The following is a 127,667-nucleotide window of genomic DNA, read 5'->3' on the forward strand; positions in this document are numbered from 1 at the left end:
GTTGACGCTTGCTTATAATTGGGGGAAGAACGGATTTTTTCAAAATTATTGAGTACATATGTGGGAAACAATTCTTGGGGCCTACATGTACTATTCACACGTACGCACGCACACACCCAGGCACGCACAAATACGGGCGCACACCTCATTTGTAACGGTCATAAAAGTCAATAGGCACGCACAATAAAACTGTAGGGAAAACACATAAGGGAGTGTCTTTACGACCAAGAGTCACATAGTAGGTCTGGAGATAGAATATACGAGTGTGGTGCCAGTGAGCAAAACATTGGTGAAGATGTTCACGTTGAAATTAAGAATTTACATATGTCAAAGGACAGCTAATCAGGCAGGTGAAAAGGCAAACCACAGAGCTGGGAGAAACATCTGCAGTACACGCATCTGACAACAGTCTCTGATCCACAATATATAAAGAGCTCATACCAGTCAATAAGAAAAAGAGAAACAGGGGTGCCTGGATGGCTCAGTCAGTAGAGTGTTCGACTCTTGATCTCAGCTCAGGTCTTGATCTCAGGGTCATGAATTCAAGCCCTGTGCTGGGCATGGAGCCCACTTAAAAACAAAAATTGAAACAACCACTAGAGAAATGGGGGAAGACGTGAGCTTCACTTCACAAAAAGGCCCGAATGGTCCAAAACCCTGAGAAGGTGCTCATCCTCAAGTTATCGGGGAAATGGAAGCTAAGACCGCCATGTGATGTACACCTGGCTGAACGGCCCAACCTCAGCAGCGCCAGGGCTCATGGGCTGAACGGTGGGGCAGCTGGGACACCCATGCTGTGTTGTGGGAACGTAACCCCGTGCAGCCGCTTCGGGAAGTTTCTGCAGGGTTCATGAAAGGTGAGCAAACTCGTGCCCAGCGACCCTGAAATCCCACTCCTAGGTGTTTGCACATGTGTGCTCACCGAGACGTGAGCAATGCTGTTTCCAGCAGCACGACAGATGCAGGAATATAATCGCACGATCGGACGCTTTACACCAACAAAAATGTTGCTGCTCCTAGACACAGAAACACGTCTGCGTATCACAGACGTACCTTTAAGGAGGAAAAGCCAGACACAAGAGAAAACGCAGTTCTCATTGTTCAGCTCTCCCAGACCACCTGCGCTGGTCTGCGTGGGCAGAGGCCACTCCAGCAGCCACCACGGTGGGAGGAGGGGCAGTGACTTGTTCACTCATCTCTGCAGACATTAGACCTCAGCAAAAATATTTACCCTTCTGTAGCCCCTGATCCATTCTGTTGCTTTCCCTTCTTCCTTCTTGCCCCAAGGAAGCTGCTGCTTTGTAACATGTCTTCTTTTGAAATAGTCTCAAATGTAGAGAAAAGTTGCAAATGCAGACGAGCTCTTCCCCCAAATCCCCCAGTTGTTAACATCTCCCCACATTTGCCTGCAAGTCCTTCTCCCCGTAGGTGAACATTTCTCTGACTCATCTGATGATGAGCTGTGGGCACGATGCCCCATTATTCCCTCATGCCCTCGAGCGGGACAAGGGTCCTCTCCCTTATAAACACAGTTCAAGTGCAGACCCCACGCCAGGACCGCTGTTGCCTTCACTGTGACCTTAACCAGCTCCGTGTTCAGCTCAGGACCCCGAGCTGCATGCGGCCGTCCTGTGAGTCAGCAGCCGTCCCGGCCTCGCAGGCCTCGCAGGCTTTGAAGGGTGGAGGTCAGCTGCCTAGTGGATGAATCCTGTTTAACGTCCCCCGTGTTTCCTCATCAGTGGAGGTGACATCTGTCTGTCCTGCTCCCAGTGAAGTTCCTTCCTGCAGGTGCACCTTGAGCCAGGGCCATCCGCGGCCTGGACCGCCCCGCCCGGTCAGTGCCTTCTCGTTGCTTCCTGTATGTCAACCTTGCTTTTTAGGGACATTTTTACTGGATGAGAACTTGGGGGGCCCTGGAAGGATACCCTGTCATCGCCATCTTGCTCTGGCAGCTCCTGGTGAGAAGTCAGCTCTGATTGCTACAGGTCCCCTGGGAGTGATGCGTCTGTTCTCTCTGGTGGCCTCCAGGATCTTCTCTGGTTTTCGGAACTTTGTGTGACTGTTGTTCTTTTTATATTTTTCCTCACTGGGGCTTGTGGAGGTTATTGGATGGTGTAAATCCACGTTTTCCGTTAAATTTGGGACGTTTTCTGGACATCGTGTCTTCAAATATTTATTCTGCCTCAATTTTACACTTTGTCTGGAGACTCCAAGGACCCACGCACGGGACCGGGTGAGCTTGTCCTCCAAGGTCAGCCCGTGTGCTTGTTCGTCTGCAGGTTACATCGTTCCCACGGATCTGTGTGAGGGCTGAGATTTCCCATCTGTTCACTAAGACTGCAGCTTCCCCAATTTTTCGAATATGTTTGTAACAATGGCCTTCAGTGAAGTCAGCGAAGTCCAACATCGGGGTCATCTTGGGTTAGTGTCTCTGTTTCTGTAGACGACTTCTTTCTTGCCTGGGGCTCTCATCTTCCCATTGCGTTGGGAACCTCACGATTGTGTTAACTTCCTCTGAAGAATGTTGACTCTTGCTTTTGTAGGTAGTTCAGTCCTGGCTGATGACCTTGAACTTGGCTTTGTGCTTTGTTATCGCAGATCCTGGAAAATCTGAGGTGTTTCCCAGGCCCTGTAATTTGGCACAACCCAGATCTGCCCCGTGTATGGGCAGCAGAGGACTCGCGGGTCCCCATGTGGAGTCTGGGGACCCCGCCCACAGCTACCCCTTCCCAGGCGTCCTGCCCCTCACATCCCCACGGCTGCCACGGCCCCTCGTCCAGTCCACATGACCTCTGCCCTCTGGTGCTCCGAGCCCCCACCAGGGATTGGCCCTAGGCGACAGCCGAGCATTTGTAAATTGTCCCCCTCTTGAAGCCCCCAGTCTGGCACTGTCTGGCATTCACGCCTGAAAGCAGGTGTCTCCTGTGTTCTGCCCGGGTGACAGTTGCCTCCCGCGGGAGGGCCAGTCTGGTACCAGTGAATCGTAATGTCTGTAAGTGAAAGTCACGCGTCCACTTCCGGCCGGAGAGGAAAGTGCTCCATGTCCACCCCCTGCCCCTATGCACTCCTCGACTCAGCGCAGCCCGTGAGCACTGGCCCCACCTTCCAGAGACGCCTCCGCCCAGGCTCCCGAGGTGCGTGTCCGTCCTGGTTCCCTCGTCCTCTGTCTGCCCCTACCTGCAGCTCCCATCAGCCCTCCTGCGGTCTCCCCTCCATGCCAGCTTCCCTGAGAGCCCCCTCTTTTCTCTCCTCCTGGTGGCACTCACCACTGCGGCCCCTGCCCCCAGCCGATGGTCCTGTCTGTCCCTCCAGTTCCCATCCTCATTGCTCTCTCACCACCCCACTGCCCAAACCAGGACCCTCTACTCACTGCTCCCCCGCATGGCCCCCAAGCCCTGATTCCAAGGTGCCCTTCCAGACCGATCCTTCTAGCCCCGCCCCCCTGTTATTAGTCTTAATATCAACACCATGAAGGAGGTGAGATGTGCCATTTCCAGGCTGCGGTCAGGGCAGGGGAGGGTTAGGGAAGGCAGGGAGTTTTCAGGAGACCCTGGGTCCCGCAGAGGTCAAGGGCCTGGCACAGGGCCCTGGCTACTGCCACTCTGATCGAGGCCTGATCCGAGGGGGTTCAGGGCTGCCCCTGCCCACCAGGCCCAGGAGCTGTGGTGCTGTGACGGCAGCTGGCCTGCGGGTGACGGCAGCCAGGGTGGCCCACAGGCGCGTCCTTAGAGCCCCCAGCTGAGGGCTTGCCCTCCAGCCGTGTGGGGAACGGCTTTGTAGTCACCTCCCCCAGGGAGGCTCTCCTCTTGCAGCTGTGCTGTGTGGGGCCTGCCAGGTGTGTGTGGGGGTGCAGCTGGGGCAGGAACTGGGGACTGGGACAAGATGACTGCGTCCATGTAGGAAGCTTCTGCTGAGCCCATGGGGAGGCCACCTGCAGGCAGCAGCTAGCAGAGGCCGAGACACATTGGCTGGGACCAGTGCAGGAGCGGGGCCCAGCGTCCACCTGCCAGCCCCTCCACCACTGCCCTCAGGACCCCTGGATGGACGAGCGTCCAGAAGCCTGGAGTCCCCTAGTGAAGACCGTCAGAGCTGGAAGTCTGAGCATGGGGAGCACCTCAGAGGAGCGGGAATTCCAGCAGGGTTGGGGGGGAGACTCTCCAGGGGAGCTTGAAGTCTTACCTCCCCTCCTGCTCCTGGAGACCCACCACCCCTATTGCCAGTGCAGTCGGCAGGGAGCTAGAGGTGGGCGTTGCATCCCTGGGCAAAGGCCCATGATCTTAAAATCTGTTGCTGTCGTTCAGAGCCCTTGCCGGTGGCACGCTGCACAAACCGCTTACTGGTCTGCCTGCAGGCCGGCAAGGGCTGGGGGCGCCCCGGCAGACTGGCAGACCGGCAGACCGCTGGCTTCCCACGCCCCCTGACTCCGCCTCTCAGAGCCCCGTGTCCGTGTCCGTGTTTGCCAAGCGGCGAGGTGCCGAGGTCCCTGCGGGCCTAGGGCTGCCCCTGGAGCTGCTCTGGCTGTTTTCCGCTCGGCCTTGGCCTGACACCTGTAAGGCAGCGCAAGCCTGCAGTGTCCCGTAATTATGGTCGCTGTGTGCAAACTGCATTATATTTGGCTCCCCCCACGCACGAGGCTCCTGTCGCCACCGAGCTCCCCCTCCCCACGCGTCACGTGGCCAGCATCTCCTTCCCCTCCTCTGTGGATCTGCCAGGCCAGTCCCTGTGGGGGCGATTTGGGTTGTTTCCAGTTTTCTTGGTTATAAATAGCACCTCTGTTCATGTCTTTATTACAAATCCTTCTTTCCTCTGAAACCCTGAATAACTGAGCCCCCGGGCGCCCAGCGAGCGCATCTGACAAAACCCTGCTTGCTTCCTGGCCTGTCCCTCTGTCCCTCCGTCTCTCTGTCCCTCCTGGGCTGTGCCGACCCCTTACAGTGCTGGACGGAGGAGGACGGCCTGGAAGGAGTGCAGGCTCCTTCAGGTTCATGGGCATACGTGACCCTGAATCAACAGTGAAGGAGAAGCACCCAGTGTTTGCTGACGCTGTACTTGTCCACGTTCAGGAGGAGCTCACGGCTTACCTGGGCTGAGGCCTGGCTCCCCCGCTGCGGCCGCGGGCCGTGCGCTCACGCTCCCTCGTCTACACTCTCCACTTCTTAAAAATATAATAAGTGAAAACATTCTTGTTGTGCAAACTTCACAGCTTCTACATTCTTCTACGGCATTTTACTTTTTTTGAGTCAATATGACTATTTATATTTTCCTAGAAAAATTTCCATTTCAACTATGTTTTTTTCCCATTTATTGGCGTATTCCAAAATACTGTGCATAGTGTCCTTTTATACTCTTTATCTCTTTGTTTTGCTCTTGCCCCCCCTTTTCATACCTACTTTTGTGGCTTATTTTCGTTACTAACCAGACGTGTCAAAGATCTGTCTATTATACTGTTTAAAAATTTTTTTTTCAGGGGCGCCTGGGTGGCGCAGTCGTTAAGCGTCTGCCTTTGGCTCAGGGCGTGATCCCGGTGCTCTGGGATCGAGCCCCACATCGGGCTTCTCCCCTGGGAGCCTGCTTCTTCCTCTCCCACTCCCCCTGCTTGTGTTCCCTCTCTCGCTGGCTGTCTCTCTCTGTCAAATAAATAAATAAAATCTTTAAAAAAATTTTTTTTTTCATGTGCGCCCGGCTGGCTCATTCGGAGGAGCGTGCGACTTGATCTCGGGGTCGTGAGTTCAAGCACCACGCTGGGGGTGGAGATGAGTTAAAAAAAGAAGATCTTAAAAAAATTTTTTTCCCAAAGATGTAGCTTTTTGGTGTTGCTGATTAGCGTTGTTATTGGTGGTTTGTTTTTCATTTCACCAATTTCCGTTTGGTTTTATGAACTCCTCCCTTTACCGTTCTTGGGGTTATTTTGTTATATTCTCCCAGTTTCTTCATCTGTAAACCTTGGTTTATTCTCAGTCTGGCTTGTTTGCTAGTAAGTCGAGCTGGCGGGTCGCCCTGAGCGGGGCGCGGCTGCGTCCCCATCGCACGTGTCGCCTGGTGGTCTCACTTGGGTCCGTTCTAAGTTACATTTTGATAGTTTCCAAAGTTTGAAATTTAAATTTCCTGTTGAGTGGATTTATTTGGCTTCCTTTGGTGATTCATTTTTTTATTTCAATGCACGGTTGTCACCGATGCCTGCCTTTGTAGGATTCTGAGATTTCCTTTGTGTCCTGATACCGGGCCAAGCACAGAGCCTCCTCCGTGAGACTGTGGGGGAGGGGTCTCCTCCACAGGGGACCCCCGACACGATGCAGCTGGCGTGTAAATACACCTACATACAAACACACCCATTGTACCTGTGTGGTGTGCTGGGTCTTTGACAAATGGATCCACCCTGAAAATACAGCGCGTCTCTCCCATCCCAAGACATTCCGTTGGGCGCTCGGAGTCGATCCCAGCACGGTCTGACCCCCTTGTGGGCACAGCCACGGTTCCCACTTCGGCAGTCACGGCTTAATCCTGGAATTTCGTGGAAATGGGGTCCCGCGGTATGTGGTCTTTGCGTCTGGCTCCCTCCGAAGACTTGCCCGTGTTGCTGTGTAAGCCGAGAGTCCCTGTCTCACGTCCGAACACTGATTTGTTGAAGCACGTGCTTGTCGATGGGCTCTTCTGTGGCTTCTGGTTGTAGTTACTCTGAATAGAGCTATATGACATTTTTATACAAATTTTTTTGGGGGGACATGTTTTTATTTCTTTTTCTTTTTTTAAATATTTATTTATTTGAGAGAGAAAGAGCACGAGCAGGGGAGGGGCAGAGGCAGAGGGAGGAGCAGACTCCCTGCTGAGCAGGGAGCCCCACGTGGGGCTCGATCCCAGGACCCTGAGATCATGACCTGAGCCTAAGGCAGATGCTTAACCATCCGAGCCACCCAGGTGACCCACGTCTTTATTTCTTATTTATTTATTTATTCTTTTATTCCTCTCTAAGAGAGGAATTAGTGGGTCGAAGGGAGGGCATTTGTTTGGCTTTATACGGAACTAGCAAACGGCTCTCCAGAGTGGCCGTCCCATACTGATGCTCGTTTTCTTTATCGTGTGTTGCATCTGTCCACAATAGTAAATCCTGACAACGCGGAGCCCCCTACCTGCGGTCAGGGTCAGAGCCCTGCCAGCTGTGCCCAGGGGTGCCCCCTCTGCCTGTCTCATAGAAGCCCCAGGCCGACCCGCACGGGGTATCTGTGTTCATGCTGGGACCCCCAGGCCTGTAGCCCATGCCCACAAAGCTTGAGGGTGGACGGTGAGCACATGGGCACCGGGGGGCCTGACTCATGCCTGGCAGCAGTTCCCACAACAAGTCCCTGGTGTTCATGGTGAGGGAAACAGCAGCTGGGGGCATGTCCCTGGCCCCTCCTGGCCACTAGGGGCACAGGTGCTGTACCACTTGCCCCTGCTGGCCTGAGCGCCCTGCTTCTTAGGGTTACCTGTGCAAGCGGGCACTGGGTCAGGGGAGCTGGGCTGGGACCATGCCTGGCCTTCTGGGGCCCAGGGCCTGAGGCGTTTCCAGGAGGCCCGCAGTGACACCAAGTAGGAGGAAGTTGGACAGGAAGGGCCACTTCCTAGGGGCCAGTGAGAGGCTTGAGCGGGGTGCTGGGGAGCCGGCAGGAGCAGGCCCATCCCCTGGCCTGGGAGTGGGCTCAGCAGAAGTCCCTGCAGGCCTCTTGGGGAGTGACGCCCTCTGCCCAGAAGCGGGTATCTTTCAGACACATGGTGCCACCCACCTTGTGCTTGGATGCCTCGTGAGACACAAGGAGGCCTGGAGGGTCTGTGCTCTCCTGGCCTCGGGCAGAACCTTTGTGCAGGCCCAAGGAAATTGCCCAATGTCCTGCCAGCTTCCTGGCTAGCTGCGTTTCTTTGCTCGTCATTCGCTCGCAGTGGCTCACACTCCCTCGCAGGACTCAGGTGCTGAGCAGAATATGCAGGTAGACAAAAGGCAGGGTGTGGGGTACCTTTGCAGCCCCCTCTCCTTTGCCTTCTTCATTCCTTAGACACGCTAGCTGGTTCTAGCCGCAGGGCCTTTGCTCGGCTACTGCTTTGGCCTGCAATGCCCTTTCCCCTCATCCCTTCTCTGTCCCTCAGATCTGAGCTGGAATGTCTCCTCCTCAGAGAGGGCCCCCCTGAGCACCCACTCTGAAGTTGCCACCCTGTCAGAATCTTTGTTTTAAATCTACATCGAATAAATATGACTACTCAGTGGTTTCTGATTTGTGTCTGTTGGTCTGGGGCATAAGCCCTGCAAAGGCAGCAACCTTGTCCACCATATTCCCTGGTGTGACCCAGTGCCTGGTAGAGCCGGGCACAGAGTTGGCACACGGTGGCCACACAAACTAGGCCAGTAGTCACCCATGAGAGAGCACAGTGGTTAAAGCCCAGTTATAAAGTCATGTGGATCTGAATGAAAATATCGGTTTTGCCACAGAGTAGCTGTGTCACCTGAGCCCTGTTACAGAGTACTTTTGCACCTCAGTGTCCTCACTTGTGAAAGGAGGTTAATGATAACCCATATCTTGCCAGGTTGCTATGAGATTTTTATGACGTGGTGGGAGTTGAAACTTTAGAAGTTTCCAGCATGTAGTGGGTGCATTGTAAATTGTAGCTATGGCTTTCATCATCACCATCACCATCATCACCATCATAATCGTCACCATTATTACCATCATAATCATCCTCAACACCATTATCATCTTCACCCTCATCATTCTCATCACCATCATCATCACCACCATCATCATTATCACCATCATCTTCACCATCATCACCATCATCACCACCATCATCATCACTATCATCTTCACTATCATCACCGTCACCATCATCACCAGCGTCATCATCATCATCACCACCATTATCATCACCCTTATCACCATCATCACACCATCATCACCATCATCACTATCACCTTCACCATCATCACCACCATCACCACCCTCATCGCTATCATCACTACCATCACTGCCATCATCATCACCATCATCGCCACCGTCACTATCATCACCATAATCATCGCCATCATCATCAACACCATTACCATCATCATCATCATCACCATCACCATCATCACCATCACCATCATCACCATCACCACCTTCATCATCCCCATCATCCCCATCATCATTAGCATCACCACCACCATCAACATCAAGATCACCACCATCATCTTCATCATCATCATCACCATCACCTTCATCATCATCACCATCACCAACACCATCATCACCTTCATCATCATCACCATCATCACCTTCATCACCATAATCATCGCCATCATCATCAACACCATTACCATCATCATCATCATCATCACCATCACCATCATCACCATCATCACCATCACCATCATCACCATCACCACCTTCATCATCCCCATCATCCCCATCATCATTAGCATCACCACCACCATCAACATCAAGATCACCACCATCATCTTCATCACCATCATCACCATCACCTTCATCATCATCACCATCACCAACACCATCATCACCTTCATCATCATCACCATCATCACCTTCATCATCATCACCATCACCAACACCATCATCACCATCATCAGCAGCACCATCATCACCTTCATCATCATCACCTTCATCATCATTACCATCATCACCGTCACCATCATCACCACCATCACCAGCATCATCATCATCACCACCATTATCGTCACCCTCATCACCATCATCACACCATCATCACCATCATCACTATCACCTTCACCATCATCACCACCATCACCCTCAACACCATCACCGTCATCACCATCACCATCATCACCACCATCACCATCACCATCATCATCACCATCACCATCATCACTATCACCATCACCACCCTCATCGCTATCGTCACTATCATCACTGCCATCATCATCACCATCATCACCACCGTCACTATCATCACCATAATCATCGCCATTATCATCAACACCATTACCGTCATCATCATCATCACCACCATCACCATCATCACCATCACCACCTTCATCATCCCCATTATCCCCATCATCATTAGCATCATCATCACCATCAACATCAAGATCACCACCATCATCACCTTCATCATCATCACCATCATCACCTTCATCATCATCACCATCACCAACACCATCATCACCATCAGCAGCAGCACCATCATCACCTTCATCATCATCACCTTCATCATCATCACCATCATCACCTTCATCATCATCACCATCACCAACACCATCATCACCATCAGCAGCAGCACCATCATCACCTTCATCATCATCACCATCACCATCATTATTACCACCATCACCACGATCACTACCATCATCCCTCCACATACCTGCCATAGTGTCTTGCTGCCATGTCAAGGGCCAGGTGATTGGAGACTGATGGATTAGGGTCTTCCTGTTCTGGGAAACCACAGCCTACTCTTCCAGGCAGATGGCTGGGCCTGGGAGAGGTGGTGGCAGTGACATCGGTTCCTGGAGGTGAGGGGGACAGGGAAGGCTGTGTCTTTCCTTGGGAGAATGAGCCCCACGTGCAGCACTTTTGGCTCTGCAGATGTGATGCTTGTTGCCATGGTGACTGTCCTAACAATAACCTCCCAGAACTGATATTCCCCACACCCGCCCCAGCTGCCACCTGGGAGGGAGAGCCCTCCTCACCGATGAAAGCCAGCTAGAGAGGATAAGGTGGGAGGCAGAGATGATGCAGGGGTGCAGGTGGAAGAGGGCCCTTCCTGAAGGACAGTTGGGGGGACAGAGCCAGATGACAGGGCTTCTGGGGCCTGGGACTCCAGAAAGTCATGGTTGGCAGCCCGTCTCCCTTCCAGCTTTCTACTTTGCTGGGGAGGAGCTCTCTGAGTCTGGAGGCAGAGAGTAGCTTGTTCTGTGAGTGGGGTACGGGGTTGGGCTCTGTAGGCAGGGGCAATCTGGTCCCTTCGCTAGGTAGCTCAACCATTCCCCCTGTGGTGCCCTCATCAGCCTGCCCTTCCTGCTTTCCTCTGAGTCCTTCCATATCACACCTTAACATCCAGCCCAGACAAGGGGCTGCTTGGGGGAACCCCAGTTCCTGACCGGAGAAGAACAGGGGCCTTAAATCACACCCCTCTAGTGATCCTGACTTCTTGGGAAACTTGGTCTTGGGCAGCCTCCTCAACCAGAGAAAAGAGGGACTTCAACACAGACCACCCAGAATGCTGCTATGTCCTTGCCTAGGGCTGCAGAAAGTGTTCATGGGTGTTCATGTGGGAGTGTGTATTCTGTGTGTGCATGCGTGTTCTCATGTGCGTGCATGCGTGTGAAAATAAACAAGACAAGGGAGGGTCCCTGGGCAGGGACGTTTGAGTCGTAGCCCCTTCTTGGCTGCGTGACTTTACCTCTGTCTCTTCGCTGCCCCGTCTGGTGAAATGGGGATAATAATAGCATATGCCTCGTAGGGTTGTTTGAGAATTAAATGAGATAGTATGTGTAAAATGCATGTGAGCAAATCAAGGTCAGCTGTCATCATGATTTTGATGGCACCCTACCCTGGCATGGACTCGTGCGAGCAGGAGTGTGCATGACCTTGGCAGCACACACGGTCTAGCTGCAGCCTGAGAAGAGGCTGATTTGCCAAGGGGTGCAATTTTGTGTTGTTTGTTTTGCTAATTGTATTCTATTGTGAGGGACTGGTCCTTCTTCCAGAGCTCAGAAGGATGTGGATGGCCCAGCTTGCCGGGTGAAGTCGAACACCTAATGTGCCTGCCGGCCCAGGAGAGGTGGCTATCTGCCTGTTAGGAGGCGCCCCGGGGTGCTCGGGTCTCGGCTTGAGGCATGAAAGTGGTCTCCCCTCTGGCCTGGCACTGCTGAGGTCAAGGCCAGACCCTCCTTCCCCACGGGGCGCCCCCTGCTCCAAGCTGGGCACTTGTCAGGGTACTCCTCGGCCTCCGGCCACCTCCTGGGTGCCTGTCAGTTCTGCAAAACCACCCGAAACAAGGGCTGGTGGCGAGCGGGTCTGCTCCTTGGCCTGACAGCCACGTGCCAAAGGCCCCCGGGTTGGGGAGGTCCTGGCTGCCCTACCCCAGAGTCCCTTCGTTTGATCTTTTAGTCAGGAAGCATTTACTGCGGCTTCTGGGGTGAGCCACAGACCAAGGGGAGCGAGATGAGCAGGACAGGCCCACACCCCATACCTGGGGAGCCCACAGTAGAGTAAGTAGCTCATATCAGGGCAGCTACGTGACCTAAATCAAGAGCTGGCTGCTGGAAACTTCTGTCCTCAGGGCCTGCCCAGCACAGACCCCGGCTCTGTCCCCTCAGAAGAGTGTGGGTGCCAGAGCTCAGTGAGGCCTCTGCTGCCCCTGAGGTCCCGGTTCTAGACGGCAGCCCGGGTGTGGCCCTAGGGGAAGGCTCTTTTGTGGGAAATGGGGTCAGCCCAGCCTCTCCTGCCCCTCCCTCCTGCTCTCTCCTCCTCCTCTGTTCCAGGGTCACTTTCAAGATGGACCCTCTTCTAGGCCAGAACAGGGGCAGGCAGGTGGACTAGGCCTGAGAGGGGGCAATGTGTCCCCCTAACTGGGCACAAGGCTGTGAACTCTGCGGACTCCTGACTTATTGCCCGATCAGCCCTATTCCTCTGACTCAGGGGCCCTCTGCCTTCGCTCCTCCACCAGGACACCCCAGTGTTCTAGTCTTCAGGGATCCAGGGAGAGGGCCCTGGGACCATCGGGAGCGGGTAGTCCCCACCCTGTCGTCCTCCTACCAGTGTGTATGCCTGGTCTGGAGGGCCCCTGGGCAGCTCTGGCAGGGGGGACAAGGCTGTGCAGTGTGTGGAGTGCTGGAGGCAGGACAGGGGGGTGCCGGCAGCATCTCCTTCTGGGGGTGTAAGGAAAGAGTCCCATGAAGGGTGACACACGTGCCCCGTCCACCCATGTGCACCTGAGTCCCTTCCTGTGATCGCAGTTAGGTGAGCATACAGGGGAGAGTGGGGGGCGGGGCTCATTGTGTGCAGTCCCCTGTGTGTGCTCAAGGGGGTCTCCAGCAGGGAATAGAGAAATTGACTTGGGTGGCTTGTGGTGCCCTGTGTGTGCTCGTGTCCGGGCGCAGCGTGTGCAGGGAGAGGACCTGGGTGCAGGGCACCTGTGCGGGAGCGGTGCAGGTGATGTGACCAGCCTGTGTGTTGGTGCAGGGTGCGGGTGCGTGTGCATGTGCGGGAGCGGTGTGGGTGCGTGTGCAGGGCGAGGGCGCGTGTGCGGGTGCAGGGTAGGGGTGCGGGAGCGGTGCGGGTGCGTGTGCAGGGCGCGGGAGTGGTGCGGGTGCAGGGCGCGTGCAGGGCGCGTGCAGGGGCGGCGGGCGCGGCGGCGGCGGCGGCGGCGATAGCCGCGCCCGCGTTCCCCGCGCGTAGGTGTGCGGCGCGCTCCTGGCGGGGACGGAGCGCGCAGATCTCGCGTGCGCTCGCCGCCCGGCGCAGCCCAGCCCGGCCCCCGCCCGGCGCCGCGAGCCGAGGTGTCGCCCGCGCCCGCGCCCGTGTCGCCGCCGTGCCCGCGAGCGGGAGCCGGAGTCGCCGCCGCCCGAGCGCAGCAGAGCGCACGCCGAGCCCGTCTGTCGCCGCCATGGCCACCACGGTGACCTGCACCCGCTTCACCGACGAGTACCAGCTCTACGAGGATATTGGCAAGTAAGAGCCGCGGCGCGTGCGGGCCGGGCGGGGACCCGGGAGGGTGCCGCTCGCGGAGGGCTGGGACCCCGGAGACCAGGACCCTCCGCTCCGCTGGCTCCGGGCGCACTGCGGCCCCGCGCGCCCCCGGCTCCTCCCGGCTCGGGGCCCGAAGCGCACGGCCCCGCGCGGCCCCGACCCCCGGGCCCTGGGCCAGGCTGCCGGACCTCGGCGCGCGCAGCTCTGCCCGGCCCTGTTCAGCGCGGCCGCTCGGCCAAAGGCCGGGACTCGGGGCGCGGGGTTCGGCGCCGCGGGGGCGGCAGCAGGTGTCCCCGGAGCGCAGGGCAGACGTGACGCATTTGGCGGCGGGAGGTCAGAGAGAAGCGGCGCGCGGGGGCGGCCGTGGGGCCTAGAGCGCGGGGGAGGGGGCGGCTCTGGCCTGAGGGTCCCTCCTGGCGCGGGCTGCGCTGTCCCCACCCCCACCCCAGCGGCCAGGCGCGGGGGCGGCGGGACCTGCTCGGCGCCTGCTCCTCCGCGTGGCTCCATCCGCGCGGGGGGTGTCCGCTGCGCTCCTGGCCGCGTGGGAACAGCCTCTGCTGCGGGTCCTCCTTGGAATCAGGGTTTTTGGAGGATTTTCCCCCAGATTCTTCTGGAAACACGAGTCAGGAGAGCTGAGGGCTGAGGTCAGGAAGCTTGGCAGGTCCCTGGGGTGGAGATGAGGGGGTGAGGTGGGGAGCTGGATGGGCTCCTGATTTCAGGGTCATCGAAGTAGGCGGGGGGTGGGGGGTGGAGGGTGGATTTCGGAGAGTTATTGACGCGCCTCGGGGAGGGTGGGGGGTAAAATGGGGAGGGGCTTTGAAGGCCCTGTGCAGGTAGGGCCTCACCCCTGGGGAACAGGTGGCCCCTGGGCTCTGGTCTGCAACACGCGCGGTGTGGGGCGCCTGGACTCCGAGTCCGTCAGAGGCTGCTCTCTGGCCCGGGGTGGATCAGGGTGGCTGCACCTAGCATCCCTCGGTCGGGCTCCAGAACTCCTGAGTCTCCGGGCTCCAGCCTGGCGCGGCCAGAGCCCGTGGTCCTCCACCCTCCTCCAGCCCTCCCGCGTGGTGGGGGCGCTGGCGAGGTTTCCTCTTACACATCCAGCGGCGGAGCCTTATTTTTCCTTTTCTAGGAAGCGTTTATGGTAGTGCTTGTGTTGGTGAGGGGTGCCGATGGTTGGTAATGGTGGGTACTGATCTGGGAGGAGTGAGGGGCTGTGCTGATTCCCCCGTTCTCCCTGGATGTGGGGGAGGATGTGTGTCGGGTCTGAGGGCTGGGGAGCTGGGCGGAGTGGAGGAATCCCCTGGCCTGGGGTGGGGGCAAGGCTGTGACTTGGAGGCCCAGAGACTCCCTTCCATCCGGTGGGTGCTGTTTGGGGGCCTGGCCCAGAGGCGGGCAGGCCTGGAGAGCTGAGCAGAGGGATGGGAAGGGTCCAGCACACCCATCGTGAGTACCCCTGAGGCCCTGAACACAGCTTGGAAGAAGCTGGAAGGGTCAGTGGGCTGGGGGTCCTCAGAGGGAGGTAGTTCTCCCAGGCAGAGAGTGGCCACGGGAGGAAGTCACCCTCTCTAAGGGACCTTCTTGTCGTTTTTCTGCTTGCCCAGGAGCACGCAGACCCTAACGCAGGCGCCCCTTCCCTCAAGCTGCCACCTCCGCTGACACCTCTACACTTTTCTGTGAGCTTCTGTGGGTCCCGCACGACACAGGGTGATCCACCCAACTCCCGGCCTCCGGTTTCAGCAGCAACTGTTAATCCTGGTCCCTGCCACCCACACCGGGGAGTGGAGGTCTCAGCGGCCCTGGGGAGGTGCCAAGAGGGGACCTCGCGGTGGAGGCCAGGCTCCTTCCCGGCAGCAAGAGCAGGAGCAGCTTCGAGAAGGGAGCCACGTGGCTGCCGGCTGTGCTGTGGAGCCAGGGCCGGGAGTGTGAGTGGGTGAGGAGCCCTAGCCCTCGGGATGGGCAGGGGCCTGGAAGGGGAAGGGAACACACCCCAGGACCCTGGGGCCCACCGTCTTGTGCCAGGAGGCTTTCGGGCTCGGCCCGGCGTTCCTTTGTGGAGCCCCCCAGGCGGCGGGCCCACGGAGGGCCCCGGGGGCCTGTCGCAGCCCTGCTGGGGTATCCTGGGTAGGGGAGGCCGAGCAAGTGTCGGGTGAGCTGCGGTGAGGCAGGGAGCAGAAGGCCAGCACCTCTGCCCAGGGCTGGGGTCCAGGTGGCCATGGTGCCTGCTTGCTGCTTGTTGACAGCGCCTGCCCAAGGCAGTGGGTGTTGCTGCCCTGGCCCCAGGTGCATGCGTCCGAGTTTATTTAAAGCTGCAGCCCCTGGCACCAGTCAGAGGACGCTGAGCTCTGTGCCCGGGAAGGGCCGGGCCACGGGCCCACAGCTGCCCGTGTGACGTGGCCACCACTTCTACCCTCCCTGCCCCGCTCAGAATCCTTCCCTGGGGGCCCGGGTAGCAGGATCTGAGGGCCAAGAGGGGTTGTTCTCCGGGGCTGTGCCCTTCCTGGCCTGGGGGGGCAGGGCCTCCAGGCCAGGACTCTTGAAACCCCGCCGGGAGGCCCACGTCCTGGGTCAAGAGCCACCTGGAGCTGGAGGTCCCCAGACAGGCACCCAGCAGGGTAGCGAAGCTCTTGGTGTAGCGTCGACTGTCCAGCCGTGCGGTTTTAATCGTTTTTATGGCGGACAGATTTTAAGAATTGAGAAAAAATTCCAGGAGTAATAAAAGAACACTTGGATCTCTTCTACCAAGAATTGAAAACTCTTACTCTTGTCCTTTGGCTTTAAGTTCTTTTTTTTTTTTTTTTTTAATTACAAGAAAGCATCACAACTACATTTTAAGTAATTCCGAGTAAGTTCTGGAGGTCTGACGTACAGCACGGTGATTCTGGGGAACGGTACCACGTCGTGTACTTGAAATCCGCTAAGAGAGGTCTTAAAAATTCTCATGGCGCGCGCGTCCGGAGGCGCGCGCACGCATTGCGTGCACGCACACACATGCACATACATACTGCACGCGCACGCACGCACACACATGAGCACATACACTGGGCGCGTGCGTGCTCGCGGCAGTGACTCCATGAGATGGCGGGCGTATTAACCGCGGTGGGGGGTCATCCCGTGATGCGCGCACAGGTGTCGGACCATCGCGCTGTACACCGTGTACTCAAGGTTGTGTGTCGATTACATCCCCGTAAAGCTGGAAAAAGCGCTAAGGAAGCTTTCTCCTCCAACCACTGTCACGTATTTGCAGTTTATCCGTCCAGACTTTTTGCTTCATTTGCACACAGATAGAAGCACCCGAAACTAAGGAACGTGTAGGATTCTCTGGGGTGTTTTGTTTTAACTTTCCAGAACTGTTCTGATCCGTGTTTCCACTCAGCTCCATGCCAAGCGCACCTGTCACGTTGATGGCCCCGGGGCTGCTGGCCTGAGGCACGTTGTAGCCGCCCCCTTCCGGATGGAGGCCTAGGTTGCTCTCTCCAGGCCCACGGCGAGCTCGCTGGCGCCCAGGCGCGAGGGCTTCTGTAGGGTTGGTCCCGGGCGGTGGGGTTGCTGGCCGGGTCCGTGTCTGCGTGTGCGTCCAGCCCCTCCCGGCTCGCTGCCCTTCGGAACTGGCAGACCTCAGCGGTTGGAGAGTCCGTTGGGTAGGGAGAGGTCTTTGTGTTCCAGCTCCGAACCTGCCACTTTGGGGGGGTAATCTCCTTTAAAAGTTGGGTGATCTCTCCAGAACACAGCAGCGCCCAAGGGGTCGGGTTTCATGGGTTCTGGACGCTTCCCCTGGGGGTAAGGTGGCCCCATTGTAACCACCTCTAAAGTGCATGTCACTTGATTCGAGTTGACCAGGAAGCCGCGCTCCCGCCCCATTTTACAGACCCAGAACCAGGGCTCAGGAAGGATGGGCCGTATGTCCCAGCAGCGAGGAGGCCCGGCCTCCAGTCCAGGGCACCCCAACCCTCCCAGCTCCCCCTAAACTTTGCCAGGCCCAGAGCTGACCTTGGTGTGTCCTTGACTGCAGCCCGTATCGGCCGGTCAGACCAGAGCAGGCCCTGTCTTGGGGCGTGAGCCCTCGCTGGCGATGGCCCTTTCTCTCAGCCAGCGAGTGACCTGCTAGGGAGTTACTAGATAAACAGGATATTCAGAGCAAATTGATGGTTGAGTCTCCTGAGCTGCGAAGCCAGGTTGCCAGGGAAGGAAGAGAGGGCTGGGTGGAGGAGGAGTCAGCTGTTTGCTCTCTCGCCCCCTCCAGCGAGCGCTTCCCGCCCCAGAGCCTTATGCCAGCGCTGCCTTCTGCCCCGGCTGCTCCCCCAGATCCACCCCCCCGCCCCCGCCCCCACCCCTCCCTCGCCCTGCTTTTGGCTGGCCCTAGCCCTCGGGCCCCTCTGACACGTGGGCAGACCCCATTAGGCTATGGGTGGGGTGCAGGCCCCTTTGGCACCAGGCTGAGACGCGCGGGACTGCACATTGGAGGGAAGGGTGAGCAAACTGGCCCCAGAGCTGGCGTCCCATCCTTAGTGGAGGGTGTTTAGGGAAGAAGTCACACACGCCGAGGCTGCAGCAGGATGCACATGAAGAGGACGCTCCTTTAGTTACTATTGAGCAGTATTTTTATACCATAACCTACTTTGCCGGGAGCTAAGAATATACCTCGCGCTTGCTACCTGCACTCTTTCTCTCCTGGTAACGGTCCCGACAGTTAAGTGGTGCTTATTACATCAGCACGCTTCATCCGTGAAATCTGCACTGTGACCGTTCCCAGTTCACGGCACAGGTGGACGGAGGTGCCGAGAAGCTCCATCTGGGGCCAAGGCCATGTGGACCCGGATTCAAATTTGGGCGATGGGCTCCGGAGTCTGCCTTCCGCTCCTCACGGCAGCTCATACCCGTACTCTCTTCTTTCCACCCGCTGATTCACGGCCTTCTTGTGGTCGACTCTGACCCTCGGGTTTTCGTGACCCGCCTGTCCTCGGCAGGCTGCTCACCAAGCCCGCTGTGCTTCTCCAGCCCCTGGTTTCTTTCTGTAAAAGCCTCGTTTCCTTTGGTCGTCCTTCCACGACAACCAACACTCTACCCCTGTTTGGACCAGCAAGGCTTGAAATTTTATTGCATTAATTAAAGTGCAAGGACAATCTCATGTTATAAAGAGAAGTAAATACACATGTGTGTGCAGTAAAAGTGACTCTTGGACACTCAGTTTCCTCAGCCCGGAGGAGCCCGGGCGGTCTAGCATCGGTGTAAGAGCACATGTGCTCATGTACACGCGAACAGCGCGGTCGCATATGTATCTGATTTTTAAAACACAGATGGAATCATCACATACGTGATTCTGCAGTTTTTTGCCCCTATCTGTTCACACCGATGCCTCCAGTCCGAATGTTTTCTTACAGCTCAGGGCCCGTCCGTGCCCCTAGATGCACAGGGGTGTGCTGGCTGTAGTTTTTACACCAAAGATGGGACCCGTCCTCCGTCCTCCGATAAGCATGATGGGGGATGAGAGGGCCTGTGTGTGATATCAGGGCTCCTGGGCTTTCTCAGAGGGCGTGATCGCGGTGCAGGAAGGAGGATAGGCATCGACTGTTCTTGGCCGGGCACAGAGACCTCCTTCCGAAAGACCCCAAGACCATATTTCTCCCCTCTTTTATCTCATCTAAGGGAGAGAGATTTTTTTTTCTTCCACCTAAAAAGACATCGCTCCCTTGAGAGTCCGTGTCGACCCTGCTGGGTTGAACAGGTGCTGAACGGGACCGACCGGGAGGAGGTGACGTGAACGCTGTCTGCTCCTTGGACACGTTCTGTTCCTCCCTCTGGTCTCTGAGGCCACCTCCCTGGTTCAAGGCAGGAAACGTGGCCTTTCTGGAGATTTCAAATATATTTTCAAAAAATTTAATTCCCTCTTTCTCTCCCACAAAAATGGAATCTGATTTTTAAAGCATCTTTCACAGCTGCGAGTCACTTCGTTAGTGTAGAAACATAAAAATGCATTATGTATCAACTTGGTTTTCCAAAAATTATCATATTGGCATATTACATAGAAATGTATATTTTATTCATATAAAAGTCTGAATCTATTTAAAATAAAAACATCCTTGTATGTTAGAGTGGCAGGACTCGCTGCCAAGCCCCGGGACCCCTTGTCCCCTGGTGTGGAGGGTCGCTAGCCTGGCCAGTGGCTCTGCTCCCGCCGCACGTCATTCTTTCGCTCCGACATAACGATCCCGACATAACTGAGGCTACGGTTCTTTGTTAAGCCAGATACAGGCATTTGTTGAATTTTGGAACAGATTGGCAATAGCTGGGCAAAGATTTAAGAAAATTTTATGGAGGAAGCATAAACCGCACTGTTCTACGGGGGGCGGGGGGCGAATTTCAGAGCCACCACCTTTCCCGCTTGACGAGCAGCCGGTGTGGGTTTGACCTCAAGCAGGAGAGTCACCAGGTCCCCTGATGTGACGCCCTCCATGGGGTCCAGCCCATCCGGGGTGGGGCCCGTTTCCAGCGAGGAGCTGAGGGGCAGCCCCTGCCTCTCCGTCACCCAGCCCGCACAGAATTCCAGGGCTTCGAGCCAGGCAGGTGGTGGGTGCCCAGCAGAGCAGCCTCAAAGGCTGCGGCTCCTTCCCTGCAAGGTGACACACGTGCCCTTTGAGGGGTGGGGCCTCGCAGGCGAGGGGAGGCGGGAGGTGCTGCTGGTCTCAGGGACGCTCACACACCTGGCTTGAGTGGCTGCCTGTCTTGTTACCTGGTGAGGTGTGGCTGCAGGGCGGGCATCTCCGAGGGGCTTGCCGCAGAGTTGATGCCACGAATTTGCACCGTTCTTTCCATGTCTTAATAAAGTTCTTCATGTGGGTCCTGTTCTTGTATATTGAGGTGCAGCCTGGTTCTCAGAGTTGTTGGTTTGAGCCAGGCCATCTGTTTTTGTTTGTTTGTTTTTCTAAGTAGGCTCCACACCCAGCATGGAGCCCCACATGGGGCTTGAACTCATGAACCTGAGATCAAGACCTGAGCTGAGATCAAGAGTCGGATGCCTAACCGACAGAGCCACCCAGGCGTCCCCATGCCAGGCCGTCTGTTAAGGGCTTTCTGGGTAAAGAGCGCTGGTCTAGTGAGGAGTGCACCTGCCAAAGAGGTGACCGATGCAGTGGTTCCCAGCCCCGGCTGCACAGTGGGGACCCCGCCCCATACCCGCTGAGTCAGACACGAGGGGGATGAGGTCTCAGGGGGGTTGCAGCAGGCAGTGCAGACACAGACCCGAGGCCAGGCCCAGGCTCCTTCCCCCTGCCTGGGCTCTGTAAGAGCCTCACTTGACCGTGGGTGTGGAATTGACCTTCTTTTTCTGTACACTCAGCCATGTTACACCTGATCCTGTCTGTCTAGAACAGGGCTGTCCGGAAGAAACGCAGGTCTAAGTCCCACATGTCATTAAAATTTGTCTTCTACTTAAAGTAAACAGAAACAGGTGAAAGGAAGCTTAATAAATAGATGTATTCAGTTCAGTGTATCCAGAGTATTATTTCAACACAAAATCAATGCAAACATTATTGTTAAGCTATTTTATATTTTTAAAAATATTACATATTTGAAATCTGTTGTGCCCTTGACAGCCCATCTCCTTCTGGACCAGGCACATCTCAGGTCGTGATGGCTGTTGTAGGCAGCGGTCACTGCACTGAACGGGGCATGTCTAGAGCGTCAAGGTCATTATTTATTTATTTGGCAGTTTTTCTGGTTTCTTTTGCTCCTCTGCAGCCTTGTTCATCCCCTAAGTCTGCTTGCACACTTAACTATTTACAGGCCCTCTCTCGGTGCTGGGGGAACAGTTGTGAACAAAGGGTGCTTGCTCCCATAGAGCTAATGCTGGTGGGGGAGGCAGGTGACAAACATAAACACTAAACACGGTATATGATGGGGTGGAAGGTGATTATTACCTCGCTCCAGGAGTAATTACAGGGACTCGGGAGTGCCGTTTAGGAGGAAGGTGGCAGCTGTAAAAGGGGTGGTCGGGCCATGTCAAAGGAGAGGAGACTCTAATTGCTAAAATCAAGAATGAAAAAAGGACAATACAACTGACCCTACAGAAATGAAAAGATGATAGGGAGTCCGTGAATGTCTGTGCCAAGGTGGGTAACCCAGATGAAACGGACAAGTTCTTAGAAAGACAAAAGCAACTACAGTTGACTCAGGAAGAAACAGGAAATCCGAATAGGCCCGATAGCAGTGACGGAGACTCACCGATAAGCGAGAAATTTTGAAATGTCCCACAAAGAGAAGCCCAGGCCAGATAACTAACTTCACTGGTTGATTCTATTAGACATTTAAAGAAGAATTAATACCAGTCCTTCACAAACTCATTCAAAAAATAGAAGAGGAGGAAATTTTTTTCCAACTCATTCTATGGAGTCAGTAATACCGATACCAAAACCAGACAGAGATCCCAACAGAAAGAAAACTATGAACCAATATGGACGTAGATGCAACATCCTCAAGAAAATACTAACAAAATAGAAAAAAGTTATATATTGTGAGCAAGGAAAGTTTATCCTGGAATAATGGAACGTTGGTTCAACATACAAAGGTTAGTCACCATCATAGAACATATTAATAGATTAAACAGAAATTATTTTTTTTTAAAGATTTTATTTATTTATTTGACAGAGAGAGAGACAGCCAGCGAGAGAGGGAACACAAGCAGGGGGAGTGGGAGAGGAAGAAGCAGGCTCATAGCAGAGGAGCCTGATGTGGGGCTCGATCCCATAACACCGGGATCACGCCCTGAGCCGAAGGCAGACGCTTAACCGCTGTGCCACCCAGGCGCCCCGACTAAACAGAAATTATATGATTATCTCAATAGATGCAGAAAAGTATTTGACAAAATCTAATATCCTTTTCTGGTAAAAGCACTCAACAAACTAGGAATAGAAGGGAATATTCTCAACTTGATAAGGGACATCTATGGAAAACCCACAGCTAACATATTGAACAGTGAAAGACTAAATGCTTTCTCCCAAGGTCAACGTCAGGTCAGGACAAGACAAGGATATCTGCTCTCTCCATCTCTATTAACACACTATAGGAGGTTCTCGCCAGGACAGTTAGGCAAGCAAAAGGAAAAGCACCCATAGTTGAAAGGAATGGGTAAACCTCTCTAGATTTGCAGTTGACATTGTCTTATATATAGAATATCCTAAGGAGCTCCCGGGAGGGCTATGGGAACTAAAAATGAATTCAACAAAGTTGCGAGATACAAGATCAAGATATAAAATTCCATTATATTTTATTACGCTAGAAATGTTCAATCCCAAGATAAAATTAGGAATTAGGAAAATTCCATTCATGATAATATCTAAAAGAATAAAATACTGAGTAATAAATCAATAAGAGGAGTGCAAGAACTTGAACACTGAAAACCACAAACTACTGCTGGAAGACATTTGAGAAGACCTAAGAAAATGGAAAGACATCCCATGTTCATGAACTGGAAGATTGAATATTGTTAAGACAGGACACTGCAAATTGACCTACAGATTCCATGTGATACCTGTCAGAGTTCCAGCTGCCTTTAAAAAAATCGACAAGATGGGGCGCCTGGGTAGCACAGTCGTTAAGCGTCTGCCTTCGGCTCAGGGCGTGATCCCGGCGTTCCGGGATCGAGTCCCACATCGGGCTCCTCCGCTGGGAGTCTGCTTCTTCCTCTCCCACTCCCCTGCTGTGTTCCCTCTCTCGCTAGTTGTCTCTCTGTCACATAAATAAATAAAATCTTAAAAAAAAAAATCGACAAGCTGATCCTAAAATTCATATAGAAATGTGAGGGGACCCAGAAAAAGCCAGAACATTCTTGAAAAGGAAAAACAATGTGGAAGGACTCGCACTTGCTAATTTCAAAACTAGGGGTGCCTGGCTGTCTCAGTCGGGGAAGCATGCGACTCTCGACCTCAAGGTTGTGAGTTTGAGCCCCACGTTGGGGGTAGAGATTATTTAAAAATAAAAACCCTAATTACACAGCCACGGCAATCAAGACGGTGCGGATACTAGCATAAGGATAAACACATAGATTAGAGGAATAATACTGAGAGTCTAGGATAAACCCGTACATCTTGTGGTCATTAGATTTTTGACAAGGACAAGACACTTCAATGGGGAAAGATTACTGGTCCGTTCAACAAATGGGCAGTTGGATGTCCACGTGCGAAAGAATGAAGTTGGAAGCCAACCTAACACCATAACACTATGATCTCAAAATGGATCACAGACCTAATTGTAGGAGCTAAACCTATAACATTCTTGGAAGAAAACACAGGAGCAGATCTTTGTGATCAAGGATGTCGCAGTGGTTTCTTAGGTACGACACCAAAGGCGCGAGCAACAAAAGAAAAAGAGGACTTAATCAGCATTAAAAAGGTTTATGCTTCCAAGGACACCATCAGGAAAGTGAGAAAATCTGCAGAATGGGAGAAGACATTTGTGAATCACATATCCGATAAGGGGTTTGTATTTAGACTAGCCCAAGAACGTACTATCTAAGAAGACAAACAATCCAATTAGGAATCGGGCAAAGGATCTGAATAGACATTTATTCCATGAGCACACGAAGATAGTCATTTGGGAAAATGCAAATGAAAACCACAAGCAGATGCCACCTCGCTCCCACTCGGATGGCGAACATCGTGAAGGCCCACGATGGCCAGCATCGGCGAGGGTGTGGAGCTGGAGCCCTTGCGCGCTGCTGGGGGGGATGTGGAATGGCGCAGCGGCCGTGGAAAGCCATTCCTGCAAGTGTTCATTCTACACACGTGCCCAAGAGCTAGGAAAGCTCAGGTCCGCACAAATTCCTGCTCCTACTAGCAGGAACCCTAACAGCCGGAGAGTAGAAGTGACCTGAATGCCCTTCGGCTGTTGAACGGGTGAAGCTAACGTGTTGTGTCCGCACGATGGAAATTTCTCGGGCATAAAAAGAGACAAGGTCTAGTGCGTCTGGCGCACGGCCCGGCCCAGCGGGAACATTGACAGAAGCTAGCCTGGAGGCCCACGTGTTGTATGGTCCCGTTACCTGTCGCGTCCGGAGCAGGCAGCTCGGGGGCACAGAGGGCAGCGCGGGGCTCAGGGGCGCGGGGGTGGGCGGTGGTCAGGCGCGGTCCATCCCCGGTGATGGAAATGCAAGCTTCGCTTACGTTACAGTGGAAGTGGTGACGGACGGACGGCTCTGTGCTATAGTAACAGCCATTGAATTATACGCTGGAAGTGGGTGAATTGTTTGGTCCATGAATTATATCTCAATAAAGATGTTTAAACCTAAATAAAACCTGTGTAGAAAAAAAGAGAGAACTCTAGCATCTGGCTTTTAACACCCAAATTGCTGAGAAGTGAGATTCGCCGCGAGAGCAGCTCTGGCTGGCGGCTCCCTGGCGCTGTCACTGCCGTGCCTGAGGCAGGACCGTAGCCCAGCCACTTTAGCCGCCCCCGTGGCCCTCCGCCCGCTCGCTGCCTCCCACGCAGGGGCGTCTATGGGTGCAGGCCTGGAGGCTGGACGGAGGCTGGAGCGTGGGGCCTGCCTCTTGTTCTCTGTGTGTCTGAAGCCGGGCCCGGCTGGCGCTGGTCCACGGCGGTCTCAGAGCAAACAGAGCGGTGTGACGGGGGCCAAGGCCCACGCGCCTGGTTCTGGAAGGCACGGTGCTGGCGGGAGGCCTGCTCTCCTGTCTCTGGAGGGCAAGGCTCCCTTGCACTTGGAGGGCGGGTCCCAGCGGGTGTGGTGACAGGTGTGGGCGGCGGAGGGGGACCTGCTGTCAGCAGGGTTGGCCGTGAGGAGGAGGGCTGGAGTGGGGGCCGCGGGGAGCCCAGATGCCAGGTTCTGTTATTCCTGAGTATGTGGCCATCTCCCTGGGCTCTCAGCTGGGCTCTCTCCCTTCTTTCTCCTTTTTTCCTCTCCTGTGCCTCTCCTTATCTCCTTCCCCTCTCCCCCTGCCCCTCCTCCAGGCTCCCACTGTCCCCAGGCACTCTCGGGGGTGCCCCCCACTCCAGGAAGGTCCAGGAACCCGCCAGCCCCGCCGGAGCAGGGCCTGGGCTGGGGTGCGCCTGCCTTCAATCCAGCCGCCAGTTTCCAGGGGGGTGAGGGTCCTCCAGCCCCTCTGACACCCGCGTAGGGGAGGGCAGCTCCGAAACACTTTGCTTTTGGGGTTCTGCTCCCGTGAACTCTGCCCCCCGCACTGCCCTGCATTCCGGGGCTCCACTGGCTTCTGTCCTCAGTGGCCCTGGACTGTCCCATCCAGGATCCTCAGGCCAGGGCCTCGCACCTTGGGGGTCCTCGTCCGCACTCCCCCTCCGTCCCTGGCGGGTCTGTGTGGGGCCCTCATGGCAGCACTGGGACTTGAGGGGTACACACCTTTGGGGTGCCTTCCCAGCCCTGTGCCCAGCCAGGACGGCACGTTTGATTTTCTGGAGGACGTGAGCAAAAGCCGGTCTTGACCGCCTGCCAAACGATCTGCCCTGTGGGGGGTGTTCACCTCTGTCTTTCCACGGTGTGACACCCCTGGCTGCTGGGTGCGTTTCCAGGCTCTGCGGTGCTGACCAATCTGATTGATAGGCCTTCCCCTCCCATTGCTGGGGGCCCTGGGGGGGCAGGGTTTGTCCCTCTCTGTCCCTCCCCCTCCCCCTTCCCTGCCCTTGAAGGGTCCTTCGGGGTCCCCCTTGATGCTGTCTTAGGGACCACGCCTTCTCCTTCTGGGAAGGGGGCGTGAGGGGCATTGAGGGTCCTTCCTCTGGGTTGAGCTGCTGTTCTGAGTGTCGGGACATCCGCTTTCTGGCCTCGTCCTAGTCTTCCGTGCTGTGCCATGTCGGGGCACGTGGGGTCCCAGCCTGTGTCCCCACAGAGCCCCCACGTGAAGCCAGACAGGCGCTCCCGGGCCCAGACGCTGCACAGCCCGCGGGTGTGCAGGGCTTTGCGGGGCACGCGCAGGCTGGGGGCCGGTTCCTCCTTGTGCGGCGGGGCGGCAGGCGGACAGGGACACCTCAGAGCCCCAGCTGTCGTGAGGGTGGGTTGCGCAGTGTGCAGGGAGCCAGCCACGTGGCCGCCTGTCCCAGTCCAGGCTGCGGCAGGGTGCAGCCACGCACGGCCCTCCCGCATGTCCCCCTCGTCCCCCGTGTGCCATCCCGGGTCCCGAGGCCTCTGGTGGCGGCAGCATTTCCCCGGGGGCTGGGAGGAGGAGCCAGCTCAGTGCCAGAGACCCCCCACCGGACCTCCAGTGCAGCTTGGTTGGCTCTGTGGACCGGCCACTCTTCTGTGCCCAAACCCGGCCGGTGGGGCTAGGGGGGCTGGTGCCGGGCCGCCCACTGAGGACGCCTGCTCCCGTCCATCCCCTCCCGGTCTTCCGCCCTGGGCCCTCGCGGAGTTCTTGAGACGTGCGTGCGCAGAGCACAAGGTTGGGCTTGTCCTGTGTACGGAAGGAAGTCTTAAAAACCTGGTTGTCAAGAAAGCATTACAAGTACCGGTTTCTTTCCTTCCTTCTTGATGGTTTCTCAGACGCTCGGCTGCTACCCCGCGAGCGCAGCTTACGGTGAGATGCACGCGGCATCGCGCTCCCCGTCCTCACCGGCTCCAAGCGCACCCTTCAGTGGCATTGAGCACATTCCCTTTGGGGGCGGCCACCACCAGGTCTGTCCCTAGAACTTTCTCCTCGCACTGAAGCTCTGTCTCCGTGAGACACTAGCCCCCATCCCCTGCCCCCGCGCTGGTGCCCACCGTCTCCTCTCTGTCTCTGCGGCTTGGACGCGTCTCAGCACCTCCCAGAACGGGACCCCTACAGTGTGTCCTTCCGTGTGTGGCTCATTCCACTCAGCATCGCGTCCCCCGGGTTCATCCAGCTGGAGAAGGTGTCAGAGTGTCCTTCCTCTTCCGGGCCGAGGACGGACCACAGTGTGGATGGGCCACGTTCTGTTCATCTGTTGGTGGACGTTTGGGTTGTTTCCGTCTCCCAGCTGCCGCGAACGGCATGTGCACAGGACGTTTTTAAAAGATACTCACGTGGTCTCCTCCTTTTGGCCACAACTTTGCAACACTGGGCAGTGTGCCCTTGGGACTCCACGGAACCTCTCTGGTTTCAGCCCCCCCTCTACAAACCAGGAGGGTTGGGGCAGAGACTTTCTGGGGTCTCTTCTGACCCCGTGTGTTGGTTCTGTGGAAACCCACACCTTTGCTCCGAGACCTGCCACGAGGCTCCCCTGTCAGATGCTCGGGGGCCCATAAGCCGATCACATGGACGTTTGCCATCCTCGAGAATAAGACCTGGGAGGGATGAATTCTGATAGACCTGAAACATAAAACAAAACAAGTCCCTAAAGCTCTAATACACACCCTGCAAAAAAAAGCCCAAGTCACTGTATGTGCCTGATCACCTCCAGCCTCTGCCACTGTGCGGTGGAGAGTGGGCTCCCTGCTCGAGGAGCTTGTGTCCCCCGAGGCAGCGGCGACACTGGCCGTCCCTGTGGCTGTCCCTCTTCCCGCGGCTGCTGCAGGAGCGGCCTGGGCAGTAACTCCGGGCTCGCCAGGGGTCTGGCTGAGCTCTGTCCCTGTCCCTGACTGCCTGGCTGTGTCACTGCGGGGGCTCTGGCTTTGGCCCCTGTGAGCCCTGGCCGGAAGGAAGTCCTGGGTACCGTTTTGTGGGGAGCCATCCCTGTGGCAGGCCTGTTTCTTCCCGGTGGCCTTTCAGATCTGTTCTCGGTCACACGAGCAGGGGCAGCAACACAGACCCCTTTCTAGGGAGGGGTGCCAGGCCCATCCCAGGGCTGGGGACACGGAGCCGGGCTCAGGGACTGTCTGGGGCAGACCCTAGGCCTGCAGTGGGACATGGAGGCACAAGGTGGGTTGGAGGCTGGGAGCGCCCTCTCTCTCGAGAGTATAGTGGCCTGCACATGATGTCATTGTCCCCGGGCAGGCCAGGCGGCCTCAGCACGAGGTGTCCAGGACCCTCTGTGGCCACCTGCACCAGCTCCCTTGGGGCTTTGCTGGGCCCACTGGGCGTGGGGGTCCATGGAGGGCAGAGACCATGGACAGGTTCCTCGGGGTGTGTGTCCTTGCCCTGGGGGTCCCCTCGGACACTCCCCACTGCAGTTTTCCTTTTGGCCCAGGATTCTGTGGGGAGGAACTTTCAGGGTTCCCACATGCCACGTCTCAGACTACCCCCTGGGCGCCCTTTTGGAAAGGCCACGGCAGCTCCCGGAGTCCCCCAGGTGAGTGCCACCAAGACTCAGGCGAGGTCACGGCTCCATGGCCACACGGTTCTATGACGATTAGCCGTGTTTTAAAAATAACAGAAGTGTTTACAGTAACTCGTGGGTGGAATGACTTGGTGCTCTCTGTCCGAGCCCCGAGGAAGATAGAGGCCCCGGCTGTGGCCCCGCCGGCTTTGTCCCGGGCACCCCTCACGGCTGGAGTGAGGGCAGGTATGGGCGTCGGGGTCCAGCCAGGGCCCGCTCTGAGCCAGGTCTTCCCACTGGAAACACGGAAAGTCTGGCGCTTCCAGGAACGTCTGTGGTCCTTGCTTGCTTCCTGGTAGTTCAGGATGGGCTGCCCTCCGCCTGTGAGCCGTGAAGGCTCACCTGGCAATGATAGGCAGCACACCGTAGGGCTCAATTGGGGTGCATAGCCTTGTGGGGAGCAGAGGTGCCTGGCACCCCAGACGTGTGTGGAAGGCCGGTGAGGCAGGGCCCGGGGACACCGCACCCCCCTTTCTCTGCAGTCCGCCACCCGCCCTGGTCCTTGCAGAGTGGACATGGGGGCATGCCAGGGAGAGGTGCAGGGCGAGGGCCCAGGGTAAGGCGAGGCAGGGCGGGCGCCGCCTGCACGCGGAGGGGTGGAGGCTCCGGGCCCCTCCAGGCCTGGCTGGGCTTCCCCGTCCTGTCCCAGCGTCACTGCGTCTGCGCCTGGCCCCCAGCTGATGACCAACTTCCATGGCGCGCTGGAGCCCCCGCCGTCCGGATGCTGGGAGCGAGGGGAGAAGACGCAGGCCCCGCCGCTCGAGTGTCCAAGCGCAGTTTAGGGGAGAGAACAAAACCGGCCTTGCTGCCTCCCTCCGGAGCATGTGAGGAACCTGCCCTCTCCAGGTGGGGCCCCAGGGGCTGCCCTCGAGGGGCTGATGGCCTCCCGCAGAGCAGCTGCTCTCGGGAAGAACACCACCCAGATCCCACTGACCCGGGGCTCACGATAGAAGCAGGCAGCTCGCGGAGACAGAGGCGCAGGCTCCTGGTGGCCCGCGGACACAGGGACGCCGTCAGACGAGAGCCACGCCGCCTCACCCGGAGTCCACCACGGGCTTTGGGCACACGGACGCTTCTCCCGGGTGGCCCAGCCACCTCCAGGCTCAGCGCTCCTGCTGCCGGGGGAACACGGGCCCTGGAAGCGGGCGGGCCCTGGACTGGCCGAGGCCTCCCCGCGCTGGCAGGAGCGGAACCCCAGAGACGCAGCGCCTCCTGCGCCCAGCTGACCTGGAGGCCGGCTGGGGCCACCGCAGGCCTCCAGCCCAGTCTGAGCCGCAGGCCGTCCAAGGTGATGCCGCGGCTCTCCGGCCCTCCTGCCCTACCTCTGTCTTTATTTTGGGCTTTGCTTGATGCATACCCCGTGCTCGGGTTCAGTCTGTGGCTTCCGCGAGGGCCTGGTCGCTGGAGATTCCTGCAGAATGTGGGTTACCTGAGAGAAGGGGGGAAGGACAGCTGGCAGGGGCTGGAGGAGGTGAGCAGGCAGCTCGCAGGAGGCCCGGACGGGCCGGATGGAGGGCAGCCTCAGCAGGGCCCTCTCCGGGGCAGGGCTGCGTCCCCCCTCGCCTCTCTTGCCCGCCGGGGACAGCCTGGACCATCGGCCCCCAGGGGCATCAGGACCTGGTCCCCCCTGCCCTCCCTCACCCTCTGCCTCCTTGGTGGTGGGGGGATGGGCGGTCCTTTGGGTAAATACCCAGTAGTGCAAGTGCTGGGCCATATGGTAAGAGTATGTTTGTGACAGATGTCCCCAGCGTCCCCACCAGCAGTGAGTGCGCTCCCATCGCTCCGCGTCCAGCGCTGGGGGTCGTCAGTGTCTTAATCAGGGTGTAACGGAGTCTCCTTGTTTTAACCTGCATTTCCCCGACGACACGGGACGTGGGGCCTCTGTCCACGTGCCTCCTTTCTGTCTGCTTCGACGAGGTGTCTGTTCCTACCTTTGGCCCATTTTTAAATTGGATTGTTTGTTTTTCTTACTGTTGCACTTTAAGAATTCTTTGTATATTTTGAATATAAGTCCAGCCCCAGATGTGTGTTTTGCAGATCTTTTCTCTGGTCTGTGGCTCATTTTCTCAGGGTCTTAACCTGTCACAGAGCAGAAGTTTTCTTCTAATGAAGCCTGTTCAGTGAGTTGTTCTCTTCATGGAAACGCTTTTTGGTGCCGTATCTGAGAAAGTCATTGCCAAGCCCAAGGTCACCTAGATTTTTTCCTGTGATATATTCTAGGACTTTTATAATTTTGCCTTTTACATGGAGGTCTATGATCCATTTTGTGTCAATTTTTTTAATAAACGTAAAGTCCGTCTCTAGATTCCTTTCTTATTTTTATTTTTTGCATCTGGATGTTGAGTCGTTCTAGTACTTGGTCTGTTCAGGCTACTGTGACCAAAATACCGCAAGCTGGGTGGCTTACGAAAAATTATTTCTTGCAGTTTTGGGGGCTGGAAGTCCAAGGTCACGGCACTGCAGATTTAGTGTCTGGCGAGAGCCCACAGCCTAGACAGCTGTCGTCCCTGTGTCCTCTCGTGGTGGAAGGGGTGGAGGGGCCTCTCAGGGGTCTCCGTCCTAAGGCATTAGTCCCATTGGTGTGGGCTCCACCCTCATGACCTTATCACCTCCCAAAGGCTCCTCCTCCTAATACGTCACCTTGGGAGTCAAGATTTCAACCTGTGAGTTTGGGGAACACAAACATTCAGACCACAGCAAGCACCACTTGTTGAAAAGATTGTTTTTTCCATTGACTTGCCTTTACTCCGTTGTCAAGAGTCGGCTGACTCTATCTGTGTGGGCCCATTTCTGGTGTCTCTGTTCTCTTCCACTGATGTGTTTTCTCTTCCTCCATCAAAGCACACTGTCTCGATTAATGAAGCTTTATATTAAGGCTTGAAGTCAGGTAACGTCAGCCTTAGACTTCGTTCTTCTCAGATCTGGAGTTTGCTACTCTGTTTTTTTTGCCCCCAAATAAACTTTAGTATCAGTTTTGATTCTTTCTGGGATCTTGATGAGGATTGCATTGAATCTAGACCAAGTTGGGAAGAACTGACGTCCTGACAGTGTAGGGTCTCCCTATCCATGGACATGAGACATCTCTGCATCCATTTACTTCTTTGATTTCATTCTTGAAAGTTTTGAGTTTTTCTTCTGTAGCTCTCATATATATATTTTTTAAAGATTTTATTTATTTATTTAATAGAGATAGCCAGCGAGAGAGGGAACACAAGGGAGTGGGAGAGGAAGAAGCAGGCTCATAGCGGAGGAGCCTGATGTGGGGCTCAATCCCATAACGCCAGGATCACGCCCTGAGCCGAAGGCAAGCGCTTAACCGCTGTGCCACCCAGGCGCCCCTCTCATACGTATTTTGTTAGATTGATAGCTACGTAGTTCATTTTTTGGTGGTAATGCAAATGGTATGGTGTTTTAAATCTCAGATGCCACTTGCTTGTTGCTGGTATGTAGGAAAGCAATTAACTTTTGTATATTAATCTTGTATCTTGCAACTTTGCTATAATCACATATTAGTTCCAGGAGGGCTTTTTTTTTTTTTTTGGTACATTTTAGGAGACTTTTTACATAGATAATCATATCCTCTGCAAAGAAAGACAGTTTTCTTTCTTTCTTCCCAGTCTGTATACCTTTTATTTCCTTCTCTTGTCTTAGTGTGTTAGCTAGGATTCCCAGTATGATGTTGAAAAGGAGTGATGAAAAGGGACAACCGTGCCTTGTACCTGATGTTAGAGGAAAGCATCTACTTTCTCTCCAAAAGTATGAGGTTAGGTTTTTTGTAGATTCTCGCTAAGGACTATACTGTGGCCCAACCCTCCAAATTCATAGGCTGAAGTCCTAAACCCCAATGGGACTCTATTTGGAGATAAGATCTTGAGGAGGTAATTAAGGTTAATTGAGGTCATAAGAGTGGGTCCCTGATCTAATAGGATTCATGTCTTTTTTTTTTTTTAAGATTTTATTTATTTATTTGAGAGAGAGAGAGAGCATGAGAGTGGGGAGGGTCAGAGGGACAAGCAGACTCTGCTGAGCAGGGAGCCCGACACAGGACTCGATCCTGGGACTCCAGGATCATGACCTGAGCCGAAGGCAGACGTTAACTGACTGAGCCACCCAGGCGCCCCAGGATTTGTGTCTTTATAAGAAGGAACAGCAGAGAGTTAACTTGCTCTCTCTCCACGCGCACCTGCTGAAGAAAGGCCAAGTCAGCACGCAGGGAGATGGTGGCCACTTGCAAGTCAAGAGAAGAGAGCTCACATAAGAACCTGGACCTTGCTGGACCTTGATCTTGGACCTCCAGCTTCCAGAACTGTGAGAAAATAAATTCCTGTTTTTTAAGCCACCCAGACTGTCCTATTTTGAGCTAATACAGTGTTCTTTATCAAGCTCGGATAGTTCCCCTCTGTTCCTAGTTTGCTGAGAGTTTTTATTACGAATGGATGTTGGATGTTGCAGATGCTTTTGCTGCATCTATTGGTATGATCATGTGATTTTCCTTTTAAACTGGTTGGTGTAATGAGTTATGTTAGTTGGTTTTCAAATGTTGAATGGGCCAGCCTTGCACACCAGGGATACATGCTACTTGCCCATGGTGTATAATCCTATTTATACATTGTTGGATTCTATTTGCTAATATTTTGCTGAGGGTTTTTACATCTTTATTCATGAGAGATATTGGTCTGCAGTTCCCTTTTCTTATAATGTCTTTGTCTGGTTTTGGTTTTAGGGTAGTGATGGCTTCACAGAATAAGTTGGGACATATTCCCTCTGCTTCTTGTTTTTTCTGGAAGAGATCGTAGAGAATTGGTATAACTTCTTCCTTACGTGTGTGGTAGAATTCACCAGGGAACCCACTTGGGCCTGGGGCCTTCTGTTTGGGAAAGGTTATTAATTATTGATTCAATTTCTTTAATAGATACAGGCCTCTTCAGATTGTCTATTTCTTCTTGTGTGAGTTTTGACAAGTTCTGATGTCTTTCAAGGAGTTGGTCCATTTCATCTATGTTACCAACTTCTGGGCATAGAGTTGTCCGTAGTATTCCTTTATTATCTTTTTAATTTCTTTTTTTTTAAAGATTTTATTTATTTATTCGACAGAGATAGAGACAGCCAGCGAGAGAGGGAACACAAGCAGGGAGAGTGGGAGAGGAAGAAGCAGGCTCATAGCGGAGGAGCCTGATGTGGGGCTCGATCCCAGAACGCCGGGATCACGCCCTGAGCCGAAGGCAGACGCTTAACGACTGAGCCACCCAGGTGCCCCTATCCTTTTAATTTCTATGGGCTCAGTGTTGGCCCTTTCATTTCTGATATTAGTAATTTGTGCCCTCTCTCCTTTTTTTCTTATCCTGGCTAAGGGCTTATCAATTTTATTGATCTTTTCGAAGAATCAGCTTTGGTTTCATTAATTTTCTCTATTTATTTCCTGTTTTCAGTTTCATTGATTTCTTCTCTTTTTATTGTGTCTGCTGCTTACTTTGGATTTAACTTGCTCTTCTTTTTCTAGTTTCCTAAGGTGGAATCTTAGATTATTGGTTTTAAGTATTCTTTCCTACTATATGCGTTCAATTCCATACATTTTCTTCTAAGCACTCCTGTTAGTATATCCTGCGAATTTTGTTGTTTTATTTTCATTTTCATTTAGTTAAAATATCTAAAAATTTTTCTTGATATTCTTTTTCTTTGACCCATGTGATTTTTTTGGAAGCGTGTTGTTTGCTCTTCATGCATTTTGGGGTTTTCCGGCTACCTTTCTGGTTTTGTTTCCAGTTTAATTCCACTGTGATCTGAGAGCATACTTTGTATGATTTCTCTTCTTGTAAATTTGCTAAGGTGTGTTTTATGGCCCAGAATGTGGTCTGGGTGGATGCTGGTGTGAGCTGGAGAACGACGTGTATCCTGCTCTTGCTGGCTGAAGTCGTCTGTCGATGTCCAGTAGATCCAGCTGATGGGTGGTACTGGTGAGTTCTGCAGTGGCCCTCGTGGTTTTCTGCCTCCTGGGTACTTCTGCTTCGGATAAAGGGTGTTGCAGTCTCCAACCATAATCGTGGCTTCGTCGACTTCTTGCCGTTCTATCAGTTTTTGCCTTGTGCAGTTTGACACGCTCTCTTTCAGTGTTCACATTACGGATTGCTGTGTCTTCTTAGAGAAAATGACCACCTGTCATTGTGTGAGCTGCCTCTCTATTGGGGTAACTCCCCTCGCTCCAGTCTGCTCTGTCTGAAATCAATACGACTGCTTCCGTGTTCTCCAGCCCTTTATTTTTTTTTCCTTGTGGTAAAATACACATAATATAAAATTGACTATTTTAACCACTTTTAAATGTCCAGTTTCAGTAGCATGAAGGACATTCGCAGTGTCATACAGCCATCACCACCATCGCTCCAGAACTTTCTCGTCCTCCCAAAGTAACTCTGTCCTCATTAAATAATCCCAGCGTGTTCCACCGCCTCCAGACCTCACTTCGTCCCCTGGGCTGCTGCCCCTCTTGTTCCTGTCATCTCTGCTGCCTTGAGCCCTCCAGGAAACTTCTCAAGGATGTCTGTAGGCTGGCAGGACTGGGACCCAGGGGAGCCCGGCTGTGGTGGGGCAGGGTGGTGGGTCTGGGCTGTATTGTGGGTGATGGTGTGAGCCGTAGATTGAAATCGAACACTGTGGACACAGGTCAAGGTCGGGCTCTCTTCATCTGTGTGGGACTGTACGAACTTGGTGTGACTGCGTAAAGTCACAGTGATTAGTCACCACTGCGCGTACTTACGGCTGGATCTCGTCAGGGTGTGCGGCACGCGTGGTCGCGCAGGGCTGGGTTCTTCCTCTGAGCTGCGCCCACAAGACGCCAAGTGAAGCTGCTGTTCTTCTCGTGTTCGGGTGTGTATCTGCGGGCGGGCTGTGGGCACCGGCTGGCTGGCTGGTGGTGTTTCTGTCCTGCCTCGACATTTCTTACTTTGTGGATGGGTTCATTCAGAAGACATCTGTTGCTGGACTTCAGTGGGTCTCACAGAGCTTCAGAAAGGGGTCAATATTGAGGCCTTTCTAGTCGAAGCCCCTCTGCCCCCATTCTTCACCCTCGTGAGACTTCTTGAATGAAGATTTCTGTGGTGAAGTAATTAGGGAAAGTCTGCACCTCATACTCCCTAGTTGGACACTCCTAGTACAGATGATCATAGTGAAGGCTCTGAGAAGTCCTGCAATAAAAAAAGAAAAGAAGGAAGGAAGGGAGGAAGGAAGGAAAACACCATTTAACTTACTGGTTCTCAAGCTTATTTGCCTAAAGAGCCCCCCTTGTACCTACCATCTGTTAACTTCCTGTGGAGGTAACATCTGAGGAACATCATTTGGGAAATGTTTGCGTGGTGCACACACTGGCAGATTCCATAAGGTAGAGCCGAGGGCCAGTGTGCGTTGGGGGTTGAATTCATTGTGTCTTCTCAGAATTCACATGTTGGAGTGCTAGCCCCAGGATCTCAGAATGTGACCCCTGATAGGGTTGTTGTAGATGTAACAAATTCAGATGAGATCATCCTGGTGTAGGATGACTCCTCATCTAATATGACTGTGTCTTTTTAAAAAGGGGAATTTTGGACAGAGACATGCACACAGGGAGAATGCCATGCGGACATGAAGGCAGAGATCGGGGTGATGCTTCGACGAACCAAGGAGCCCCAGGGATCTCCAGCAAACCCCAGGAGTGGGGAAAGGCTGGAACAGACCCTCCCTTACAGCCTCAGGAGGGACGAGCACCTTGATCTTGGACTTCTGGCCTCCTGACCTGGAAGACAATACCTTTCTGCTATTGAAGCCGCCAGCCTGTGGTGCTTTGCTAAGGTGGCCCCAGGACACTAGCACAGCAGGGAGGGGACAGAGCTTTAGTTTCTTGCTGGGGCTCAGAGGTCCGGGCTGGGAGCCACTAGGATTCCAAGGGCCTGGGAAAGGCCAGGGTTGGACACTGGGGCAGCCGAAGAGCAAAGGTTTCCATCACTGGTGTTGTTGTAAGTTGTTGCGAATCGCCCAGCTATCGCGCCTTAATAACTCTACAGAAATAACCGAGATGTTCGCGGCAGGCCATTTTTGAGGAGGGACATCGGACACATCCCAAATGCCTGCCAGCTGAGAAAGTGCTTGGTGACCCCTGGAAGGAATGCTCTCTGCTCCAAAGAGGACAAGTCATGATCTAGGTCAGAGAGTGGGGACTCTGTGTGAGGTGACGCTCAACACAGAAGGTAGTCCACGAACCAGGCTCTCGCACACGTGGCTTGCGTGGATGCAGCCGAGGCCACGGGGATGCGGGTGTTTACAGAGACAATGAAATGTCCACGCTGGTCTCCAGCCAGGCTTCTTAGGACCGCTTCCCCCGTTTCCTCCCCGGACAACAGTGGGACACGGTCCCCAGAGTGACAGCTGTCCTATTGCTGCGGGTGGGCCGCCCTCGTGGGCCTGGGCCCTGGATGTCACTCCCACAGCGGGACCTGGAGCTCCTGCCCAGCGGGACACACACTTGCCCAAATCCTGTTGGGGACCAGCTGCTCTCCTCCCTGGCTCCAACCCCAGGGCCGGGGAGGCTGGGGAGGCAGGGGAGGCTGGGGTGGCTCACATACCCTCCTGATGTCCCCCGGAAAGCGTCCTCTGCTAAAGCAGTCTGCAGCTGCTCCAGGTCATGCTGTGGGAAGAGTTTTCACAGTTTTCTAGAGGGAGGGGAAAGCAGAATGTGAACAGCAGGTGGGGCTCCACCAACAGGTCAGGAAGCTGGGGGCACCGTCAACTGCTCTTCAAACGATTTTGTTAATTCCATTCTCTGCTGGGAGCATGGATTATGTTTATTATGATTATTATTAGAAGCAGGAAAATACATAAAAAACAACAGTCTCGGTCCTCCGTTTCATTTAGAAGTTAATGTTTTCTGCCCAATTACTTAAGTCAAGATTGAAAATATAAAAGGACCTCTCTCCCTTCATTCCCAAGAGCTCATTTCCATCAGAGATAGGAAGAGACCTAACACACAAAGAAAGAGCAGCTTGATTAGTTTAAATGAGGGAGAATGAACAAGTGAAGGGCCTCCCTGGCTGGTGCGTCCGACTGTGCCCCGGCTCTGGCCGAGGCCCCCCTGAGCTGAGCCTGTCTGGGGCTGGCCGGGCTGGGGAGAACGGACGGGTACAGCTTCAGGCAGGTTCACACCCACAGGAGTCTGCAGCGGGAGGTAAAACTGTAGGACCAGCCGGGTGCTTCTACTGCCCGCCAATGCTGTTCCAGGAAGGTGGTCTCGGCGATCTGCGGGCGGCGGTGGGCTCCGGAGGGCCGTGTCCATCCAGAGCGGACCTCCGTCCCCGACGGTGGCGGTGCCTTTACCAAACAGATAAACAGCGGTTTGGTCCTGTCCTATTACTCAAGGCTTTTGGCTTTGTTCGGCTGTAAACTTTGAGACCCCGCGGGAATACAGCAGGGACTGAGGCCGGGTCCGGACGTGGGCCATAGCCAAGCTCACTGCCAAGGGGCGCCGGGGCGGCCGGGGGCACCTGTGCGGTGTGGGCTGGACCTCCAGACTCATCCCGAAGCCTGGCGAGTCCGCCGCTCAGCTGTGCAAATGAGCCCAGGAGTGGAGGGCGGGATGAGGCGGGGAGAGACCCGGGTGGGGGCGGCCGAGGGGCCGTCGCTGCCCCCAGGTTCTGCCCGGAAACCGGGTGGGAGCTGAGCCGCCCAGCTGAGAAGCAGGGGCAGGGGCGGGAGCAGCCGGGGAAAGGTGAGGGGTTGACAGGGGCAGGGGGCGGGGCTGGCAGAGGCGAGGGGCGGGGCTGGCAGAGGCGAGGAGCGGGGGGGCGGGGATTAAAGGAGCGTGGGCGGGGCTGCAGGGGCGGGGGCGGGGCGGCGCGGGGCAGACAGAGGGCGCAGGGCCAGTAGAGGCCGGGCCGGCAGGGCTGGCAGGGACGGGGCTGGGGAAAGGGCGGGCGGGACCGACAGAGGCGGGGCGGAGGGGGCGGTGCAGGCAGGGGCGGGGTTTGCAAGGCGGGGCTTGCAAGGCGGGGCGGGGGCATGCCCACAGGGGCGTGGCTGACAGGGGCGGGATTTGCAGGGGCAGGGCTGGCGGAGGGGGCGGGGCCGACAGAGGCAGGTGCCCTCTGGGCCGGTGGGCTGGGCGGGCGAAGCAGGGTGGGGCTAGTCCTCCCGACCAGGTGCGGCCGGGAGCGGGCGCTGTGGGGGCCACAGGTAAGGCGGGTCAGGGGCAGGTTCCGTGTGGCATTTGGGGGGGAGGGCAAGTGGGGGCAATTCAGAGACTGGAGGAAAGCGCGGGGCGGGACCTTGCTGCTGGGGCCACAGGTTGGGCGGGGAAGAGAGGGAGGTCAGTGAGGACACGAGCCCTGCACCCCTGCGCCGACGGGCCACTCGCGGCGTGCTGGCTTACAGCGTCTGCCCGTGGGGCGAGTGGGCTTGCCTGTGCGGATGGAGAGGAAGGGGCGGTCCCCAGAAGGAGCGGGAGCCTGGGCTGGGGCGGGACTTCGGAGAGCAGGCAGCGGGAGTGGATGGGGGGCATCTGCGGAGGGATGGAGGGCGTCTCCTGAGGGTTGAGGCCTTTGGGCCCCTGAGCAGAGCCGGAGAGCAACGGTGTGGGGGGCCCACCCCACCAGGATAGGCTCAGGAGAGCCACAGACAGGCATGGCTGTGATGGAGCAGCGGGTCCCTGGACAGCACCCAGGTGAGGTGACCCTGGGCTGCCGGAGGCTCCGGGGGCCCATGGACCACGTGGTAGCTTGTAGGGGAGAAGCCCGGAGGGTGGGGGCCCAGGTGCAGGGAAGGGCGGGGAGGAGGGTGGAGAAGAGGGCGGGCCTGTTGGGGGAACCGCTCGAGGCAGGTCACCCTGCCGCCTGCCTGGGGCCTGCTGGTTTCAAGTTCAAAGTGATTTGTATCGGGTGTTCAGATCCTGAGGCCCCTGGGCAGCAAGGGCTTTATGGGGTTTTTAAAAGTCAAGTCAAGCTAATTAGAAAAAAATATATGGTTTGAAGGCTCAGAAAACAACCCGTTTACTGTGGGATCGCAGTAGCAGAGAAGCCGTCCTGGGAGGTCAGAACAGAGACCTGGGCACTTGGTCGGGTATTTGTCTCTCAATGAGGATACATTTCTGGGGGCAGGTTGTGGTGAGTCCCAAGGGGGGACGCTGCTGGCCTCATGCCTCCCCCCCCCACCACTGGTAGCCCGGACAGCACGTGCTTCTCAGCATACTTGTGGCTCTGGGGGACTTACTTGCTCAGCATCTGGCAACTGGCCAAGCCGGTGGCGAGCAGAGGAGGCAGTGGCCGCCCTGAGATGCCAGCCTGAGCCCCAGTCCAGGCGCAGGGAAGGCAGGTGGCCATCTAGGAGGTGCGGTTCCTGGCAGTCCTTCAGGGACAGCCCAGGGGGAGGGGGTGGATGCCTGGTGTGGGGCAGGAGACTGGGGGTCTACAGTGACCAGAGGCCAGAGGAGTGGTGGTCCCCTGGGGCCGCATGGCTTCCCTGTGCTTGTCCTGCTTTGCTGCCCACCCACCAGCTCCCTCGGGGGAGTCCGCACCGGGACTCCTCTGAGCACCCGCTGGCCTCGCCTGGCAATTTCCACAGCATCTACCGTTGGAGACCCGAGCCCCCCACCAGCTCGTCATCCCTGGACTGGGTTTTGATGGGTGTTGGCGTGCATGTGCCCAATGGCAGACAGAGGGTGGGGGCAGCTCTTTCTAGAACTTTCCTCTAGGCCAGGTGACAGAGACTACTCCAGAGGGGCTCCCAGAGGTGCCCTCCCCTCACCTGGCAGGCAGGACCCTGGGAGAAAAAGGCCTGTGTCCAGTGAGCTCCATTATCGAGTGCCTGCTGCCTTCCTCATTCCCTCCCAGTCCAGCGTCTGGCCCCTGCCCGCCTTCCCCCAGCCTTACACAGATCCTCACCATCCTGGGCTTAGAGCTGCTGTGGCCTGGGAGGGAAGCAGGGCCCCAGGACGCGGGGCAGAGGGGCAGCCTCAGGCAGGGTCTGCATGGCTGTCTGTCCAGAGAGTCTTTCTGGCTGTAGGCTCTCGGTCATCTTGTTCCCTCACTCTCTGCCGTGTCCTAGGCGGGATTCCCGGCTCACTGTTGTTTATTCCTGTACTTACCCTGTCTGGTGGAAGGGCCTTCTGGGTCCATCCCTACTTCCAGAATGAGCCCACCTCTGTCCCCTGGGTGCCTCCCTTGGCCCCCACCCTGGCACAGGCTCGTCATAAGCGTGTAGTCTGGCTGTTGGCAACTTCCAGCTGGGGGTCAGGCCTTTACTGTGAGGTCAGCTTCTAGCACAGGAAGTCCTGACTGTCCCACGGAGGCTCGCAGAGCCTCGGGCAAACCGTAAATGCAATTCTGTGGGCTCTCCTGAGAGGAAAGTGGGTGCAGGGCCCGCAGAGGGGGGGCTGGCGAGCATGGGAAGGAGGCAGTCGGGGCAGATGGCCACGCAGGCCTCGCTTAGCCCTCGGGCAGCCCTGGGAGCCTCTCTCGCTCCTTCGATGTAGGGGGATACAGGCTCAGAGGGAGGACAGAGCAGGATTCGAACGGGCAGGAAGCTGCTGGCTTTTCCCCTTCCATGAGGGTCAAAAAATCATCCTTCTGTTACCTGTCTTCATACACAGTGAGACCTATCACAGGGGGCCGAGGATGTGGAGTGAGTAGTGTGTGTCCCCCAACCTGCCTGCCCCCCAGAAACAGCCACCGGCTGATTCTTCCTCTGACTTTGGAAAAGCAAAGACGCAGCCCTACGGACCACCATTGATTATAACGACCTGCGTCGTTAAGAAAATACTCAGCTAGATTTAGTGCAATATTTATTTTTTTCCAAGAACGTGAGTAGTACATTTTAATGAAGTTTTAGCTCAAAAAGGATCCAGTAGTATCCCCTTATCAGCGGGGGACATGTTCCAAGGCCCCCAGTGGACGCCTGAAACCGCCCATAGTTCCGAACCCTGTGGGTACCACGTCCTGTCCCGTGTGTGCGCACCGATGGCTAAGCGTCATTTACGAATCAGGCTCAGTAGGAGCGCTCGCAGAGGAGCGCGGTTTTCACAACAAGCCCTGAGAGAGGCTGTGTGGACATGGTCTCCGCCACACTGTCTCACTGACGGTGCAAGGGGCTGACAAGCCCACGGGAGAAGGTGACCCACGGCGCAGGCTGGTGACAGCGTGAGGCGTTGGCTGACCTACTGACCGTATGTCTGGAGATCATGTCCTTCTGGCTGAGCGCAGGGCCCCGATGCTGTGGGAAGCAGAGCCAGGAAGAAGGGGGACTGTGTAGCAAGTGTTCTCTGGGGGAGACGCAGTGTTTGCCTTGCCCAGAACGGCCATGGGTTTCTCAGGCCGCGTAGACGGCGGGAGGCCTGTGCCTGCGGGGCTTCTGGGGAGGAAGACAGTGGAGGGGCCGCCACATGGCCCGGCTCAGCCCCACGTGGCCTCTGCGCCAGTCCCCAGGGGCCTCCCAGCTGGACTGAAACCCTTCCTGAGACATTTCCTGTTCCCGGACTGATTCCTGAGTACCCGTCCAGTGTTCTTAGGAAATGATCTAAATCAGATTAAACCAGCACTGGTGACAAGCAGAAAACCACGGAGGACCTTCTGATGGGCCGTACGCAGCCTGCTCTCTGGTCTCTGGCGCATCCGCCCCTCTTGGGGGTCAGTGTCTGTGGGTTGCCTGCAGGGCCTCTGGTGACGGCCTCCCAGCTGTAACCGGCTCTCTCAGGTTTCTCTCTGGGCCTCCCGCGCCCCCGCTGGTCCCCCCCCTCCAGCCCCCGCTCTCAGAAGCACCCAGTGTGGCTGTGGGACTTGCAGCCTCTGCTCTAACAAGCAGCCGGGAGGGGCTCCATCCTCCAGCTGCGCAGCTTACTGGCACGATGCTTCTCCCTCCCTCCGAAACCTTTGATGAGTCCCGGCTGCACTGCTTGGAGCTGGCCCGGTTCGTGGCTCTGGGGAGGACTCGCTGGGCCTCACGGTTTGGTGCAGAGAGCCAGAGGACGCACAGTGGGGGGCCCCAGACAGGCCTTCGGTCCAGCGAGGACACCAGGGCCGCGGTCTCACAGGAGCCGGCTGTCCCCCGGGGGGGAGCGAGGGGTCCCTGTCGGGCAGGTGCCCCTGCCCCGGAAAGATCTCTGTCCAGGCTGGGGCTTCGCGGTCGGGTGCTGGGTGCTCTCAGAGAGATTAATTGGCTCTCCTCTCTGTCTCTGTCCCCCATTTCCTCCCCAGGGGGGCTTTCTCTGTGGTCCGGCGCTGTGTCAAGCTCTGCACTGGCCATGAGTATGCGGCCAAGATCATCAACACGAAGAAGCTGTCGGCCAGAGGTAGGCACGGGCCGTGTGCGGGGGCCGGGCTCCCACAGGCCCAGAGCTTGGCTGGACGCAAGGGCCGCCTCCGGCCCAGTGGGGCCAGCAGCAGGGAGAGGGACCCATCCCCTCAGACCTTGACTCTGGTTGGGGGCACTAGGAGGTCCGATGGCTTCTAGTGACGGATGCTGCGGGGCTGCTGGAATGACCCCTCCAGGTCCTCCAGGTCCCCCGCACCAGGGGACGGTTTGCCAGCGCGGGGCGGGGCTCTGGGCCTGCAGGGGTGAGTGTGGTGCTGGGCAGGAGCCCGCCCTGGGCACGTGGCCTCACCCGGCCCACCTTGTCCCTCCGGGCCCTTGCTGGCTGGCGGCCCATGCCGGGCTCACAGATAGCACCCTGCCCTCCTTGGGGTCGGACAGTGTTCTGTGTGGTGGGGGTGCTGCCCTGAGCGGGTGACTCTGAGTACAGACTCAGGGCTGGGATCCTGGGCGGGAATCCTGCAGGCCCCCCAAGGGACCTTTAGCACCATGGGGGTCCCATGGGTCCTCCGACCCCGGGGTCGGACAGGAGGAGGCCGGGTGACCCCTGGGCAGAGAGAGCCAAGCTAGGCCCCCGGCCTGGTGCTGTCTTGCCTGCCAGGGAACCCCCAGTTAGTGTCCAGACACAAATCTGAGCTGAGAGGCTCCTTCTCTGGCCAAAGAGGCTCTGAGCTTAGGCAGCGTGGGCCTGCATCCCTCCCTGAGACTGGGGCCAGGCTGTGGGGTCTGCAGGACAGTCCCGTGGCCAGCAGGGCACGCAGCCGAGCCCACCCTGTGAGATTGCTGCAGGCCTGTTTCCAGGGGTGGCACTCCCGTCCCAGCTCACGGTGAGGGGCCCACAGTGCACAGGTGGGTCAGCCCCACGTCCTCAGTGCTTGCTGCCCGTGTTGGGGCCTGAGGGGCGTGAGCAGGGAGACTCTGGGCAGACCCAGAAGCGTTAGCTCCCGACCGTCCCTTGGCGACAAGGGACCTCTGGGAGCTGCTCGGGGGACTGTGGTGGGCTCTGCTGGCATCAGGGGGCCTGGCCATGGTGGCGGGGCCGGGAGAGGGAGTGCCGTGGATCTCCAGGCGACTCTGAGCTGGGCCATGCGTGCCCAGACAAGGTGCTGCCGCTGAGCGCGTCCTGACGCACGCACGCACACACGCATGCACGCACACAGAGCTCCCAGAGCACAGGGGAGCTACCGAGGTCCCTGACGCTGTTGGCGGGGGGGGGGGGGGGGAAGCGGTTTGCGAGGATATGTCTGCAGGCATGCCGTCCCTAAGGCGGGAGGGACATAGGCTTGTTCCAGGCCATGGGGGGAAGAGAGGGACCCCCCCTCAGATGGCCCCGAGAGTGGTGAGGGAGCCCCTCCCACGTGCCTGGCACGGAGCAAACACCCACATAAGCCGCCGCAACTCCACGTGTGGGCCGGGAGCACAGGGGAGGGCACGGAGCAGTAGGGGGGTCTTGAGGGATGAATAGGAGTTTGTGAGGCTGAAGCAGAGAAGGATGGGGGCATGTTTCTGTGGAATCCTGCAGCTCCTCTGAAGTACCCTTACAGCCCCCTCCCCATGGGTACCCTCAAAGCGCTCTACAGGTAGGGAGCGTCAGGACCAGCAGAAGCCTAAAATCGCAGGTGTGTTGGGAGAGTACCACCTGCTCGTTCTGCCCCTGCAGCAGTGCTCACCCCTTCCTGACCGGACGGCCTGCTTTGCTGCCTCCGTGTGGCACGGCTGGAGAGCTGTGCAGAGCCTGGGGCTCCTGTCGGCCCTGCTCCAGGCCCATGTCCTCGCCAGGCACGGCCTGGGATGGGTGGCGGGTGCAGGGCCGCAGCCAGGACCTGTGGGGAGCCAGAGCGGCTGGCCCACCCCGTCCTGCCTGCCCTCGGGACTTGGGGCCCCTGCGGCTTTGACCCCCATGCTCAGGCCTCTGCACTGCCCAGCACTGGGGGGTCTGGGACACTTTTGTTTCCTGTGTAACTCTTTATGATGGCAATTTTCAAACATCCCCAAATATAGAGAAAGTGACAGAATGATCCCCCAGCTTCAACAGCTATGGACTCTCAGCCAATCGTGCTCCATCTGTAACCCCCCACCCCCAGCCCACAGTGCATCCCAGACGGCCTGTCATTTTGCACATGGTGTTCAGCACATTTCTCTGATGGAAAAGATGTCTACAGACAACTGGTCGCCTCCCCTGTGCAGGGATCTTGGGGTCCTCCGACCCTTCCCAGCCCCTCCCGTTTTCCTAGCTGAGGGGGCCAGTGGGAGGGAGGGAACAGGGTCTCCGCGTGGACTCTCACCATCGTGCCGAGAGTGGGCCAGCGATGGGCTGGGGCTCAGCGCCACCCGCCCCCCGTGCCTCAGTGTCCCCGGCTGTAATAGGGATGAAACTAGTGTGTATTTGTTCCCAGCCCTGCGGGGAGTAAGGTGCTTAGGAGCGGCTCACAGGCACCATGCTGTGCGAGACCACCCCTTTCCGCCTTGCTCCCCTTGCTGGCCACCCAGCCTGCAGGCCCCAGGCCCCCTCCTCCGGGAAGCTGCCCTGGGTCCCCTTGGCACAGCTTGGAAACCCCAAGCCCTTAGGCATTTCTCCACTGATCGCTGCTCCTGGAGAGCACGTGTGGCTCTGGTTCATCTCTGCACCCTTCCTGCTCCCAGCCCCTCCGTAAGCCTGCTGGGCTGGCTTCCCCAAGCCCCAGGTTCTCCTCTGGCCTGACGCACCGTCTGGCCCTGTCTTCTCCCTCCCACTAGCTCTCCTCAAGTGGGGTTCACCTCATAGGTGGGGGGCGACCTCTAGATAAGGGGACTCAGGAACAGGTAAGATCAGGCCTCACCTCTGTGCCTCCTGCGACCCCCAAACTGATGCCCAGCTCCCCCCCCCCCCCAGCTCCCTTCCTGGGTCATCTGGGGCAACCCTCTCCCTAGGGCCCGTGTGGCCCCATGTGCCTTGGGGCGCCCCTGCGCAAAAGCGTGATGGGGAGGAGCGAGCCCGACCCCCTCTCCCCAGAGCACGCCGAACTGCCCAGGGCCCCTTCGTACAGCGGGACGGGGGTTTTGCCGCCGCGGGGGGCCTCCCGTGACCCACAGCCCGGAAGACGACCCGGGCTCCGCGGAACTGGGTTAACGGAGGACGCGGCGCCGCATTGCAGGGGCGGCTGAGCATGCGCGGCCGGCGCCCCTCCCTCCCTTTCCCTACCCTGCGCTCCGAGTTGGGGACTCCTCCGCACGTTGCCTCCCCTCCCTCCCATCCCCTCCCCTTCTCTCCCTTCCTCTCCCCTCGTCCAGATCCCTCCACTCCCCTCTCCATCGGTCCGCTCCCGGCTCAGAACCCCTCCCTTCCCCTTGCTCCTCCCTCCTGCCCACTCCCCTCTCCTCCCCTGCCCACTCCCTACCCCTTCCCAGCTCCGGGAACAGCTCCCCTCTCCTCTGCTCCGGCACCCCTCCCGACCCGGGCACCCCCTCCGCTCCGCTCGGAGGCTCCTCCCTGGCCGCTCGCAGCGCCCCCCGGGGGCTGAACAGGGGTATTACGGTGTAAGCAGGTCCCAATTTCAGATAAACAATGATTTTTTAGAATAGGTATGTCCCAGACCCCCAACCAACTTTTAGTCCATTCTGCCCTCATGTCGGGGATCCAGGGGATCCTGGGCAGTGGGAGGGGTCCCCCGGGGACTTGGAGGGTGGGTGGGAATGGGGGCCTCTTCCTCTGCACCCTTCCCCTCCCCAGCGCCATCTCCCAGGTTCTGTTGGGGGACCCTAATTCCCATGTCAGAGAAGGAGGGGGAGCAACGCGGGCACAGGCTAGGGTTGCCAGATTTAGCAGTTACACGTGGATTTCAAATAGACCATGAAAGAAATCTGAGTTTTACAGATGCGGCCCAAACCGAATGGGCCATACTTAACACTAGAAAATGATTTGTTGTTCATCTGAATTTGGGACGTACTTATACTAAAAAATTCTTGCTGGTTATCTGAAATTCCAATTTAACTGGGCATTTTGTGTTTTATCAGGCAGTATTAAACAGAGCTGTTGAAAGAATAGGTTTTTGTGATTAATTCATCAACCAGATAGGCTAAGTCAAAGCTTCTGAAAATGGGGATGAGGGGAAGAAGGGTCCAGGACAAGGGCAGAGAAGGAGGCCAGGCCAGTGGGGGTCCTGGTGGGCTCACAGGTGAGGTGGAGAGCATGGCCACCGGGGGTTTGGGTGACTCTGGGGTGCGGTGACATTTGTGAGGGCAGAGTCAGGCCCGGGGGCTTTGGGGACTGGAGATCTGAGTGGTATCGGCCAGCAGCGGTGCCCCCCCCCACGGGTTGTGGGGGTCGGAGAGGGCAAGGAGGCGGCCGGTCCCCAGAAGGTGGACTGGCCCAGGGTGATGATAAGAGGGTCATCAGGAGGGAATGTCCGTGAACTCCTGCGCCCTGTGGGGTGGTTTTATCAGCTCTGTCCTTCCCCAAATCTGAAGGGACCCTTCCCAGCACCCCTGCCTGCCCCCACATGCACCAAGAGCCCCCTGGAGGGGGGTGCAGGGTCAGAAGGGCAGCTCTAGGTCTGAGGACCCGGGTTCTGGCCCCAGCCCTCTCACACAGTGGGTCCCGGGAACCTTCCAGGGTCTGGGTCTCATCTTTGAGTAGGACTGCGCCGTCAGGGGCCGTGCCCATGCAAGGAAGGCGTGTGGTCTCTGCTCACTGCCCAGAGCATGTCCCAGCTGTACTGCTGAGAGCATCATGGGTGCTGCCTGGGGGTGGGCTGCGGCGGGACTCTACCCGATAGGCCCTGTGACACCGGTGCTGGGGAAGGAACGGGCAAAGGAGGCCGCCACTGGGGTCTCCCATCACCACGCCCTCCTGGCCTGGAAGGTGACAGTGTCCCGTTTCACAGCTGACAAAACTGAGGATCCCAGAGGATAGTCACCACTGGTGAGGGTGGGAGTCCTGCCCTGGGGTCACGCCATGACCCAGCCCAGGACCCAGATCCTGGACAGCTGAGACGGACAGCAGCCTACGCTCCCTAGGACCGGAGCCCGAGGAGGGCTGCACGTCACGCAGGCTCGCGGGGTGCACTCGGGGACGTGTGGGCAGCCTGGGCTGAGGGAGGCAGGCATCGTAGTGACGAGACGGTGGAGTCCCCACCGCGGGATGTAGCCAGCGTCTCTGAATAATTCCTCTCTGGCAGGGGGTAGGAGGGCACTGCGCCTGGTGTGCCCGGGCAGGTGGCCGTGGGGCTGGGGGACCTTCTGTGGGAGCAGAGGGGGTGGGAAGCCCACAGCCAGGTTGCACTGGACCAGGGGGTGATGGCTCTGGGCCTGAGGAGGGAGCGGGAAGGCCTCCATCCAGGGGAGGCCAGCTGAAGGCGGGGAGGGAGGGCTCTGGGGGCCCAGCTGCCACACAGCCCCACGTGGCCTGCAGACAGCTCAGAGGCCTGGGTGTTGGCGTGCGGGGGGGCCTGGTGGCTGCTTTGTCCCCGTGGCAGCTGCTGGATGGCACAGACGCCCTTGTGGGGTGGGGTAGCTGCCTGACGCTGGCGCGGTAATTGCTGGTTGCTGAGTTGCCTTTTTAAAACAAAACTTGTACAGAAGTCCGCACAGGGGGGATCTTTTCATCATCCTCGCTCTGCCGGCACCCTGGGGCGCCTGGAGCAGGACGGGGTGCCCCATAGGAAGCACCGCGGGCTGGCTGGGGCCTCCCCCCATGGCTGCCCGCACGTGGGCTCTGGTGCCAGCCCCCCACCCCCCAGGTGGCAGCCCGGCTCTCCTCCCCCCAGCCTCCCTGTGCCCCTGCACCCCATCTCAGGGTTTGGGCGACGGTTATCACAACCCTGCCTCACGGCAATGCTTGGCAGCTTCGGGGGCCTGTGCAGAGCACATGGCACGCGCTAGTCCCAGGTGGCCCGGCAGGACCCCGAGCTGCCCCTGGAGTCTCCCCGCGAGCCTTGTCCGCAGGCTCGAGCTGTGGGAGCTCGGCCTCGGGGGCGTCTTCCCTGATAGCGGTCTCTTCCCGGCACTTGGCAGCCTGGTGCCGGGACCGGACGCTGTTAGCGGGACAGAGGCTGTTAGCGGGACAGAGCCGAGGTGGGCGATCCCAGGGCGAGCAGGGGCAGCAGCTCTGACCTGAACTTGCCTGTCTTCCCTGACTGGCTCCTTCCCTGCGCCACCCCCCCAACCTTGCTCCCCGCGACTCTGCAGGTGTGAATGCCCAGGATGTCCAGCGGCTGAGGGCCACGGTGGGGCCAGCCTGGTTTCCTCAGCTCTGTCCCTGCGGATTTTGAGACTCTGGGGTCATGAGAGTTACAGGGTTGATGCTGGACGGCGTGGGCTGTGGGCGATGGGTGATGTGGATATCCGTGAGCCTCCTAAGATTCTAGAAGGCTCCCTCTTGCCATCTGATGGTGAAGGTGTGGAGATGGGTGGGAAGGAAAGGGAGGGACCTCTGAGTGACATCCCAGGGCCCCGTGCAGCGGGTCACTCGGGGCAACAGTTTCTCATTTATATGTGCTGGTGCTGAAGCCCCCGGTGAAGGGAGCGGGGACGCCTGGCAGTGTCTGGAGCGTCTTCTGGGAGGGGGCCGGAGGAGGGAAGCAGGAAAACAGGCCAGATGCCCAGCTCTGCAGGGCAGGCTGGGAGTGGGGGGACAGAAGTGGGGGCAGGACTGGGGGCTGGGGTGTCCTGTCTGTCGAGTCCTCTCCCTGGGACCTCCCCACCCTTTCCGCACATGGGAAATAGACTCAGAGTGAGGCTTGGCTTGGTTCAGTGTCCCCGTGTCCAGTGTCCCCATGGCCACCAGAAGCTGGCACAGAGGTAGTCCCCCAGCTGAATGATCCTGGTTTGGGTTCCCTGCTCGTTTAGCCTGGAGGAGGCAGAAGCCTGAGCAGCCCCAGGCCCTGCATAGCCAACAGCTGGATGCAGGAGGGGACGAGGGGATGAGGGGACCGGCTCCCCTGCAGGCTGTGGCTCCCCCCCGAGTCCCCTGAGGTGGTCAGCACGTGGCCTCCTTCCTGGGGTGGGGGGGCTCTGTCTCTGGCTGGGGCATGGCCCCAAGCAGACAAGGAGGCAGCCAAGGGCCTGGGCTGCTGCCGGACTCCCCACGGCTTTGTCTACTGCTCTGCGCCACCAGGCCCCCCAGTGCTGGTCCTTATCTCCCTCTGGGGCCAGGCCACGCACACACTCCCACGCCCCATAGCGCGAGGGCTGGCACCTCTCCTGGGGCCTCAGCGGGCACATCCATGTAGAAGTGGACGGTGACCCTGGGACAGGGACCTGACCTTGACACAGATCCCCACGGGCTCTGTCCAGGAGCTGCTGGGCTGGGTGGGGCAGCCAGGGCAGCAGCCGCCGTGGCCTGTGACCTTGGCCGGCTTCCTGACGCGTCCCAGCCTCCCTGCCCCAGGCCCGAACCCTCTCGCATCCCTGCATCCCCGCTCATCCTGCAGACAGCGTGGGGGAGCCGATGTGCCCCTGGTGCTGTCGGGGCTCCCCAGTGAACACAGCCCACCCGTCCAACCCCAGGGGTCCTTGGGGGTCCGGTGGCCGCCCTCTCAGCCTCTGCTGCCTGCCGGGCTGTGTGGACTCTCTGTGTGGGATTTCAGGTTCCATCCAGCGCGACTGCTGGTTTTCCCAAGAGGTGGCCTCACTTGTCCCAGGCCAAGCTTCAGGGTGGGGGCGGGGGCGGGGGGCGGCTGGCAGCTCCTCCTGCCAGGTGGGCCTGTCTCCCCCTCCCAACCCTCCTCCGCCTGCCCCAGTGCCTCGTGGGCGTCCTTCTGCCCATGACAGCTCTGCTGCTGCTCGTGGCAGCTGGCGAGGGGCCAGGCGCCCACCCACGTCCCTCCTGTCCCCCTTCTGGCACCCCCCCACCCCATCTCCACTCTGAGTCACCCACAGCCGGGGAGCAGGTGGGGACCGGGGGGAATGGTGTCAGAGCTGGGAGGGGCGCATCCATGAGGGGCCACGAGGAGCCCGCAGCCTGGGGTCACGTCCTGGCCTTGGGGACTGAGTGCTTTTGGGCACCTGCTTCCTTCACTGGGACTGCCACTCACACTGCAGGGTGTGGCAGAAGCCGTCGACGTCCTTTCCCGCTTGTGGGTACAGCCTCCCACCTCCCTCAGCTTCCTGATAGCTTGGGGTGTCCTACCTAAGGAGGTCCCACTTGGAGGAGACCCTGCCTGGGGGGGGTCCCTGCCTGGGGGGGTCCCTGCCTGGGGAAGACCCCATTTGAGGGGGTCCTGCCTGGAAGAGACCCTGCCTAGGGACACTCCTCCTGGGGGGATGCTGCTGGGGGAGATCCCATCTGAGGGAGACCCTGCCAGGAGGGGCTCTGCCTGGGGGAGGCCCTCCCTAGGGGAGACCTTTCCTGGGGGGATCCCTACCTGGGGAGATCCTCCTGGGGTGCCCAGCCTGGGGGAGACCCCACCTGGGACACTTGCTGTGTGGAGCTGGCTTTGGTCTCGCACTGCCATTTCTCGGAGCATTATTGGAGCGAAGTGGGTAAGTCCTGCTGTGTACGTGGAATAGACAGCACCCACGTGTGGCCGTGTGTGTCAGGCGCCTGTCCCTTCTTGCCCCTTGGGGGCTCCTGCCCATCTCCCTCCTGGCGTGGCAGTGACAGCCCTGAGCAGCTCCTGCCTCCTCCCACTCGTGGGGTGCTCCTGGGGTCTGGCAACTGCTGTTCCCGTGTGGCTGTGCTGCAGCCACCCCCCTTCCTGGCCCCCAGCCCCTGAGGTTGGTGGCAAGCACCTCGGGGACACCCAGAGCGCAGGGCAGGCCTGGCACAGAGGTGGTGGTGGGAAACCCAGGAGGGCTTCCTGGCGTTGCAGGCCGTGAGACTGTAGGTGGGAACCTCACGCGTGCACGTGGCTGGAATTCAGGCAGGAGGGCAGCAGGGGGTCACCGGTGTCTCTTGAGTCGTGGTTTTGGTTTGTTTGATGCACTCTTTTGTGGGATGTAAATGAATGCTGTGTTTTATTGGTAACCCTGTTTCTCTGGTCGGAGAATAAAGAGCTGGTCCTCACGGGAGCGTGAATGTGTCTTGAGCGTGCGGGAGTTGTCTCCAGCCAGAACGAGCCAGTGGCCTCTGGCTGCAGGCTCGTGTAGGGGGTCTGAGCCTTGAAGACAGCTGAACTCAGGAGTCCCCGAGCGCTGTGACAACCGCGTCTGTCCCCCGTGATGGCATATTCCTCCAAAACCTCCCTCTGGCATGGTGGGGTCCCTCTTGGGTCTCCTGCAGGCAGCATCAGGGCCTCCGAGTCTTCTGTCCCCGGGGCTCATGGCACAGCTGCACCTGCTCCGTGTGACCCAAGACCTGCGTGGGTCCCCTGGGTCCCCAGACACAGTCAGTGCTGGCCTCGGGTCTTCAGGAGGGAAGAGGGCAGAGAGGCCTCCTCTCTCTGAGGTGGGGTTCCCAGAAGTTGGGGAGCAAGTTTGCCCTCACTCCCTGGGCCCCCGACCTCTGTCCCCATCCTGTTTCAGAAGTCACCTTCAGGCCCGTCCGTGGAAGATGATCTCAGAGGCACAGTCCCCGGGGCTGGTGCATGTGGGTGGTGATGCAGGTTGGGTCTGACACGGAAGACTGGGGAGACGAGACCACCCTCTGGGGGCGGGACACATGGGGTGTCGGTAGGGCAGATTCTTGGGGTTCTCTTGTCCTTAGCACAGGTGCTGTGTGTTTCTGTGACGGGTACCAACATTCCATAGCAACACGCTAACCTGGGGCAGCTCCAGGTGCCCTGGACACTCAAGACACCTGGCCACAGCCTTGGGAGGGCCCTTTTGAGCCTCCTGGCTGGTCTCAAGGCTGGTCTGGTCACTCCAACACTGCAGCCCCCACAGCCCTGGCAGGTGCCTGGTGAACCCTCCTGGGGTAGCCTGCTGCCCACCCAGCCAGGACATCATTGCAGTGGACATGGCCAGGAGGGATGCCGGGCTGGGGTCCCTGGGGTGCTGGCAGGCCCCAGGCAGGGTGGGCAGCATCCCAGCTGCACCCCCAGGCCCGCTCAGCGGTGACTGCTGTGATGTGTGAAGTCCCCACGGCCCCTGCGGGGATGAGTGGGTGCAGCTAGTTTCCGGGGCTGGGTCAGGGTCACTGTCTCATCCCCCCCACACCCTGCTGCCCGCCGGGGAACGGGACGCTCTGGAGGTGTCCTTCCTGGTCCAGCTGACAATTTAGGACCGGGACATGCTGCTTGTGCACTAGACTGGGTTGAATTTGACTCACTTCACCATGACCACGATGGGGTTCAGGATGTTAGTTCGGAACTTCGTGTTAAGTGATAACATCATGTTAAGTGATAACTTGGGCACCGTTGCCGGAAGAAATCAAAGGCTGTGGGCAAGGTGGACAGGGGGACAGCCCCCTGCTCCCATCCCGAGTCAGGGACTGTCGGCTTAAATGATTAATTTCTGGGCAGATGTCTCCACGGCAGGTGCCCTCATTAATCAGTGGCTTTGTGCTTGTTGGAGATGGGATCAAACCCTTGTATAAAAACAATATTTTGCCTCATTATAAAAGGAACATGAAATTGTTGTCAAAGTTGGGGAAAATATAAAGCATAAAGTAATTTATTGTTTACTAATCCCATCATTCTGCCTCGGAGAGGGAAGCACGGTCACGGTCTGGACACACGTGCGTGTCTTAGCGTCAGAGCTTCTCCCTGCCCCATGCTGGCATCCTGATAGCAAGGGGCACGGCCGGGAGGGTCAATGACCTGCTGGGGCCATGGGTGGGTGCCGGCATGTGGCTCGGCGGCCAGGCTCCCCTTCTTGGCATCACGCAAATAATTTCTCTCCCCAGTGCGCTCGGGGGTCGGTCAGTCTTTGGGACTGGACTGTGCCCTCGGGGACAGTCTTTTCCTTATTGCGTCCTTCCCCAAAGGGGGTTCCCATGTGCATTTTCCTCCTGATTTTTATGTATGAAAATGACCCTGGCTCCCCCCACCCCACCCCCCTGAGCTCTCCCTGCCTGAGGTTCGTTCCATCCTGGTCCACACTCGGATGGGCTTCTTGGCTGTCATCCACACTCGGGGGATGGGCAGGTTAGCTTCAGGTTCCGTATCGCGTGCGACTTAACTGCTCTGAGATCGTGCCAGAGAGCCTCCTTGTCCTTAGGACGCGTTCACGGGCTGTTGCCTGGTAGGAGGACGTGGAGTGTGGGGCTTCTCTCAGACACTCAGAAAACGTAAGTGGATGCGTGCGGAGGGATAGATTATACAAAAGCGCTTTTTCTGAGCACTTGGTAGTGTCTGTGCAACTTTTCTCTAGGTTTGAAAAATGTTCAGAACAGTAACTTAAAACTGTTTGAAAGGAAAAGTGATGCCGTGAGCCCACCACCCCCGCTGCACCTGCGGGGCGCACCGCTGACCGTGGCGACAGGCCGTCCGCTAGACGTGGACCCCGCCCCCCAGTTATGTTTCACGTTGCCTGGTTTTGAGCTCCGTACGGATGGAAAAGTGGGATTCACGCTGTGCGTCGTGTTGCGATTGTGCTGAATTCATCCCTCCTAACGGAGATGCTCGGACAGCCCCCAGCGTCCGCCGTCACAAATACCGCTGGCTCCTGTCCGCTGGGCTCAGGTCCCGCCACAGAGGGGACAGGACGGCACCCGGGCGTGCTGCTCTGGGGGTGGAGGTGAGGGAGCGCGGGGTAGCGTGAGGGTCTGTCCCTCTGGCCAGGTTGGGGCGGGGGGCAGATGTTAGCGTTTCCAGAACTTCAGTGGCAGGAGGAGGGAGGGCCAGCTGGACCTGAGGTGTCCCAGAGAGATTCCTGTCTGCAGGCATGACGTTCCCGCTCTGGAAAGGCACATGCGGGTTTGCAAGACTGTCCCAGCCCAGCGTGGTCACACGGCCCGGGGAGTGCTGACAGGGCAAAAGGACCTTCTTGTGCCGGGGTCTATTCCCTCCAAGTCCACGCGGGGACCAGGGCCCAGCAGGTCCGGGGAGACCTGTGGCGTCATTAGCACATTCACTGCACCCCGCAAAGGCTGCCTGATTCACGGGGGCTCGGCGGACAGACAAGCACCCACCTGCTGGTACAGAAATGCGTTCCCCAGACCCTTGCTCTGAGGGGCTCAGCCCGTGCAGGGGTGGATGGCGGCTCAGGACCCCTGGCGCCCCCTCCCTGGGTGCGTCCCACCCTGGGGCAGCTGCCATCCTGCACTTGGGAACCCCCTGCCTCTCTTGACAGTCTGGCCACACGTGTGTGCCCAGTGACCTGTGTGTGGTGACCTCTGTGAACGAAAGCACGTTTTGGGGCTTCCTTTGTAAGCGGCTTGTTCACTCAGCCCGTGTTGGGGAGTGGTACGCACATGGTGCTGATGGGCGTGTTCCGTTGTGTGGCCGTAACCACGTTAACTCTGAGTTCTCTAGTCAATGGGAAGGTGGGTTTTTTCCAGTATTTTGCTCTTAGAAGCTGCATCAAATTTTAAAATCCTCCCAGTACCCTGTTTGTCTGGAATAGAACATTTCTGGTAAGCTGCTTAGTCCTCAGAGGCCCAGCCTCTGGAACGGAAGCGCTGGCCTCGAGGGGCAGGGAACAGGGCTGGTGGGGGGCTCCCAGGACCCTGCTGGCGGATGGCAATGCTCCGCCAGCCCCACGGCCACCGACGAACACGCTAGGCTTTAGCCGGAGGCTCCGAAGAGTCTGGAATTAGGACACAGAAGTGAAGGGTCACTTGGTGGTGTCAGCTCTGCTGTGAAACATACAGCACTTTCTCTTCTGAGCCACCTGGGGCTCCCCGCCTCTGTCTCCCCGGCCTCTCACAGCAAACATTTGGCAGCCTCTTCCCGCCCCGGCCCTGCCAGCCAGGGGACACGGGCGGTCGGCAGGCGTGTGCTGCGGGAGGCGGTGGGCACCTCCCTGGGCCGTGTGTCTGGCAGGCACTGGTCTGAGCAGTTTTGGGGTGGGGGTGGGCACCGGCTGCTGGGGCACGAGGTCACACCGTGTTGCTCTCTGTCCCCAGATCACCAGAAGCTGGAGAGAGAGGCTCGGATCTGCCGTCTTCTGAAACATTCCAACATCGGTGAGCAGCCCTCCCAGGGGGCGGGGGCGGGGGTCCGTCTCTCTCCCCCATGGCCTGCGGCCTTTCTCTCCCGAAGATGAAGATCGCACTTGCAGAGGGACACCCAGAAGCCTCCTTTTCCTTCTCCCTAGAAGAGTCCCGCCCTCAGGGCCTTGCGGCCGCTCTCTCTCCTGACTTGCTGGGATCCTGGGGCTTCGGGCAGCCTCCTGTGGCAGCTCCACCCGGACGGGCCCCTGCCCATCACTCTAGGTGCGAGCTGGGATCCTGGCAGAAACATTCTGTGGCTTTAGAAAAGCCACAAGACAGCCCAGTTAAGAGGAAAAACGTTTGGACACCAAAAACCTCAAAGGCCACGCCAGCGCGGTCCTGGCCTGAGGTCTGAGGTCTGGCTCTGGAGAACCACCACTGTCCCCTGCCGGTCCTCGCCGCTGTGGCCTGGGGCTGTGGTCCCGGCAGGGGCCGTGGCACCCGGGGAGCCTGGGGCCTTGGCCACAAGGAGGGTCACCCTTTTTCTGAAAGCCGAGGTCCCCTCCTTGTGGGTGACACGGTTGTAGGGGCCGCACAGACCTTGGACGTCCGCTTGGGGCTCCCGGGCCACTCGACCTCCATTCAGCCACATGCCCGCCCCTTACCCCTGTGGCTCTGGGGTGGTCCCTGCCTGCTGCCCTGGGAAGCGGGTGTGTGCATCCGCTGGCCTGCCCTCCTCTACCTCCGGCCCTGGAGGGACTTCTGAGGAGCCTGCTGTGGGAAGCAGCCGGAAGGCACTGAAGGGCTGGGGGCTTTGTTGCCTCGGGGGCACCCAGGGAGCTTGTCAGGGTGGAGTCCGGGCCTCCTCCTGCCACGATTCCGGCTCAGTTGTGCCAGGACAGGGCCCAGGACTCTGTTTAAAAGGAATGGCAGGTGGGGTGGCTCAGCCACTTCTGGAGCCCCTGGCCTGGGGGGTGTTTGCCACTCACAGCCCCCAGACCAGGGCGAGGCCCAGGGGGCTGCAGGAAGCCTGAGCTGGTCCTGAGAGCCAGCCCCGGGAGCTTGGCGCCGAGGCCTGTGGCCCTGCAGGACCTGTGGGAGGGGCAGGGGAAGGCAAACCCCCCCACTTCCTGGGCAGCCCCCCCGTGCTCGCAGGCGGCTCCAGCTCTGGGCCCGGGCCAAGCGCTTTTACTTCCAGATTCTCAAGCCACGTGTGTTGGCCCTGCTGGCATGCAGGGTCCTGACTCAGAGGCCTGGCGTGGGCCCAGGAATGGGAGCCTTCACCAGTGTGCCTGTGATTCTGATGCAGGCGTCCGAGGGACCCCGGCCACGCTTCACTGGCTGGCTCGCGGGGAAGGGTGTGGGCACATGTCAGTCTGACCTTCCACCGCCCCAGCTGTTGTCCTCGGTGCATCGGAGCCGGGCCCCAGGCGCCTGCTCACTCTCTTTCCTGCTGCTCCTGGCAGACACCGCCACCCCGCCAACTCTCCCCACGCCCCTGCCCTTGCCAGCCCCCTCCCCTGCGTCCTCTGAGCACCAGCCAAGAGTGGGTCAGGAATTCCCTTTCAATAGGGGAGGACCCAGGTGTTCTTTGGGTTGGTGTTTTATGACAGTTCTTCAAAAGACATCTCCTTGCCCTGCCTGGATGCCCAGTATTGTGCCTGGTCTGTTATGATCAGTCCCTGAAGTCCTCATAGCAGCTTCATTCTAGAACACTGAGGAGGCAGAGCTGAGACTGGGATGCAGAGGGAACATTCTAGAACACGAGGAGGCAGAACTGAGACTGGGAGGGTTCAGAGGGAACATTCCAGAACAAGGACAAGGCAGAGCTGACACGGGGGGATGCAGAGGGAACATTCCAGAACACGGGGGAGGTGGAGCTGAGACTTGGGGGTACAGAGGGACTATTCCAGAATATGGGGAGGCAGAGCTGAGCCTGGGGGGTGCAGAGGGAACAGTCCAGAACATGGGGAGGCAGAGCTGAGACTGGGAGGTACAGAGGGAACGTTCCAGAACATGGGGAGGCAGAGCCGAGACTGGGGGGTTGCAGAGGGAACATTCCAGAACATGGGGAGACAGGGCTAGACTGGGGTGCAGAGGGAATATTCCAGAACACGGGGAGGCAGGGCTGAGACTGGGGAGTGGAAGGAACATTCCAGAACAAGGAGGAGGCAGAGCTGACACAGAGCGGTGTGGAGGGAACATTCCAGAACACGGGGAGGCAGGGCTGAGACTGGGGTGCAGAGGGAACATTCTCTGTAGACTCACTAGGAGCTCTCGGGGGAGTAGTGGGAGAGGTCTAGGGGGAGGTGAAGGGTCCCCTTGCTCCTGGGTCTGGGACTGCCCAGCCCCACCATAGACAGAAGTGCTCCCAGTGCCCCTGGGAGGGACTCCCCATCCTGTGCCACTTCCTCCGAGCAGCTGTGTTATGGGGGGGAGGGGAGGAGCCTCAGTTTCCCCATCTGTAAAGTGGAGGTGGGCACTCACAGGGAGTGTCCGGGAGGAACTGAGAGGAGTCAGGTGGAGAGCAGGCGCAGTCCTGAGCCCCTCTGTGCAGAGGAGACTTGGGGAGGCTCAGAGGGCAGAGTCGTGGCCCGGGGCCCAGCCTTACTGCTGGCGAGCTGCCACGGCTCGGAGCTCCCACAGGGTCCATGTGTGTTGAGCGAGGCTGCACAAGCCACACACTTCCAGGGGCCTTTTAACCCGCGTGAGTCCCCCGTGCTGCATAACCAGCAGCAAAACTCACCCCACGGGCACTGATTTTCTCTGTGGATTCAAGAGCCGTGGGGCTGGGTGGTCAGGGCCACTACATAACCTGCGGGATTCGTGCCGAATGAGAATGTGGGACTCAAGACAGCAACAGCCGAACCGGCCTCCTGGGCCTGGGGCCTGGGCGGCTCCTCCGGGACTCCCGTGCAGTGTGGACACTGGCCTGAGCTGTGTCTTCTGAAGGTTTGCTTCCAAGGCTTGCTCACGTGGCTGTCGGTGGGAGGCCGGAGGCCCTCCCTCCTGGGCATCTCGTCAGGGCCACTTGAGTATCTTCGGGACGTGGCGGTGGGTCCCCAGAGTGCGTGACGACAGGGACACAGAAGGGGACAGACAGAGAGGTAAGGGAGGGAGAACGAGGGGCATGATGCTGCTTTTTCCTCCCTAATTATAGTAAAATACACATACTATTTATAGTTTTATCCGTTTTTAAGTGTATAGTTCAGTGGCATTACGTATATTCACAACGTTGTGTGATGGTCGCCACTATCTGTACCCACACTTTTCGTCATCCTCGGTGGAAAGTCTGCACCCAGGAAACGCTAACTCCCGTCGGGCCCCCCATGCTCCCCAGGCCCAGGAACCACCACGCACTCTGTGTCCGTGGATCTGTCCCTGCTAGGACCCTCACGGCAGTGGGATCACACTTCGGTCCCTTTGTGGCTCTCGTTTCACTCGACATCACGTCCTCGCTGTCCATCCGTGGTGAAGCGAGCTGCAGGATTTCCTTGCTTTTCAAGGCTACATAATATTCCGCTGTGTGGATGGGCCACGGTTGGCTTCTCTGTTCATCTGACGGCGGACCCTTGGCTTCTTGCCATCTGTTGCCCGCTGCGGACCGTGCTGCCGTGGGCGCGGGCGAATGCGGGTGTGCGAGTATTTGTGTGGGTCCGGCTTTCAGTGCTTTGGCGACACACCCAGCCGTGGAATGGCTGGCCCAGTGGCAGGTCTGTGTTTCGCTTTTGCAGGAACCACCGTGCTTCCTAGACCTAGTGTAGGAGGGGCCCCGCCATCACCGCACCCGTTCCGTTCTCGAAGGCCGGCACACATGAGCGTGGGGGAGCTAAGTTCTCCTCTTAAAGGAGGAGCGTCAGAGCATTGGGTGCGTTTTGCCCCCCGCGATGAGCGCGTGGGGACTCTGCTGAGCCCCTACGCTGGGAGTGGGGTGCATAGAGCCGTTCCACTACCACCAGCTACCCAGGCAGAGCCCTCCCCAGATGGTACAGTTTCTCTTCGGAGACAAGGGGGTCCCTGGGCAGAGGAGGCAGCCGTGTGGCCTGGCTTCGGCAGTACCTTCTGTGGGAAATAGGCCTGGGTGTCTGGGATGGGCCCGACCCAGTGTCCCCAGCCTCCCTCCAACCTCCCCCCAGCCTCCCTCCATCTTCCCTCCAGCTTCTCTCCAGCCTCCCCCAACCTCTCCCAACCTCCCCCTAGCCTCCCCCAACCTCCTCCAGCCTCCACCAACCTCCCTCCAGCCTCCCCCCAGCCTCCCTCCAGCCTCCCCCAGCCTCCCAGCAGCCTCCCTACAACTGCACTCATCCTCCCCTCTGCATACTGACCCTCTCTTCTCAGGGCCTGGCTCAGTGATGGCAAACCCCACCTTCTGGTTTCTGGGGCTGGAACTGATCTCCTTTGCTGGGTGGCTCCCCCCAGAGCTGGGCAGATGGGCATCTTGGAGGACATGCCCTGGGGGGACTTCCTGCCTGGACGGTGGAGGCCAGTGCAAGTTGGGGAGAGGAGAAAGGTCTCCAGTCTCCTGCTGCTTAGGCCCGCAGCTGGTGATGTCATGCATTGGGCTGGGCCTTGCCGCCATGAACAGCAAGGGGGTCCAGGGAGGGGGTCCAGAGGCTGCCTGGGAGGGTGGAGGGACCCCCTTGAGAGTCCCCTGGCCTGGGACCCAGGTACAGGCCCTGGAAGAGCCATGGCCCCGGCGAGGGGAGCATCCTGGCTGCACCCCCGTGCCCTCTGTGTGGTGGCCTCGCGGGGCTTCCAGGCCTCGGCTGCCAGCAGGATGGTCTGTCGTCACCACATACCCTACTCAGTGTTATGTATTTCCTGCTTTATTCAGGTAGATTCCGTGACAAGTCACTTTTTCCCTCAGCTCTGTCAGAAATCAGTCTGATATGCTAGATATCATTAAAATAATATGCAACTATTTTTTCAATGTTAAAAGCATGCACACAGCCTCCACTCCTCCCAGACCCCCCGTGTCTCCCGGGTGAGGAGGTAGGACCCGCCAGCAGGCTTGACACTCTCCCACCAGCACTGGGGAGCAGGGGACTCCTGCAGCACCCCAGCTTTATGGACCCCTGGGCCTCCCCCAGAGAAGGAGAAGAAGGCCCCCAGGAATGTCCCTCAGGGGCCCCCAGGCCTTTCTCGGCTTGGAGCTCAAGGGGAGGCGACTGGGGCAGAGGAGGCTGCAGCTGGAGGGGGTGAAGTCTGCTCGCCGCCCCGATTTCACAGGGGGTCCTGGAAGGTGGTCGCGGTGAGCAGGGGTCTGCTGGGCGTTGGGGAGAAGCAGGCTAGCCCGGCAGAGTCAGCCCTGGGCTGTGGGCAGGAGGGAGGTCAGCATCGGCTCTGCATGCCCGGAGCCCGCCAGAACGTCCCCGGGAGAGGTGACTGAGGCCAGGCAGCTGGCGGAGGATGGCAGCCCTGGAAGACCTCGCCTCGTGAGCGTGTGGCCAGAGCCCGAGGGGTGAGGGCGGAGGGGAGAAGGCTGGATGCCGGGCCCTTGAGCAGAGGCGCAGAGCAAGGAATGGGAGGGCAGCTGCCCCCCCCCCCCGGAGCCAGCGCATGTGCCCCTCCTTGGTGGCCGGACACCTCGACTGCTCGGGCATGAGCCCGGCCTTGGTGGCAGGCTTGGGCCCATGTCAGTGACCGCTGCAGCCAGACTGGGCTTCCTGGCCGAAGACGCTGGCGGCCAGGCCCCCGGAGGCTTCCAGCAGGAGGAGGAAGGAGGCCTGCAGGCTGTTAGAAACTAGGGCAGCATCGAGGGTGCGGGGAAGGGGCCGCCGCAAACCTGCCTGGCGCCAGCGGCCTGACCTGCTGGGGCGGGGGGTGGGGGGTGGGCAAAGAGCCGCGACCCCTAGGGGTTCCGAGCCCTGCTCCCCTCGCCGCGTGGCCTTTGGGGAGCGGTGCGCCTGTCCGCGGTGTGCCTGGCCTCTCAGCGGCTGGAGCGCGTCCGGATGACCGCACGAGGTGCTCAGAGCAGCGCCTGTAGGAGGCAGAATGGGGCTCAGGAAGGGCCGTGTCCAGGGTGAACCGTTCCTAGAAGTATTTGCTATGGAGTTCCGGGTACATCTCCGGCTCTGCAGAGAGGCGGCTGTGGGGCTGGCGTTTTGCGCTGAGAGCCGCTTACTTGGCCACTCGCACACTCATCAGAGGCTCGGCGGCACCCTCCGGCCGGGCGCTGCTGCGGGCTCAGGGACACAGAGAGCGGCCAGCCAGGGTGAGGGAGCGCCTGGAACCCGAACCCAGGGCCTGAGCTTTTGCAAGTGGTGCCTCACTGGGCTCCGTTCGCTTGTCCCGAGAGGCGGGCGACGGGGCCCCACGGTGCTCCTCTCCTGTGGGCGGCTCCTTTCCAGGGCCTGGTCCAGGGGACCTCGACCCTGTGGCCCCACCCCGCCTGCGATGCCTGGTGCCCTGGCCGGGGGGGGGGGGGGGGGGGACTGAGAGGGGCCTCGGTCTCCCTCTGGCAGAGGAAAGGGGACAGCGGACACCTAGAGCCCCGTGGATGCCCTCCTGGGACCCATGGCTCTCCCCTCGGGCTCTGTCCTGCAGCCCCCTGCTCTGGGGAGCCCCAAGCCCTTATCGGGATGGGTGGGCCCCTCCACAAGGGAGGGGGGCTGCGTGGCGAGGGCGGGTCCCGGGCTGGGCCAGCCCCTCACGGCCTTTTCTGTCTCCACAGTGCGGCTGCACGACAGCATCTCCGAGGAAGGGTTCCACTACCTGGTCTTTGATCTGTAAGTGCTTGAGCTGGGGTCGCTCCCCTGTGCGGCTGGGGTGGGGGGGATCTGAGGCTTCCGCAGCCCCTGCCTCCCAGGCCCCTTCCCTTCCAGCATCGCCAGCACAGCCTCCCCACCGTCCATGTCTGGAGTCCCACAAAGTTGGGGCTGCCCCCTGGGTCCTCTCGTCCACAGGGCAAGTGGGGGGCAGGGGGCGGAGGAGCCAGGGGAGGGGAAGCCTTCCTTCGCTGGTGTTCCCCTGGGGTCCTCTGCACAGCCGACTGGCATGAGCGTGTGTGCCATGAGGTTTCTGGGGTGCACACATGTATGCGTGTGTACACACGTGTGTACACACGTGTGCGTGTGCAGGGTCTGATGTGCGGGCTTTGGGGCCTCTGGCGGCTCTTCTTCCTGCGGGATTTAGGAGCAGTGAGCTCATCCCGTCCTTCCCTGGCAGCTCCCACTACGCAGATATATTGAGCTGCCCGTGACTCACTGCGGCAGGGGGCCTGGGAAGTGGGTGGGCAGGGGCCCGCAGGCTTTGGGCGGCCCCTAGTGGCCTCTGCATGGCCGCAGGGCCAGGGCACTGTCATCGGTGTGACAGGACGCCCGCCTGGGGCAGCTGCTTCTCCCTCCAAGGACAGATGCCACCGCGGCCATGGGGCGCAGAGCCTGGGGAGCCCTCAGGGCCCTCCGGGTCCCCTGGTCAAGAGAGGCTGGGACTGTCCCTGCAGGGGCTTGGTCCCCTCTCAATCCCCCAGTGTCCCACAAGACCATGCCAGGGCTGGCCTGGGACACAGCTGCCACCGCCAGGCTGAGGCTGTGTCCAAAACGTCTGTCCCATGGTCCCTGCAGAGGGGGGCAGACTTGTCGTCCCCCCCCCCCCCGTGTGCCCCCAGACCCACCCAGCGTCACAGGAATGTAGAGGGCACGGGGCTGGAGGGCGGCCATGCCCAGGCCCTGGTGGCAGACAGGCAGGTGGGTGTGATTCAGGAGAAGACAGGAGGGAGAGAACAGGGTGTGGGTGTCCGTGTGTGCATGTGTGTGACTGCATGTGTGTGTAACTGCGTGTGTGTGCGTGTGTGCACACACGCGTGTAGGTCCACGTCTCTTGGCCGACATGACAGGCAAGCGTGGGGAGAAGCTCTGTGAGGCCAGAGAGAAGTACTTGGTGGTGTTTCGCGGGGGGTGGCGGAGGGGAAGGGCCCAGGCCCCGCACCCCCCCCCCGAAATCCTCTGTGGCCCACGGGCCTGTGGTGCTTCTGCGCCCGCGGAGGCCCCTGCTCCGGGGCACCCGGGATGCCCTTGGGCCTCAGGCAGCTGTTTCTGGTGTGGGTGGTGTGGGTAGTGTGGGGGGGAGTGAGGAGGAGGAGAGACAGGCCCTGCCCTCCTCAGCCCCCCCCCGTCACACTGCACACCCGCTGCAGGTCTGTGGTGCCGGAACTGGGGAACCACTTCCCGCCTGGGTTGGCGTCACCTTCAGGAGGCCCCAAGTTTGGGGGAGGTATGGATTCAGGAGTTGACAGGTGGGAATGTCATAGGGCCTTGGGGACAGCCCAGAATCAGCCACGCTGTCCCGCAGAGGACAGGGAGGACAGGAGGAGATGTTGGCCTCTGGATCAGGCTCCTTGCCGGTGTGAGACGCCACCCCCCTTAACAACCAAGACCCTGCCCTGTAGCCCAGGTGCCCGTCAGCATAGACGGAAGCCTCCTGTGGTCACAGGACCCAGAGGGCCTGTCCCCAGCCCTGGGCGAGGCTTCCCGGGGGGGGGACCCCCACGTTTGGACTCGGGGTCTGCACAGCCTCACCTGTGAGCTCTGGGTGCAGAGAGAGAAACAGTGAGTCTCCCTCTCCTGGGTTGGGCCTCTAACTCCATCCTCTTGCTCCACACATGCACACACATGCCTGTAGGCACACCCAGGCACTCACGTGCACACCCAGGTGCACACCCCGGCACACATATGTGTCTACACGCACGTGAGGCTCTGTCTCCGTTAGGCACTCGCCTGCTCTGAGCCTCAGGCTCTTTCGGGGGCAGGTTGGGACCCTGAAAGCTGCTTGCTCCCAGAGTTGTTGGCATGTCCGGTGGGGTCACAAGGCAAGTGTGTAGCTGGAGTGGGGGCATGCTGACGCCCCACACATCCTGATTTTCTTTCTCTCCAACGTTAAGGGAGAGCCCGCCCATGCCAGGGGCACCCATTCAGCAGGGCCCGTGCCCAGCGCCTCTGCCACAAGCCAGCCCTGCCCCGCCCCACCCATGGGGCACAGAAATGAGGCCGACCCAAGCCACGCATTCGAGAACAGAAATGCAGGTGGAGAGACACAGCCCAGGGGGCCAGTGCAGCTGCAGAAGGAGGTGCCCCCAGGCCTGCCCAACTCAGGGGTGGAGAGCCTGGGTAGAGTCTGCTGGCGGACTCAGAGCCTGCCAAGTTGGGTGAGGGGCTCCTCCCTGCTCCCCCTGCCTCTGGGCCCCACCCCCGTTGGCTTCACCTTTCTATCCACCCGTATTTTCCAACCCAAGGCACCCCAGGTTGCCTGGAAACTTTCTGGTTTCCCAGATGCCCTCCAGGCAGTGGCTCCTGTCCGGGTGTCCATCCTGGTCATAGGGCCTGCAGGCCCTCCCTGAGCAGGGACACAAGTGGGTGTGTGGACAGAAATCCCGCCCTCCTCCTAGATGGGACTTTGAACACCGCACGGTCTCACCTACCAGCCAGGCCAGATCCAGGCACCGTCTCTCTGGCCCCTTGCTCTGTGCAGGGACACATCTCCGGTGCTGGGGGATTTGAGGAAGGAGCCGGATCTCGGCAGGCCTGGCATGAGTGTCACAAAGTCTGGGTAACGCTGTAAGGCCTGGGTCAGACTCCTGTGCTGCCCAGCTGGGCACCACTCTGCTGAGGCTCAGCTTTTCGTGCGTGATACTGCCAGTGTCACGGGGTGGGCGTGAGGGTGAAACTGAACGGATACCGTGTGTAAGGACTTGGTCGGTTGTTGGTCCTAGGAGATGATGAAAATAGGGCGGAGGAGGAAGAGGAGAGGGGGTGGAGGAGGAGGAGGACATGGTGGAGGAAGAGGAGGTCATGGAGGAGGAGGAGGTGGAGGAGGAAGAGGATGAGAAGGGGTGGAGGAGGAGGAGGAGGAGTGGAGGAGGAGGAGTGGAGGAGGAGGAGGGGGAGGAGGTGGAGGAGGAGGAGGAGGGGTGGAGGTGGAGGAGGAGGAGGAGGGGTGGAGGAGGAGGAGGTGGTGGAGGAGGAGGTGGAGGAGGAGAAGGAGGAGGGGTGGAGGAGGAGGGGGAGGTGGAGGAGGAGGCGGTGGAGGAGGAGAAGGTGGAGGAGGAGGAGGTGGAGGAGGAGGAAGAGGAGGTGGAAGAGGAGAAGGAGGAGGGGTGGAGGAGGAGGGGTGGAGGAGGAGGGGTGGAGAAGGAAGAGGCGGTGGAGGAGGAGGAGGATGAGGTGGAGGAGGAGGAGGTGGAGGAGGAGGAGGTGGAGGAGGAGGAGGTGGAGGAGGAGGAGGTGGAGGTGGAGGAGGAGGAGGAGGTGGAGGTGGAGGAGGAGGAGGAGGAGGTGGAGGTGGAGGAGGAGGTGGAGGTGGAGGAGGAGGAGGAGGTGGAGGAGGTGGAGGTGGCGGAGGAGGAAGAGGTGGAGGAGGAGGAGGAGGAGGTGGAGGAGGAGGAGGAGGAGGAGGTGGCGGAGGAGGAGGTGGAGGAGGAGGAGGTGGAGGAGGAGGTGGAGGAGGAGGAGGTGGTGGAGGAGGGGTGGTGGAGGAGGAGGTGGTGGAGGAGGGGTGGAGGAGGAGGAGGAGGCGGAGGAGGAGGAGGTGGCGGAGGAGGAGGAGGTGGAGGAGGAGGAGGAGGAGGTGGAGGAGGAGGAGGAGGAGGTGGAGGAGGAGGAGGAGGTGGAGGAGGAGGAGGAGGTGGAGGAGGAGGAGATGGAGGAGGTGGAGGAGGAGGAGGTGGAGGAGGAGGAGATGGAGGAGGTGGAGGAGGAGGAGGAGATGGAGGAGGTGGAGGAGGAGGAGGAGGAGGTGGAGGAGGAGGAGGAGGTGGAGGAGGAGGAGATGGAGGAGGTGGAGGAGGAGGAGGGGTGGAGGAGGTGGAGGAGGAGGAGGGGTGGAGGAGGAGGAGGGGTGGAGGAGGAGGTGGAGGAGGAGGAGGGGTTGGAGGAGGTGGAGGAGGAGTGGAGGAGGAGGAGGAAGAGGAGGTGGAGGAGGAGGTGGAGGAGGGGTGGAGGACGAGGGGTGGAGGAGAAAGAGGGGTGGAGGAGAAAGAGGGGTGGAGGAGGAGGTGGAGGAGGAGGGGTGGAGGAGATGGAGGAGGTGGAGGAGTTGATGTCAGTGCTGATGGCAGTGATGGAAGTGACGAGGACGAGGGGTCTCCGGAATCTGTGACCTCCGTGCTCTGCCTGCAGGGTCACGGGCGGGGAGCTGTTTGAGGACATCGTGGCCAGAGAGTACTACAGCGAGGCGGATGCCAGGTGGGTGTGCAGTCCTCGCTCCTTCGGGCCCTCTTCCCTCCCACCCCTGCCTCACTTGGTCCCAGTCCTGCCCCTGTGGCCCACGTGTGCTCCCTGTGACCACAGTGGCAGCCGGGCAGCCGGGCGGAGGCGTCGGTCCGTGGCCTGGCGGACAGCCCAGCGGAGCCCTTCCGGGAGCCTTGAGCAGGTCCCAGGAGCAGCGGGCAGCTCGTGTGTCCTCCCCCAGCCTGGAGGCTCGTGGAGTCAGGGAGCACCCTGGCCGGCTCCGCTCCCCCCGGGGTGGGGACTGGCCCACAGAGGGGTTTTTTCCGTGGGGCGGTGGAAAGGGAGTCACGGTGCTCCTCCTTGGCTGTCTGTCCCGTAGTAGGCACCCACGGGGCCTTCCTCAAGGAGATGGGCGGGTTTCCAAATGCTTTTCTGAAGATAGGGCAGGGGGTCCTCTTTCACGCATCCTCCAGGGCCGGAGGCAGGAAGGGAAGGCAAGGGGGGTTTGTGGCTCCGGAACTCTGTCTGCGGCTGTCCTTCGTGGGGCCCTGTGTGCAAGGATGGAGGGAGTCAGGCTCCTTCCAGGTGAGGCTTCCGTGTGGGCCCCTGGGCAGCCGATCCTCCTGGGGCCAGCCGTTCCTCCTTGGGTCAGCCGTCACGGGATGAGGGGCCCAGGGACCTCAGGGTGCCACCTGCAGCACACTGCTGGGGACGCAGGGTCCTCGTTCCTGGAAGAGCAGGCCGTCGGTGGCCTGCTGTGGCCCATGCTGGAGTCGTCCCTGACCGTGCATCTCAGCTTGAGGATGGCTGAGGCCGGCTGCTCCCCGCCCGCTGGGGCCAGGAGCCCCTCCCGCGACAATGAGAAAAGGCCACTCTGGTCATCCATCTCTAGGCAGTGGTGTTAACTCTGGATGCTTTTTATTTTTAATTTTTTATGTTACTTGTTTTTTCTAAAAATCTTACTAATGAACATGTATTCCTTTTCTAATCAAAAAAATGAAAATTCTTATTTTAATTTTTAAAAATTTTATTTATGTATTTGAGAGCGAGCGAGTGCAAGCAGGGGGGAGTGGCAGGCAGAGGGAGAGGGAGAAGCAGACTCCCCGCGGAGCAGGGAGCCCGATGCGGGGCTCGGTCCTGGGACCCTGGGATCATGACCTGAGCCGAAGACAGACGTTTCACCGACTGAGCCCCCCAGGATTGCCTTGAATATTATTTTTAGAAGTAACTTTTCATGACTTGCTTCTGCACCCACGGGCGACCTCGCCTGCTGGTAACAGGCTGAGCGAGTCCCGCGGCTGCCTGGGTCCCCACAGAGCCCAGCAGCCAGAGGTGGGTGGTCCTCTGGGTCAGGGCCGGGGTTGGGGTGTCAGGGACAGGCGGGGGCTGCGGCTTCTCCTCTGGCCAGCCTGCCCGAGGGCGCAGCGGCACGGGCTGCCTTCCCCAGGCTCCTTGAAAGACCTTCGTTTTGCCCACTCCCCTGGGAGTGGCCGGTCCCCTGCAGGAATGGGAAGATCTGGTTCTGATTTTCCTCCTTTAAGAAAAGTAGAGAGTGGAGCAGAGCCGCGTCCCCTTGCTCTGTGCTGCTGGGGTGGGGGACGTCCGGGAGAGTGGGCGCCTGCGTGCTGGGCCTGGGCCGTCCTGAACTCTGCTGGGGTGGGAGGAGCTCTGCGGGGGCCAGCAGGTGCAGGCCCAGCCAGGTGGGCAGGGTCCCGGCTGGCTGGGTCCCGGCTGGCTGTCCCCCGGTCCGGTCCCAGGGCCCACCGCCAGGGTATTGGCAGCGTGAGGAGGGCTGATTTGTAGTTCTGCCACCAGGGCCACCTGGCTGCCTGCATCCGGGCAGGTGGCCTTCACGGCCCTCTGTTTCCCTGACTACAACGCCCTGCCCCGGGGCCTTAGTCCTCAGCACCTGCCACTGCTGGGAGCCTGGCACCTTCCCTGTGTTCCGTAGCAGGTGCTCTTGGCTGAGGGGTGATATGGCCTGTGGCTGTGGCCCCCTCTTGGCTGGGAGTCCCCGGGGCTCCCCCCAGCCTGCCCACGGTGCCTTCCTCCTGTGCCCGCCCATGCCAACTGTGCATACACCCCACGTCCCCCAACACCTGTGGCCTCCGAGCTCCTCCCTCACCCACCTGCCCCTCCTGCCTGCCTCTTGGCCTCGTCTCCAACACCCCCTCCAACCCCCCAGCCCCACCGCTTGGCGCTCATGGATGCCTCCTGCCCCGCTCTTGTCGGGGACCCTGTGGTGGAGGGCTCCCCTGGTGTTTGGGGCCCCTTGGAACTGGCCCAGAGGAGATGGGGCTGGGGGTCCCCCCCCAAATGCCTAGTTTTCTCTCACAAAAGCCCGCCTTGCTCATAGTCTAGCTCTGAGGAGGGGACAAGGGGACCAGAGGACACTCCCGGGGAGCGCCTCCAGCTGCCTTTTCTCCCAGGAGCTCAGGTCCCCGGCTTGCATTGGTGATGCCCCGCACTTGACCTTGGTGCTGGTGCTTTGTTTGTGGGCTGGAGGGCCCGACAGAGTCTGCTGTGGACATCCGCACGGTGGTCACCCGTGGGCATTGTCAGGAACCGTGACGGACGTGCTAAGGCTAACTCCCATCCTGGGACGGCTGCCTGGTTTCTGGGGACCTGCCACAGAAAGGGGTTCGGGGCTGTGCTGAGGCGGGGACCTGTGATGCCAGCCACGTGGGGTGGCAGGGAGGCCCGGCCCGGGAATTGGCGGCCCTTCCAGGGGCCTGCCGGGGCCGTGCTGCCCACGGGAGGGTCTCGAGGCTTCCAACGTGGCGAATCTCTGGAGGGGGCGGGGAGCAAAGCAGGCCTTGCTTTTCTGAGCTCTTTCCTAATCCCACTTCAGAGGAACTTGGCGTTTGGTGGGGAACCTGGACGGTCTTCTTCCAAAGCAGGGAAAGCAAAGGTCAAAACATTTAGAACCCAGTTTTTAAAAGCCTAGAAAGCTATGTGGCTCTTGATAGATGTTTCAGGGGCCCCTGAGAATCCGACTGCCCCAACGAGGAGGAAGAGGAGGCAGCAGGGGCGCAGCTGAGGGAACCCCAGAACCCTGAGAATAGCATCCAGGACCCAGCCAGCGTCTGGAATGCGCTTGGGACCTACTCTGAGCACAGAGAGGCCCCGCAAGGGAGATGGTACAATGTAAACAGAAGGCAGAAGGGGGCAGGCCTCCCAGGCTGTGGTCCCAGGTTGGAGTGGGGGGGGGTCCCCAGGAGCCCCCCAGGGCAGGGCTGCCTAGAATGGGCACCTGGCAGGCTGCGGAGACAGTCTCCCACCACCACGTGGCTGGGAGCCCCCCACAGCTTTCTCGTGGGGACCCCAAATTGCTTAGCCCGCTCACTCCTGGGCACAGGGTAGGGGGCAAAACCATTGCAAGTCTGTGTCCTGCCAGCTGGTTTCTCCATCACGGTGGCCGTGAAGCCCGCGGAGCAGGGTCTCCGGCGGGCGGACACGGTCTGTCCTCAGAGTTGCAGGGACACAGCCAAGTCCCGCGATGCTCTTGGAGAGGTGCAGACCCTCTGCCGGCTCGGGGCTGTGGGCTCGCGCCTCTGGTGCTGCTTTGGGCCCTGCATTCCTGGGAGGGGATGAGGGGGAGGGCAGGGGTGCAGTCCCCTAATTCCGAGCCGGCGTTACCAGTCTGTCCTGCAGCAGATGGACCCGTGGGTCCAACAAACGTTCTTAGAACATCTTCCTGCTGGGTGGGGGAAAGCACGATCGAGAGGAAAGAGCCACGTCTGTACTGTCACGGGGGCCACAGGCCAAGCAGAGACACCCACACAGAAGCCGTGGCCACCGTGGGACCGCAGTGGGCATGACCAGCATAGGAAGTCCAGAGGGTGTTGTCAAGGGTCAGAGCCAAGGAAGGGTCTCAAGGGGGAATGTGGAAGACGGGCTCCACCCCAAGCTGAAGTGGGATGTGCCTCGGGCTCAGCAGGTCTGACTGGAAGCCAGGTCACCCCAGGGCCTGCAGGAGCGGCCAGAGGCTCAGGCCACGCCCGCCTGTGGCCGTGGGGGCTGTTGTGCGGGGAGGGCGGGGCTCCCACCGAACAGCAGGGCGCACGCTGGGTGCAGGCCAGGGCCGAGCTGCTGCAGCTCAGGAGGGGGCTAGTCTGCCAGGGCTCCCCACCCCCCTCTCCACGAAGATGCCACAGTGTGCAGTGGTCCCAGGGACCTGCTGACAGCCCCGGGGCTCCAGGTGGGCAGTGAGTGGCAGGTGGCTGCAGGCTGGGAAAGCCATCCCTGCCCTGGGGCCTGGCTCAGCGACCTCAGTGGCAAGTGCTGGGGCCTTGCCTGCCCTCTGCCTGCACCCTGCGGCCTGCCCTGACCTTAGAGGCGGGGCCCTGGAGAGCTTCCCAGACCTCATCATGGCCGGGCTCTGCTCAGCTGAGTAGGTCCCCCCAACGAGCTTACTGTGGGGGGTCAGCCCATGGGCGCTGAGCCCATGGCTGCAGTAATGGGGACAGGGATGCCACCAGGACAGGGATGAGGATCACAGGCGACAGTTCTGGGCAGGATGGGGGCTTTGTGGGAGTCACAAGAACAAGGATGGTTTTGAGAATGAGTTAGGCCAGGACACAGGGACAGGAGACCCCAGGTCACAAGGGCATGAGAATCAGGACATGGGAGGGGGGCTGTGGTTCCAGCTATCAAGGGGTTGTCTCCCACAGCTTTGGGCCCGGCTCCTTCTGACCCCCCGAAAGCTCAGGAACCGTCATCATTAGGGTTCCAAGGTCCTGGCTTGTGCAGGGAGGAAATTCAGGTTTACTTTCTTATGCCGCGGGCGGGTGACCCCAGGGGTGGCCAGAGCTATTTGAGGAACAGGTCGGGTCCCTCACCCCCATTCCGAGTTCGCTTGTTAGGAAAACAAAGCCCACACCTCCCGCTGACCCTGTCACCTTGCAGGGTCCAGCTGTGGCAGGAGGGGGCCTGAAGCCATCTGCCTCCCAGCCTCGCCCCCCACCCAGAGGGGCTGTGACTGCGGTCCTGGGCAGGGGGTCCTGGCCACCTGTGGCTGGCCACGCTGCAGGGGCGGCTGGGACCCCCAAGGAGCCTGTGCCTGGCTGGGGGCAGCTGGGGACTGTGTGCACCCCTCGGGCCATCTGGGGGAGGCAGTCTCAGGCCACAGGGTGTTGTGTGCACGGAGGCTGGGGGTTGTCGGGATCTGCTGCGTGGGCAGTGTTGGTCACGCGCGGGTGTCCGCAGAGCCAGAGGGCAGCCCTGACCTCCAGCCAGTCGTGCCCGGAAGGCCCCCTCTCAGAGGACACCTGGCTCAGGGTCGGGTACACGGGGAACAGGGCTGTGTCCTCTGAATGTGGCTTCCGCGGGCCTGGTCAGAGGAGAAGGTGGGGCGCGGGGGGCGGGGAGGGCCCTGCCTTGTGCTGGCCCGCGGGGGGCCGCCCTTCTAGCGGGCGTCGCCTCTCCTGTATGGCAGGCAGCATCTCGATTCTCTGCTTCCCCGCGACCCCAGTGCCACACAGCCTCCCACTCCTGCACAACCCCCCCCCCCGAGCGCACCCTCACTAACACGCCTGCTGTTTGCCACAGTCACTGCATCCAGCAGATCCTGGAGGCGGTTCTCCACTGCCACCAGATGGGGGTCGTCCACAGGGACCTCAAGGTGAGTCCCCACCCTGCTCTGTGCGAGCTGTCTGTCTGCGCCTGCATGTCGTGCAAAAGGAGGCCCTGGAGGGGCAGGGGCAGCGCCAGGAGCGCTGTGTGTGTGAGTGCGCACAAGCATGGGGGGGTCCGTGCAGGTGCATGTGTGCGTGAGAATGCACGCGTGTGTGCGTGCGTGTGTGTTTGCACACGTCCCTCCAGACGCCTGCAGGCTCCAGGACCGAGAGAGGGCAGTAGCCTGTCGGCACATGTCCACTCGGGCTGTGTCTCTGGGCTCCAGGTGAGACACAGACCCGGCAGGGGGCACACGGGCGATGTGCACGCAGACGGGGCTGATGCCAAGGGAGCAGGGGTGAGGCGCCGGCCTTCCTGGCCTCTGCCAGCGTCCAGCCCATCCCGCAAGCCTCTGCTGCCCCTGGCTCCGCTCTGGGCAAAGTGGTTTGTCACCCCCCAGGGCACAGCGTGGCCTCGGGAGGAACAGCACCCGTCCACCTCCCCTGCCTGCCGGTCTCTCCAAAGCTGGGTTCCTGTCCGCTTTTTCTCTGGGCTGGGTGGGGGGAGGGCCTGTCATTCCTGCCGAGAGTCCCCAGGTGGCATGTGAGACCAACCTTCCCACACTGAATGGGGTCACACCTCCCTTGGGCCACCGAGGGGTGTGCGTGTGAGCTGATCTTGGCAGGGCTACTCTGGGGATGGTGTCCCACCAGGAGCAGGCCTGGGACCCCCCTTCCGTGCCCTTCACATCTCTCTCTGCACGTCCCACACAGTCCTGCGTCCCTCCGCCTGTGCCCCAGGCCTGCCTGTTGTGCCCGTGCTGGGCCTCACCGTGTGTTACCACGTTTGGTCTGAAGCAGTGTCCCGTGGAGCCATGCATCCCCACATCGTCCGTGGAGCCCAGAATTCATAGCTGACTCTGAGGCCACGGCATAGGAGTGAACATAGGTGCCCCCCCCCCAGACGTGACCCGGGGCAAACAACCCTTGCTGAAAAGAACAAAAGGGCAGGACGAGTAGGCCTTCTGCCTCCTGCCAGGTGTGGAGGGCAGACGGCCTCTCCTCTCCCGGAGAGGACCCCCGTCTCCTGATGGGGACAGACCCCCGAGGCGGTACCGTGCTGGGTTTGCTCTCAGCTGAGGTGGGGGGGAGCAGAGGGGTTTGGCACCGTGTCAGGGGGTTGCGAGGGAGCCGGGCAGGAGCGGGGGTCCCCAGCCCTTCCCTGGGGCCGAGCCCACCGAGTGCCGCTTTGTTGGCCCTGAAGTGTGGAAGTGCTGCCCGGCCACCTCAGGTGCAAGGGGAGTGGGGGCCCCGCAGCCCCACTTATGTTGGCAAAATGAAGATGCTGAGGGGCCTCTGGGCTGTGCTGGGCAGGCAGGGCCCATGTCTCCAGCATGTGCCACCTGTGGTGACGGAGCTCGTCCCCAGCCAGCTGCGTGGGGCCCGGGGAAGCCCTGGTTTCTGCCATGGGGCTGGCATCCTTCGCGGGTTCCGAGGGCCGCGTGTCTCATTCTGACACCTCAGGGTGACGAGCAGTGTTGACACGGTCTTTCTGGCGGTGTGCGCCTTTCTCGGGGCACTGAAATGGCAGTGTGGTCTCAGTGGGCCTGCCCGTCGGGAGGGCGGCCTGGGGCGGGGGCTGGGGGTGCTCGGAGCCCCGGGAGGTCAGGGACGAGGAGGTCCAGAGGCCCTGAACTCTGAGTGCTCCGCGCTGACCGCTGACCGCGAGAGGTGGCCAGGCCGGGGTGGGAGGGCCCTGTGGACAGGACCAGTGCATAGGGACCGCCGTGGTGCTCCCGTGGGACAGGGGACGAACGTCCTTTCAGCTTGCCCGAGGGCGCTGCTCTCTGAGGCAGGGGGGCCTGCGAGGGGCCTTTCCCACCTGTGGGCACACGACAGGCGGAGCCAGAGGGATGGGGTGGGTGCCACCTCCTTCCTCCTGGTCCTCTGGGGGCGCCTCCTCAGGCAGCCCCCCACCGGCCTGGAGCACCCCAACACGGGACATGGGGAAGGCAGTGCCTGCCCGCGCTGGTGAGGTGCACTCAGGTCTGCTTGCCGCACTCCGAGTTCTCAGCCTGGGTGTGACAGCTCCCCTCTGCCCCCCGGGGGTCACGAGGAGTCCGCCGGGGCAGCACCCCGTGGTGGGGGCCGGAGGGGGTCCAACCTGTGCGCCCCAGCCTGCAAAGCGCCGTCCCGTCTGTTGCGCTCCCTTCCCTCCGTGCCCCCGCGTGTAACCCGCACCCGCACCGGCGGGCCGCCTTGTCCGCAGCCCGAGAATCTGCTTTTGGCCAGCAAGTGCAAGGGGGCGGCCGTTGAAGCTGGCGGACTTCGGCCTGGCCATCGAGGTGCAGGGGGACCAGCAGGCATGGTTCGGTGAGTGTCCGGCTGGCCGGCCCAGGCGAGGGCGGGGGGTCCGCTGCCGTCTCGGCCCTCACGCTGCCCCTCCGCTGTCCCCAGGGTTCGCCGGCACGCCAGGCTACCTGTCCCCAGAGGTCCTGCGCAAGGAGGCCTATGGCAAGCCAGTGGACATCTGGGCGTGCGGTGAGACCTCTGTGGAGGCGGGTGTGGGGCCACGGGGCCACTTGGCCACAGTGGAGGGAGCCCTGCGCCCGTGCCACTTGCACCGTGCCAGGCCCGCCCCTGGGCTGCCGCCAGCCGGGAGCCCCCTCCCCACACAGACTAGAATTGCTAACGTGACCTTGGCTGTTGCTGAAAAGCCCACCACCCCAGTTCCCTGCCCCTCACCCAGAAGAGAGGTCTGGGCCAGAAGGATGGGGGGGGGGGATGCAGACCGCTGTGGCAGGGCTGCCTTCTTGGTGGGGGTCTCAGGCGGAGCTGAGCCCAGGACATGACACTTGTGTTCCAAGGGCACGGGGATGGGCTGTGGCTGGGTGCAGGGTGTGGGTGGGGGCTGCCAGGCACAGGGAGTGGGAGGCTAGAGGTGGAGGCTGCAGGGGGAGGGGGGCAGGGAGTGGGGGGCTGCTGGTGGAGGCTGCAGGGAGAGGGGGACAGGGAGTGGGGGGCTGGTGGTGGAGGCTGCAGGGAGGGGGCAGAGAGTGGGGGGCTGGTGGTGGAGGCTGCAGGGGGAGGGGGACAGGAAATGGGGGGCTGGTGGTAGAGGCTGCAGGGAGGGGGCAGAGAGTGGGGGGCTGGTGGTGGAGGCTGTAGGGAGGGGGCAGAGAGTGGGGGGCTGGTGGAGGAGGCTGCAGGGAGGGGGCAGAGAGTGGGGGGCTGGTGGTGGAGGCTGCAGGGGGAGGGGGACGGAGTGGGGGGCTGGTGGTGGAGGCTGCAGGGGGAGGGGGGCAGGGAGTGGGGGGCTGGTGGTGGGGTGGGGGGAGGAGGCTGTGGGGGAGGGCCAGGGAGTGGGGGTGGAAACTGGGGGCGGGGCAGCAGCGTGAGCCCCCTCCCCCTCCGCTCTGCGCAGGGGTGATCCTATACATCCTGCTTGTGGGCTACCCACCCTTCTGGGACGAGGACCAGCACAAGCTGTACCAGCAGATCAAGGCAGGAGCCTACGACGTGAGTGCTGGGAGCCGGAGGCAGGGAATGAGTGACAGCACCTGCTTCCCAGAATCGTGACCCAGCTGAGAGCCCTCAGAGGCTCCTGCCTGGGGAGGGGGCTCCAGACTCCCCCTTTGTGTGTTGCTTCCTTTTCTAGTTTCCATCCCCCGAGTGGGACACGGTCACTCCCGAAGCCAAAAACCTCATTAACCAGATGCTGACCATCAACCCTGCCAAGCGCATCACGGCACACGAAGCGCTGAAGCACCCGTGGGTCTGCGTAAGTCGCCCGGCACGCGGGCCCTGGGTCCCCTCCTTGCCACTAGTCGTCCCCCCGGGTCTCCTGGGTGCTGCGCGGCCTGGGGTTTGGCACCCACTGGGGGTGGCCTCTGTCTCTGGGAAGGTGGGGGCTCCGGGTAGAGGAGGTCCTGTCCTGCGTGTGAAGGGGTGGAGTGTCGAGGCAGACCAGGGGGCCTGCGTGGGGGACACAGCGGCCAGCGGGGAGAGAAGGGTGAGGGTGGGGGGCGCAGACAGGTGGTGAGGGGTGGTGGGCTCGGGGCGGGGCAGCAGGGGGGACAGCTGGCCTCCTGCTGCCGTGGGTGGCTGGTGGCTTTGGCACAAGGGCCCTGGGGGGGTGCCACGGCCCCCACTTTCGAGACCCTCAGGGACAGAGCTGACCCCCCTCGGAGCTTCTGGCAGGATGTGACGGCCTCTCTCCCCACAGCAACGCTCCACCGTGGCCTCCATGATGCATAGGCAGGAGACTGTGGAGTGCTTGAAAAAGTTCAATGCCCGGAGGAAGCTCAAGGTGAGATGTGGGCCCCGGCGCCCGGCCCACTTGCCCCACGGTCGCCATGGGCTCTCCCGCCCAGGGATGCCTGTGCCCTCGAGGGCCCCAGGCTGGAAGCGGCCAGAGGGGTCCCAGCAGGCTGGGCAAGGGGAGACACTGGGGTCCCAGCCATCTCGACACCATCCCAGGCCAGATGTGTCGGGGGACCCAGCCCCCACACGGCAGCAACACTCAGGTTCCCCTCGGGGTTCCCCACGCCCGGGGCTATGGAGGGGCTCCTTGCTTCAGTGTGAGTGAGTGGGCAGCCTCGGACCCTGGCGGGCCTGGTGAGGAGAGCAGTCTAAGCAGCCGGCGGGTGGGTGGGGAGGAGGCGGCCAGCAGGGAGCTGACCTGTGGGGGGCCAGCCGGAGGAGCCCCAGGGTCCAGAAGCCCTTTAGAAGTTGTGCTCAGTGGGCAGCCACTGTTTTCACTCCGGAAGTAGGGGGCTGGTCCCTGTGCAGCTGGTGAGTCTGTGGACTCTCGCTCTGCAAGGCCGGGGTGTCCCGGCCTCAGCTGCGTGTCTCTCCCCAGGGCGCGATCCTCACCACCATGCTGGCCACGAGAAATTTCTCAGGTGAGAACGGTCTTCTGGAAGAGAAGGCTTCTGAACGACCCGCTGCCAGTGGCCTGCCCCTCTCTCACACCCCCTGGCCCTTCTCCCCCACCGCTCAGCGGCCTGGCCTCCTGCCCGCTCGGGGCCACGAGGCCTGGGCTCCGTGGGCAGCACCCCGGGGGTCCGCCCCCACCCCAACCCAGTCCTGTCTGGGAGACCACCCGGCACACGCCCTCGTCCCTGCGTGTTGGGTCTCTGTGTCCTCGCCTGACGCCCTCGTGTCCTCGCTGCTGCCGCCTGGGCTGCAGCTCTGTGTGTCTGTCCAGGTGTTGGTCGGCACTTCTGTGGCCTTGTTGTCCTGAGCCCTCTGAGCACCCGTTCTGTGTGTGGGAGGGAAGAGGAGGACCCGGGACCTCTCCGCCGAGCTCCGGACTCGCTGGCGGCTGCCCGCCTGGGGCGCGGAGGGGTGGGCGGGGCTGGGGGCGTGCGGCTGCTCGAGGGGGTCTGTCAGCGACCCCAAGGCCAGGGGCCCTGGCAGGCCCACTGGGCACAGTGTCACCCGAGGGGCAGGTGGCCCCCTGGCTGTCCTGTGGTTGTCTGTCGCCCGCGTCATGGGGTGCGGGAGCGTCTGGGGTCCGTCCCTGTTCGTCTGCATCCAGCACCCATCCTGTTCCTTTGGCTGTGATACTGTGCTGCCGGGACCGGGGGGCATGTGTCACACCAACACTAACGGGTCCTGTCCTGTGCGCACGCCCACTGGGCGCCAGAAGCCCCCGCTGGGGTTTTCTAAGGAGAAAGGAGGCAGACGCTTTCCAACTGTCACTCAGTCTCGGTCCTGTTCCCACTCTCCTGTGAACGGGGACTCTGGAGCCATCCGCCACCCAACTGTGGACTCTAATCTTCTTCTGCTTCCTTTGTCTCTCCCCCTCCCTTCCCCTGCCCGCCCCCCGTCTGTGTCCGCCCCTCCCTCGTCTCTAACCCGGTGCTAACAGTGGGCAGACAGACCACCGCTCCGGCCACAATGTCCACCGCGGCCTCCGGCACCACCATGGGGCTGGTGGAACAAGGTAGATGTTCTTGACCAGGGTCTCGCCTGTCGGCATGCAGCCCCCTCGCTGCACGCAGCTGCCGGCCGGGCCTCCAGAGCTGCCCCAGAGGCCCCGGGAGCCCCTGCTCCCGCCGTGGACAGGTCCCACACGGAGGGCAGGGCGGCAGCCCCCGCTGTCCCAGCAGCCTTGGACCCCATGTGCTAGAGGGGCCAGGCTAGGTGACCCCTAAGCCATGCCTCCTCCCACATGCATTTCACCGAACCTTGGTCCTGGCCCCTGAATCTAGGGGGTCAGAAGATCCCTCTGGTCAGAGCCCTGTGCTCTGTGATCTCTCTCCCCGCTTGTTCATCACGACCCCCGTTCAGAGTGACCTTGACCACCCATAGGAAGCCTCAGGGCTGCTGCTGGGTCTGAACCCTGAGTGGGGGCCCCGGGGGAAAAGGCATGGGGGCAGAGGCCCTGCACCATGAGAGCCCTCTTGCCAGCACCATGCGCTCCCCCCTGCCTGGCCCGCCCCTGCCCCCAGGCACCTGCCCTGTGCTGCTCCCCGTCATTCGCATGGAGCTGGTGGTCTGCGCTGGGTCCGATGTGTGCATGTCTGCCCTGTGAGCCCCAGGACAGGGGGGGCCTCAGCCTCCCCCCCGCCGCCAAGAGAATGTCCTGTTGGTTCTTTCTACGAGGCCCCCAGCCTCCTCCCAAATGTGTGAGGGCAGAGGCTGGTTCTGCCGAGCCGCTCCTTCCAGGAGCCTCAGGCCGGCTCCTGCCCACCCACCTGTGAGCTTAGCCAGAAGCCCTGAGGACTAGCGGACCCTAGGACCTGCCAGGGGGCCAGCCTGAGCCAAGGGCGGTGTGGGCTTCGGGCGCACAGAGCCCGCTGCAGCCCAGGGGCGATCCCAGGGCTCCCCAGACGGAGCCGTGGGGCCTAGTTTTCTGCTGGTGCCTTGTGCTTCGGCCCCAGCCAGCCAAACCCTCCAGCTCTTGCCTCAAGATCCCACAGGGGGCGTATTCCCTAGCCGCCTCCTCCTGGGGGTACTCCGGGCAGGGCCACCCTCAGGAAGGACGGTCTGCACCCCTCCTGTGAGCCCTGTGGATGTGTCCAGCAGGCAAGGCCCCCCGGAGGGCGGAGGGCCGTCCTTAGCTTCCTTTCCAGAGCCTTTCCAGAGTGCATGAGGGGAGGGAGGGCAGGGAGCCAGGAGCCTGGGCGCCCCCCGTGAAGCGCAGCTGCCCAGCGCGGTGAGCGAGGCCTCTGGGCTGCTCTCTGCCGGGGCCCCTGCCCAGAGCCCACCCGCCTGCAGTGGATGTGCAGACTGCATGAGGCCGCGTGCATGCACAGCCCGCCGCCGGGGGCGCCCAGGGCTGCTCTGTCCCGGGTGCGGTCGGTGCATGTGGACGAAGCCCAGCATGGCTGTCCCGGGCCACGAGTGAGGGGATGAGGCAGAGGCTGGGCTCTTGGGCTGAGGTCAGCCAACCTCAGCCAGCGGCACTGGGCGGGGGTCTCCGTTTCAAGGCCATCGCCCCTTTGGGGGGGTACAACCTCCTGGGTGACATAGCGCCCCCGCCGGAGGAGCCCGAGGGGTCTCTGTAGAGACGAATGCTGCAGGTGTGCCGAGCGTCTTGGCCTTCCCGGAGAGGAGGCGGGAGAGCTGGGGGCGGGGGGCAGCCGTGGCCGGCCTGAGGACCCTGGTGGGTGCCGCAGAAGGTGTCTGCTTGTCTACCAAGGGTCTGCTGGGCCCCCCGGGGCTCTTGCCACAAGCTAATGCATCTGACTTGAGAAAGCGTGGTGGGAGCACCCTGTGCTTTTGACTGCCAGTGTAGATGGGGTCCACAGGGCCCTGGAGGCAGTGAATTTTGGGGAGCCACTTGCAGGAGGGGCCCGGCCGTGTGTCCACACTGCGCCCAGACTTGCAAACGCTGGTTAAAGGGGGTTCTTCAGGGGAAGTGTTTGGGGATTGGTTAAGAGGCTCGGTGTCTGTTGTAAGGCCTTCTGGAGCCTGGGCCCTGGTGGAGCCGTCTGAGTCCGCAGAGGGGTGTTGCCGTCTTGACTAGCATGGTGTGGACAGTGGGTTTTGAGAGTCAGGGACTGAGGGGGAACCCTCTTGAGACCCAGGATTTGTCCCAGGGTCTCCATCTGCCTCCGCCCAGGGGCCAGGCAGGGCTGGCCGCGCCTCCTCTGGGCGCTGGGCGGGCCCTGGCCTGCACAGGCTCTGACGCCGAAGCTGCGTGGTACGGCAGGGCCCATCCTAAATCAGGGTGTGGGGTCAGCTTGCCTGCCTGCTCGGCTGCCGTGATGCGTGCCTTCGGGATGGGCTGGGTGGCCCCTGGAGGAGCCCTGCACCCCGCTGGTCAACCAGCAAGGACGGGGGGCCTGGGCTCTGCGACTTCAGCATGACTGCACTTCAGGGGAGGCGGGGGTCCCCCTGCGCACTGGACATGGGGAAGGGAGCAGAGGGGTGAGGTCGGTGTGGGTCAGGAGTGAAAGCTCCCCGTCTGCAGGGCTGGCCTGTCCCTCCGTGGTGAGTTACTGGGAGGCGGCTTGGAGCTGCCCCCCTGGGGAGGTTTCCAGGGTACCCACAGTGGGCAGTGGGCCTGGGGAGGTGGCATTTTTGGTCCTGGGATGCTGATGGGTTCGGGCCACCAGGGCATCAGGGCATGGTCCGGTCCAGCCTCACCAGGGTGGGGAGGATGTGGTGCAGGGCGGGCAGGCCTGGCGGGCAAGGGAAGGGGGCGGCCTGTCATCCCTTCGCTTACTGGGATCCTGGGACACTTCTAACGGGGGGAGCCCCGCCGTGAGGACCAGGGGGACGGGCCAGGGAGTGGGCCTCTGGTGACACATGGCCCCGAGGATCCTGTGGGGAAAGCCTTTGAGAAAGCTGACGGGTTGTGGGGCTGGAGACCGTGCCCAGGGTGGCTCTCGGATGGCCCCACGGGGCTCTTGGCCAAGCATATCACCCATGTCCCTGCCCAGAGCCCCGAGGGTGGCGAAGGGCACCTTTACGGAGAGGAAGGCCCTTGGACCCTGACAGTGGTTCTCAAACCGAAGCAGCGTTAGGGTCCCCTAGAACAGATGGCCCCCCCAGCCCCGGGAGGTCTGGGGTGGGCCTGGGCGCAGCTCCTGCGGCTGCCGGTGCGGGAACCCCACTTTGAGAACCTCTGCATCTCCCTGGGTCCAAGTGTGCACAGGGGTCTGATGTCACAGCCTCCAGGGGTGTTTCCCTCAGTCCAGGGTCCCCCCCGCCCCCCGGGGACCACCTCGGGGCAGGCAGCCCTGCAGCTGGGCTGGCTGGCTGGAGCTTGTGAAGCCCGCGGCGGGGTGGGGGGGCTAGAGGATCCCTGAACCCCACCCCTCCGACGTCGGCCCCGGCGCGGCTTCTCTAACCTGCACAGGCAGGGCAGCGCTTGGCTGGGAGCGCGGGTGGGGCGGGCAGGACCAGGCGGGGTCCTGGGCTGCACACTTGCACCCCTGCCTGACCACACGAATCTTGTTTTCTTTCTTTCCCTCACTACTACTCCCTCCCTCCTCACCTTTCCTTTCCTGGAAGGTAAGCTGACTTTGGTTTGGCAGTTGTCCAATTAACGCTAACCACGGCGGAGGGCCCTGATGCCGGGGGACTGGGCGGGGGGCGGCGGGCACGGGAAAGGGTGAGGCAGGGGCCGGGCTGCCCTGACCTCTGTGCGGTTGTGTTGGGGTGAGACGGGCCGTCTGCTGGGGCGTCCCACAGGTGGGGGGAGCCGGGGACGCGGGTGGCCCTCTGGAGCCTTCCCCGTGGGTGTCTACCCTGCTTAGCCCACTCAGAGCCCGGGGGCCTCAGGAGTGGATGGAGGGGCCCGTGTTGGGGCTGGTGCAGCCAGAGCAAGGCCAGGAAGTGACCCCAAGGCCAGGACTTCCAGGACTGGTTCCTGAAGAATGAGGCAGCCCCTTGGGTGCTCTGAGCCGAGGGCCCGGGCCCGGGGCAGAGCTCTGAGTCCTGTTCGCTGACGGAGGCGACCGGGAGGCTGGTAGCAGGCAGGCACCTGCTGCTGAGACAAGCCCCTCCCTGTCTGGGTGGGTGGCCAGCTGCAGCCCGCCCCTGCCCGAGAGCACAGGGAATGACAGGCAGATGCCCACCACCCCAACCTGGTGCCCGTCCTGTGTTCCTATCTGGGGTGGGGGAGCACCCTGCCTTCTTGGCAGCCTGCATGCTGCCTACAAGCCGCGGGGCCCGGGTGGGAGGGGAAATCTGGATGTCCTCCAGGGTTGTGGAGAATGGCCAGGGGGAGGGGCCTGTCCTGGGGATGAGAGGTTTGGGCAGCCTTGGGCCTCCTGCGGGCCTTCTCCAGGATGGCCAGGCTCAGAACTGGGGACGGATCTGCTTTCCCCCCTTACTGACCACAGAAGCCACCCTGCCTCAGGACCTGGGGTCGCCTGCCTGCCCACTGGCTCTTGGGGATCCCCAGAGCCTGGCTGGCCTCTGAGGTCCACTCACACAGAGGGGGTGGGTAGTAGCGGGCCCCAGGCCCTTTGCTCATGTTGCCTGTTTCCTCCTAATGCAGCAGCCAAGAGTTTACTCAATAAGAAGGCGGACGCGGTGAAGGTGAGCGTGGCTGGGCCTCCCTCCCTCCGTGCAGGGCAGGCTGGGAAGGGGTGTCTCCCCCCCCCGCCCCCGCACCTGCCCCGTCTCCTCCTGACCTCCTCTTCTTCTCTCCACAGCCCCAGACAAATAGCACCAAAAACAGCGCTGCTGCCACCAGCCCAAAGGGGACACTTCCTCCGGCCGCCCTGGTACTGAGCCCCTCAGCCCCCTGCTTCCCGGCCCTCCTGCGCCCTGGCTGTGTGGTGGCCGCCTGTCAGGAGGCCTGGGGTGAAGGTGGGGTCCAGCCCCAGCCTACCTCCGATGGACAACGCCTGGCCCTTCAGCTCCTCCTTGCCGCTCGGGTGTGGAATGAGGGCTGAGCCCCATTCAGGGGTTCTTGGGCTGTGCAGGGGTCTGGCCCGGTGTCCCGCCTATGGTCAGCAGTGAGAGGCTTTCAGGGGGCACCGCTCTGTGCTGCTGTGCCCTCAGCAGGCCCACCCAGAGTGTCCAGGCCTGGCTGCTCTGCAGGGGCCTGGCCTGGCGGGGAGACACTCGGGTGCTGCGGGGCTGTGCCATCTGGGAGGTGAGGGCTTTGGGTTCTCCCAGGAAGAATGGAGGGGTCTGGTCTTAGCTCTGGAGCCCCCCCAGTGATCTGGACGGAGATAAGGCCCCTTGGCAGTTGGCCTGGAGATGACCCAGCAGCAGCCAGGGCAGCCTCCCATGGGAGGCCGTGTCCCGCAGGCCCCGAAGCCGCCGGGGAGACACACCCCCGTGGCCATGCCAGCCCGTGGCTGCCTGGAGGGAGAGGCCCAGGGGTTTCTGGCTGGGAAGGAGCAGGCAGACACAAGTTCGGAGGAGCCTGCTAGCTCTGGCCCTCTCGCCGGTGGGGGGTATTGGAGGGTCCTATCCAGGGGCTCCCCCAGCTGGTGGCATGGGTTGTGGTGGTGCAGGGGTGTTGTGTGCCCATGGTGGCCCGTGTAGAGCCGGCCGCCCCAAGAGGTTGGGGTTTGCTGGTGCCCAGGTTCCGAGTTCGCGCAGAGCCACGTGGCGTCCCCAGGGAGCCCAGCCCCACGCTGCCCACAGGAAGGCTAGGCTCGCGAGGTGGCCGTCCAGCACGGGGGGCAGCCTCAGCCCAGGAGGGGAGGGTCCCACACAGCCAGCCCCATCTCGGACCCCGTCCATCCCATATGCCACCCCCACCCCCATGACATCTTCAAAACCGTGCCCCCCATCCCGGGGCAGAGGGTCAGGCAGCAAAGGGAGGGAGGACCTCTTTCCCCGCCCGCAGCCCCCATGCTCTCTACCGTGCTCCGTGGGCGCACATGCTTCTCTCTGGCCACCCTGGGCCCGCCGGGCCTCCCCAGCCAGCTCTGCCTCCTGCCATCCTCGCTCGGCTGCCCTCCTCCCCTCCACCCACCCCCTCCTCTCACTTCCCTCTTTCCTTCCTCTGTGCTTCTTCTTCCGTAGGAGCCTCAAACCACCGTCATTCATAACCCCGTGGACGGGATCAAGGTACTGCTGTGCCCTCTCTGCCCCCTTGGGAGCCTGCGCTCAGGCAGGAGCCAGGCCCCCTGGCCAGGCGCAGATTGGGGCGTTGACCCGGGGAAGCCCTCGAGCTAAGAGTTGGGGGGAGCAGGCGTGCAGGGACAGGTGGCAGGACAGAGGCAGGACAGAGCCCCACACGTCCATGGCTGCTCCCTGGGGACAAGGCCCCAGGAGCTGCCCTCTCGGGCGCGGCTGCACCAAGCCCACCGTTGACGGTGGGGGCCCAGAGCAGGGTCCACGTCTCAGGACCCTCCATGCTGTCCACCCGGCCCCGGCCGTGGTCAGGCCCCGCACAGCGGGGAGCCAGGCGTGCAGGGCCGCCTCCGGGGGTCCCAGGGGAGAAGGGCCAGGGAGGAGGGAGCAGCACAGACGCCCTTGGCCTCACCCATTGCTCACCTCTGCCCCCAGTGCTTCCTGCTGAGCCAGCCCGCCGCCTCCGCTGCCGCTCTGTGCTCTGGCGTCTCTCCCACCGCATCGGCACCTGCGCCCGGGGCCAGAGAAGGGGCTGGCGCTCGGGGTGGCGGGAGGGACGGTGGGCAGCCGAGCTGTGTTTCTAGGACCAGCACCCCCCGCAACACACACACCCGGGTCTGCAGTCAGACTCCCACCCAGCCCTGGGCTCCTCAAGGGGCCCCCCACACCCTGGTTGCGGGCCAGGACCAGGGGCCCATGGGCCAGTGCCTCTCAGCCCGCCCAGACGCAAGGTGCTACGAAGGGCGTTCTCCTGCCTTGTGGCTCGGGACGGGTGCTCCTTGGACCCCGTGTCTGGGGTGAGGCTCCTGTTTTCCTTGCAAGGGGCCTCTAGACAACCTTCTGGGGTTGTAACATGAGCCCCAATTCTACAACCTGCAGACCCCCCATCTCTGGGTGGGGCCCAGAGCAGGGTGTTTGGTCAGGGGGCCAGAGGGAGGCCCTGGGGGACTCTTGTTGGGTTGCTCTTTCTGAGGAGCGAGGAGGCCTCCTGGGAACTCTGTGACAGGTGATCGGTACCTGGTTTCTGTGTGCGGCGGGAGGTGCCGGGGCTGCCTGTCGACCGTCAAAGGCCCCCTCAGGGATGAGACTGGGCCTGGCTGGACAGTCTAGGCCTGAGGGGCAGGCGGCCTCTTCTGAGGCAGGAGTTGTGGGTATGGCTGCATCCTGCCGGGGCCAGCCAAGGCTCTTGAGGACCTCCTGGAAACTTCTCGCCCTGTCTGCTGACGTGCACAGGCCGGGGGGTGCCTTTCCACTTCAACGGGAGTCCCTGAGCCCGTTTTCCTCTCTTACAAAAGAGAGCACAGGGAGTCTTTCCTCCAGTTGTGTCTGGTCGGGAGAGGGCGCCGTCCAGGCCCCTGGCCATTGGGCATGTGAGCGGCCGAGCCCTGGGGCCAGCACGAAGGCCCAGCACCGCCTGTGGGATTCTGGGATGGGAACCTCCAGGCCCCGTGGAGGCGGGCTGGGACCGAGGCCTCATCCTGACCCGCTGCCTCCCTGTGTGTCCCCCAGGAGTCATCGGACAGCACTCACACCACCATAGAGGATGAGGACACCAAAGGTACGTGGGGAGAGCGGGGCAGCCGGGCGTCCGCGATGTGGGCAGGGCGCGTCCGTGGGGGGGGCGGGGGCTGACCCTGCTTGGCCGCAGCCCCCGGGGCCTGCCCAGCACGTGTGGGCCACAGGCGGGCGTCCTGCCCTGCGAGGGAGCAAGTTCACGGTTGCATTTGCTCAGTTTCTTCTCTTGAACTTCCAGAGGTCTGTGACTCTGCCTGGCAGCTGCTCTGTAGACAGCCAGAGAGGGGGCTTTTCCGGGGTTGCGGGTGTTTCCACGGAATGTGAGGGCGGTGGGCTGCACAGTTGCACACGCAGGGTTGCGCCCATGCAGGGCCAGCGGCCCGGTGCGCCCAGGCACCCCCCACTTCTGCTCCCAGCTCTGTCCACCTCCCCAGGGAGGGCAGGCGGCATGCGGGGCCACCTGACCCTCTGGGCCACACGCTCACAGAGATCAGCCCTGAGGGCCGTCAGGGCTGCCCCAGGGCCTGATGGCCAGCCATTTTGCCAGTCTGGGGGACACAGTGACACCCCAAGACAGAGGTGAGCACAGGCCCCTGGAAGAAGGGAGAGTGGGTGCTCACGTGGTTTCCGCAAACAGACTGACACAGGCCCGACCCGTCAGCACCTCCCTGAATCCCTGTCCTTGCAGTTCCGCCCCCACCCAGCCCTATGTGGGGTGGTGGTGGTGGGGGTAACCTACATGGCCGGAGCCTGCAGGAGGGTCGGCCAGCCTCCTTCCAGCCTAGACCCCAGCTACGCCTTGTCTGGCTGGGAGAGCAGCCTCGGGGTGTGGGGCGGGCCCCTCCCACCACACCCCCAGCCCTGCCTCCCGTGTCCCCACTGCCCCTGGACCCCACCGTGAGCTGTGTCTGGGAGTTCTCCAGCTTCACCCCACTCGTCCTCGTCCTGTCCCCGTCTCTCCTGCGTGCCCCCTCCTGTCTCCCACTGGCGTCTCACCTGTCTGCCCCCGCCCCCAGGGTCCCTGACACCCTGAGCTCTGTGAGGAGGGGCTCAGCGAGCTCTAAAGCCAACCCCCCCACCTTATGGCCACCTCCCGTTAGCCCCCTGCCCACTCCACATAAGTAGGTGGGCCCCTGCTGTGGGCGGTGTCTCCCTGAAGGGCCCCCCAACAGCCCGTCTCTGTAGGGATGCCTCGCAGTCTCCAAGCAGACTGCGCTTGGACTCCACCAGGGCCCCCTCGGCCCCACAGAGGCTCGGGACTGCCCCTGCCCCTCCAGCCAGCCCTCTGCAGCGGCTTCTTCCTGGGCCTGCAGGGCCGTGGGCTGAGGCCCCGCTCCAGGCTCTGGCCAGGGGCTTCTCGCTGCGGAGACCGGCCCCGGGGCGGGAGAGAGCAGGGCCCTGCTTCCTCTGCCCCTGCTCACGCTCTGCCTCCTGTCACCCCAGCCCCCAGGGTCCCTGACATCCTGAGCTCCGTGGGGAGGGGCTCGGGGGCCCTGGAAGCTGAGGGCCCCCTCCCCGCTCTGTGTAAGTAGTGCCCGCAGGCCTGCCGTCCCTGCTGCTGAGTGGCTCCTGCGCTGCCATGCACGGCCTCAGCTGCCCCCGCCAGGCTGCCCGAGGCTAGGGCCTGGGCCTGGCTGGGCGCCTGGCGCTAACTCCCAGGGCAGCTCCAGCCACCACCCTCCTCACCTCCTCCTTCCACCCGCACCGCAGTCCCCACCCCAGGCCTCTCCCCCACAGGGTCTCCCGGACCCGGGACGGGGCAGAGCCCTCCCGGGCCGTCCACAGTGCTTCCTGCCTTCCTCAGACCGCCTGCCTGACCCTCCTGGTCACAGCACCCAGCGGGGCCCCATGGAGGTGTGGACATGTGCTGTGACAGAAGCCTCTCCCCACCATAGGCCTGTGGGCTGAAAGGGAGAAGGCCTGGCCTTCCTGCCCAGCTGGGTCCTCCGCTGGGTTCTGCACACACTGGGCTGCCTCTGTCCACTTCGGGGGGCGGGGGGTACCCTCTGCCCACAGCAATTGCCCTGCCATGGGCAGACGAGTGCACCTGTCCAGACATTCCTGGAGCCTCCTCCTCTGTCCCCCATCCCCCTCTGTCCCCCATGTCCCCCTTCACCCCCCACATCCCCCTCTGTGCCCTCACATTCCTCCTTGTGTCCCCCCGTCCCCCTCTGTCTCTCACATTCCCCCATGTCCCCCATGTCCACCTTCACACCCCATGTCCCCCGGTGCCTCCACATTCCTCCTTGTGTCCCCCCGTCCCCCTCTGTCCCCCACATTCCCCCATGTCCACCTTCACCCCCACATCCCCCTGTGTCCACACATTCCTCCTTGTGTCCCCCTACGACCCCCTCTGTCCCCCATGTTCCCCCATGTCCCCCATGTTCACCTTCACCCCCGCGTCCATGCATGTCCTCCTCTGTCCCCCATGTTCCATGTTCCCCCATGTCCACCTTCACCCCCCATGTCCCCTAGTGCCTCCACATTCCTCGTGTCCCTCGTCCCCCTGTCCCCCACATTCCCTCATGTCCACCTTAACCCCCCACATCCCCCTCTGTGCCCCCACATTCCTCCTTGTGTCCCCCATGTCCACCTTCATCCCCCCACATTCTCTCTATACCCAGTATCCCCCCAGTGTCCCCCTATGTCCCCCCTCTGCCCCCCACGTCCCCCCCACATCCCAGTTTGCCGCCTCCTCTCTCTGGCTTGGCTCGTCAGCCCATAGCTTCTGTCCTGTGTGCCCCCCACCTGCCTCCTGTTCACATCTGGTCTGTTCCACCCCAGCCCCCAGGCTCTCTGACATCCTGAACACGGTGAGGAGGGGCTCAGGGGCCCCGGAAGCCCAGGGCCCCCCACCCTGCCTATCTCCAGCTCTCCCAGGCCCCCCGCCCACCCTGTGTAAGTAGCACCTTGAGTGGCCCCCTGGCTGCTCCTTGGGGGCTCACAGGGGTGTGGAGACCCCCAGCTGTGGTACGCTGCCTCCTCACTCTGGGAAGGGGCCAGCTTGGGGGGTGCAGGAAAGGGAGCACAGGGAAGTCCACAGGAAAGTGTCACTTGGCCTCAGAAAATGAGTTTGTGGCTAAGGACGGGCGTGTGTGACTGTGTGTGTGTGTGTGTGTGTGTGTAGGAAAGAATCAGAAACAGTCGGGGTGAACGAGAGCCTCACGCCTGTGATCTGTGGGCCCGTGTGACGCAGACAGTGTCGGTTGCAGGGGCCCAGGGCGAGGGGGGTGAGGGGTTGAGGGGCCGTCACTGGGCCGGGGCCCCTCCCCAGGCAGGGAGGGAGGAGCCGGCTGCTCCAGCCCGTCTGCCTGCCCCGTCTGCCTGCCGACTGCCACCAGGATCACTTACAGGGATGGGTGACACCCCAGGGCCACGCCCCCCCCCACCTGCCGGGAGACACTGGGCAGGGAGGTGCTGTCGGATGAGAGGCTGCAGGCCAGGGGCTGGGCATGGCTGGGGAGTGGCTGGGTGAGTGCCGGGCCTGGGGGCCAGGGCAGGGAGGAGGGGGAGCGAAGCATGGTAGCAGTGGGGGGCTCTGCAGTGGGGGGGGCACAGGGGCTAGCGACAAGCTGAAACCACCCCAGCGGCCGCGAGGACATGGGGCAGCCTCTGGAGAGCAGTGGCACCCCCAGGAGCGCTCTGTACTTGGCCAGAGGGGCAAGGGCAGGTGCGGGTTCCTAGGCCGGCTTGGCGGGGGGGGGGGGGGGGGTGTCTTGTGGTGAGGGAGAGGGGTCCGGGCTGGGGCAGGAGCGCAGCGGAGCCTGGGGGAGGGGTCGGCAGCCTCCGTGTCCCCATCTCCCCGGCCACTCATGGCCCCGGTTTCACAGATGCGGAAGTGGAGGCTGGGGTATGTGGAGAGGTGCCCCCAGGGGGGCCTCCCACCACAGGACCGCCCCCCCCAGGGTTTCGAGCTGCCCTTGGAGTCTATGTATTAGGCCAGGTTGGGGGCTCTGAGGACAGGGCATGCTGTCAGCGCTGAGTACCCCACACTGACCCTGGGGGTCTGGCTTGAACTAAACTATGGAGGTGGGGGCCACAAAAAGGGGCCCTGAACAGCACTGAGGGGAGGCGCGAGGGGAGACCTGGAGCGGTAGGTATGGCAGGACTGGTGGGGGAGGGGTGAGCACTAGGGGGCCTGAGGCCCCCCAGGGAGCTGTGTCCTTGCTCCAGCCTGTGACCCCCCCAAGTCCCCAGCACCGCTGCGGCTTCGAGCACTGGGGGGTCTGCAGGTGAAGGACAGGGGTGGAGTCAGCCCCGAGAGGGGACTTGCACAGAGCTGTCCGGGTTGTGACCTGGCTCTCCAGACTTGTGGCTGTGGGTGTCAGAGCCACGGTGCCCCCATCTCCACCTCCGGGGCCAGGGTCCGCCTCGCCCAGCACTGAGGCACAGGCGGCGGGGGGCTGTCCCTGGGGTGGGTCAGGGTGATGTGCCCGCCAGCTGTCTTCATGTATAAATGGGGTCGGCGCCCATGGCCCAGGCTGTGTTCCCATAATCAGGGATTACACCCAATCCAGGCTGATCCTGCATAGTGGCCCGCCTGGGGTGGCTGGGGGCTCCTGCTGCCCCTGCAGCTGCCAAGGGACACGAATTAGGGCCAGCCTGGGGTCCCTGGGGTCCCCCCAGACCCTCTGCCAGCAGCCTGGCCTCCCGGCCTGTTAGCTTGTGCCAAGAGAGGGAGTGTCGGGGCTCCGGTCCACCTCTGGGAGCCCCCCCACGCCGGACCGTTGCCCACACGCTTCAGCTCTGTCTGCGGAACTGCCTGGGGGGGCGGGGTCACAGCTCCTGGCTTCACCTCCCAGGGAGCCTCTCCCACAGTGCGCCCCTGGGGGAGGCAGGGCTGCCACTCAGGGCAGGGGTAGGTCTGGGCAGCAGCCCCACTGCCACCTCACCTGGTGTGACGCTGGTTCCCAAACCCCAGGCTCCGCGATGAGTGCTGTGACCGTGACTCCCTCCTGTTGACTTTATACTCTCATTTTGTATTACAAGTGGCTTAAAAACACTCCACGCGACTTCACTAAGCGGAAGATCAGGTTGACTTACCACAGTACGGGACGTGAGACAGAGGACGTGTCGGTCCGTTCCGGTCGCAGGGCTATTGGCTGAGGGCTTCCGTGGGGTGCTGGTGTGAAGAAGGGGGGGGCCAGTGTCGGGTGTCGGACACACGGGCGCTACTCACCCTCACACAGGCGGGTGGGGGGCCTGGCTTGGGGATGGCCGGGGAAAAGCTGGGCTGCCGTGGTGACAGGGACCTGGGAGGGCAGATGAGCATCCCCGAAGCAGAAATGCTCAGGCAGAGGGCAGAGAGGTGGGCAGGCTGCCGGGAGACCACGCACCGGTGACGCAGAGGGACCCAGAACATCCAACGTTGTCCTGCCCCGGGCCCCAAGACTGAGAACGGAGAACAGCGGGTGCAGGGACAGAGCTCTGCAGCTGGATACGGATGGAGTGGGGGTCTGCAGGTGGGGTCACGAGCCTGCAGCCCACTGTGCTGGAGGCCAGCTTCCAGGGCCGACCAGACAGCTGGGGCCCGGGCTTGCACAGACAGCCCAGAGCCCAAACCCTGGCACAGTCCAGACACGGAGTTCGGTGAGAAATAGAAATGGGACCTTTGCACGAGCGCAGCTGGGGGCAGAGGGAGGGTTTTCCAAGATAGGAGAAACTCGCTGGTCAGTGCACACACGATCTCCACATGCAAACACACCCCTGCCCTCCCCCATGACACCAGCACACGTGTGCACCCAAGCCCTCGGGTGTCGCGGAGCTCACTGTCCAGATCCTTGTGGCACACAAGGCCCGCCTGGGCTCCCGTGCAGCACGCGGCACCCACCTTTCAGGTGGGCATCTGCGGGGGGGGAGGGGGGCACGCAGACAGCCGAGGATGCCGGCAGCGGCGGGGAGGAGGCACAGGCAGCCCTGTGCCAGGGCTGTGGGCAAATGCTTCAAAATGCGGAGTGCACCCTTTGGAGACCCTGCCACTGTGCTCTGGGACTCAAGCCCACACATCAGCTCACGCATGTGCTGTTCCCAGTGGCACTGGTGGCTGGAGTGCGGACAAGATGGCCAGCTGCAGGGGAGCCACTAGGGAACCAGGGGGGCTGCTGGCAGCGCAGTGACCTGGGAAGGAGCCTGTGGGGAGGAGCCCCTGGGATCCTGCCTTCCCTGCACTGGCTGGGGTGAGGCTTACCGTCAGCGCGCTGTGGCTGGGAGATCACTGGGATCCGTGAGGGCGCACACCTGATGTGTGTGTGCACTCGGGGTGTATACATCTGCGTGGAAGCGGTGAAGCACCCACCTGAGGACAGCCCTTCCCTGGGGAGGCGGAGTGAAGCACGAGATTTAGGGGAATACGGGCATTCACTACGCTATCTGTAAGGGTTTATTGTCTATAAAAAAGTCTCAGCAGCCATGCAAGTGATCCAGGGTTGAATCCTCAGGGTGTGGGGCTGTTATTCTCTGAAATAAGTCGTGATTAAAGAGACAATGGGGACCGTAGGCCAGCACCCTGGGGCCAGGCCTGTCCCGGTACAGAGGCCAAGTGGGCAGGAGCCCAGAGCCCTGGGACGGAGGGTGCAAGGTGGGTTGGTGACACCGGGGGCCTGGCACCCGGGCCCAGGCTCACACAGGTGGAGACTGGAGCAGGTGGGAGGCTAGCTGGCTGGCTGTGGGCTTCCGGGGAGAGACCCACAGACTCCGTGTCCCCCTCCTCGGGCCCCCCGGGCCCTACTCCCTGGCTTCCCAGTCTACACCCTCCAGACCCGGTCCCCTCCCTGCCTCACAGCTGGCCCTTACTAGATGTTCCTAAAGAGGTGTTGGATTCAGGAAGGGCTTGCGAGCCTAGTCCAGCTGGGCAAGAGCCAGGAGGGCCGGTCCCAGGGGGCATGGCCGGAGGGACTGGGGGCCACACAGGGTGGGTCACGCCGGGCTTTGCTTCCCCTTTCTGCATTCTCCGGACACGGTGTTTCTATCACACGGAGACCTTCTATGTAAGACACATAGGACCTGGTGGACTTGGAAGTGTGGGGGCTGTGGGTGACCTTGGAGGGAGCCATGTGAGCTGGACCTATTGCGTGCGGGTTCCTCCTGGGGAGGAGAGGTGGGTGGGGGCTGGGGATGCTCTGTCCTAGGCCCTCCGCAGGGCCGCTTGGGGTGGTCCTCGGTCACTGGGCGGCTGTGTCCCCGCAGCGCGGAAGCAGGAGGTCATCAAGATCACGGAGCAGCTCATCGAGGCCGTCAACAATGGGGACTTCGAGGCCTATGCGTGAGCCGGGCATCTGGGCTGGGTCCTGGGAGGTCTGGGGTGGGCTGTGGGGGCTTCTCTGCGGTGAAGGGAGGGGTGGGCCGTGGCAGGGGCCTCTCCTCACCTGGGTCTGCCCCCCCAGGAAAATCTGTGACCCAGGCCTGACCTCGTTCGAGCCTGAAGCTCTGGGCAATTTGGTCGAAGGGATGGACTTCCACAGATTCTACTTCGAGAACCGTGAGTGAGGGGCCCGGGCAGGGCGCAGGCTGTGTGCCCCCGATAGCAGCACAGGGCTCTCTGACCTCCAGGCGGCCTCCCTGCCCCTCCCCCTCCCCGTGCTCTCCCAAGGTTCCTCAGGGCGCCCCGTAAGCCCCCGCCTCTGCCCCTGCCCGCAGTGCTCGCCAAGAACAGCAAGCCCATCCACACGACCATCCTGAACCCGCACGTGCACGTCATCGGGGAGGACGCAGCGTGCATCGCCTACATCCGCCTGACGCAGTACATCGACGGGCAGGGCCGGCCCCGCACCAGCCAGTCCGAGGAGACGCGCGTGTGGCACCGCCGCGATGGCAAGTGGCAGAACGTGCATTTCCACTGCTCGGGCGCGCCCGTGGCCCCGCTGCAGTGAAGGTGGGTGCTGGCGCAGACCCTTCCCCTGTGCGGGGGGCGTCGGAGCAGAGCTGCCCCTGACTATAGGCAGGCAGCATCCCATCCCCGCCTTCCCCCTCCTCCTGGGGCCCTGGCAGAGGGCAGAGAGCTGACCCTCGCCCTCATCCCTTGCAGAGCTGCGGCTGGCTTCGCGGGACAGACTCGGTGTTTGGAGCCCGGCCGCCCTCCCGCGGCCTGCCTGTCGCATGTTTGTGTCTGCCTCGTTCCTCCCCTGGTGCCTGTGTCTGCAGAAAACCAAGACCGGATGTGATTTCTTTTTAACAACAAGATGACAACCACCACAAAAAAAAATTGATGTTGGATGAAACAGGAGAAAAAAACAAAGGAAAAAGCTGTAAAAATCACTGGCATTTGTGGGGCTTCGAACCGACGGGCACTCCCCACCCACGCTCCATGTGTCTGTCCGCTCCTGGCCCCTTGGGGACCAGTGGGGCAGTGACCTTGTCCACAGGGGCCGGGCCGAGGAACGGTGTTTGTTAGGTGGCGCTCCCCCCCCAGGCGTCTGCATCCCCCCGCCGTGCATGGCTGCCATCAGGAGTGTCGGCCACCTGGGGCCAGGGGGACCTGAGCACGGCTGTTCCCCTCCCTTCCTCTCATGCCCCCAGCATGGATGAGCAGTGCAGAGGCCGGGCCGGCCCCCGGGGGCCCGATGAGCCATCTGAGAAGCCCCTGTGGGCCCAGGGCTCCCTCTCTTGTTCCTCCAGGGCCAGGGAGGTGCAGACCTCACGCCTGGCAGGAGACTGGCTGAGAGGATACCGTTGGCGACAGCCCCGTTGGGAGGGGAACCCTTGGACCGGCCTCCCTCCTGTTCAGGGTGCCTCCCCTTCTGCCCACCTCCCCCCTTACGGGGCCGGTACGGCCACAGAGGGGCTCTGGTCTTGGTCAAGATGCAGGAAGGGGAGAGGGGTCAGAAGGCGGGTGAGTGGTGCCCCGGGCTCCCAGGCCGGGGTGGGTATGGCAGGTGTTTGCAGATAGTGCTTTTGAAGTCTAGGCCTGGAGCAGAGGGAGGGAGGGCTGCCCTGGGCCTGAGGGGCAGGGCACCGTGGGCCCCCTGCCAGGCCTCTCCAGGCTGCAGTCTGTGACAGGGGCCCGGGATAAGGAGAAGACGGGCTGGGCCCATCGTGAGGTCCCCTGCGTGCTGGTGGGCCCCGTGGTGAGGCTCGGGGATGGGCCCCGTGGTCAGATGGCAGCAGAGAGTGCCAGGGCAGCTGGCCAGGTGGGTTGGTCAGGGGCTGTGATCACAGAGGTGCGGGACCCTGCCGCCCCAACACCTGCCCCTTAATTCACATTTTCAACAAGGATTTTCTTTATCTTCCCCCACAAATCAAGCCAAGGGAGGGGCACAGAGTGGGGAACGGGACACAGGATGCTGGTCTCCACGGGGACTGTCCATCAGCAGACACTCAGAATGGACACTCACCTGCCCGTCCACGGCTGTGCTCAGGACAGCTGTCCCCACCCATGGACACAGGGTAAACATCCGCCAGGCTCCCTGGGCCACGGGCAGCGGCAGGGCTCACCGTGGACAGCGTGTGTGGCCCGGCCACCCTCACCTCTGGGGGCCTCCTCCCCTCCTCCCCTCACCTCTTATCTCCACGGAGCTGCCTGTCTGGGATAATTTGGGGATTTTTTTCTGGGGGATAGTTCTTTTGCATGACCCCTCTCGAGCAGGCCACACCTGCTCCTCTAGCTAGATGTCGGAGGTGTGGCCACTCTGCGGAGGGCCGGCTGCACGCAGTGCTGGCCGGCCCCCGCCCCCCTTCTCTCTTTTTGCTGAGTTCCATTGTCTTTTCTTTCTGAGCCTTGTAAGTGTAAAAAATCATTATTTTGTTCTGTCTCGGGAAACTGCAAATAAAAGAAAAACAGGACAAACGGCTTCACGTGCAGCTGGGGGCTTTATGCCAGGGCCCCACCAAGCCCCAGCCCCCAGGCCAGCCAATGCCCCACTGCACGGGCCCCTCTGCCGCCACGGGCCACCGCTGCACCCGATGCCCCTCCCCGCCCCACCTCTATCAGCCCTGGATGCTGGAACCCGAGCCTGCTGTGAGCCCTGACACCCCCCTCTTCCGTGGCCTCTCAGGAGGAGGCCAGAGGGCGGTTCTGTGTGGGAAGAGCCTGGGACCCAGCCCCGAACGTCTCTCCGTGCATCCATTCCACGTGTGTGTGGCTGGGTTGTGTGGACAGACAGCACACAGGCCAGCACGCTCGTCACACAGCCATGTCCAGCACAGGAAGAAAGTGGCTGCTGGGAGGCAGAGACGGTGTGGCCAAGGACAGTGGGGACTGGCAGGGGTTCCCCCAGGAGGACCAAACTACAGGGGCCCAGAGCAGAGATCAGGGGGATGGAGGGGAGTGAGGGCCTTCCTTCTTTCCCCTTCCCTGGGACTGCCCCGCCCCCGCTGTCATCCATGCCCCGGCCTGTCCCTCAGCAGCTGCCCACTGCACCGCTGCAGCATGGGGACACTAAGCCACCTAGGGCCTCCCTCCGAATGCTGGCTGCCCTTGGCCTGTGCCAGCTGACTTAGCACTGAGTTCATGGCTGCAGGACAGCGTGGCCCCAGAGCTGTCTGGATGCGCGGCGTCATGACCACAGGGCTGTCTGGCTGAAGGACATCTGACTGCGTGGCCACGTGCCCTAGGGCCCAGCCAGGCCCCACGCAGCCCTGCTGGAACCCAGGTGCCCCCTCATATGAAGATGGACGGCCTCCCCTTCACACTGGCTCCCCAGGCCCTGCCAATGCTTGTCTGTACCTCATGCCTCCTGCTTTCCTGGGACAGAAATGTGGGCCTCAAAGCAATGCCAGATACCAAACACTCCCAACTCATGTGTGCAAGTGACCTCTGGTAAGAGGGGTGCCCCAGGGGTCACTAGGAGTCCTTGACTGCGGCTTCCTGGTGCCTGGCAGGTGCTCTCAGGAGGGAGGGCTGTGCCAAGGAGCACACAGAGGATCTGAGAGTGGGGCGCAGAGAATCTAGGGCACAGCCCTCGAGCAAGCGGAGTGGGTCCCGGCACAGTATCTAGGGCTCCACTCACCTATCAGCTGTAATCCGAGGCGGCTTTCCAGGCCAGGCCTCCCCACACGCACTCAGCACGGCCCGCCCCACCCCACCCCGCCCCGGAGGATTGGGCTGGATGGGGAACTAGGGGCTGGGCCTATGAAACAGCCCTTGGTTTGTCACTGTTAACAGCGCACCTGCTTTGAGCGAAGCTCCCTGGGTCTCAGAAGACCCCATATTCCAGCAGGTCCTGGGGGCAGAAAAAGCTGGTGCCCTTGGTCCAGCCAGAAATCCCAAGGCTGCTTCTCATTTCCAGGGGCACAAATAAGGCTGAAAGCAAGGCCCGGGGCCAGCAATGAAACAGGCAGAGAAGTCTTCAGACCCTCTGATATCAGCCAGCGAACTCATTCCCTAAACTGGGACCAGACTGGAGACTCCTCGCCCTGCACACATCCGGAAGGCAGCGGATGCCCCCACATGCCCGCAGGGCTGACCCCCTCAGCTCCTGAGTTTCCATCCATGTGGCCCAGGCTGCTGTGGCTGCAGCTGCATGGTAGCCCCCCCACCCCCCCAGGCCGGTTCCCCTAGGTCTGCTCCAGGGCTCCCTCCCCTGGCTCCTGCTAGAAAGCTCAGGGCGGGGGGGGGGGGGGGGGGGGAGATGTCCAGGCAGCTGCCACCTCCCCTGGACACACGCTGCCCCAGGATGCCCTGTACCCCGCAGGTGCACACAGGGAGGGGCCCCTGAGGCTCAAACAAAGCAGAGGACTATTTTGGAATTTCAAAAGACAACTTTATCCAGATAAGAACCTTTCAAATAGAACAGAGATGTTAGGCGGCAGTTATTAAAATACACTCTTTGCCAAATGCTTCCACATGAGACGACGACAGGAGCTGGGGAAACGCTGGCTTGGGCATGAACCAGCCCCACCCTCCTCACGGCCCTCGCCCCAGATCTGCACCTCCACCCCCAGCTCCTCCCCAGCCACCTCCAAAGTTGGAGGAGTCAGGCACCGCTGTCCTTCCTAAGGGGAGGTCACAGCCCCCTGGGCACCAGTGAGCAGGCTGGGTCTGTGCATTCCAGGGGGTCCCTCGGGCAGGCCATTTTAGGGGCAGGCCAACTCCTTTGATCAGCACAGTGCCCAGTGCAGAAGGACAACTGGCATATAAAATTGTTGGGCTGGGGGTCCTCAGAAGCCATGTAGGTGCCACCTTCTGGTCCAAGCAAGGGAAGTCAGGGCCTGGCACTTTGTGCCAGGGCAGTGGGACTCCCTGGGTAGGGCAAGAACCAGCATGCTCAGGGAAGGACCCCAGAGAACGGGACCCTGTCTGATACCACCCCAGCGGGGGCTTCTGTGGGGACCAGGTCCCAAGGGTGCATCATGAGCTCACGACCTCAGGAAGCACTGCAGGACGCGGGGAGGCAGTCTAGAACACGGCAGTGGGTCCTGAGGGAGTGGGCAGGGCTCAGGGCTGGGGCTCGTGCCGCCGGGGATGCTCTCAGCAGTGCTCCTGCGGGGGTCAGGCCACATGTGGGGCACTGGGAGTCCTCAGGAGGGCTGGTACCTGGTCTTGATGGTCAGGAACGGTGGCCACAGCAAAGGCCACTTGCTAAGGCACACAGGCCCCAGGTGGCCGCTAAGACAGTCTGGTTGCCAGAGAGGCAGGTAAACCCGGGTTGAGAGACAGCACACGCTGCTGTGACCTGGGCGGGCAAAACTAAGCTGTAAGTCAGGGCAAAGACCCCTGCCCCACACGCTGCGGGCATCTGTGTGACTTGTGGGTGGGCAGTGCCCTCAGCAAGCAGTCAGTCTGGCATGAGGACAAAGGGACCACTGCATCCGTGCAGCCCAGCTCCTCCCAGCGCCGGCCTTGGCCTGCTCACCCCCAGCCCTCGTGCCCGCCTGCAGATCCGAGCCCCCACTCTGCCCCCTCAGCCCTGCAATCAGGGCTCACCCTGACTTTACTGAGTTTCAATACAGTCAGCGCACAAACACAACCCTAAGGCGGACCGAGGACCAACAAGGCTGGCTCCAACCTCCCCGGGGGCCTCGCACAAGTCGGGGGCCCACGGGTTTCCCAAGGGTTAGAGACGAGCCCTTCAGTGTCTGTGTGAGTCACTCAGAGTTTATGGTTTCATCTGGCCCAAGAATACACCTTTGGGGGCCTCAAACGAGCTTTTCAAAAATCCCCAGACATGTAAATTTGAATGTTCCCCAGCCCCAGGCCCTTCCACAACCCCTCAGTTCCTGCCAGGAGCTCCCAAGTGAAAATGTGTCCCCACGCGGGTCTCTCCACGGTGGCTCTGCTTCTCCAGGGGCTGCGGGTCTGATGTGAATGGCCGGGCCATCTCGGCACAGGGGGCCTCCACGGGCCGCCGTCACATGATAGCGCAGCACGAGTTCTGTTTCCGGGCCTGGACACAAACACACCGGGGCTGGAGAGGCAGAGGCGGCCAGCAACCCCCCCCAAGGCACAGAGGCTGCAGAGTGGGCTAGGGGGACTGGGATCACCCCCAGGTGGACCGAGCATCTGACTCTGTGCCAGCCTGTGTCCCCCGGCGCCACCCGACCCCGTGTGCAAGGAGAATGTCTTTAGAGAATGGGGCGGTTCCCCTCTCCCCTCAGGTTCACAGATCCCGAACCCCACTGCTGTCTCCCTCCCAGACTCACAGGAAAGCACAGGGGCGTGCAGAGCCCTGCTGTGGTCCACGCCAGTGAACCACTTCTGTCGAAGGGAAACAGAGGCGCAAGGGCCGCTCTGGGAAGACTGGAGGCCTCACCACTCAGCAAGCAGCAGGAATGTGCAAAGCCCCGGGTGAGGGGAGAGCAGCCGGAGCGGGGGGGTTGGGGGGGCAGGCCTCTGCCCATGTCGGCTCCCCTGGCGCCTGAGTGACCCTGCACTACTGTCAGGCCTGGGCCACCCCGTCTGCTCTCCCCACACGTCACTGAACATCCTAGGGACTAATGCAGTGGCGAGAGCCCGCAGGACGACAGCACTCACTGTCTTATAGAAGGCTTTGGACTGTGTTCCCAGCACTTCGGATTTGGACACCAGGTCGTCTAGCTTCTCCCCTCGCTCCAGCAGAGACTCCATGGTGTTGTGCTGGACACAGAAACAAGCAAACACTCTACTGTTCACGAAGCAAGTGGACACGAGCCCCTCCTGCGGTTCCGCCACAGAAAGTGCTTCTCCTTGGGCTCCTCTCCCCACATGAGCGCTGGGAGCGTCCCAGGTGAGCAGGACCCAGTGCCCATCCTGGGGGACCCCCAGCACAGGCTCAGACCGCTGCGCTCTAGGAGGGGTCGCTTACATCCACGTTTACACACGCGTACTCCTACTGGACAGATCGGCCCCCGCTTCCCGAAGGGGCTGTGTGCCAACGTCGGCCCTTACGGAGGGCCTGCACCCTGACGGCTGTCGCTGGAGCAGCCGCGAGGCCCTCATGGGCTTCACTGAAGCAAGGAGCACAAGCCTAGGCACGTGAACATGAACTGGCTCAGGAGGAGGAACGAGTAAAAAGGTCCTTTCCCTCTACAAAGAGCTCAACAACCCAGGTGGCTGGCACAAGGAGTGAACCAGACGAAGAGACACACGGGAAGGAAGGCAGTGCAACCCGCAAGCCCATTTCTGCAGGCACGTGGGGCCGGCTCCGCAGCTGCACCTGCTGTCCAAGCTCAGAGAGCAGGACCGGCGGACGTCCCGTGGCTCTGTGCAGCCCAGGGGCGCCCACAGCCGCGGTGCAGTGAGAACACACGGAGAAGCCCATGAAGAGACGGAGACACCTGAGGACTCTCACACCTCACTTTCGATCCAAAGCCCCAAACCACGTCATTCACAGCATGATGTCTGCAGCCCCCCAGTGGTTTCTGCAGAATGCAGCTTCCTGGGTCTGGCCCAGGCCGGCGTCCGACCCCAGGGGACGGGGACGCGCATGAAGCCCAAGGCGGAGCCAGCAGGGTTTTTCTGGGCACCTTTGCTGGGCTTTAGATCTACTCACTTAAGGTTCATTAGCCGCTGGACACTGGTGTCCCATGTCTGCCACGTACTGGGAGCAGGGTAGGTAAGGACAAGCTCCCGGTCCCGAGGGCTTACATGCCCTTCAGGGAGACCAGCCCTGCGCGTGGGGCACTTACACGGGCGCTGGGCAGGAAAGGGAGAGGCCACGAAGTGGTGGGGCGGTGCCAGGGAGCGTGCACTTGACCCCAGAGCTTTCCTGAGAGCTACTGAGGGACGGTAAGCGGAAGACCCACAGGGCGATGGCTACTGTCCGGACACACTGGTGGCAGGTGGGAAGCCAGGCACCAGTGACAAGGCAGAGGACACAGGACCAAACTCGAGGCGAGAACAGACAAAGCGAGTGCCAAATAGAGCTCCAAGTTAGAGAGAGAAAGGGGGAAGGAGGAACAGACAGAGGAGGAGGGAGAGAGACAGAGACAGAGAAGGAAGGGGAGAGAAAAGCTGAAGCAGCAGCTACAGACCAGGAGAGCGTTCAGGTGAGACGTGGGCTTCCTGCTCTCCTGACCGGGCCTGAGGACCCCAGGTCTGTGTTTAGTGAGCACGGGCGGCTTCTCCTGCCCCCACAGCTCACACCCTGCGAGGGAGGCACCTGCTGGGCTTGGGAGGCAAACCGCGGGGGGCAGCAGTACACGGAAGCAGAGCCGCAGAACGGAGACCGTTGCAGCGGGGAGGGATCAGGGCCACACCAGGTCTCAGGTGGGGCCATCGTGCAACAAGAGTATTGAACCCAGACGGGTGCAGGCAACACAGACTCAGGGTCACCTGGGCGGTCTGGCTTTGGGGCCTCGGACGCTTGGAGAGAGGTGGGCAACCACCCTTCCAACAAAGCATTTGCATGAGGGCACCCCTCCCCCCCAGCTCCAGGATGCACTCGCCCCTGCCTCCGCTTACCAGAATGATTTTGGTCTCGTCCAGCTCAGCCTGTACTTTAGTCATGGGGTCAGCTTCTCTGGGGTTCTAGGGAAGAGCCAAAAACAACATCAGAATTAGAGTGACCCCCTGGAAACAAAGCTCAAACCAAGAGAGCCGGACACAGTTTGCCAAGTTCACAAACCATAGGCTGCACAAACGCACGGCAGAGAAGGGAAAGCCTGAATGGAGCTCCGGTTCCAGGTCCCCATGAGGGTCCCTGCGTGTTCCACGGGGACGCCGACACCAAGGCTGCCAGGAAATCGCCCACAGCCATGACCTGCAAGGCTGCTCTTGGAGGCTTCTGTCCACCCTACCTGGTACCGACTCAGGTGGCCGTCTAGGGCCGCGTAGTGAATGCTAGCAGGGGATCCGACTGGCCACTGTATCCTGTCCACTTGCTTGGAGAAATCGTCTAGTACCTGCAGGACAGAGGAGCCCATCAGCACCCGCAGCCGCAGGACCTGAACGGGGAGCCCAAGAGGCTGTCAGGCCGGGAGGAGGAGAACAGCTCACAGCCAGGGACAAACCTAGGCTCAAGTTTCTAAGATTTCTGGCAATTAAAAACGAAGGGTACCCAAACTAACACAAATCTCATCTGGAGAAAGATAAAAATATCAGAATTTTAAACTACAGATTTCCCCTTCTATCAGGTTATACAATTCTAAGAAAAAAGGTATCTAGCCTCTCATTTTCCAAAACAGTTCTTCAAAAAGGGAGCTAGATCCTTTGGATTGAAGGAACCAGCAGATCTCACGTGCCTGTGAACGTATCAGTGCTCAGGGAGGCCAGAGGCCGGCGTCCCCGAGAGGTTTCTGACGAGCACTGTGGCGCTAAGTCCCATAGTGGTGCTGGACGCACAGGGGGGAAAGGAGCGGCCTGGGGTGCAGGGATGGCCTGACCGAGGTGGGTGGCCACAGGGCAGAGCACGGAGTCGGCCGTGGCTTGGAGGAACCACAGCCCCCACCAGGGAAGGCAAAGTCAGGAAGAGTGGCCAGAGCGGTGGCCAGGGCTGAAGTGCAGCCACAGCTGACCTCAGGCCCCGTCCCAGGAGGAGGCTGTGATGCTGCTGTAGACAAGGGTCGAGGTGGCACCAGCGCCGTGAGCCCAGATACAGGCAGGATGAGGCGCAGATGAGGGGGAAGGGATGCCCGACCGTCTCTTGGTTTAGAACAAGAAGAAAAACTAAAAATGGGTTGATTTTGGACACACGACTCCATCCCTTCTACCTTGGACACTGTCCACACTTGCCCATCCAAGGCCAGCCTGGCCACACTGCAAACTCACCTTCTCCAGCAAGGAAAAGGCCACCCGGGACGGATACTCGCTGTCAGCGATGACCACTCCCGCGAGACTGTCGTTTCGCACGTAGACGTGGCACAGATATTCTAGGGAGAGGTTAGACACACGGAGAGTGACATGAGGGCTTTGGACATCTTCACCCTGATCATGAGAGCGTCACAATGCTGAGCCCTTGCCTGGTGGCTCAGTGAGACTCACACAGGACAGCACCGGAGGGAGGCTGCCACCAGCATGGCCCAACACCTGCTTAGGACGAGTAAATGCCCAGAGGCCCAGCGCGCAAAGCCACGCTCTAAAGGAGCCACCAGGGGTGCAGGAAACAGCCCAGGGGACGCAGTCCCAGATGCATTTCCCAGGCACACCCTGGAGCCCCAGCTCTAGCTTGGCCGTGTCTCCGGGAGCCACAACTCTCTGACGCTCTGCCCTGCTCCCGAGCTGGAGACCCTGGACAAGACCAGCAGCCTCCAACTGCTTAAAAATCCCTACGAGAGCGGCCCTGCGTCAGGTCCCTTCATCAGGAAATGACCTCTCCGGGCATCAGGTTTCCTGCTGTGGTGGGCTGGAGGGGTGAGGGAGGGAGAGGAGAGGGAAGAAGAGAGGAGGGTCCATCTACAAAAAATGTGGCCCTGCTGGCCATGCTCTCCAGTACTACTGTGCAAAATCATCAACTTATCCAAAGGTTCAGTCGGTACAAGGGCTTCTGCAAAATAGTCATCATTCGTGATATCAGTTTTTGTCAATTCCAAAAAGCTTTAGACAGGACACAGCTAACTATGCCCCCAGGGAAAAGGGAACGTGAGGATTACAGTGGACAAGTAAGAACCTTCTCGTCCCAACAACGCTCACCCAGAACAGCCTGATGCCAACCACGGAGGAACAAAGAGGAGGGGGAGAGACCATGAGCTCCTGAAGTCAGATGAGGGCAGTGCTAAATAACAGCAGGGCCGAGGAGGACAGGATTGCCACCGATGCTCCCCAGGCTCTGTCTACGTCCCCCAAGTAAGCAAGGTGTAAACGTGCTGTCGAAGTGCATGTGCTCCCCACCGCGGAGAAGCTGGGTCAGTGCCGGAGGACATGGCTCTCAGCGATCCGCTGGGGAGGCTGACCCGGCCGGAGCGAGACTGACCACACACCAGTGTTCACCGTCCAAGCTCACCTCTGGGGTGTGGGCAGCACAGGGAGGCCGCAAAAGGCACACACAGGGAACCCCCCCCCATCCCTGGGGTGAAATGGACATTGGCATCACTGACACACAGCCTCTGGGGCCACGGCCCTGGTCTCTGCCCGGTGAGCTTCCCGTGATCTGTCTGGGTGACACAGCTGTCCTTCCCAAGTTGTCTGTGTCACACAGGCTTCTCAAAGAAAAGCCTCAAGATTCTTACAGGAAATCTGAATTATGAAGAAGTGAACATAAAGGCCAAGAGAAAACGAGTTTTCGGATTCCTGGTCAAAAACTTAAGGAGCACAGGATGCAGTCTTACTGCAACCGTTGGGAATCCTTGTCTATGCAATGTGTCCAATGTGGGAGGAAAGACAAGAATTCAGGAAGGCCACTCGCTGCTCCGCAAGAGCTAGACCCCGATCTGCAGCAAGTCTAAGCTCTGGGGTAGAAACTGAATCAGACAGCTCAGATGCCAGCGGTGCGCGCAGAACCGTGTGTAAACAGAGCAAAGAGCAAGGAAGAGAGAACCGGGCAGCAGGGGAGCGCGGTCCTGGGAGCCTCGGCGCGGGGCAGTGCCTGTGCGGGGAGCTCCGGGCTACCCGGGGCGGGGCGGGACGGATGGTGCGGCACACGCACGAGGCAGCAGGTCCTCTTACCTTGCTCTTTGACGGAAGCTCTGCTGCCTTTCGCCGAGCGCTCCACAATCAGCTGACTTGTGAAGGTCATGAATTCCTGAACGCTAAGAAACATAACACATATTACCTCTTCCTGTCACCTTGTCCCCAGAACCAGGGGAGGTGACCTTAGAGTGTAGACACCAAGGGGCCGCGGCTTCTGGGTCTCATTCCTTTCCCTCCCAACCTTAGTCCCTCCAGACCTCAGTGACTAACGAGAGATGCTGTTTTGTCACAAAGCCTCACAGCCATTCAAGCCACACCTGTTTGCTACCTCGTTCACCAGGACAACCCGCTTCCAGCCTTGTGGGCATTTTCTACCACTGTAGTCAGGGCAGGATTTGGGACACGGGGAGAAGCAGAAGCCAGCGTGTGCACAACCAGCTATGGCCGCTGCACACGCCACACGCTGCGCTGTGACACACGTCAGCCGTGAACGCGGGCCACAGCATGGAACATGGCCTCAGGCCTGCTGGCTCACCCTGGCATCCCATCCAGGGCACTCTGGAAGCCAACCGCTCAGCCAAGGAGGAAGAGGAAGTGACTTGTACACAGGCCGAGAGGGAAGAGGACACTCATGGGCCAACAGAGAGATGAACCAGAATGGAAGAGTCACAGGTGACAACAGCTCGGCTCATGAGACTCTCTGGCAGCCCTGCTGACTCCAGAGTGAAAACCTCCAGCCGTGGAGTGCATGTCCTGGGCTGGGAGCCGTGTGACCTCCAAACCCATTACTTACTGCCCCGTGCCTCACCCACAAAATCTAGGTTCGCTGTGAGGAGAGTACAACACATAGCACAATACCTGGTGCCCAGCATTACTTCGAGAGAGTGAGGTGATCAAAATCACCCCATCAAGAAAAACTCTCCAAGTAAGAAAGTACTGGCAGTAAAACCAAGCAGAGACAGAGCTCGCAGCGGGACTGTGTCCAGATACAGGGAGTCTGCATTCAGGGGCGAGAAAAGCTGGGGACCCATCTGAAGGTTTTATAGCTCGGGGTCTGGTAGCCACGAGGCAGCAAGAATGGAGGTGAGAGGCCTGGACTACATGCTGCTTTAAGAGGTGCCAGTGGGGGCGTGCCCAGAGTACGGAGCGTGTCAATCATCACAAACTGGCAGGGGTACCCCAAAGCAGGGAGCAAAGGTCTCACACTGAAACGTCGAGCACCTTCGGTATACGCAGGCAGCAAAGAAGAAAAACAGCCAAGTTGGCACGAAATGTTCCATCACAGAACAGCAGCGACACAGAACAGAGAGCAGAGACCATGGTAAAGAAAGCCAAGCATCAAGAAGATACTTCCCCAAGGACCCGGACCCAAAAGAAGCCAAAACGTTTCCACAAAACAACAGAAACGGTTTTAGATCCTCCCATAGAAAGCTGTGCTCAGAAACTACTGCCCGGAAGCAGCGAGGACAGAGCCAGATGGCAGCGTCCACTGGACTCAGAAACGGGAGGGTCCTTCTCTGGCAGTGCCTGAGTCACCCCACCCCTCCCACCAATGGGCTGAAGCGTCTGTGGCATTCCTCACACACACCTTCTTGCAATTACGATGTCCAGAAATACTTAAGACGCTTGTAAGCCCTACACGTCCCATGCTTCCTTCCACATCTTCAGCACACACCCTTCTGTACCATCAGAGCTCAATCAAAAAAAGCATAAAATGGGGGTTTGAGTCCTGGCTGGCTGTGGTATAATTTCTTGTCGCCTCACGACTTCATACATAAAACGGAACATAACAGTATCTCTCCTACTGAATTGTTGGAAATACCCCATCAGATAATATAATCTGGCTCTCAAGGTGGGGCCCCTAAGCCGCCTGGGTTCGCAACACTGGGAGGAAGGCGTCGGTTTAAAATACGTTCTCCTGGCCTCCACCTACTAGCTGACCACGTCTGCGCGTGAACCCGGGTAATCTGCACTTCTTCAAAGTCCCCTTGTGATTTTATTAGGACGAGAATGTGGAAAACACTGAGCATAAATACAATGTTCCAAAATAGCATAAGCCTTTCTCCAGCGAGAGGAGGAGGATTCCTCACAGATCGAGTCCACACACCGAGCAAGAGGCCATCGCAGCGCTCCAGTGAGGGAGGGCGAGCCCCCCCGCCCACCCGATCCCAACCCCGGGCCTCACTCCGGCCTCCCCCGACCCCACGGCCCCGTCCCCTCGCCCCGCGGGCCTCCCCCGACCCCACGGCCCCGCCCCCCACCCCGCGGGCCTCCTCCGAGCCCCAGGGCCACCCCCGACCCCCGGGCCTCCCCCGACCCCCAGGGCCCCGTCCCCCACCCCGCGGGCCTCCTCCGACCCCCGGGCCACTCCCGACCCCCGGGGCCTCGCCGCCCGGGCCCGCTCACCTGGACCTCTGGAAGAAGCTGAAGGAGGACACGTCGTACGCGGCTTTGAGCAGCACCGCCTTGGGGTCGCCTTTGTACAGGACGCTGAGGCTGTACAGCTTCATGGTGCCGCGCCCTCAGGCCGCCCGCCCGCCCGCGGCACCGGCTCGCAGGGAGCAGCGCGGCCGCCGCCCGTGGGGACCGCCGCAGGCTGCTGACGGGTCGGACGCCGGCTTCCCCGCCTGGCTCGGGGTCCACTTCCGGTTCCGGTCAGGGGCCGCCGCCCTCGCCCCAACAGAGGGTTTTTCGTGTCCCGGATGCACAAAGAAGCAACCGGAAACACGAAGGCGGTGGGATGGGAGGGGCGGGGAAAAGAGCGCAGCGTATGCGCGTGCGTATAAGCCCGGCCCCGCCCCTCCGGCCTGTCTGGGGCCGCCCTCTCCCTCCTGCAGCGTCCGGAGTCCTCCCGGGCCTCCCCGTCTCCGGGACCTCTCCCCTCCCTCTTGGGGCGTCCCGCCCTCTCCGGGGCTTACCCCCCTCTCCCTCTTGGGGTGTCCCTCCCCCTCCGGGGCTTCCCCTCTCTCCCTCCTGGGGTGTCCTGTCCCCTTCCAGGCTGCCTCCTCTCTCTTGGGGTGTCCAGAGTCCTCCCAGACTCAGGCCCTCCCTCCTTCCTAGACTGCCCTGAGCCCGCCTGGGCAGCTTCTGAGAACATACCCAGAGCAGCACCCACACGCCAGTGCTCTAGGAACCCTAGAAAGGAGCTTTGATTTACAGGAGGATTGCCTTCCTGTATTTTGTAAATCAAATCTCCTTTAAAGCGAAGGGCAGGAAACTTTTTTTTCTGGATGCTCCTGCAGGGATGTGAAGGCATGCTTTTTGTCCTCACCAGCTCTCCCTTCCGCCCCTGTGGGAGCAGTCCCTGTTCACACAGGACCCCTCAGCAGGGGCCTGCAGGGGTGAGGGCTCCCTGGGCCTGCCCACTACCCGTCTAGAAACTGATGTAGGAGGCTGCTGACCACAAAGGGCAGAAAATCCGCTCCACACTTAGGGAGCAGCTTGGTGCACAGTGCCTTTTAGAAGGCCCCGTTTGCCTTGAAATAATGCTTTGCCGATGGGTGGGGACGAATCAGGCACAGTTCCATAAGAGTTCCACCTCTTGCCCATTTCTTGTTTATTAAATGGTATTACGTAATCGGCATCTCCCAGGCCACATAAAAGGGCCTTGGTCTTTGGCAGTTGGCAGTAAGCTCACACAGTCATTATGCCAGAAGCAGCCAGATCGGAGATGGTGGGAAGAGACGGCGTATCTGAAGAACCAACAGCATCACTTCTCAGCCCCAGCACTATCCATGTTTTGGTTGGATAATGGGGGCTTGTCCCCAGTTGTTGGGGGTGATCCCATGCAGTGCAGGCAGCATCTCAGGGTTCATACTCACTCGATACCAGCACCCCATCCGCCATTTGGCAACCAAGAATGTCTCCAGATGTTAGCAAATATGCCCAGAGGAGCAGTGGTTTAGAGAAAAATGTTTCTGTGTCTGAAGGAAGGTCCCGCCACCTGCCCCCTCACTCAGCACCTCCCTCACCAGCCCTCTTCCCTGGGCATTTTCAAGTGCAGAGCATGGAGAGGACTTTTCCACATCCCCCCCTGTTGGGGTGCAAAACAGCAGGAACAGATAGTGGCCAGCACCAGGCCAATCACCCGGAGACAGGCTCTCCAGCAGGCCAGGCGGGGTCCCTAGATGCTGTGCTGACACCGTTGTCCTATAGGGGGCGGGCGACAGCCGTTGCTGGAGAAGATGGAGCCCCTTTTCTCCTTTGCCACTGAAAGTTGTTCAAAATGACAAGGGAGGACAGTTCTTGCTTGGAATGGATTTAAATGTGTTCGCTTGTCCCATACCGGTGGATGTCTTACCGTTGGCCTTACACCAAGCGCCCCCCATGCGCTACCTCACTCAGTCCTCAGAGAAGAGAGGAGGATTTTATCATCACCTTACAGACAAAGAAAGAGACTCAGGTCAAGGAAATTGCAAGTCAACACCACAACATGTAACACAGCTCAGCTCCACTCCCAGGGGCTCCCCCTCCTCTCTGGCCTGGCCCCGCCTCCACCTCTCCTCTCGGTCTAGGTGGTTATAGACTCCCCAACCTCATCATCCCTCTTACTGAGAAACAAGCCCACCTTCCACTTCATCACCCAGCTCGGGTTCGGTCCCAGCACTGCCACAAGCCCCCAGAGCATAAAAGTGAACATAGCACTAACCTCTCTCAGTCTCTCTCTCAGTCTCTCTCTCTCTCTCTCTCTTTTCATCTGTAAAACTGGAAATATAACCCTTTCCATTGGTGTGTTGCTGGGAATGGTAAAACACCATATTCCAAGCTCTGGTCTTAGTAGATGTTTTACGAGTAAAAACCATGATGATGCCCTGCATTGTTATCGTTTATGGCAAAAAGGAGAGATTATCATGGGTTAAAGGCATTGGGCATCCTGCAGGAAGCAGAGATCTGACGGGCTGAGTGAGGTCTACGGAGTGGAGAATACTATTGTATGTCTTATAATTTCCTGGTTTTGATCATTGTGTTGTGGTTATGTAAGAGAATTCTTGGGTTTTGGGAAATCCACACAAGCACTTAGGGGTACAGGGACACCACGTCTTCACCTTACCTTTGCAGGATTCAGAAGTGTTTGAGGTACGTGAAGGGTAACGCACACACGGTAAATCGGAGGAGTCGGGATGCAGGTATCCGGGAATGCTTTGTACTTTCTGTAAGTCTACAATAATGGGGATAGGAAAGATTGTAGGGAAGAGGCACTGAGTTATGCATGCAGCACCCGTGGGAGTGGGGGTGGCCAAGCTCCCTGAAGTCCAGACTCTCCCTCGTGCACCGGGCCCTAGAGGAAGAGCGCCCATGCAAACAGGAGTGGAGCCATGCTGCCCATGACACGTGGCCCGGGCCCATGAGTTCACCCCTGCCGGGCAGTCAGGTGCCCACCCACCTTCAAGGCCTTGCTCAGCTCACGAAGGGACCCATTTTTAGCTGCACAGCAGAACCCCCACAGAGCTGGATCAGAGCCAGCTGAGGGGCATGCCAGGGGTTCCCGGGGAGGGGGGAAACCTGGCCATGCCGTGGCCTTGGCCTCCCCACCCCCTTGTCCGGTCAGCCAAGGCCAGGGCAGCAGGGCTGTTTTCACTGTAGTTGTAACGTGAACTTCTGCAGCCTACCCAGGACAGGAGCCCTGAAAGGAACCACAGATGTGACCAGGGCCTGGCACTCCTCAATGTGCCGATTTGACATATTGCCTGCTTTGAGTTAGTGGCACCCAACAGACAGCAGAGGCAAGAAGCCCACTCTGACCCTCCTTTTTATTCTTCAAAACAGGAGATTAAACCCCCACATGAAAGGTGCCCTCTGGGTAACAGGAGGAAGACAGTCTTAGCACCAGAGATGAATGAGGCTGAGAGAAATGTGTGCAAACAAGCCTCCTCTTGCAGCAGCCCCCAGCAATGTCCTCTCCTGGCCCCAGCCCCTCTGTCACGTCGGTTCTTCACTAAGTGTTTCTTTGTCACCAGAGTGTTTGCTATTGATTGTTCCTGCTCTGGTCACTTCTCTGGGTCTTCATTCTCTTGTGAAGGCTCCCGTGCACCTGTAAAAACTTCAGTAAAACGTGTATGCTTCTCTCCTGTTGATGGCAGCTTAGTTCTTAGGTGCAGCTGGAGACCCGAAGAGGACAGAGAATGTGTCCTCCTGTTCACCACCAGCCTAAGGAGCACAGACTTGATGCCATCAGCCCACCCCGGCCCCCAGGAGCACTGCTCGCTACCATAACCCTCCCAGCAGATTCCCCAGGCCACCAGCCCGGAGGGAACAGGAGATGTCAGGGCAGGAGAGGACAGTGGCATACTACAAGAAGGTTTGCCTGGGGGCAGGCAGTGACCAGGAAGGGACCACAGCCGGGGAAGACTGGAGGCACGTGAGTCAGCTGGGAAATAGTGAGACAGGCCCCTCAGAACCGTCTCCCTTGTAGGGGCTTCTCGGAAGCTCTATTTGTATTCTGAGACCCCTCCCCAGCTCTGGGGCTAGGGGTGGATGTGTGGCCCAGGCTGGTCCCATGGTCATTTAGGCTGGGGGCTTGACCTTCTGAGGAGCTGCCCTGCACAGGAAGTAGGAGAAAGTCTGCAGAGAAGGAAGGGGGCCTGGGGGTGGGTAGAGCCCTGCAAGAGGGGAATCTGGGCCCCACAGCAGCTGGTCTCCAGGACTCCCAGGAACAAAAAGCAGGATGGGAGTCATCACAAAGGAAAAGTGGTCAGGAAGGATGTGAAAAGCAGGGGCGCAGTTGAGAAGATGCTGAGCACCCCCCTCCTTGAGCTCCCTAAGCTCCCACACACGCCAACAAAGGCCCTCTGAGGTCCTCTCCCCCAGACCCGCTGAGTCCCCCCCATGAACCCAACCCTCTAGCCACCCCCTGCCCCAGCGAAGCCCCCTTCCATTTAGCCCTCCAGAGAACCCACGTGAGTCCCTTGGTGAGCCCCCAGCACTGTCTTCTGGGCCTCCCTCCAAGCCCGCCCCCTCAACCCCCCAGCCCCCCTTAGCCCCACTCTGAATACCACGCCTAGCCCCCCTCCCCAGCAAGCTCTCCTCCCCAGCTGGAGCTTAAATGCCCCCACCACTGAAGGCTCTGTGGCATCCCCCCCTTCCCATGTGCACCCCCCCCCCGAGTGCCCCCAGCAATCCCCCCCTCGCTGGGTATCCCCCTCCCCCAAGGCCCCCTCTGAGCACCCCCTCCCCCTGAGCCCCTCTCTGAGTGCCCCAGCCCTCCCCCATTGCTGAGCACCCCCTTCCCCTGTGCACCCTCCTGAGTGCCCCTAGCAATCCCGCCCCTCCCCGCTGGGTACCCCCTTCCCCCTGAGCCCCCCCTCTGAGCGCCCCCTAGGTCTTCCCCACTGCTGAGCACCCCCTCCCCCTGAGCCCCACTCAGTGCCCCCAGCCCTGCCCCACTGCTAGCACGTGGGCGCCCACAGATCGCAGCCAATCAACACAAACCCATCCCTATTGTCACAGCAATTGGTTTACAGATGGGCACGTGATCCGAGCCTCAGCCACCCGGGGTGGTTCGTCCAATCAGAGCAAAGCCCAGGACTCAGCGTTTGGCCCTCCAAAGAAGTCCTGGGGTTTGCAGAAAGTCCGAGAACCGTGGAAAGTATTAAGGCGGACTTCCGGTTAAATGTGGAAGGTTCCATGAGTGTGTTCGTGTGAACACCCGGGCAAACCCTCCGCTGGCAAAGAGCAGCAGAAGCGCACGAACGAGCGGGAGATGCTTCCCAGGCCAGGCGGGGGGCGAGCCGAGAGGAGGTGCGCGGAGTCCCGGAGAGCTTCCCAGCCCCGCTCCCCGCTCTTCAGATCCCTGTCCCGCAGCCCTGCCGGCACGTCCGTCTCCCGCCTGCACCACCACCGGCGGGGAGGAGGGCGCAGGATTGCCCTGGGGGGAGTTGATTGCTCGGAAGCTCCGCCGCTTCCAGAGTCCGCCTAGGGCACGTGTGTTCTGGGAGGTCACCCCCAGGGCTCTGGGGGCGCTGGATCGGGGATGGATTGGGTGACAAGCCAGTCAGCTGCGGTGAAAGCTGCCACCTCTGCTTGAGGGACCGCCTTCCCCTGTCCTTGGCAGGAGGCTGCAGCAAGAGAACAGGCAGGCCTTTGCAGCCCGGTCCCTCAACCCGCCCAGCCTCAGCGACCTCAAGTGAAAGCGGTGGTGGTAATGCCATCCCTGCCTTCTGCCCCCAGATCTCTCAGCAAATGACAGGCTGAAGACAACAGTGCTTTGTTCATCACACATGTTTTAATCAACATGGGTTATAATGATAATTACCCTTCTAATAAATACATTGCTTTTCTTTAGGAATAAATCGAACACGGAAGGTGTAGATCTGTGTGAGAAAAACAACTCACCTGAAGGACGGGAAGGTAGACCTGAACAAACGGAGTCACGGACATTTCTGAGCGAGGAGACTCGACATACAGATGTCTGCTCCCTAAAATGTCTAAGTCCACAAACTGCATGCGTTCCAACGAAAATGCGCAGCGCCATTTTGTGAGGGAGGATGAGTAGATTCTAAGATTTACATGAAAGAGGAAAGGCTTATGGGAAAGAAAATGTGGGGGTGGGGAAGGTATACTTGTCCTACCTGTTGTGAAAAAGTTACAAAGTTACACCAACTGGAAAAGTGTGAATTGGCTGCCAGTGAGCTGGGAAAGGACAGAAGCCTTGGTTCTTTCCACCCCCAAGGGGAGAATGACAGGACAGCCAAAGGAAAGGGTAGGAAAGGGTAGGAAAGCAGAGCAGAGTTTTATTAAAGTACACTCCAAGGGAGGAGGGGCCGGTCAAGTGACAAAGGCCCAGAACGTCCAGGGTGTGGGCTTAGATCAATGTTTTCTGTTGCGTGGGCCCTCGGGTTGCAACATTTGAGTGACAGGCCTGGATTATATAATCATTAGCCAACTAAGCACTGTCCTTTCTCAAGAAGTATTCAAAGTGCCTGCAAGGGGTAGGAAACCACAACATTATTTCTGTTCTGAAGACATAGGTCAGATAAGGACAAACGGCTGCTTTCTGCACAAGTGCAACTAGACGATAGACTTAACCCTTCCTCCGCCGGACATTGTCACGGAAAACCGACAGCTAGATGGGGGGACTGGGGTGGCCCCTGGGCGGTCCTCGGTTGGGGCTCTCCCGCAGGGCCCCAGGACGTCTGAGGTCCATCCACCTGTCGCTTCTGTCTAGCTTCTTGCCTAACAAATGGACAGACAGACATCCGACACACAGGCAGAGCTGAGGCCAGGCAGAGCATGAAGAGCCACGTTTATGTGCAGACGATTTGTTACTGACAGCAAAGAAAGAGGACCCAAAGGGGCCACTCTTTGTCCCGTGCACCACCAAGGACAACATCCAAATGAAAGGGGACAGCTGCCTGCACCCCAAATCACGGCGTCTCCTCTGGCTGAGAGCCCATTCTAGACAGCAGCCACACCTCACGGGGCCCGGGCAGAAAGCCTCACGTCTCAGCACGGGAGACTAGAGGAAAGCCTCCTGACGGCCTCCCGGGCAAATGGGGAAGGGAGTGGGATGTGGTTTCTGAGCCAGTTGCGAGTCTGCCCTCCCTTCCCAGAGGGGCTCAGAGCTACGTGACAGGTTCAGCCTAGCTGCAACTCCAGACCTGGCTTCATAGCCTGTGGCTACTCCTGCGAGGTGACCAGAGCCAAGGTGGTCTCTTACAATAGAGAAAGCAAACAGTAGGGGACGAACCCTGTGCCGCCAACATTACACATCAGTGGGGAAACGATCGCCTACCCAACAGATATTAGACACGTATCTCACACCGCACATAAAAACCTAAAAACAAGTCCCAGAAGGAATAAAGTGCTCAACAGTTAAAAAAAAAAAAGAAAAGAAAAGAAAAGAAAAAGAAAAAGAAAAATATTAGAAGGAAATGTGGGAAAGCATTTTTCCGATTTTGGCTAGGAAACATTTTTCTTAATAAGACATGAACCTCAGAACAAGAAAACCAGGACTGAAATTCGTAAGAAGGAAACACTTCCTAGTGTCAAAGACACCAGTAATCAAGTCTGAGCTTAGGGTAGACTGCAGGAGACATCACCGTGGATTCCACAAAGGATTAGTAGGTATTAGAAATGGAACATGAGAAACCCGTTACTGGGTTTCTCCAAATCGAAAGGTAAAAGACATTCAATAACAAAATGGTTAAAAAGTATAAACAAATCATCCCTAGAGAAAAATGCAAATCACCCGTGAACCCACGAAAAGGACCCAGCGCTTTGCAGTTTAAATGATAATGAGACAACAGATCAGCAAAAAAATATCAAGATTTATAATCTCAAAGATGGGCCATCGTGCAGCCAAACTCCTAATGTCGGTGGAAGGATTAATAAATTGGCAGAGCCACCGAGGGAGCACCGTAATCTCATCAACCCGAACGTAAAATGTGCAGAATTTGATCTAGCAGTTTAGCCTCTAGGAATCATCTGGAAGAAATGTGCACCAAGAAGGGGAGCTGCCCAGATGACCAGCAGCAGGAAGTTGGCTTGAAATGTGACCACACGCCCATCTGGAATCTCACTGGCCACTGCTCTTCGCTCCCTCTGCTGGACCCCGGGCTTGGTCCTGACCCCACTTTGCTCTGTTCCCACACTCTCCTCAGGGCAACCACCGGCCCCGCGCGCTCCCAGTGTGTCAGTGCTGAGACGCCCTGAGAGGACGACGCACACCAGACTTCAGAGGCTGAGTCCAGAAACTCCGATTGAGACAGTCCTTGGTCTCCCACTGTTTGCTCCCGATGGTTGAGCTCCAGCACCTGGCCTCCCGCTGGGTTTCCGGGGTCCCGTCGCTGAGGTGCAAGTGGGTGTGCATGCATCCCGAGCTGAGGACCCAGGGTCCAAGGGTCTCTGTTCTGTCCGGGCCCACTGTTCCAGCCCAGGTCAGCAGGGAGGGTGCCCCAGAGCTTACAGGTGGCCAAGCTGCCTGCTCCCGACCCTCTGGGTTCCACACTCGCAGGGGCCTCTGCTCCTTAGGGCATGAGTTTAGAAGACCCTGTGACCCTGCCCTGGGAACTGGAGAGGTGGCAAAGTCCGCGGTGACAGGGTGATTGGGCTGTCACTATGGTGATGGGGACGGAGGCCTTTGCCATCAGCCCCAGTTTTCTGCATGGCAGCTCTAATGACAGGATGGTCAGCCCTGCAGAGGCCGGAGGCCTGCCAGCGCAGAGGCCCTGCTCCTGGTTGCCATGGCAGCACGGGCCCTCTGGGGAGCACAGAAGGCCCGGGTGGGGGGACTCCCCACTCCACACCTGGTTGGAGCAGGAAGTGCTGGGCGGCCTGGAGCCCGGGGAAAGCAGGTTGGGGTGTGAGAGGGACACGGTCACCTACAACCTAATTACTCAAGAGTTGTCCCTGGCCACAGGAGGGGAGCAGACCCTTTCTGCTGAGTCTGTCTAGAGCACGCCGCGCCGCCAGAGCTCTGCACAGTCTGGAGAGAAGGCTGACCGGCGCTGGCCAGCCCCGGCCTCCAGTGATGGCTGGACGGGCCTTGGTGGGGAAAGGTTCCAGCAGCGTCCCTGAAGAGAAGGCTCTCTGGCTTGCTGGTCAACAATGAAAAGGAGGAAACTCTATGTCTGAAGCTCAAGCCAGAAGCCGGCTGCAAGGTGGACCATAGCCTCTCTTCGGATCCTTTCTTGGCTGCCAGACGCCTCGCGGTCTTTCTGCTTCAGAAGCTGTCGGGGAACACTGAGGGGTCCCAGCTCACGGGAGCGGGCCGCCGCACAAATGCTGGATGACAGAGCCAGGATGGAGGTCACCAAGAAGGAAAAGGTAATGCACCAGCTCGTGCGCTTCTCCTGAAGTGGGGGTTGTGGTTTGTTCAGCACGGATGAGCCTTGGCTCCCCAGAATGGGACTCCATGCACAAGCTCCTTAGGGGAGGCCTGCTGGGGAGGGAGCCCAGGGCACTGAGTGCATCCGGCAGGAAGGCCCTTTCTTCCCAGCACGCCAGGCCCTCTCCTGCTGCTCCAGGCTCCAGCCCCGTGACTTGGAAAGTAGGCTGCCTGGAGGTCTGGCGACCGACCTGACCGACCGTTGGCTGGGGGGGCCTGGGGAATTTGGAGCCCCAGCTCAGGGGTTGGGGGCCTGGGGTCTCCGTGGGCAGAGCCAGCTGCGGGCCATGAGGCAGCACTCAACAGGCACTGTGACAGGCCCCAGACCCCACACTTCTTCACAGGAATCCCTCCAGAAGGAGGACCGTTGCTCCTGGCAAGGAGCAGAGAACAGTTACTTTTTCCACAACAAAGAGAAATCCAGACGTCCTTGCAGCCAGCCGTGTGCCCAGGCAGTGAGCAAGGAGACAGAGCTGGTGCCAGGGTGGGGGGAGCATGCCTGTAGCCCCGGGCCAGGGATTGGGGCAGACCGGGGGAGGTCGGGGAGAGGGCCGGGATCCAGGCCCTTTGGCATGGTCTCCTCCTCACATGTCTTCACTTCTCCTTCTGTGACTTGACGAGGTCAGCACAAACACAGAGCTGGTTCCGCTCCCGGCAGAGCTGATGATGTTAGAGGGAAAACAACCGGCCGGAGCCAGGGCGCCGGCAGCCAGGGACAGCGAGGCAGCCCGAGGCCCATACTGGGTCCCGTATCTGCTGGTGTGGTGGCAGGAGTTTGGAGGAGAAACCCTGCCCGAAAAGGGGCCCCGGGAGGCTACCTGGGGAGAAGGGAGGCGGCCTCTTGGGCACAAGCAGAGAGGCGGCTTGGGGACTGTGGGCATTAGGGCCTGGGGCCTGCTGTGCAGAGCTGGCTCGAGAAGCCCATTTGCAGACTCTGGGGCTGGTCCTCGACCCTGCCCGTCCGTGCCAGGGGACATCGGGCCCCACAGGTGAGGGCGTGCTGGTCCCAGGCCCGGAGCCAGGGCTGGCTCCAGAGCCCCAGGCCAAGCGCAGAGGGAGGCATCAAAAACATCAGTCACCAAGACAAATAAGATTTTCATGCAAATTCTAGAGAATCAAAATTAATGCAAAAAAGTGGGAAGAGCAAAATAGCAAAGGTGTAATGAGAGGCAGCAGGACTATTACGATTTTTCCATGTGTCCCAGCCTGTGTGGCTGTTCTCTAGGGTCGGGGAGCCGGTGCAAGGAGGGGGAGGGGGGCGCTGGGCAGAAGACCCACGTCTTGTGTGGAGCGGTGGGGAGGCTGGCTTGGGGTCAGGGTCATCTGAAGGAGTGGAGGTTCCGCTGCTGGCCGGCTCTAGCCCTGAGTCCCCTGGGAAGTGCACCCCCACCCCAGGCCCGCATTTGCCCCAGAGCAGCGAGTGGTGCTCTGTTCTCGCCTTCGAAGGTGTCCCTCACCGTTCAGCTGCAGTTGTGTCCGCCTTAGGCTCCCAGGAGCAGAGTGTCCTGGAGGCTTTGGAGGGAACCCAAGTGCCGCTCTGCTTCTGCTTCTCCTCTGCTTGTAAGCAGCTCTGTTGCCTGTGTTGACCTTTCGACCCTCACCAGCGATCACCCCTCTGCTGTCACCCTTCTAGAATCTGTACCGGCGGCTTCCCTATGCCTATGTCAGCCCCGACACGGCTTCTGGAGCTCCTTGGGGGCAGGATTGTGTCTGCTGCTGCCCCCACCCCCAGCCTGCTGCCGCCTGCAGCCCCATCACAACCAGTGTGTTCCTTTGGCGTGGAGCTCAGTCTCTTGATGGCGCCCCTCCTGCGTGGGCCCTGGGAACCCCCTCGGAAGCCTCTGTGTGTGGCTCCCTCCCTCCTCTGTGCTGGCCCAACACTCTCCAGGAGCAGCCAGTGGGCAGGAAGGAGGGGCTCCATAGCACGGGCAGTCAGCTTCTCGGGGTGGCTTTGGGGAGCACTTGCCAGGAAGAAGCTGGTAGGTGGCATCCCCCCCATCTTCGCTGGGGTGGCCATAACCAAATGCCACACACAGGGGTTTCAACAACAGCTGTTTGCCTCTTACAGTTGGGGAGACTCAAGCCCTGGGTCGGGGCGCCAGCGGGGTCGGGTTACGGTGGGGGCCTCTTCTTTGCTGTGCTCGTGGATGGCCACCTTCCCGCTGTGTCCTCACCTGGTGGAGAGACAGAAGTCTCTGGTGTCCTCCTCTGGGCCCCCTATCGTGACCCCATCCAGTCCTAGTTACCTCTGAAAAGCTGATCTCCTCATACCATCACACTGAGGGTTAGGGCTTCTGACATATGAATTCGGGAAAACAAAATTCAGTTCTGTAATCTGTAGAACGGAGTCCCCTGAAGTCAGGCCCTCCGGCTGCCTGGGTACAAGGCCCCGCAGAAGGAGAAGCTCAGAAATAGGATGAGGCTGCCCAGGGCCCTCTCAGCCAGGAGCCGCTGGCTTTGCACACACAGCCCCAGCTGTCCCCACGGACTCCTCTGCTGTAGGGGGCTGGCTGGAGAGGCCCTGAGGGCAGAGGAGAGCAAGCTCGATGCCTGTGTCCCTGCCCTCTGGTCAGAGCATGTCCCTGGGAGAGGCAGTGGTGTCTGGGGCACCTTGGGGCAGGAGCAGGCCGAGGGGACCAGCAGTGAGCCCCGGCCAGGCCCACGTCTGCTCCTGTGGCAGCTGGACCGAGACAGAGAGGCATAGGCCGCCTTCCCTGTGCTTCTGCAAAACTGGCCCGAAGCAGGCCAGAGCCAGACAGAGCCGGGCAGAGCTAGACAGAGCAGGACAGAGTGGGACAGGGTGGGACAGAGCCGGGCAGAGTGGGACAGAGTGGGACAGAACGAGACAGAGCCGGGCAGAGCCAGGCAGAGACGGGCAAAGCGGGACAGAATGGGACAGAACGGGACAGAGCCAGACAGAGCTGGGCAGAGTGGGACAGAGAGGGACAGAGCAGGGCAGAGCCAGACGGAGTGAGTTTTAGAGGCCTGGCCACAGGCTCTTTCTTAAGTAGCGGGTCCAGAGGTGGCCCTGGCAAGGTCTGAGTGGCTCTGGCCTTGCCTGCCTGGTCTGCAAAAGGGGTCAGAGCGGCATGCGTCCTGTAGGATGGGCATGGAGACTTCTCGGAGGTATGGCCAGAGGTAAATCAGTTGGGGACTTGTAGGGAACCAGGAGCTCCTAAGGCAGGTGCCGTCTGAGACATCCCACGGCTCTGAGGAGATGCAGGTGCTCCTGACAATCCCCCCAGGAAGGGAGGACCCTATCCATCCAGCTGCGGTGCTGTCCTGCCCAGATGGGTCACTGACTGCCCCGCAGGGTGGCGGCAATAGCTGGCTTTCCGTGTTTCCTGCCTGTGAGGCCCAGCAGACCCATGCTTTGTCCCAGAGGAGGAAAAGGGTGGGAGAAAAGTAAAGCCCCTTGCTGCCCCAAAGAGCAGAACTGAGCTGGGCACCCTGGAATGAAGGACCCCGTTTCCGCATCCAACAGCAGCCTTCTCCTTCCACCCCTGCTCTTCTGCTGGGCAGCTCCCAGGCTTCAGTCTCAAGCCTGCTCTTCCCGCTCCCAGCAGGGAGGCATTCCCCAGCCTGCAAATCCCTCCAGACCTCAGTCCCTCCTAAAGTGCCCCCAGGGCTGTTGTGAGAGGTGTGAGCCCCCAGCACACCTCCTCGGGGGGCTCACAGGCCCGAGCAGGGTGGGAGGCTCGTGCCACGTCACCGTGCACTGGCCTTTCCAGAATCACTGTGCTTGCACTGTGAACAGAATTTCAAAACGGTCCTGCAAGTGTCCAGATGAGGGAAGGAATGTGTGCCCCCCCCATGACACAGTCTTTTCCAGAGGAGGCAGGACCCCGCCCAAGAATGACATCATTAACCCACAGACGGGCTCCAATCAAACCCGACACGTGGCTCCCGCCAACCTGCAGGGGGCCCAGCCAGAGCCCTCAGGGAGAAGCTCGGTCTCACACAGGCCATCCGGGCAGGCATGCCTGGGGGGAGCACCGCCCATCTCCCCCTGTCCCTGGCCCATGCAGCCCCCAGGCTCACCTGTGGGCATGGTGCCCCCTGAGCATACTATGGAAAACATGAATGCATGGTCGTAAATAAGAAGTACAATGAAAATGAGTGTTAGCCGGCTATTAAATTGTGCCCGAGAGGCCCACTAGTGGGCGGTGATTTCAGTTGATGACGAAGAAATGCTGGGCATTCCCCTGATGACACAGACACACACACACACACACACACACGCACACGCACACGCACACGCACATACTCAACTCCCGACTGTCGCGTCAGCTGTTAATTACTTAGAAACGATACTAATCGCGTGAGCAAACATCAGCGGGCAGGACACCGGGTTCGCAGTAACCGAGCTTTTGATTCTGTCCAAAGGGGAGGGTACTGAACTCAGCCTCTGCCCTCCTGTGGTCCAGCCTCACTGTGGGCGAGGCCCTGCAGCCTCTGCACCTGGGAACCCCCCCACCCCCTGAGCCCTCTGCTCCCTCACAGTCCCACCCCGCACATCCTGGGGCGCGGACAGCAGGCACCCCCAAGCCACCGCTAGGCCTCAGGCCCAGAGGTGTGTGCTGTGCAAGGAGCATCGTGGACACCCAGCCCTGCACAATTAAACAGAATGCTTCCCCAGGGAAGGGTGGCTGCCACCTGTCCACGTCTACCCTTTCCCTGGAACCCCTGTGCACAGTAGGGTCCGTGTGCCAGTGGAGAGCTTTGGAAATGACCTCTCAGTCCATGCAGCTGGGTGTCAGCCTCATCAGCAGAGGCTCAGACAAACTTGCTCTTTTTAGGAACAAAATGTAACTGGCTTCAAAACACAGCCCAATCATCAGGAGACTAGCCCCGGACCGGCAGCGACGAGCTCCAGCGTCTTTCCACAGCTGCCAGCGTCTGCCTGGCTCCCTCCTGACCCCTGCTCCAGGCTGGGGCCCGGCCCACTGGAAGGGTCTCCTTGAATTCCGCTTAACACTCGTCCTCCGCGGTGGGCACAGAGGTCAGCTCAGGCTCCGGCTCCGCCCTGGGCTCCTGGGTCTCTACAGCCTGGGGTGTGCTGTAGTCTGTGGTGTGCGCCCCCGGACTGAGACAAGATCTCATGACCTGGCCAAGTCCAGGAGAAGAGACGGTGGCCACCAGCCCATGAGCCAGGGATGCCGTGGCAGGGCCCATAGCCAGGTGACCTGGCCCTGAGCTTCCCCCTTCCCTTGTGCCCGGTTTCATCTCCTAGGTCTCCGCCGCACTACCCCCTTACCTTTGGCCCCTCCTAGTGCCCTGGTATCTCCCAGGGCCTGCCAGCTGGAGCCCGCTACCCTGTCCACACCCCTCTGGCCAGCGCTGTGCATCCTGCTTATGGCAGTGGTCCTCCCTGGGGAGGTGAGCGCGTGGCCCCAGAGTGGACAGACAAGCCGCTGTGAGTCCAGCACCTGCCATTCGGCCTCCTTGGACATGCCTGCCTGCAACCAGAGAGAAAGGAGAGCCCTTCCCCATGAGTTTCAGCTAGACACGTCCCTCCCCTGTGCACCTTGGCCTTCTGGGTCTCCTGGAAAGGACCCAGGGCCACCGGGCCCCAACCAGTCCTTCTGCCTTCCTGTCCTCACACCTTCATACAGCTCTGCCAGCTGTTCTGTCCACGTCCGTCGTCCTTGCTGCTCGCAGAGCGGGTCCCCTACGTGCAGATCCAGACGTGCCTCCCCCCTTGCATAGATGCTTCTACAGCTCGAGCCTAGAGCCAGACCCTCAGCGGGCAGCCCACCCTCCAGCCTCACGGCCCCACGCCCACCACCACACTCTGGCTGCCCCAGATTCAGCACCCTTCCCCGCACCCCCTGTCCAGCCGTAGCCTTGGTGGTTGCTGGTGCCAGGCCCTCAAGTCCCTCCGTGTCGTCGTCACCAGGCTTTCCATGGAGCAGGCTTGGGGGGAGGCCAGAGGAGAGAAAAGAACCCAGAGGGAGCCTCCTCAGAGGCCAATGTCGCTCATCTCCTGGGTGTCCGGCTTCCTGGTGTCCTAGCCCCGAATCCTGGGGCATGTGATCAGGTAGTTACATTACTCAGCATGTGCTTCTCGAAGAGGAAGGGGATGCTAGGTGCGGAGTGCTGCGGAGATCCCACGGGGCCAGGATGGAAACGGAACAGCCAGGATTTTTGTCATGATCAATTTGTGAGACGGTGAGGGTGCAGGACCGTGCTGTTAGGCTTTGGGAGAAACAGGACCCACGGTAGGAATTCCCAGCAGAAAGGTTTCACTACAGGGCATTGGGTGCTTAAAGGAGCAGAGCCAGGGGCCACCCTGTCATTCCCGCAATCGAGTCCCAGGGCTGGGGCCTGGTGCTGTGTGGAGGGGTCAGTACCCCGTGTCTGTTTCACGTCAGGTTCCCCGGATGTAGAGGCTGAAAGTGGGGATTCCGGGGAGAGTGGCTTACGGAGGGAGAGCTCTCTGCAGAACCTGGGAGGCAGTGCGTGGGGCAGAGCAGGAGAGGGCCCACGCCGGGGGTGAGGTGGGTTCAGCCCCATCCCCGGGGAGCTCTGCAGGACCAGGAGCACCACAGAGGGAAGGGGGCCAGCCTTCCGTACCCCGGAGCAGAGCCCTTGGATAACCTTCCAGGCATTTCCAGCTCTCACAGCAGCTGGGGGCTGGGGGGCCCTGCCTGATTGGTGGGGGGGGGGGGGCGCCAAGGGTACCCACTGCCTTCCACCCCTAACATGGCTCAGACCTACTGGATCTACTGGCCTCTCATGTCAAGCCCACTCCATCCCAGCACAGCGTTCCCAGGATTGTGGGGGAACCTGCAGTCGGAGGCTTGCCGAGGTGAACTACAGCAGCCCCCACATCTGCAGGTGGTCCCAAGACTGTAGATCCTGCTCCTTGCCGCCCTGAGCCTGGGGCGTCACACACACTCACGTCCGCGCCTCCCCTGCTCATTAGGAGGGCACTGAGCGAACCCGAGCTGACATTGGGAGTTGCTGGCGTCCCATCCGCCTGGTCATTTGTGGCCTCTTCTGTGGCACTTGGTTCCTGGCGGTGGGTAAGCCTCCGGCGTGCACCCCGCCCCTCTTCCCCACAGCTCTCGTGGTCCTCGAGGTCTGCAGGCTGCTCCTCACCCCTGCCCGTGGGTCTGTGCCCATCTTTACTTTGGGCCACTTGACTCTCCACGCAAAGTGAATAACCGCGTGCCATGTCCAAAATGCCGGCCCTCAAGAGGATCTGTCCTCACCATGGTCTCCCAGGGACACCCCTGAGTGGGGCTCTTTCTTCCCTGCTTGCACCAACACACTGAACTGAGCCGTCCGTGAGGCCAGCATTGGCGGGACTTCTGCCCTCCTCCGGCAGCTGGGCAAAGGGAGGCCTCTGCTGTGAGGCCCCACGTGGTTGAGCTGAGGGAGAGGCACGGGGGCCTCCCTGCAAGCGTGGTGGGTGACGGGAGGGTCTGGGCCACCCATTCCTGCAGCTGACCTCAATTCTGAATCTAGACGTGCCACCTCCCTCTAACGGGGGATGGCCGCTGTGCCCCCTGATCGGATGGCTCAGTGGGCCCCAGCTCGTGCCAGGCTGTTCTGGGCACCCGGGCGCTTGGTGTCCCGTGGTCAGCTGCTCTGTCCCTCCCGGGGCCTGGTGGGTGCCCACACTAGTTGGTTCTCTGCTGAGGCGGCAGGAACTTGGCGCCGTTCTGCTGACTCTCCTGTCGGGCTTTCCCCGCAGTCTGCACTGGGTCGCATCCCCGAGCCCGGCTGCCGGCTCACAGGACCTCACGGTCACAGCCGGCCATGCACCCTCTTGCTCTGGCTTCGCTTAAACCGTCAGCCTCTGTGTCTCCCGGGAGATAGGCTGGACCAGTGTCGCCGAGCGCACGGGATGCTGCCTCCGCCGTTTGAGGAGATCATTAAACAGGGGCCACCTTTTCTGGTGATAAGAGGAGGCACCACCGTTTGTCACATACTTTAGAGAGATTGTGCTGGCGTGTCCCGGGCCGCCAGGCCCCCACGGACTTTGCTGCTGTGACAGGCCCCTGATGTTTTCTCACCTGCACACCTCGGGGCCTGCTTCTCCTCGCTCCGGGGCGTCCTCCCAGTGTCGTCAACACAGCGACTTGTGCAGTGCTCTGTGGGAGGCCCAGGTAGCCCAGGTCTCGTGGGAGCGCAGACCACCCTGTTCTTCCTTCCCGAGGGGTCTTGAAAAAACAAATGCCTTCGCTCCAGCTGCCATCAGAAAATGCCACAGACCTTTCAGCCTGTTGTGGAGGCCGGAAGTCTGACATCAAGATGCCGGCAGGGTCGGGTTCCGGCAGGACCCTCCTCCTGGTTGCAGACGCGTCTGTGCCACGGTGGTGGGGAGAGCCTGAGCTCCCTCCCACCTCTTCGTCTCCTTCTCAGGGCACCAATGTCATGACCTCGTCTAACCGCGATCACCTCCAAGTACTGTCACGTCGGGGAAGGGCTTAGATACATGAACTTACGGGGGATACGTTCAGGCCGTAAGGATAAACCTGCCAGGTCAGTAGAGCCGATCTGCTCTGGAAGGATCTGCCTTCAGCACATACCTGCCACAAGGCCCCCCTTGAGCTGTTCATGCAGCCGGCGGTCCTCCAGCCTGGCCCCATCGGTCTGCGTGGGGACCAGACTGGAGAACTGAACGGTGACAGGATGGGACCCGCCACTCTGAACCTTGAGGTCTCTAAGAACCCAATAACATCTGTCATTCTTCTCAAGACTGATGCTTTCCTTTTGCCTGGTGGGTGTGTGTGCCTGTGCGCATGCGTGAGTGTGCATGCACAGGTGGGTGAATACGTGTGTGTGCGCGCGCATGTGTGAGTGTGCGCACATGGGTGTGTGCGCGTGCACAGGTGGGGGAGTAAGTGTACGAGTGGGGTGAGTGTGCGTGCGTGTGTGTGCATGTGTGAGTACGCGTGCATGGGTAGGTGGGTGCATGTGTGAGAGTGTGAGTGTACATGCAAGGGCAGGTGTGTACGTGTGTGTGTGTGTGTGTGTGTGTGCGCGCATGCATGCAGCAGTTTCGGGGGCTCGCACTTGGCCGTTCCTATGACAAATCCTATAGGTCAGGAAACCAGTGTGCGGGTTCTTCCAATAGCTAAGTAAATCCATTCCAGTCCTACACCCAGGATCTCCGAGTGGGTCCAGGCAACGAGCAGATCCTGTGTGAGGCAGACGGAAGCCTCCTCACCCCAGTATGTCCCTACGCTAACCGGGGGGGTCATGATGGCACTTTGGGACCCGGATCTCAGTGTTAGTTTTCATGAAACAGTCATCAAAATCTCTGAGTGTTACTCTTACCCAGTGTATCCTGGAACAGGCACGCTCACTTTACTATACTTCACGGATTGTAGTGGGTTGGGTTTTGGGTTTTTTTCTGTTCTGTTTTGTTTTTTACAAATTGAAGGTTTGTGGCAATTCTGTTTGAGGAGGTCTCCCAGCGCCATTTTTTCCAACAGCATTTGCTCATTTCACGTCCCAGGGTCACATTCTGGTAATTGTCGTGATACTTCACACTGTTTTGTGATTAATGTATTTGCCGTGATGACCTGTGACCAGTGATCTTTGATGTTAGGGTTGTAAATGCATTGGGGCAACGGACCGCACCCATATAAGCTGGCGAACCTGGTCCCGAAATATGTTCTGACTGCTTCATCCCTAATCTTCAGGCCTCGCTCTTCCCTGAGACACAAGGAGATTGAAATTAGGCCAATTAATTACTCTACAGTGGCTTCTACTTGTTCAAGGAAGAGGCACACATCTCTCACTTGAAATCAGAAGCTAGAGGTGTGCCTGGGGCGTTCAGTCATTAAGCGTCTGCCTTCGGCTTGGCTCATGATCCCGGGGACCTGGGATCGAGCCCCGCATTGGGCTCCCTGCTCAGCAGCGAGTCTGCTTCTCCCTCTCCCTCCGCCCCTGCTCGTGTTCCCTCTCTTGCTGTCTCTCTCTGTGTCAAAAAAATAAATAAAATCTTTAAAAAAATAAATCAGAAGCTAGGAATGATTGAGCTGTGTGAGGAAGACGTGTTGAAAGCCGAGAGTCCCAAAGCAAGGCCTCTTGCACCAAACAGTGAGCAAAGTTGTGAAGGGAAAGGAAGAGTTCTTGAAGGACCTTGCACGTGCTGTTGCGGTGAACGCAGGGCTGGCGAGAGAACAAAACAGCCTTATTGCTGACGTGGAGACAGCTGTAGTCATCGGGACAGGTGATCGAATGGGCCGCAGTACTCCTGTCAGCCAAAGCCTCACCCGGAGCAAGGCCCTGACTCTCTTTGGTTCTGGGAAGGCTGAGGGAGGTGAGAGGCTGCAGAGATGGGTTCACGAGGTTTAAGGAAAGAAGCATCTCATGGGGGAGCAGCTCGTGCTGATGGAGAAGCTGCAGCAAGTCACCCAGATCCGGCGAAGGGAATTCAGGGTGGTGTCTACACCCCACAATGGACTTTCAGTGTAGATGGAACAGCCTCCTGCTGGAAG

The 127,667-nt window shown here is 60.3% G+C and overlaps 2 protein-coding genes across 2 annotated transcripts; one reads left to right on the plus strand and one right to left on the minus strand.

The window, feature by feature from the left end:
- Nucleotides 1-13,492: 13,492 nt before the first annotated feature.
- Nucleotides 13,493-96,248, plus strand: CAMK2B (calcium/calmodulin dependent protein kinase II beta). Its single transcript, XM_026502364.4, is given in 24 exon segments — nt 13,493-13,655; nt 43,106-43,200; nt 56,146-56,205; nt 62,846-62,900; nt 67,287-67,352; nt 72,888-72,960; nt 75,222-75,266; nt 75,268-75,325; nt 75,410-75,493; nt 76,377-76,471; nt 76,611-76,733; nt 77,178-77,261; nt 77,814-77,856; nt 78,828-78,902; nt 83,415-83,455; nt 83,572-83,643; nt 84,902-84,946; nt 86,462-86,510; nt 87,911-87,991; nt 89,252-89,365; nt 93,653-93,728; nt 93,850-93,944; nt 94,103-94,337; nt 94,491-96,248. Coding segments are annotated over 23 exon segments (1,827 nt in total). The 5' UTR covers nt 13,493-13,590; the 3' UTR covers nt 94,336-94,337; nt 94,491-96,248.
- A 1,893-nt stretch (nt 96,249-98,141) lies between these two features.
- On the minus strand, nt 98,142-108,027 carry YKT6 (YKT6 v-SNARE homolog). The gene is made up of 7 exons (XM_026502614.4): nt 107,790-108,027; nt 105,420-105,502; nt 103,587-103,687; nt 102,617-102,721; nt 102,282-102,347; nt 100,374-100,475; nt 98,142-99,786 (listed from the first exon to the last, which is right to left on the minus strand). The coding sequence occupies exons 1-7, from the start codon at nt 107,891-107,893 to the stop codon at nt 99,751-99,753; spliced, it is 597 nt and encodes a 198-aa protein (XP_026358399.1). The 5' UTR covers nt 107,894-108,027; the 3' UTR covers nt 98,142-99,750.
- Nucleotides 108,028-127,667: the final 19,640 nt, after the last annotated feature.

This window comes from Ursus arctos, unplaced genomic scaffold, assembly GCF_023065955.2.
Source record: "Ursus arctos isolate Adak ecotype North America unplaced genomic scaffold, UrsArc2.0 scaffold_3, whole genome shotgun sequence".
NCBI lineage: Eukaryota > Metazoa > Chordata > Mammalia > Carnivora > Ursidae > Ursus > Ursus arctos.

What these genes read in the sequence shown, in the direction of transcription:
- YKT6 (XM_026502614.4), bottom strand. Translation starts at nt 107,893, where the DNA reads ATGAAGCTGTACAGCCTCAGCGTCCTGTACAAAGGCGACCCCAAGGCG. An exon ending in AGCTTCCGTCAAAGAGCAAG is followed by an intron (nt 103,688 to 105,419) that starts GTAAGAGGACCT and finishes ACCTCTCCCTAG; the next exon opens with AATATCTGTGCCACGTCTAC. An exon ending in GCCACCTGAGTCGGTACCAG is followed by an intron (nt 102,348 to 102,616) that starts GTAGGGTGGACA and finishes GCTCTTCCCTAG; the next exon opens with AACCCCAGAGAAGCTGACCC.